Genomic DNA, 121,790 nt, shown 5'->3' on the forward strand with positions numbered 1-121,790 from the left:
AAATCCATTCCAGGGCCTGCCCACCCTCCCAGCCACCAATTCCTTCCCCATATCCCACCTCATGGCAGTGGGAAGCCATTCCCTGTGTCCTGCCCCTCCATCCCTTATCCCCAGTCCCTCTCCAGCTCTCCTGGAGCTCCTTCAGACCCTGGAAGGGGCTCTGAGGTTTCCCTGGATCTTTCCCTTCTCCAGGTGAAGATCCCCAGCTATCCCAGCCAGGCTCCAGAGGGGCTCCAGCCTTGGAGCATCTCCAGCATCTCCCCACCCCTCTGGATCCCGCAGGAAATCGGGGCAATTTCGCGTCCTGGGGGCGATGCCCTCCCACCCCCCGCGTTGTTTCTGCACCAATTCACCGATTTCCCCCCAATCCGCCCCAAACCACCCCCCTCCCCTCCCCCACCGCTCCCCACCGTTGTTTCGCGGCGTTGTTGTCCGTGACGTCACGGCCCGTCGCCATGACAACGCTTTGACGTCATGAGGCGGGGGAAGGAGGAGGAGGAGGAGGCGGGACAGAAACCAGGCGGCAAACCGGAGGGGAACCACTTTTCAACACTTAACAGCGGGTGCAAAATAAATGCACAGTTTGGGGGGCGTTTTGTCCGTTCTCTCGGGGTTTATTTCCCGGGGGTTGGAGGGAGTTGATTTTTGGCGCCGAACCCACGCCCAGGCCCCGCCCCCTTTTCCCGCCCTTCCCGCGTCACGCGCGCGCCCCTCCCGCGCGCGCCAAGCCGCGGCCACGCCCCCCTCCCCGGCGCTATTGGCTCGCCGGCGCTTTGCCCCGCCTTTCACATTGACGGACAGGCGCTGAACCAATAGCAAGGCGAGGAGCGGCGGGACACGCCCTCCGGGAGGCGGGGCCTGGCGGTGACGCGCCGGGGGGGGCCGCGGTAGCAACAGTTGCCTCGAGACCCGTCGCGGGCGCCATAGTGACCGTAGCCCTGGAGACTGTTACTTGCCAACGGCGGCAACGCGCGGCCCCGGCGGCCGGAGCCCAGCGCAGCCCGCGGCACCCGGCGGCGACCGCAGGTGAGCGGGGCCCCCCTCCTTCCCCTGCCCTCCCACCGGGCTGTGCCGGCGCTGGGTGCGGGGTTGGGGGTGCTGGCGGAGCGGCCGCGCGGACCCCCCGTCCCGGCGCGGGATGCGCGTCCCCCGCGGGCCGCCGGTGCGGAGAGCGAAGGTCTCACCCCCTCCCGGCCCAGCGGAGGGAAGTTGGGAGTACTCCCGCTCCGTGGTCAGGGTTTCCTCGCCGTGCACCCCCGGGGCACCGCCCGCGGCGCGGCCCCGCCCGGGGACGGGGACGGGGACGGGAACCGGCACCGCCCGCCCGGGGAAGGGCAGGGAGGGGAGCGGCCTCTCGGTCTCCCGGTAACTCGCCGGACACCCCGGAACTCCCCGGAAGTCCTCGCTCCCTCCACCGCGGCCGGTTGGGAACGGGCGTGCGGGATCGGAGCGGGCGCTGCCGGCGGGTCCGAGCGCGTCCTGCGGAGCCCGCGAGTGCCCGGGGAGGGTGGGGGGGCACGGGGCATCCCTGGGGCTGTGCTGGGGGCCGGACCCCTCCCTGCGGTCCCTGTCCCCCCTCTCCGTTTTGTACCTGTCCCCTCTCTCCGTTTTGTACCTGTCCTCCCTCTCCGTTTTGTACCTGGCCCCCCTCTCCGTGCTGTCCTCTTTCACCCGTCTTGCTGTCCCCGTCCCCTTTCCCCCCTCTTGCTGTCCCTGTCCCCATCTCTGTCCCGTCCCCCTCTCGCTGTCCCCATCCCCCTCTCTCGTTGTCCCTGTCCGCCCCTCTGTCCACGTCACCCCCTTCTGTGCTGTCCCTGTCCCCCCACTCTGTCCGTGTCCCCCCTTGTGTGCTGTCCCCCCCTTCCATCCCTGTCTCTTCCCCCCCTCCCCACTGTCCCTGTCCCCCCCCGTCCCTGTCCCCCTCTCGCTGTCCCCGTCCCTGTCGCTCTCTCACTGTCGGCCTCCCCGTACCCCCCCCCCCCTCTATCCCCGTGTCCTCCCCCTCTCTCTCTGTCCCCGTCCCCCCCCCGTCTCTCTGTCCCCCCCCCGTCTCTCTGTCCCCCCCCGTCTCTCTGTCCCCCCCCGTCTCTCTGTGTCCCCCCCCCTCTCTCTCCCCCCCTCTCTCTCCCCCCCTCTCTCTCCCCCCCTCTCTCCCCCCCCCTCTCTGTCCCCCCCCCTCTCTGTCCCCCCCCCTCTCTGTCCCCCCCCCCTCTCTGTCCCCCCCCCTCTCTGTCCCCCCCCCTCTCTGTCCCCCCCCCCTCTCTGTCCCCCCCCTCTCTGTTCCCCCCCTCTCTGTTCCCCCCCTCTCTGTTCCCCCCCTCTCTGTTCCCCCCCCTCTCTGTTCCCCCCCCTCTCTGTTCCCCCCCCTCTCTGTTCCCCCCCTCTCTGTTCCCCCCCCTCTCTGTTCCCCCCCCTCTCTGTTCCCCCCCCTCTCTGTTCCCCCCCCCTCTCTGTTCCCCCCCCTCTGTCGTCCCCCCCCTCTGTCCCCCCCCCCCTCTGTCCCCCCCTCTCTCTGTCCCCCCCCTCTCTCTGTCCCCCCCCCTCTCTCTGTTCCCCCCCTCTCTCTCTGTCCCCCCCCTCTCTCTGTCCCCCCCCTCTCTCTGTCCCCCCCCCCTCTCTGTCCCCCCCCCCCTCTCTGTCCCCCCCCTCTCTCTCTGTCCCCCTCTCTCTCTGTCCCCCCCTCTCTCTGTCCCCCCCCTCTCTCTGTCCCCCCCCTCTCTCTGTCCCCCCCCTCTCTCTGTCCCCCCCCCTCTCTCTGTCCCCCCCCTCTCTCTGTCCCCCCCCTCTCTCTCCCCCCCCTCTCTCTGTCCCCCCCTCTCTCTGTCCCCCCCCTCTCTCTGTCCCCCCCCCCTCTGTCCCCCCCCCCTCTGTCCCCCCCCTCTCTCTCTGTCCCCCCCCTCTCTCTCTGTCCCCCCCCTCTCTCTCTGTCCCCCCCCTCTCTCTCTGTCCCCCCCCCTCTCTCTCTGTCCCCCCCCCTCTCTCTCTGTCCCCCCCCCTCTCTCTCTGTCCCCCCCCTCTCTCTCTCTGTCCCCCCTCTCTCTCTCTGTCCCCCCCCCTCTCTCTGTCCCCCCCCCCTCTCTGTCCCCCCCCCTCTCTCTGTCCCCCCCCCTCTCTGTCCCCCCCCCCCTCTGTCCCCCCCCCTCTCTGTCCCCCCCCCCTCTCTGTCCCCCCCCCCCCCCTCTGTCCCCCCCTCTCTCTGTCCCCCCCTCTCTCTGTCCCCCCCCCTCTCTCTGTCCCCCCCCCCCCTGTCCCCCCCCTCTCTGTCCCCCCCCCTCTCTCTGTCCCCCCCCCTCTCTCTGTCCCCCCCCCTCTCTCTGTCCCCCCCCCCCCCTCTGTCCCCCCCCCTCTCTGTCCCCCCCCCTCTCTCTGTCCCCCCCCCCGTCCCCCCCCCCTCTGTCCCCCCCCCCCTCTCTCTGTCCCCCCCCTCTCTCTGTCCCCCCCCTCTCTCTGTCCCCCCCCCTCTCTCTGTCCCCCCCCCCTCTCTGTCCCCCCCCCCCCTCTGTCCCCCCCCCCCTCTCTCTGTCCCCCCCGGCCGCTCCTCCTCCTCCTCTCCCGGGGGTGGCGGGGTCGGTTCCCGTTCCAGCCCCAGCTCCTCCCGGAGTTCGGAGCTCGCCGGTCTCTCCCAGCGCTCGCCCTCGGGTCGCTCTTGGGAACGAGCGAATATCGCGGCCAGACCTGGTTTTAAACCTCTCTTGCCGTCCGTTCTTGACTTGGTTTCTGCCGTTTGTTTTGAATAAAGTGTGTTGTGAATGGAGCTTGGGCTCCTGTTAGAGCGGGTTTTGTGGACGTGCCTGTTTTCAAGCGCGAGTTCCCGCTGGCTGATTAAATCTTTCCATTCTTTGGACTCCAAAGCCTCTCTTTCGGTTTTGCAATTGAAAGAAACGAGTCTTACTAATTAAAAAGCGGAACAAATAATAATTTTATTAAGTAATTTATAAATTTACCTTTTCTGCAATTGCAATATCTTTAAACTGAGGGTTTAACTGGTAGGTTAACTGAGAGCTCAGCTTTGGACAAATTTAGTCGAGTTTTTTTTTATTGCTTCTCAGTTTTTCTACTCTTAGTGACAAATCATTTGAGAATAGAGAGCAAGGTCTGACTTGGAAAAAGGAAAAAAAAATCAGTCTCAAAATACCAACCTGAAGCTTCTGTGCTTGTTTCACTTTTCGATCTGAGTCTGCTTCAGTCAGTTTAGGATTAATTAAGGCTCAGGTTTTATTTTAAAGTGACATGTTTAGTAGAAGGAGGTCTGTGCAAGGGGAGGCATTTGGGGAGGATTTTTCGTGATAACTCATTCAAGATGTGTTCAATCACCCTTTGACTGTATCTGCTGAGGGGGTTTAGGATGAACAGTTTCACCTCTGGAGTCAGGTGAGGAGAGACCCCCAAGGCAGGACCTTGTAGGACTTTGTAGGACCAACCTGTGGGTGTTGGTTACCTGACAGTTTCATTCTGAAGGTCTTAATTCATGTTTTTTAAAAAAAAAAACCAGCACATCCAGCTGGCTCTTTACCTCTCAGTGTCACTGTCCCAAAGGATGAGGAAATTTGGAATTTTGTGAGATGTGTTGCATTTGCCTTGGGGTTACACAGCTGTGGGCAGACTCTGGGGGTTTGTTGTTTTAATCCTTTGGAGGTTTTGTTCTCAAAGCTGTTCCTGTAGCCGTGAGGTTTGGAAATACTCCTCTTTTTCACTGGAATCTGGGTTCTCAGGTAACAACAGGATCTTGGCCTGGAGGATGGAAGTTCAGACACAAGGGAGGAGTTGAGAGCTGGAATTTCTTTGTCCCTGCTTGCCTTCTGCAAACTGGGAATGCTCCCAGTGCCTTTGTGGATGGTGATAAGAGCATGTGCTGCCAGGGAGGAGTGTCAGAGCCAGGTCCCTCAGCCTTCACTGGGACTCCCACAGACAGTCCCTGCTTTGCATTTCCCTGCTGTGCCATTTGCATCTCATGAATTCCTCTCATAGCAGCGTGTCCCTGTGTCCCTGTCCTGTGTCCCTGTGTGCCAGCTCTGTCCCTGTGTCCCTGTCCTGTGTGCCAGCTCTGTCCCTGTGTCCTTGTCCTGTGTCCCTGTGTGCCAGCTCTGTCCCTGTCCTGTGTCCCTGTGTGCCAGCTCTGTCCCTGTGTCCCTGTCCTGTGTGCCAGCTCAGTCCCTGTGTCCCTGTCCTGTGTGCCACCTCTGTCCCCGTGTCCCTGTCCTGTGTCCCTGTGTGCCACCTCTGTCCGAGTGTCCCTGTCCTGTGTGCCAGCTCTGTGCCTGTGGCCCTGTGTGCCAGCTCTGTCCCTGTGTCCTGGGGCCCTGTGTGCCAGCTCTGTCCCTGTCCTGGAGCCCTGTGTGCCAGCTCTGTGCCTGTGTCCCTGTCCTGTGTGCCAGCTCAGTCCCTGTGTCCCTGTCCTGTGTGCCACCTCTGTCCCCGTGTCCCTGTCCTGTGTCCCTGTGTGCCACCTCTGTCCGAGTGTCCCTGTCCTGTGCGCCAGCTCTGTCCCTGTGTCCCTGTCCCGGGGCCCTGTGTGCCAGCTCTGTCCCTGTGTCCCTGTCCTGTGTGCCAGCTCTGTCCCTGTGTCCCTGTCCTGTGTCCCTGTGTGCCAGCTCTGTCCCTGTCCTGTGTCCCTGTGTGCCAGCTCAGTCCCTGTGTCCCTGTCCTGTGTGCCAGCTCTGTGCCTGTGGCCCTGTCCTGGGGCCCTGTGTGCCACCTCTGTCCCTGGGGCCCTGTGCTGGAGCCCTGTGTGCCACCTCTGTCCCTGTCCAGGGTGCCTGTGTGCCAGCTCTGTCCCTGTGTCCCTGTCCTGTGTGCCAGCTCTGTGCCTGTGGCCCTGTCCTGGGGCCCTGTGTGCCACCTCTGTCCCTGTATCCCTGTCCTGTGTGCCAGCTCTGTGCCTGTGGCCCTGTCCTGGGGCCCTGTGTGCCATCTCTGTCCCTGTGTCCCTGTCCTGGGGCCCTGTGTGCCACCTCTGTCCCTGGGGCCCTGTGCTGGAGCCCTGTGTGCCACCTCTGTCCCTGTCCAGGGTCCCTGTGTGCCAGCTCTGTGCCTGTGGAAGGGTCTGAGGCAGGGGGTAATCCCAGTGCTGGAGAATCCCCCCCAGAGAGGGGCTGGAGCTGCAGGCAGCACTCAGGGGACTGTGGCCATGGCCCAGGGCAGCAGATTCTCCCTTAGCAGCAGATCTGCCTCCCACAGAGTGTTTTGTAGGTCTGGCCTATAAATGTGTAGGTCTGGCCTATAAATGGAGGCCTCCCCTTCATCAGAAGACTTGGCACCACGTGTCCCATTGAGTCCCTGCAGGGCTGGGAGGGAGGGATGGAATTGCCCATCTCAAGGCTTAAGACTTGAGTATTTATTTTACTTGATTATTTATTTATTATTTTGAGTGTGGTCTAGAGGAAGTTGTTAAATCCTGTGTTATGTGTGAGAAGGCACATCAGAACTACACTTTGTGTCCTTTGGTGTTTGTAAACACAATCAGACACATCCCTGGAAGTGTTCAAGGCCAGGTTGGGTGTGGATCTATGGAAGGTGTCCCTGCCCATGGCAGGGCGTGGAACAAGGTGGGTTTTATCATAGAATGGATTGGGTTGGAAAAGCCCTCCGAGATCATCAAGTCCAACCCTTGGTCCAACTCCAGTCCCTTTACCAGATCATGGCACTCAGTGCCACGGCCAAGCTCAGCTGAAAACCCTCCAGGGATGGGGAATCCACCCCCTCTCTGGGCAGCCCATTCCAATCCCTGAGCACTCTCTCTGCAAAGAATTTCTACCTGATCTCCAACTTCAATTTCCCCTGGCAGAGCTTGAGCCCCCCTTGTCCTATTGTTGAGTGCCTGGGAGAAGAGACCAACCCCCACCTGGCCAGAACTTCCCTTCAGGCACTTCCAGACAGTGCTGAGGTCACCTCTGAGCCTCCTCTTCTCCAGGCTCAACACCCCCAGCTCCCTCAGCCTCTCCCCACAGCACTTGTGCTCCAGTCCCTTCTCCAGCCTCGTTGCTCTTCTCTTCTCACTTGGCTTGGAAGAGACCTCTGAGCTCATCAAGTCCAACCCTTGGTCCAACTCCAGTCCCTTTACCAGATCATGGCACTCTGTGCCCTGGGCCAAGCTCAGGTTAAAAAGCTCCAGGGATGGGGAATCCACCCCCTCTCTGGGCAGCCCATTCCAATCCCTGAGCACTCTCTCTGCAAAGAATTTCTTTCTGATCTCCAACTTCAGTTTCCCCTGGCAGAGCTTGAGCCCCCCTTGTCCTATTGCTGAGTGCCTGTCCCTTCCCACCCAAACCACTCTATGCCCATTGAAAACACGACCAACCAGCACTTCCAATGCCATCAACTGCTGTCATGGGTCCTCCTGTTGGGGTAAATCCTCCAGCTGAGAGCATTTACTCACTAAAAGTCACCTTTCTGTCCTGAAACAACTTCAGGGCTGCCCCAAGAGCCGCGTCCCCCAAGCAGAGCCTTTCGCAGCAGCAGAGACGGCGCCAGGCATTGTCTTTAAATAGTCTCCTGCTTGTAACACCTCGGAGCCTCGACAGCTGCTCTGTCTAATCACAACATGTTTCCCCTGTTAATACAGGCCTGTAAACAGAGCTGCTTTGGTGTATTCCAGCAGATTTCCCTCGCTCCGTTTTAGCTCTGCCGCAGCTAAAAGCGTCCTGCGGAGTCGCGGCGGGGCTGATTCAACAGGCGGGTCTCGCCGCTCGCGGCTCAGCCAAAGTTTCTGCTGCCGAGTTATATTTAAACCAAGTTTTCCTTTCTTCCCTTCCCTCCCTCGGAACAAATGCCAGCACAGCTCAGGGCTGGAGCCCGGCCAGCTGGAGCCCGGCGTGCCAGGGCTGGCCGTGGGCACCTCCTCCGTGAGCCGGGTTTGTGCTCCCGGTGTTTGACACAAAGGGAAGGGTTCTTGCTCTAATGTGTGCTTTGAAACTCGGGGTTTGGGCTTGTTTGTACTGGGAGTCCTTTAGTTCTTTGTTCAAACACTCACAAATCCACCTTATTGTTGAAGAACGTGCCGGTGCTCTCCTTGTCCAGGTCCTCTCCTGTCTCCAGTCCTCTCCTGTCCCAGTATTCTGTCCCTGTCCCCTCCTGTCCCAGTGTTCTGTCCCTGTCCCTTCCTGTCCCGGTGTTCTCCTGTCCCTGTCCCCTCCTGTCCTGGTGTTTCTGTCCCTGTCCGCTCCTGTCCCGGTGTTCTGTCCCTGTCCCCTCCTGTCCCGGTGTTCTGTCCCTGTCCTCTCCTGTCCCGGTGTTCTGTCCCTGTCCGCTCCTGTCCCGGTGTTCTGTCCCTGTCCCCTCCTGTCCCGGTGTTCTCCTGTCCCTGTCCCCTCCTGTCCCAGTGTTCTGTCCCTGTCCTCTCCTGTCCCGGTGTTCTCCTGTCCCTGTCCCCTCCTATCCCAGTGTTCTGTCCCTGTCCCCTCCTGTCCCAGTGTTCTGTCCCTGTCCCCTCCTGTCCAGGTGTTCTCCTGTCCCCTCCTGTCCCGGTGTTCTGTCCCTGTCCCCTCCTGTCCCGGTGTTCTGTCCCTGTCCCCTCCTGTCCCGGTGTTCTGTCCCTGTCCCCTCCTGTCCTGGTGTTTCCGTCCCTGTCTGCTCCTGTCCCGGTGTTCTGTCCCTGTCCCCTCATGTCCCAGTGTTCCGTCCCTGTCCTCTCCTGTCCCGGTGTTCTGTCCCTGTCCCCTCATGTCCCAGTGTTCCGTCCCTGTCCTCTCCTGTCCCCGGTCCTCCCCTGTCCCTGTCCCCAGTTCTCCCCTGTCCTGGTCCTCTCCTCCCCTGCCCTGGTGTTCTCCCCTGTCCCAATCCTCTCCTCCCCTGCCCTGGTGTTCTCCCTTGTCCTGGTGTTCTCCTGTCCTTGTTTTCCCCTGCCAGGCTGTTTCTGTCCAAGTAGTGAATGGACTAATTATTCATAAATACATAAATAAATAGCAAAATATTCCTTCAGCACAAACCATGTACTCCCTAACACTGAGCACAGAGATCCTTTCCTATGTGGCACTACCTGCAGATAATCACTTTTCTTGACACAGAGAGCACAGAGGAAATGATTTCAGGGCACATTAATACTCAAATTACTTCCAGTTAGGGAGGAAAAGATTAAAAACCAAACCCACTTTCAGCTTTGGGTGATGTTTTATGAAAGATGGCAATGTTTGCTTTTCAGAAATTATTTTAGAGCATATTAATACACAAATTATTTCTAGTTAGAGGGAAGAGGAGATAAAAGCAAACCCACCTTCAGCTTTGGGGGATATTTTATGAAAGGCCTAGAAAAGTTTTAAGTGTCCTGAATTCAGCTGACTTGTTAAAAAATGTATAGTTATGTATTGACTTCATGTCAGTGAATACCAAACTGCCTTCTCAGTGATATCCTTGGTGTTAGACAGGGGGAAGAGCTGGAGAAATGCCAAGTAAAGGCATTTGAAAAGTCATTTAAAGGCAATTGATAAGCTTGGGGTTTTTCCCAAGTTAGATTTCTATTAAGAATTTCTTCTTTTGAGGTTGAAAGCACCAAAGAAGTCTCAGCATCACAAGTGTGTTGTAGGGAAGAAGCTTTGCAAGAGATTAGTGACTGAGCACTGCAGTTGCTGTCAAAGAAACAGATCACAGAACGCTGCACCAAAGATGACTCTTCCATAAAGGAAATGCAAAACCAAAAATCAGGGTTGGGAAGGTTATTTGTGGTGCATTCATGTCTTCTGCAATGGCACGGGCTGACCTGAGCTTCTGGCACCTGGGGATGGCTTTGCACAGAGGAATTCCCATGGTTTGTTGCTTCCAGGAGGAGATGCTGATGGAGTGGAGCATCAACGCATCTAAAAAGGCTTCCTGTGAAAGGGAATGGTTTTAAACTGAAAGAGAGCAGGTTTAGATGGGATATTGGGAAAGGATTCCTCTCTGGGAGGGTGTGGGGCCCTGGCACAGGGTGCCCAGAGCAGCTGTGGCTGCCCCATCCCTGGGAGTGTCCCAGGCCAGGTTGGACAGGGCTTGGAGCAACCTGGGCTGGTGGGAGGTGTCCCTGCCCATGGCAGGGGGTGGAATGGGATCATCTTTAAGTTCCATTCCAACCCAGACCATTCTGTGATTCCATGACTCTGTAATCCTTTTTCTGTTCCCTGCTTGGCTTTCTCCAAGAGCCCCTCCTGAGCTAAAGCTCTGCCTGGTGCTGTGTGGGTGGGCTCAGTCCTGGGGGTGCCCAGGGTGGGTTGAGAAGGTTTTACTGGCTGGTGGTGGACACTTGCACAGTCAGATGGTTTATTTATTATCCTTTATTCAGTGTATGCACAAGGCTGTGGGCTGGTTATCAAGGCCCAGGGACAGGAATTCTGAATGCAAAGGACATTCCTGTCTCCATTGCCTTGTGACCATGGTGGGAGAGGGTTTCAGGATAGACTCCCTGGGGGCTGCAGCTCCTCCTGAGGGGAGGTGGAGGGGCAGGCCCTGAGCTCTGCTCTGGGACCAGGGACAGGACCCAGGGAATGGCTGGAGCTGTGCCAGGGGGTTGGGATGGATCTCAGGGAAAGGTTCTTCCCCCAGAGGGTGGTGGGCACTGATCAGGCTCCCCAGGGCAGTGGGCACGGCCCCAAGGCTGCCAGAGCTCCAGGAGGGTTTGGACAACACTCTGGGGGACATGGTGGGATTGTTGGGGTGTCTATGAAGGGTCTGGAGTTGGATTGGATGGTCCTTGGGGGTCCCTCCCGGCTCAGGATATTCCAGGATTCTCTCTTGTCTGACCAAGGGGAGGTAACTCATCCTCACTGTTCTTGCTGTCACCCAAATTCTGGTGACATGAAGGTGGGGAAGGGTCTGAGGAGCAGCTGAGGGCACTGGGCTTGTTCAGCTGGGGCAGAGGACACTGAGGGGAGACTCCTCGGGGGCTGCAGCTCCTCCCAAGGGGAGGTGGAGGGGCAGGCCCTGAGCTCTGCTCTGGGACCAGGGACAGGACCCAGGGAATGGCTGGAGCTGTGCCAGGGGGTTGGGATGGATCTCAGGGAAAGGTTCTTCCCCCAGAGGGTGGTGGGCACTGACCAGGCTCCCCAGGGCAGTGGGCACGGCCCCAAGGCTGCCAGAGCTCCAGGAGGGTTTGGACAATGGGACAGGGACAGGGTGGGATTGTTGGGGTGTCTGTGCAGAGCCAGGGGTTGAACTGGGTGATCTTTGGGGGTCCCTCCCAGCTCAGAGTGCTCTGTGAGCTCAGCTGGAGCAGGAGGAGGCACCTGGAGCAGCGTGTGAGGTGGAGGAAGGGGCTGCTCCTGGATGGATTCTGCACAAAGCTGGATATTCCAGTTGGTCCAGCCAGATCTGGGGCATGTCTGACAAACAGTCCCATATTTTCTGTTAGCCAGGCTGTGATTTTTGGGGCTGCAGGGAGAGTTTGTGCAGAGGCTGATGAGGGGAAGGAGAAAGCTGCAAGAAGTGAGTTCAGAGAGGGGACTGAGCTCCCCTTGTGCTGCAGGTGCCCCTTGTCAACACTGTCACCTCCCTCTCTGTGCAAGGACATCTTTCTTTTTGCCTACCTCAACCTGTCTGGGATGGTACAGTCAAAAAACCAACTTGAAATCCACCTCTGGACTGTGAAATGTGTGGGAGATGGGAATAAATGCACAAGGACTAGTTCTGTCTGGTTTATCTTCCATCTTTGCATTTAAACAGTTTGTGCTGTTCAAACCCCCACCTTTCCCCCCAAAGGAGATGAAATGCAGATCTTTTCAAATATTCATGACCTTAAATGACCAGTCATGGCAGGAAATTTTTCTTTAATAGGTCCAAATAAAAAGAGGAATGATGGCTTCTGGTCACCAAGCTGGTCTTCAGAGCTTCCTTCTTCCTAGCAAATATTTATTCTTCTTAATGTGAACCATTGTTAGAAAACTTGCACCTGCCAGGAAAGTGGAAGATAGAAAAGAGAATTTCCTTGAAGAACTTGGGGTTTGCCTGCAGGCTCCCCCATCCCTGGGAGTGTCCAAGGCCAGGCTGGACAGGGCTTGGAGCAACCTGGGCTGGTGGGAGGTGTCCCTGCCCATGGCAGGGGATGGCACTGGATGGGCTTTAAGGTCCCTTCCAACCCAACCCATTCCATGATTTTATGATTCTATGAATATTCCCTGGCAGGCAGGAAGCCCTTAGATGGATAGAACTGCTGCTTGTTGTGCTAATAAATGGACTTATTTGAATTTCAGAGGATTGTCTTGTGTGCTGCCACCATTAGAGATAATTGTGTAATGTGAGGGGTTGGAAAGGAGATAATTCATGTTTCAAATGATACTGGAGCAGCCAAAGTGGTTTTTTTATTCTAATTGCTGCTGTTTCCCACAGTTTCAATCTCCCCAGTGTGGAATCATGGAATATTCTGAGCTGGAAAGGATCCCCAAGGAAAATTGAGTCCATCTAAGTGGGCTCAGAGATGCTGCTCAGAACTTAAAAATTTTGTGAAAAAAACCAAAACAAAGAAACTCAACAAAGAAACCCAAGTTGGTTTTTGATGAAAAAGTGCAGTAAATGTTGTTGTGACCATTTTGTAACTGTGTGTCACCAGTGGTTTTTCTGGCTGCTGAAACTGGGAGGCAGTTCATTAATTAATCTCACCATGGTACAGACACTCAGTAGAAACAGCTTCTTTGGGACTCATTATCTAATATCAGTTAAAATCCATGACTTTTGGAGCTGTTGCAGTGCCAGGAAGCCCCAGATTATCCTGCTAATCCACTCTCCTGGCTCCAGTGGGTTCCCCAAGGGGCTCCCAGTGGTTTCCTGGGAGAGACAGAGTAGGGATTGTCCCAGACCAAAGGTGGAGGTTAATTCTGCTGTGCCTCACAGGACCCTCCCTGCAGTTCCCAGCCCAGACATTCCTGGGCAATGCCTCATCCCAGGCTCTTGGGATGGGCTGTCCTTGCCAGGGAAGAGCACCAGGAATCTTTGGGCTCTTCAAGTTACAGAACCCTGTTAATTAGGGATTAACTTCATGGATGTGGACCTGGAGCCACGGAGATGCTCCAGGGCTGGAGCCCCCTCTGCTCTGGGACAGGCTGGGAGAGCTGGGGGGGCTCACCTGGAGAAGAGGAGGCTCCAGGGAGATCTGAGAGCCCCTTCCAGAGCCTAAAGAGGCTCCAGGAGAGCTGGAGAGGGACTGGGGACAAGGCATGGAGGGACAGGACACAAGGAGTGGCTTCCCAGTGCCAGAGGGCAGGGGTAGGTGGGATATTGGGAAGGAATTCTTGGCTGGGAGGGTGGGCAGGCCCTGGAATGGATTTCCCAGAGCAGCTGTGGCTGCCCCATCCCTGGGAGTGTCCAAGGCCAGGTTGGACAGGGCTTGGAGCAACCTGGGCTGGTGGGAGGTGTCTCTGCCCATGGCAGGGGGTGGCACTGGGTGATTTTTAAGGTCCCTTCCAACCCAGACCACTCTGAATCTGTGATTCCAGCAGGGGAGTGCAATGTGAGTCTCTCCAAAACACAAACTGGGGACCAGTTTGTCCTTTTCCACTCCCTTTTCATGGATACAGCTTGTCAGAGAAACATCATCCACCTGCTTGTAACACTCAGGAGTTTTGAAGTCCTTTCTCAGGAGTTTTAAGTCCCTACTCAAGAATTTTTAAGTCCTTACTCAAGAATTTTTATGTCCCTTCTCAGGAGTTTTGAAGTTCCTGCTCAGGAGTTTTTATTCTCAGGAGTTTTTTAAGTCCCTTCTCAGGAGTTTTGAAGTTCCTGCTCAGGAGTTTTAAAGTCCCTTCTCAGGAGTTTCTAAAGTCCCTTCTCAGGAGTTTTGAAGTCCCTTCTCAGGAGTTTTGAAGTCCCTTCTCAGGAGTTTTGAAGTCCCTTCTCAGGAGTTTTAAAGTCCCTTCTCAGGAGTTTTTTAACTCCCTTCTCAGGAGTTTTTATGCCCCTTCTCAGGAGTTTTTAAGTCCCTGCCTTCTGCCCCACAGGGAAATGTGTTTTGTCTTTGGCTCCAGGGGTACCACACAGGCTGTAAAATCACCACTTCCTTGGTGGGGACTGAAAGGAGACCTTTTCATATCAAAACATCTGAGGGTGTGTCTGTGGCAAGAAAACCTTTGGGTTTGCAGGCCCTGGGGCTGCAGCTCTATCTGTGGAGTTGGCTTTGTGTTCTATATATTTCTACACACATATGTATAAAAATGTACCTATTTACATAGAATCATAGGATCAGTTGGGTTGGAAAAGCCCTCCAAGATCATCTAGTCCAACCCTTGATCCAACTCCAGTCCCTTTACCAGATCATGGCACTCAGTGCCACGGCCAAGCTCAGTTGAAAAACCTCCAGGGATGGGGAATCCACCCCCTCTCTGGGCAGCCCATTCCAATCCCTGAGCACTCTCTCTGCAAAGAATTTCTACCTGATCTCCAACTTCAATTTCCCCTGGCAGAGCTTGAGCCCCTCTTGTCCTATTGCTGAGTGCCTGGGAGAAGAGACCAACCCCCACCTGGCCAGAACTTCCCTTCAGGCAGTTCCAGACAGTGCTGAGGTCACCTCTGAGCCTCCTCTTCTCCAGGCTCAACACCCCCAGCTCCCTCAGCCTCTCCCCACAGCACTTGTGCTCCAGTCCCTTCTCCAGCCTCGTTGCTCTTCTCTTCTCACTTGGCTTGGAAGAGACCTCTGAGCTCATCAAGTCCAACCCTTGATCCAACCCCACTGGGATCACTCTGGCACTCCGTGCCCTGGGCTGCTGATCCCAGTGGGGTTGGATCAAGACCTGGTGGATTCTCTGTCCCTGGAGGTGTTTCAGAGGACACTCAGTGCCACCTCCAGTCCCTTCTCCAGCCTCGTTGCTCTTCTCTGGCCCCGCTCCAGCCCCTCAATCTCTTGCCTGACCTGAGGGGCCCAGAACTGAACACAACACTCAAGGTGTGGCCTCCCCAAGGCAGAGTCCAGGGGAAGGGTCACTGCCCTGGGCCTGCTGGCCACGCTAGTTTGGATCCAGGCCAGGATCCCCTTGGCCTTCTTGGCCACCTGGGCACACTGGTGGCTCCTGTTGAGCTTCCTGTCCCTCAGTCCCCCCAGGTCCCTTCCTGCCTGGCTGCTCTCCAGCCACTCTGTGCCCAGCCTGGAGCGCTGCAGGACTTGGGGTGGCCAAAGGGCAGGACCTGCACTTGGCCTTGCTGAACTTCATCCCATTGGGATCAGCCCATCTCTCAGGTCTATCCAGGTCCCTCTGCAGAGCCCTCCTGCCCTCCAGCCTGTCCAGATCCTTCTCCAGATCCCTCCAGCCTGTCCAGATCCCTCTCCAGATCCCTCCAGCCTGTCCAGGTCCTTCTCCAAATCTCTCCAGACTATCCAGATCCCTCTCCAGGTCCCTTCTGCCTTCCAGCAGGTCGACACTCCCTCCCAGCTTGGTGTCATCTGCACATTTGCTGATGATGGACTCAATCTCCTCATCTAAATCATCCATAAAGATGTTAAACAAAGCTGGGCCCAACCCTGACCCCTGGGGACACCCCTGGTGACCAGCTGCCAGTGTACATGTACACATTGTGAGAGTGTATTTCCAGGAATATATTGTGAATTAGTGTAGTTTTAAGGGTGTTTTTCCCCATTTCCCAGGCCCCTCCTTGTCTCTGGACTCATCCCCCCTGAGGTTTCTGTGCCACCACAACTGGGACTGTGCTCTGAGGCACAAATTCATCTCTGGTTTAGCAAGTCCCATCTTGTTCTGATCCAGAATCCACATCCACGGGTTCTTCACAGTCCTGCTTTATTTACCCCCTGCTTTCATTTCCATTTTCCATTAGGGAATAATTCAACACCTGCCTTTTTTCCAGGACCTGGAAAGTTGAGATGAGCAAACTTGTAAGGAGGATTAATCTTTGTGAACTGCTCTGAAACCCTCAGGTGATTGTTGCTTTACTCACTCAGCAAACCACATTTTTTTTGGCTGGTGTCATTATTGCTTTGCTTTGTGCCCTCCTGGAATAGTTTGTGCAGAGGCATTTAGAGAATCCTGGGATGGTTTGGCTTGGGAGGGACCTCCTGGCTTTTTTTCTGCTCCCTGAGAATGATCCTCCAGGAAAAGGAGGATTTTCCTTCCCCAGTTTGCTCTCCCTTCTCCACTGGGCTGGGGGAGATGCAGAGACCAAACTCAGGGCTGTGTTTTGATCCTGAGAAAATGGAGAGAGGGAAAACAACCAAGCAAGCCCTGGAGATAAGGTTTAATTAGGGGAATTTGGGGCAAAGTGTGGCTGGGGGATTTCTTGCTGAAGTGTCATCCTTCAGGCTGGTTTACAATCCAAACAACACACAGAGTGCTCTAAAAAAAGGGAGTTTTGGAACAAAAATGAACTGTGAGTGAGTAAAACTGTTGTTCTGTGTTGCTCTGTTTGCAGGACCTGGGGAAACACAGGATAGTTCCCTCTTTGCACATTTAAATAGTCAATTTATGTTGTAGATTAAATTTCTCCAGCTGTATTTAACCTTGTGTCCTTAAACTGAAGCTTTTTCCTTCAATGCCACCAAATAACTAAATTAATACATCACACATTGCAATTCTTATTCACTTTCCCCTGAGAATTACTTAATACTTTGGTGATGAGTCTCTTCTTAGCCCATCCTTAAGGAATTTTTGTGCTAACTTTCATTTTGGCAGCTACTTGGTTGGGTTTATATTCTGCTGTTGGGCAGTGAACTGTTCCCAGTGAACATTTTGAACACATCTCCTGATTTCTGAGTGTTTCCTTCCCATCTGAGGGCTGAATTATGGCAATAGCCAGGACATTCTACAATATTCTGCTGGGGAAAAGGAAATTGTCTGTGGGTGAATTTCTACTTTACATTTCTGGTTTATAACCAGCAGTGGGTTGGTGAGAACTGACAGTCTGTGGCCACTCTGCAATAATTTTTATACCTTTTCCTCTCTCAGGTGTATAAAAACTTCCCTAATTTTCCTGCATCAGAAAGTTAATGTAAGAGTTGAGTATCCTGGAAGGATGATTTCCCCCAGACCAGCAGGAGCTTGTGCTGATGTAGGCAGAGAAATGGTCCAATAATGCAGTAACACAGGATTTTAGTTTTAGATTCTGCCCCTCTCTCCACCCTCAGAAATCTCAGCTGGGTCCAGAGAGCTGACTGTGACTCCTCTGAGGATGCAGAGCTGGGAGGTGAACTCAGCTCTGGGGCTGCATTCCCTGAGTGTGTAACAACAGGGGCCCTTTGCCCACTGCAGCAGCACAGCCAGCCTGGTCCTCTGGACACACCTGTGCAGGTGCTCAGGGGACTGCAGAGTAAGGCTGCAAAAACTTCTTAAAAATATCTCCTCCCTCTCCTCCTTTTCTCCCTCTCCTCCTCCTTTTCTCCTTCTCCTCCTTTTCTCCTTCTCCTCCTCCTTCTCCTCCTCCTTCTCCTCCTCCTTCTCCTCCTCCTTCTTCTTCTCCTTTTTCTTCTCCTTTTTCTTCTCCTTTTTCTTCTCCTTTTTCTTCTCCTTTTTCTTCTCCTTTTTCTCCTCCTTTTTCTCCTCCTTTTTCTCCTCCTTTTTCTCCTCCTTTTTCTCCTCCTTTTTCTCCTCCTTTTTCTCCTCCTTTTTCTCCTCCTTTTTCTCCTCCTTTTTCTCCTCCTTTTTCTTCTCCTTTTTCTTCTCCTTTTTCTTCTCCTTTTTCTTCTCCTTTTTCTTCTCCTTTTTCTTCTCCTTTTTCTTCTCCTTTTTCTTCTCCTTTTTCTTCTCCTCCTTCTTCTCCTTCTTCTCCTTCTTCTCCTTCTTCTCCTTCTTCTCCTTCTTCTCCTCCTTCTCCTCCTTCTCCTCCTTCTTCTCCTCCTTCTTCTCCTACTTCTCCTCCTACTTCTCCTTCTCTTTCTTCTCCTCCTTCTTCTCCTCCTTTTCTCCTTCTCCTCCTCCTTTTCTCCTTCTCCTCCTCCTTTTCTCCTTCTCCTCCTCCTTTTCTCCTTCTCCTCCTCCTTTTCTCCTTCTTCTCCTCCTTGTCTCCTTCTCCTTTTTCTCCTTCTTCTCCTCCTTCTCCTCCTCCTTCTTCCTCCTTCTTCTTCTCCTCCTTCTTCTTCTCCTTCTCCTCTTCTCCTCCTCCTTCTCCTTTTCTCCTTCTCCTCCTCCTTCTCCTTTTCTCCTTCTCCTCCTCCTTCTCCTCCTTCTTCTCCTTTTTCTCCTTCCTTTCCCCTTTCCCTTTCCCCTCTCCCCCAATTCCCTTTTCACTTTCCCTTCCTTTCCCTGTCCCTCCCCTCTCCCATCAGAGCTGGAATTGCCTCTTTCCCAGTATTGTGACCTCCCTCCAGGCTCCTCCCGGTGCTCCTTTGAGCCCCTTTCTCCACTTGCCTCCCTCAGAGCTCCCTCTGGCCCTTCCTGTCGGCCTTGGGAGGGAGTTTTGTGACTCCTTTGGTACCTGATGACTGAGAGCAAACAAATCCTGTGATGTGAGTGCTGAGGAAGGAGCATTATTGCCATATTGCCATTATTGACATTATTGCCATATTGCCATTGTTGACATTATTGACATTATTGCCATTATTGCCATTATTGCCATATTGCCATTATTGCCATATTTCCATATTGCCATTATTGCCATATTGCCATATTGCCATTATTGCCATATTGCCATATTGCCATTATTGCCATATTGCCATTATTGCCATATTGCCATTATTGCCATATTGCCATATTGCCATTATTGCCATATTGCCATTATTGCCATTATTGCCATATTTCCATATTGCCATTATTGCCATTATTGCCATATTTCCATATTGCCATATTGCCATGTTGCCATATTGCCATTATTGCCATATTGCCATTATTGCCATTATTGCCATTATTGCCATTATTGCCATATTGCCATTATTGCCATTATTGCCATATTGCCATTATTGCCATATTGCCATTATTGCCATATTTCCATATTGCCATTATTGCCATTATTGCCATTGTTGCCATATTGCCATTGTTGCCTCCTGAGTGCAGCTGCCAGGATGGGGGGTCTCTTTTTCTCCCTTCATCAGCAGAAAGTAAAACTTCTGCACTAAAAAATTAATTTTTATTGATTTTTCAAATCTGCTGTTAATGTTTTGGTGGCTCTGCCTTCTACCCCTGAACTAAACCCATTGAGTTTTCATGGACCATGTGCTAAATAAGGACAGAAAATATCCCCTCTCGTGTGGGAGACTGAACTGGAAATTCAGGATTAACAACATCTACTTTGGGGTTTTTTGCCTTTGAAACAGGCAGATGGGATCGTTTAACAAATCATTTGTTAACGTTTATTTTGACTGAATTCTGATGTCGAGTGGCATCCCAAGCAAATAGTTAAGAATAAAATACCATATTGCTGACTTACAACTCTGTTGCTGTTGGTTTAAACTCACCATGGTGACAAAATCACTCTGTTGGCACCAGCTCTGTGAGCAGAGCAGGAATTGTTTGTATTTAGTATTTTAAACCAGGGATGTTTTCTGCTGTTCCATTAATGGAAAACATCCTTTGACATCTTCCCCTGAGCTCCCTGCCTAAACCAACTGGATCTGGAATTCCATCTGGCTGCTCCAAAGAGACTCTTCCCTCTCTTCCCCACCCAAATCCCTTCTCAGTAAATGAAGGAGCCACTGAAAAAGTTAAAAGTTCTTTAAGAGGACAAATCATTTTGCTTTTCCAGCTGGCAGAGCACTGGTCCTTCCTGCCTACCTGAGGCTCTCCAGAGTCATTGGGAGCTTTTTCTAAAATTCCTGGAGTTGTTGAAGCAGGTTTGGCTCATAAATCCCCACAGCCCCTGGCCCAGGGAGTGAGTCAGGGAGCAGGGAATGGCCCAGGGTGGATGGTGGAGGAACCCCAGTCCCAAGAGCTCAATAACAGAATAAAGTGGAGTCTGATGCTCTGGGATCTGTTCTCTTCATAAATGTCTTTTTTACCTCCAAATGAGGGATTCACCCTAATGGAATGTTAGATTAGTGTTAACTTGTGTCTTTTAAAATACAGGTTTATGCAATTCAGTCAGAAAGGAAAATAAAAAGAGAGCAGAAATGGGTCAATAACTAAATAATTAATCATTTTAAAAGGAAAAGAGGGTGAGTCCCTGGTAACAGTGAAGAATCTGAGTGCTGGGTGATTCCTCTGATCCTTTTGAAGCTGCACAGCTCAAGATAGGGGAGACAGTTTGAGGTGAGTTGATCAAACCACCCCTATGGAAAAAATCCATGGAAAGCTTCCCAGCCCACCCAGAGCAGGGTCTTGGCTCTCAGTGCCCTCAGACTGATCTCCCTGAGCTTCACCCAGGGCTGACTCTTCACTGTTCTCTGCAGAAAAACAGGGGGGAAAGTTCCATGGTGGTTCAGTGTTTCTTGCACTGTGCCTTTTGCACAACCCACAATGGATTGATTGTGGAGGCTGCTGAAAACCAGCAATGTTCAGCTCCAGGTGTACAGGAGGGAGAGCCTGGACAACATCCTTGTGCATCCTTTGGTGTCCAGACAGAAACAATCTGCTCCTGCTCTTTGCAGCTTTGATACAAAAGCCTGAAGTGACACTGAGGGAGGCTGACCTTGCTCACAACAACAAGTTTAGTTAATCCTTGCACTGGTAATTAGGCTCTTTGTGGGAATTTGCAAACATCTGGGTGGCCCCAGAGAGTTCCATTGTCCTCCAGGAACGGGGCAGAAGAGCCCTGGTCCCTCCCCCATCCCTGCCCTCTCTTCGTGTGCTCTGAGACTTAAACTGTGTGACTGACTGACCAGAATGGCCAGTGTTGTGGTGGTGAGATGAACTCCAGGGCACCATGTGGGCATTTGAGGGGGTGGGTGGCACAGGAGAGACCCCCTCGGCCCCATCTGGGGGGTCTTTCCCCATTTAAACTCTGCCTGAGCAAGCAAATGTGGCAGGTGGAAATTTAAAATCTCCCTGGAAACAAACCCAGGCTGTGCCAGGACTGTCAGGAACTCAGGTCAGAAGGTGGTGGCTGCTTCTCACTCTGCCTTTTCTTGATAGCTGCATCATTTCAGGTTGGACATCAGGAGGAAGATCCTTCTGGAAAGGGTGCTCAGGCTTTGGAAGGGGCTGCCCAGGGAGGTTTGGAGTGCCCACCCCTGGAGGTGCCCAAGGAACAGCTGGATGTGGCACTCAGGGCTCTGGGCTGGGGACAGGGTTGGTCACAGGTTGGACTCGATGATCCTGGAGGTCTTTTCCAACCTAAATGATTCTGGGATATAAAACCTGCTCTGTTACAAAACTCTTTGTCACTGCAGGAGTATTCCTGGAAAACCTTTCTCTCTGCTAAAGACACTGCACTTCTCCATTGGTGTTTGCATTGCTGATTATTTGGCCTTTAGGAGGAGAGTTCTCTGCTCTCAGCAGCTGATGGGTTTCCTTTCTACAGGAAATGGATTTGCTTTTTCCATCTCTGAATAATTTAGGGACTATTCATAGCTTGAAAATATTACTTTGCAGAGTAACTCAGTACTTGTGTTGGGCTGCCAGTGAATGTCCCACTTTATTTCCACCTGCAAAATACAAAACTGTTACATGAAGTTTGTTCTTACAAAGCTTTAGGGACTCCAATGCAGTTTGCATTTCATCAGTTTATATTGTGGAGGAAGGTTTGTATCACATCTGGCAGCCCTTTTAATAGGTAGGTTTCAGAAATGAAATTATGGCTGATTCTGGTTCTAAATGTGTTGTGACTGGTGTTAAAAAAAAAAAAAAAACGAAAAAAATTGTAATTTTAGTTTGTCTCCATTACAAAATGGACATTTTTTTATATAGAGAGATTTGTGCATATAGAGATTTGTGCATATAGAGATTTGTGCATATAGATTTGTGTATATAGAGATTTGTGTACAGAGAGATTTGTGTATAGAGATTTGTATATAGAGATTTGTATATAGAGATTTCTGTATAGAGAGATGTGTATATAGAGAGATTTGTGTATAGAGAGATTTGTGTATAAAGAGATTTGTTTCAGTTCTAAAAGGTTTTTTCATCCTCACCTGTAGCCCACTGATGTTGGTTACGAGTGGAGCCCAATTATGGCTCATAATTTGGAAAACAAACATTTTCTGGCTGACCAGAGAAAAGGTTTAACCTGAAATCTTGAATTGAGGGGGTGACTTAAGTGAATGGGGTGCTCTGGGTTGAGGCAAATGCTCATTTCTTTGGCAGATGTGAGGTGTGGGAAGGTGGGACCCTCCCAGCCCTGCTGGGCTCAGTGGCTTAAGCTGCAGGAGGGCAGGTTTAGATTAGATATTAGGAAGAAATCCTTCCCTGGGAGGGTGGGCAGGCCCTGGCACAGGTGCCCAGAGAAGCTGTGGCTGCCTGGCTTGGCAACACAACACACAGAAAGTTTCCCTCCCCGCTGCCCAGAAAAGGGAGAAAGGAAAAAAAAACCCACTAGAAACTCAAAAGAGGTTTATATATTTATATAGAAAGGAGAACATTTAAGAAACCCTACAATATACCACACACAGGTTGGATATAACAACAATTTTCTACTTACTGCAAACAGATCCCATCACTGTAGATCCATAAGCACCCCAAAAGACACCCAGCATGGAACAGAAAGGAAGAATAACAATAAAGTGAGGAAATGATTCACTGGAGCAGCAGCAATTTTAGTGTTTTGGAGGCAGCACTGATAGAAACATGGGATAATGTGCCTAAAGGGGCTCCAGGAGAGCTGGAGAGGGACCTGGGACAAGGGATGGAGGGGCAAGACACAGAGAATGGCTTCCCACTGCCAGAGAGCAGGGATAGATGGGATATTGGGAAGGAATTCTTGGCTGGGAGGGTGGGCAGGCCCTGGCACAGGTTGGGCAGAGCAGCTGTGGCTGCCCCAGCCCTGGGAGTGTCCAAGGCCAGATTGGATGGGGCTTGGAGCAACCTGGAACAGGGGGAGAGGTGTCCCTGCCCATGGCAGGATGGGCTTTAGGATCCCTCCTAAGCCAAACAATTTTGGGATTCTGTGAACATTGGCATTGCTTGGCAGATTCTCTGAAGCTGCCCTGGAGCCACCTGCACCTGCACAGGGTCTGATACCTGGACCTTCTGCCACCTGGACCTTCTGCCCCCAAGCCCTGCCCTGTCCCTGAGCTCCTTCCCGGGCTCTGGAGGTGCCTGTGGGATGCTCCTCTCTGCTCCAGCTCCTGCTCTTCCCACTGTTGCTCAGTGTTCAGTGGAAGCATTCTTAGCATTCCTTCCATTCTGCATCGTAGCTACACAACATCTAATCACACTTCTCCGCAACAACAAGCCGGTAAATTAACATCATAATGGACCGTAAGGGTTTGTAATTACTCAGAAATGTCCCCGGGCTGGCAGAGCTGGGCTCTGCCTGTCAGCACTTCCCTCCCAGGGCAGGGGTCCTGCTGCCTTTCCTGCCTTTGCATCTTCCTGCAGGTGCAAAAGTTGACCTTGTTGTCCTGAGCAGCTTCTTCCTGCTCTGTTGGAGAGTTGTTGTGGTTGTGCCTCTGGACACAGGAGCGTCCCCAAGGTTTGGGAGCAGCTCAGTGTGCCACGGGATTTCTTTGCTGAGCTGAAGCATCCTGGTCACTCTAAACACCATCAGCCTCTTGCTTTCTTTTGTCCTGTCCCAATTTTTATTTTTATTTTTATTTTATTTCTTCGGGCCAACTGGAATGGCTGGAGGAGCTGCCTTGGGCAGGGATGGGGATGGGGATGGTGCTCACAGAAGTGGCTCTCAGAGGGAAGGGACCATAAATCCTGGAATGGTGTGTAGTGTCCCAAATCCTACCTTGGGCAGGGCAACATCATCCTTTCTGCTGTCTGTGTCTGGTAAAATGAGGGCTTATTCCCACAGGAGAATTACCCCTTCCAAAGGGACACAAGGGCTGGATGCAGCACCAAACTTAAATCAGGATTTTAGACTCCTAAAAGCACCGAGGCAGTTCCCTCCAGAGCTTGGCTGGAGTGCCAAAAATGAGTTTTCACCCCTAATGAAGGAGGGCACTTGGGGTAGGTGGGTAATGCTGGGAGCTGAGCATCCCATCCTGGAGCTAAACTGGGAATATCCCCCCCTTTTCAGGGCTGTAACTCCATTCCCAGCTAATGCTGGGAGCTGAGCATCCCATCCTGGAGCTAAACTGGGAATATCCACTCCCTCCAGGGCTCTAACTCCATTCCCAGCTAATGCTGGGAGCTGCAAACCCTGAGCATCCCATCCTGGAGCTCAGCTGGGAATATCCCCCCCTTCCAGGGCTGTAACTCCATTCCCAGCTAATGCTGGGAGCTGAGCATCCCATCCTGGAGCTAAACTGGGAATATCCACTCCCTCCAGGGCTCTAACTCCATTCCCAGCTAATGCTGGGAGCTGAGCATCCCATCCTGGAGCTAAACTGGGAATATCCTCCCCTTCCAGGGCTCTTACTCCATTCCCAGCTAATGCTGGGAGCTGAGCATCCCATCCTGGAGCTAAACTGGGAATATCCACCTCTTCCAGGGCTCTAAGTCCATTCCCAGCTTATTTAGCCAGCGTTCCCTTTTGGGAAAGGAACGATGTGCTGTGAATTGAGGTTGTTGCCTTTTTGGAGCAAGGGGGGAAGGAATGAAATAATAGTTAATAGTTAATGCACATGAGCAGCGATGCTGCTGGGGTTGCTTAGCAGCCAGTGAGACAAGCAAGGGAATAAAAAGGGCTGAGTGAATGTGCTTGGAGCTGGTTCCTTGGTCTTCATGTGCAATCTGACCCATCCAGTCCCTGTTTGGGTTTTTTTTTGTTGTTGTTGTTTTGGGAGGGGGAGGAGATGGTGGAATTTACCACTAATGGATATTTTAGCTCTGTGGATCATCTTTATCCACTGCCCCACCCCCATCTGGTTTTCCTTTGGGGGTTTTTTGAGTGTAACTTGCAAAGCTTCGGCCAAAGGGAGGTGTTAAAGTTTTTGTGTGGTTTCTGGAGATGGAATAGGCAAAAAAAAAAAAAAAAAAATCTCTCAAAGAGATTTTTTTCCTTCTATTTAGGACTCTTATCTCTGCAGTCTGGAGATCATTAGCATTTCATGGCCTCTTCAATACACTGCTCAGCACAGGCAGTAAGTGCTGTGTGGACTGGAAATAGCTCCTGCAGTCACACTTAACACTCCTTACATTGCTCTCGTTCTTGCAAGAAGTTCATTTCAGCTTCTGGAAAGCAAAAGTAGAAAGAAATTTTGAGGAGGGAAAAAAGCAAAAAGGGGTTTTGAGCTGCTGTGTGATTGCAAATAAACTCCCTCCCCCACGAGCCCAGAAATTCCCCAAAGTATAAGGTTGGGTTAAAACCCACCAGGAGATAAAAATAAGGGAGGCTGACAGTTTAAATAGTGATCTTCTGATATTGGGTCCTTCTTTTCACCTCTTTTTTTCAGTAGAAGTTGGAAAGCTGGAAACCCTTTTACTTGTCAGGCACTTGTGGGAGTTGCAGGACTCCAGCAACTGGAATCCTCAAACCCCCACTGGAGAAGTGTGAGCTCTGAATTTTAACATGTTTTCCTCATTCCAGGGTAATTTTTAGCATATTAAAGCAGGGAAAAGGGCACTTAGCAGAAGGGAATGAAGTGAGAAGAATCTTGGAGTTGATTTGCCCATCTTAAGAAGGAATCAGTGGGGTGGGATTTTTGAGGGCAGCTGGTCCCTTTTACACTCTGGAAGGAGTTGATGGCTCTTGGGGCAGTGCCAGCATAGATATCCCTGTGGGAATTCTGGTGGAAGGAGCAAGGGGGTCTAGAGAGGGAATTTTGGCCTGTTTGACAGGCTGGTGTTTGAGTGAGATCAGAGTCACCAAGAGGTTGGTCACGTTCATCTTTGCTGCTTCTGCTGCCCTGGTCAGAATTCTCTTCCTTTCCTTGGCCAAACACTGCCTGGCAAAGCATCTTTGAGCCACATCTCACACAGTTTGGAGGCTTCAGTGCTGGGGTTTGCCTCAAAGCCGTGGGTGGGATGGGCAGGGGGTGACTGTGCTGGGTTTGAGTTGACTTTCCATGGGGTGAGTGCAGGGGCCACCCGTGCAGGTGCCACCAGATCCTCTCATGGGCAAGGGGTGACTGAGCCGGGTTTGAGTTGGCTTTCCATGGGGTGAGTGCAGGTGCCACCAGATCTCCTCATGGACAAGGGGTGACTGAGCTGGGTTTGAGTTGACTTTTCATGGGGTGAGTGCAGGTGCCACCAGTGCAGGTGCCACCAGATCTCCTCATGGGCAAGGGGTGACTGAGCTGGGTTTGAGTTGTCTTTCCATGGGGTGAGTGCAGGTGCCACCAGATCTCCTCATGGGCAAGGGGTGACTGAGCTGGATTTGTTTTTCCATAGGGTGAGTGCAGGTGCCACCAGATCTCCTCATGGGCAAGGGGTGACTGAGCTGGATTTGTTTTTCCATAGGGTGAGTGCAGGTGCCACCAGATCTCCTCATGGGCAGGGGGTGACTGAGCTGGGTTTGAGTTGGCTTTCCATGGGGTGAGTGCAGGTGCCACCAGTGCAGGTGCCACCAGATCTCCTCATGGGCAAGGGGTGACTGAGCCAGGTTTGAGCTGACTTTCCATGGGGTGAGTGCAGGTGCCACCAGTGCAGGTGCCACCAGATCCTCTCATGGGCAAGGGGTAACTGAGCTGGGTTTGAGTTGTCTTTCCATGGGGTGAGTGCAGGTGCCACCAGATCTCCTCATGGGCAACAAGGGGTGACTGAGCTGGATTTGTTTTTCCATAGGGTGAGTGCAGGTGCCACCAGATCTCCTCACGGGCAAGGGGTGACTGAGCCAGGTTTGAGTTGACTTTTCATGGGGTGAGTGCAGGTGCCACCAGTGCAGGTGCCACCAGATCTCCTCATGGGCAAGGGGTGACTGAGCTGGGTTTGAGTTGACTTTCCATGGGGTGAGTGCAGGTGCCACCAGTGCAGGTGCCACCAGACCTCCTCATGGGCAAGGGGTGACTGTGCTGGGTTTGAGTTGACTTTCCATGGGGTGAGTGCAGGTGCCACCAGATCCTCTCATGGGCAAGGGGTGACTGAGCTGGATTTGTTTTTCCATAGGGTGAGTGCAGGTGCCACCAGATCCTCTCATGGGCAAGGGGTGACTGAGCTGGATTTGAGTTGACTTTCCATGGGGTGAGTGCAGGTGCCACCAGTGCAGGTGCCACCAGATCCTCTCATGGGCAAGGGGTGACTGAGCTGGGTTTGAGTTGTCTTTCCATGGGGTGAGTGCAGGTGCCACCAGATCTCCTCATGGGCAAGGGGTGACTGTGCTGGGTTTGAGTTGACTTTCCATGGGGTGAGTGCAGGTGCCACCAGTGCAGGTGCCACCAGATCTCCTCATGGGCAAGGGGTGACTGAGCTGGATTTGAGTTGTTTTTCCATAGGCTGAGTGCAGGTGCCACCAGATCTCCTCATGGGCAACAAGGGGTGACTGAGCTGGATTTGTTTTTCCATAGGGTGAGTGCAGGTGCCACCAGATCCTCTCATGGGCAAGGGGTGACTGAGCTGGGTTTGTTTTTCCATAGGGTGAGTGCAGGTGCCACCAGATCTCCTCATGGGCAAGGGGTGACTGAGCTGGATTTGTTTTTCCATGGGGTGAGTGCAGGTGCCACCAGTGCAGGTGCCACCAGATCCTCTCATGGGCAGGGGTGACTGAGCTGGATTTGTTTTTCCATGGGGTGAGTGCAGGTGCCACCAGTGCAGGTGCCACCAGATCTCCTCATGGGCAAGGGGTGACTGAGCTGGGTTTGAGTTGACTTTTCATGGGGTGAGTGCAGGTGCCACCAGTGCAGGTGCCACCAGATCTCCTCATGGGCAGGGGGGGTGTTGCCCCTTTGCTGGGGAGGTTCTTCGAGCTGTGACTTGAATTTTAGTTGCCAAGCTCTGCCAGACTCTTGCCTGTCTTGCATAAGTAGCTGCTTGAACATCTCAAGGAGATCATTTGAAATATTTGTGGGTTTGCTGTTCTCGTGCAGGAAAGTCCCCCTGAGAGGGAGAAAAATGCAGCCAAATCCTAAAAAAACAAGGAATAGTTTTTGGAGGGGGGAGCTGGGTCAGCAATAATTTAAAAAATCCTTTAAAAAAAACCCCAAAGTTTTGAAAGAGCTTATTGTTTAAAAAGCACCCAAGTCTGTGACTTTTATTTTTCATCCAGTGGACATAATAATAATAATTAAAGAGTTATCTATTATGTTAAAAACATAATCAATGTAAACAAAAATAAATGCTATATATTATGATAAATAAAAGCATAATTAATTTTTAAAATTATATTAAATAAAATATAATTTTAAACTAAAATAAACATCATATATTGTAATTAAAATGTATTATTAAAACAAAACTAAATAAATGTTAAATATTATGTTCTATAAAACCACAGTAATTTTAAACAAAAATAAATGTCACATATTATGATAAATAAAATTATTTATTTATATTTTTTAAAAATGAATTTGTTTATAGATTTGGGTTAAATTTATTTATTTACAAATGTGGTTTAAATTTATTTGTTTATAAATTTTAAAAATTTATTTATCATAATATGTGACATTCATTTTTGTTTAAAATTATTCTGGTTTTATTTAACACAATATTTAACTTTTGTTTTAAATTTATTTATTTTTAATTTTATTTTTGTTTCATTTAAAATTTATTTATCATTTTTTACATTTTTTATTTATAAATTTGTTTTACATGTATTTATTTATGTATAAATTTGTTTTACATTTATTTATGCATAAATTTCTTTTAAATTTATTTCTGAATTTGTTTTAGATTGATCATAATATTTGATGTTTATTTCTGTTTAAAATTTTTCTGATTTTCTTTAACATAATATTTAACTTTTTATGGTTTTAAATTTATTTAGTTTTTCAATTTTAATTTTAAATTTATTTCTTTATAAATTTGTTTTAAATTTATTTATCATACTGTGTGATGTTTATTATTGCTTATAATTATTCTGGTTTTATTTAACATAATATTTTATTTATCATAGTATGTGATGTTTATTATTGTTTAAAATTGTTCTGGTTTTATTTAACATAATATTTAACTTTCTTTTGTTGTTTTAAATTTATTTCGTTATTTAATTTTAATTTTAAATTTATTTCTTTATACATTTGTTTGAAATTTGAAAGAAAGAAAGAGAGAGAGAAAGAAAGAGAAAGAAGAAGGGAAGGGAAGGGAAGGGAAGGGAAGGGAAAGGAAAGGAAAGGAAAGGAAAGGAAAGGAAAGGAAAGGAAAGGAAAGGAAAGGAAAGGAAAGGAAAGGAAAGGAAAGGAAAGGAAAGGAAAGGAAAGGAAAGGAAAGGAAAGGAAAGGAAAGGAAAGGAGAAAGGAAAGGAGAAAGGAAAGGAGAAAGGAAAGGAAAAAGGAAAGGAAAGGAGAAAGGAAAGGAAAGGAGAAAGGAAAGGAAAAAGAAAGAAAGAAAAAGAAAGAAAGAAAGAAAGAAAGAAAGAAAGAAAGAAAGAAAGAAAGAAAGAAAGAAAGAAAGAAAGAAAGAAAGAAAGAAAGAAAGAAAGAAAGAAAGAAAGAAAGAAAGAAAGAAAGAAAAAGAAAGAAAGAAAGAAAGAGAGAAAGAAAAAAAAAGAAAAGAAAAGGAAGAACCAGAATAACTTTTAAAAACTTAGGAACATTTAAACCAACCAACCAACCCAGCCATTCCTTTCCCGCTCCGAGGAGCCTCCCCCGCCTGTTAATCCGTTTATTCCGCCGCCGCCGTCCCCCCCGGCCCGCGGCCCCCCCGGGGTTGCCATGGCACGGCGTTATTTGCCGCCCGGGCCCGCCCGAAATACCCTCTGGCACATCCCGGGCGCGGGCTGGGGATGTTTGCTTGGGGAAACGCTGCCCTGTTGCCAGGCAACGGCGCCGGCCGCGCGGGGCCCGCGTCGCCATGGCAACGGCTGTTGCTGCCCAAACAGCGCCGCGTCCCGCCGAGCCGAGCATCCCTCACTCACCCGCGGGGGCTCGGGGGGGGCTCGGGCTCGGGCTCCGTTCGGGGCCCCCCCCTGAACCCCAGAGCAGGCTCAGGGTTGGGATCGCAGACACTCCTCCCTGTCCCGTTTGTGGTTTGAGTTCTTAGCCTTGCACAGGCACCTCAACATTCTCACCCTGTGCCTCAGTGTTGTCCAAATGTGTCATCACAGAACATGGGACCTGGAAGGGACCCCCAAGGACCATCTAGTCCAACCTTCATAGACACCCCAACAATCCCACCCTGTGCCTCAGTGTTGTCCAAAAGTGTCATCACAGAATTTCTGAGCTGGAAGGGACCCCCAAGGACCATCTAGTCCAACCTTCACAGACACCCCAACAATCCCACCCTGTGCCTCAGTGTTGTCCAAATGTGTCATCACAGAATTTCTGAGCTGGAAGGGACCCCCAAGGACCATCTAGTCCAACCTTCATAGACACCCCAACAATCCCACCCTGTGCCTCAGTGTTGTCCAAATGCATCGTCTCAGAATGTCCTGAGCTGGAAGGGACCCCCAGGGATCACCAGTCCAACCCCTGGCCCTGCACAGACACCCCAACAATCCCAGCCTGTCCCCCAGAGTGTTGTCCAAACCCTCCTGGAGCTCTGGCAGCCTTGGGGCTGTGCCCAGTGCCCTGGGGAGCCTGGTCAGTGCCCACCACCCTCTGGGGGCAGAACCTTTCCCTGAGATCCATCCCAACTCCCTGGCACAGCTCCAGCCATTCCCTGGGTCCTGTCCCTGGTCCCAGAGCAGAGCTCAGTGCCTGCCCCTCCTCTGCCCCTCCCAGAAAGTTGGAACTGCGATGAGGTCTCCCCTCAGTCTCCTCTTCTCCAGCTGAACACACCAGGTGCCCACAATGTCCTCACACACTTCCCCCTCCAGGTCCTTCCCCATTTCGTTGCCCTCCTTTAGATGCTCTTCCAGCTCAGCACATTCTGTGATCCTGTAAATCTCCCCACTCAGCTCAACAGACACAACTCTGATCCATCAGCCCAGCGCTGGACAAGGAGCTTTTAAACTGAATGAGCCTTGCCTGGCATGGGCTGGGAAAATAAAGTGGTTCCTGGGTGTCATCAGGATGTTTCTGGGTGTCATCAGAACCCTCCTCCAGCCAGACTAAAGACAGAGTTCAGTGGGGTGAGCTGCCTGTCAGAAAGCCACCCACTCATTCCCCAGGCCAAAAACACTGCCCACAGGAATTCATTGCCTGGGTAGATGATAGAACTCTAGTTCTGTAACAGTCAGTTCTCTTACTCTGGCAGAGTGGGAGCTACTGGAGCAGTGCATGGTTATTGCAAGCCTCTGTGTTCTGCCATTCATCTGGAATATGGTGTGCCCTCACCAAAAAATCCACCAGTGCCATTCTCCAAGTGCAGAATATTCAAATACATGTTCCCAAACTCTTGTTTCTAGGGCATCTACAGCAGCCTTCTCACTGCTTTGCCTTTCCAGGGAGAATCACGTGTCTCTAGATAGTTTCTGTCTTCTCTTTGGGGTCTTGTAGAGTCCTGGACTCTGCAATGCCAGTGACCAGCAGCTGTATGAACCTTTAATGTCCACAGGAAAGAGTCCCAGCTCCTTCTCCCTCTTCACTGGTAGGAGTTCACTGGTCAGGAAGCAATTGCTGATGTCTCATTACCTGCTGAAACCTGCACTGACAACTGTGATGGAAGGGTTGAAGAACTGCTGTGAGTTTTGTTTTGGGACCCCCCTGTGTCAGGCTGTGAGTGACCAATGACTGGAGGTCACAGAATCCCAGAACTGTTTGGATAGGAAGGGACATAAAAGTCCATCCAGTCCCACCCCCTGCCATGGGCAGGGACACCTCCCACCAGCCCAGGTTGCTCCAAGCCCTGTCCAACCTGGCCTTGGACACTTCCAGGAGTGGGGCATCCTCAGTTTTTCTGGGCAACCTGTGCCAGGGCCTCCCCACCCTCACAGGGAAAAATTTCTTCCCACCCAGCCCTGCCCTCTGGTAGTGGGAAGCCATTCCCTGTGTCCTGTCCCTTCATCCCTTGTCCAAAGTCCTTCCTCACTGGAGTGCAGGAGCAGAGCCCAGACTTCCATGGTGGTTCCTCCCCAGTAACACCAGTTCCTGGTCAGGGCAGTGCTCCCCAGGAGTGTGCCAAGCTGGCACAACTTGGAACCTCCTCCTCCTCCTCTCCATCTCCCCAGTCCAAACCCACAGCAGCACTGGTGTCCACCTGCCCATCCCCTCTTGCCATGTGTCCATCCACCCCGTGGTGGGATCTCCTGGAGCCCCCAGGCACTGACTCCACTGATGCTCTAAAATGTGGGACAGAGTTGTGTCTTCTCCCAACGAACAGTTTATGTTTGTGGCTTGTTCTGGTGAACTCTGTGAAGCACCACAAAGCTTGTGAATGGTGCTGGGTAAATAAATAGCAACATCCTGGGCTGTGCTGGCAGCAGCTCCTTCTGTGTTTGCTGGAAACATCTCCATGGAATACTGCAAGTCTCCTGCTCCACTCTGAACTCATCCAAAGTCTGGTTGGCCTTCAGACCACTGGATGAATTGTCTCATCTAAACAAGTGAAAATTGAGGGGTGATGAACTACAGGTTGAATTAAGCTGATCTCTTGGAACTGATTTAAAATAAGTGAGATATTCCACAGGTCTGTGCCATAGGGAAGGTATAAAAGTCACAGGAGAAGCTGTAAAAACCAGTACCAAGGGTTGCAGTTCCTTGTTCCAAAATGAGCCCAAATCAGTCTAAGCAGGATTAGCTGTACCTGGAATAGTCCTGGGAGCATGCAGAGCTCCAGGCTGCAGGGGAGGAACCTGATGTTCTGCTTTGCTTCATTGAAACTTGGGGATTTGTCCTGGAAAGGAACCTCAGAAATACTTGTGTTCGTTCCTACAGGGACCTGGAGTGACAGGACAAGGGGGAATGGACTCCCACTGCCAGAGGGCAGGGTTAGGTGGGATATTGGGAAGGAATTCTTGGCTGGGAGGGTGGGGAGGCCCTGGAAAAGTTTGCCCAGAGCAGCTGTGGCTGCCCCAGCCCTGGAAGTGTCCAAGGCCAGGCTGGACAGGACTTGGAGCAACCTGGGCTGGTGGGAGGTGTCCCTGCCCATGGCAGGGGTGGCACTGGATGGGCTTTAAGGTCCTTTCCAACTCAAACCATTCCATGATTCAGTTTCTCCTATTGAATCACAACCTTGGGAAACCCCTACAGTGCACATATTAAAAATATGGGGAAATTATTAATTAGAGCCCAGAACTTGTGCTTGCTTTCCCCAGGTGGCACCACTGCATATGTTGCAGTTGGTATCTAAAGGGACATGGACATGGAATACACTGGAATGTGACTTAATTCCTCCTGCCAGCCATGAGAACTTCCTCACTGCTCAGCAGAGACCAAGATGTTGTTTCTTGGTGACATGATTTGCCATCCTTGTAGCAAAACTTTTCTGAAGTGAAGGTTTAGGCAAATTCGGGAGTTTCGAGCACTTGTTGACTGGATTGTGCTGGGCTAAAAATCTGGGAGCTCTTGGACTCTTCTTAAAAAGGTGAATCTGTTGGAACACCAGGGAATGGCTGGAGCTGTGCCAGGGGGTTGGGATGGATGTCAGGGAAAGGTCCTTCCCCCAGAGGGTGGTGGGCACTGACCAGGCTCCCCAGGGCAGTGGGCACGGCCCCAAGGCTGCCAGAGCTCCAGGAGTGTTCAGACAACACTCTGGGGGGCAGGGGGGGATTGTTGGGGTGTCTGTGCAGGGCCAGGGGTGGGACTGGATGATCCCTGTGGGTCCCTTCCAGCTCAGGATATTCTGTGATTCTAATTAGCAACATTCACTGGGCAGTGCCCGGGCTGAGAGGTCCCACTCGTTCTCTGAAGTGACTCTTCTCCTGTGGTGGTGGACCCACAACAGGCTCTGCAGAGCCTCTCCTGCCCCTCTGCTGCCAAATGCCCTGTGGAGCTTCCACTGAGCATCCCATTCATGCCCTAGATTTAGGTCAGATACCAGTAAAAGGCTCCCCAGGGCAGTGGGCACGGCCCCAAGGCTGCCAGAGCTCCAGGGGGGTTGGGATGGATCTCAGGGGAAGGTTCTTCCCCCAGAGGGTGGTGGGCACTGACCAGGCTCCCCAGGGCAGTGGGCACGGCCCCAAGGCTGCCAGAGCTCCAGGAGGGTTTGGACAATGGGGCAGGGTGGCATTGTTGGAGTATCCTGGACTGGATCATCCTTGGGGGTCCCTTCCCACTCAGGACATTCTGCATTCCATGATTCTTTGCTGGGTCCTGAGGCTGAAGTGCAGCAGGGCAGGAATTTTCTGGTACCTGAATGTCAGGAGGGACACTTTGAGATCTGAAGGAATCCAATCCTGGCTTTTGACACTTGGAGAGTGTTCCTGTCCTTACCCCAGGAGCAAACAGGACAGGGTTTTGTGGGTGAGGGATGTTCACAATGATGTTTCCTCCTGGTCAGATCTGGGATCTCTGCAGGTGGGATTTGGCCACAGGCTGCTCCCAGCAACCTTAAGCCTTTACAGCTTTTGCTCTTCAGTCTCTTGGCTCTTAAGGAAACTCCAAATTACACGAAATTCCTCATTCTTTCCTGTCCTGAAAGTTACTTTTAAAGAAACAGCAGCAATCAGTGAACGCTGTTACACAACACTTACGTGTATATATATTTTTTTATTATTTAATTCTATGAAATCTAATTAAAGACTGAGTCTATATTTGTATTTCAGTATATTATTAACTTGCTAATAAAAGCCATTCCCAAATTTGTATTTTTCCATGAGGAGCAGCTTTCTGGAAGCAAACCCCAGCCCAGCTATACTGCCTGGTGCCCTTGAACAGTGTGTTTTGGGTTTATCTGTGTTTCCAGGTAACTGGAGCTCAAAGACAAGCAGTGTTGGCTTCTGTTTTAAATTAATTTAACCTAATCAGTGGAAGGCTCTGGTGCCTTCTCTTGTTTATAGAATTTTGAAGCACTGTAATAAGTAGTCTCTCCAGAAGGCTTTATATTCAAGTTCCTTGTGATGTTTGCTTCCCTCTGCCATCCCCTCCACTCATGGCAAGGCTGAAGGTTGTGACACCTGGTTTGGGACACTCTGGATGAGCCAGTTCCAGTGCCAGCTCCTGCAGGACTGGACATGGCACTCAGTGCCATGATCTGGTAATCAAAGTGGGGTTGGATTAAAGGTTGGACTTGATGATCTTGGAGATCTCTTCCAACCCAACTGATTCTATGATTCTATGGCTGTCTGAGCTCCTGCTCAGCTGGGAGGGACAGGGGCACATCCACCCTGCTGAGGGCACAGAGGTGGCCCAAACCTCTGCTGGGAGGGGACAGGGGCACATCCACCCTGCTGAGGGCACAGAGATGGCCCAAATCTCTGCTGGGAGGGGACAGGGGCACATCCACCCTGCTGAGGGCACAGAGATGGCCCAAACCTCTGCTGGGAGGGGACAGGGGCACATCCACCCTGCTGAGGGCACAGAGATGGCCCAAACCTCTGCTGGGAGGGGACAGGGGCACATCCACCCTGCTGAGGGCACAGAGATGGCCCAAACCTCTGCTGGGAGGGGCAGGGGCACATCCACCCTGCTGAGGGCACAGAGATGGCCCAAACCTCTGCTGGGAGGGGCAGGGGCACATCCACCCTGCTGAGGGCACAGAGATGGCCCAAACCTCTGCTGGGAGGGGCAGGGGCACATCCACCCTGCTGAGGGCACAGAGATGGCCCAAACCTCTGCTGGGAGGGGACAGGGGCACATCCACCCTGCTGAGGGCACAGAGATGGCCCAAACCTCTGCTGGGAGGGGACAGGGGCACATCCACCCTGCTGAGGGCACAGAGATGGCCCAAACCTCTGCTGGGAGGGGACAGGGGCACATCCACCCTGCTGAGGGCACAGAGATGGCCTAAACCTCTGCTGGGAGGGGACAGGGGCACATCCACCCTGCTGAGGGCACAGAGATGGCCCAAACCTCTGCTGGGAGGGGCAGGGGCACATCCACCCTGCTGAGGGCACAGAGATGGCCCCAAACTCTGCCCCACCTCTGCTGGAAGGGAAAGGAGTGGCTGAGAAAGGTGGATGCTGCTCCATCCTTTGGGATGGGACAACATGGGGGCTGGTGCTGCTGGTGGGGTGCTGGGCAGTGTCCCACATTGTCCCAGACCCTCTCAGTGTCACCTGGCTGTGGGTGTTACATTGTTCTCAGCATGGGATGGGAGTTTGGCTGCAGAGCTCGAGGTTTTGGTGAGCCAAGACTCTGGTTGGTCTTACCCTGCTCCAAAATCCTTCCAGTGCCTGAAGGGCCTCCAAGGAAACTGGAGAGGGACTTTAACTCAGGAATTGTAATGACAGGACAAGGAGTAGTGGACTCAAGGAGTGGAATTTATGTTGGATATACAAAGGAATTCTTCCTTGTGAGGGTGGACAGGTCCTGGCACAGGGTGCCCAGAGCTGGCTGTCCCATCCCTGGAAATGTCCAAGGCCAGGTTGGATCAAAGGAGCAACCTGGGATAGTGGAAGGTGTCCCTGCCCATGGCAGGGGGTGGAATGAGATGGACTTTCAGGTCCCTCCCAACCCAAACCATTCCATGATACTTCCTGACTCCCTCTGAAAGGCAGAATAGCAGCTCCTTTTCCAGGGCTTTTAGAGCAGTGAAACCCCAGGAACTGCTGTCCCTCTCCCAAGCCAAGGTGGTGTCCTGATGGCCACTTGTACAACACCATGGACAAGGATTCAATTCAGGTGCTGAGCACCCAGACTTCCAGATGTTTGGAGCAGCACCCACAGCTCCCAGGAGTGGTGGCAGCTTTGTCCTCCAAGCATCCCTGGGTGGGCTGAAGGAGAAAGACAACCCCTCCAAGGAATGCTGGTCCAGCAGCTTCTCTTTGGCTCAGCCATCCAAAAGCAAAGAGTTTCCTTTTGGTTTCACAGCTGGATGAGCTGGAATCATGTTATCCCAAAGATGGCCCTTGGTCTTGGGTTGGAGCCATGTCCTGCTCGTTGCTCCTCCAGCTTTGGAGCTTTTTGGAAAGCCTTGGAAAAAAACATACATTGATATATTCCTGATGGGAATTTCTGTTATTTCTTGGATGTGCATCAGGCAGAAGCCAAGCTGGGGTTAATATAAATATTCCCAAGGCAGGAGAAGTCACTGGATCCATCAGAGAAACCAGTTCCTCCTTCCAAAGAACCAAACCCTTCCTTTCTGTGCTCTGGTGAAAACACAACTAATGCAAGTTGTTAAATGGAGACTAAGCCAAAAAAGGTGAATGAAATGGAAAATATTTAAGGAAGTTTTCTTTAGTAAAATGACTGGGCTTAGAGTGGGGTGGATCAAGTAGATGGACTAGAAAAGGAAATCAAAATCTGCCATTCCCTGCATTCCTTTTTCTGTTTTCAGTCAGCTTGGAGAGTGTGGAGAATTCTCAGTGGTGAATCCTTGAAATGTGAAATCCCAGGGGAGAAAATACCATTTAGAGCCCATCTAGAATGTGATGGTTAAATAGCATTTTTATTTCCTCTGAATTCACTTATTGCTGTGCTGCTTTTCCTGTTTATTTAAGCTCCAACTGAACCTGAATAAAATTCCAGAAACCAAAGAACTATTTTTAAATATAAGCCTTCCTTTCAAAGTATGCAAAAAATGCACAAAACCAACCAGAAACCAAGAAAAAAACCTGGATTTCAATTTTGATCCTTGCAGGAGCAAAATGTGAATGGGAAATAGTTTAATTTTTTTGTAGTAGTAGTTAATGTCTTAATTTAAGGGGAATTTTCTTATATAAAATTGCCATTAGGAATCACACCCTGCTCCAGGTTTCCTACAATTCTGGTGCATCCAACCTTTTTAGCTGGATCCTGGAATTCTTGAAGGTTGGAAAATGCCTCTAAAATCATAGAATCACAGAATGGATTGGGTTGGAAAAGCCCTCCAAGATCATTGAGTCCAACCCTTGGTCCAACTCCAGTCCCTTTACCAGATCATGGCACTCAGTGCCACGGCCAAGCTCAGCTGAAAAACCTCCAGGGATGGGGAATCCACCCCCTCTCTGGGCAGCCCATTCCAATCCCTGAGCACTCTCTCTGCAAAGAATTTCTTTCTGATATTGAACTTCAATTTCCCCTGGCAGAGCTTGAGCCCCCCTTGTCCTATTGCTGAGTGCCTGGGAGAAGAGAGCAACCCCCAGCTGGCCAGAACTTCCCTTCAGGCAGTTCCAGACAGTGCTGAGGTCACCTCTGAGCCTCCTCTTCTCCAGGCTGAACACCCCCAGCTCCCTCAGCCTCTCCCCACAGCACTTGTGCTCCAGTCCCTTCTCCAGCCTCGTTGCTCTTCTCTTCTCACTTGGCTTGGAAGAGACCTCTGAGCTCATCAAGTCCAACCCTTGATCCAACCCCACTGGGATCACTCTGGCACTCCGTGCCCTGGGCTGGTGATCCCAGTGGGGTTGGATCAAGACCTGGTGGATTCTCTGTCCCTGGAGGTGTTTCAGAGGACACTCAGTGCCACCTCCAGTCCCTTCTCCAGCCTCGTTGCTCTTCTCTGGCCCCGCTCCAGCCCCTCAATCTCTTGCCTGAACTGAGGGGCCCAGAACTGAACACAACACTCAAGGTGTGGCCTCCCCAAGGCAGAGTCCAGGGGAAGGGTCACTGCCCTGGGCCTGCTGGCCACGCTAGTTTGGATCCAGGCCAGGATCCCCTTGGCCTTCTTGGCCACCTGGGCACACTGGTGGCTCCTGTTGAGCTCCCTGTCCCTCAGTCCCCCCAGGTCCCTCTGCCTGGCTGCTCTCCAGCCACTCTGTGCCCAGCCTGGAGCGCTGCAGGGCTTGGGGTGGCCAAAGGGCAGACCCGACATCACTGAGTCCATTGTATATCCTGATATTTGTGTCTGTGTATAGTGTAGATATATCTACACATAAAATAAAATCATGCTAAACAAAAATGCTAATAAAATATCATTTTATGTAGTATAGATGATGTATATCTAAATATAATAATAAATATAAGTGCTAATAAAATATGATTTTATGTAGTATATACAATAATGTAGATATATCTAAACAGAAGAATAAATATAAATGCTAATAATATAAAATAATGTAGATATATCTAAATATAATAACATATAAATGCTAATAAAATATAATTTTATATAGTATATAAGATAATGTAGATATATCTAAACAGAATAAATATAAATGCTAATATAAATAGTTTTATTTAGTATACAAAATAATGTAGATATATCTAAATATTATAACAAATATAAATGCTAATAAAGTATATTTTTATATAGACATACAATAATGTAGATATATCTAAATAGAAGAATATAAATGCTAATAAAATGTGATTTTAAATAGTATATGAAATAATGTAGATATATCTAAATATTATAACAAATATAAATTCTAATAAAATATAATTTTATATAGACATACAATAATGTAGAGATATCTAAATAGAAGAATAAATATAAATGCTAATATAAATAATTTTATTTAGTATACAAAATAGTGTAAATAAATCTAAATATTATAACAAATATAAATGCTAATAAAATATAATTTCATACAGTATGTACAATAATGTAGATATATCTAAATAGAAGAATAAATATAAATGCTAATAAAATGTGATTTTATATAGTATATAAAATAATGTAGATATATCTAAATATTATAACAAATATGAATGCTAATAAAATATAATTTTATATAGACATACAATAATGTAGATATATCTAAACAGAAGAATAAATATAAATGCTAATAAAATGTGATTTTATATATTATATAAAATAATGTAGATATATCTAAACAGAATAAATATAAATGCTAATATAAATAGTTTTATTTAGTATACAAAATAATGTAGATATATCTAAATATTATAACAAATATGAATGCTAATAAAGTGTAATTTTATATAGACATACAATAATGTAGATATATCTAAATAGAAGAATAAATATAAATGCTAATAATATAAAATAATGTAGATATATCTAAATATAATAACAAATATAAATGCTAATAAAATATAATTTTATATAGACATACAATAATGTAGATATATCTAAATAGAAGAATAAATATAAATGCTAATAAAATATATTTTTATATGGATATACAATAATGTAGATATATCTGAATAGGAGAATATAAATGCTAATAAAATATAATTTTATATAGATGTACAATAATGTAGATATATCTAAATAGAAGAATAAATATAAATGCCAATAAAATATAATTTTATATGGATATACAATAATGTTGATATCTCTAAATAGAAGAATAGCAATAAATGCTGATAAATATATTTTAGATAAATATATTAATGTGGATAATCTGTAATAATAAATGTAAACAGCAGTAAAATGTTATTATAGATGTGTATATTTGATATATATCTATCTCCTGATGTCACTGAGCTTGTCTGTCCCATGACTGGGACCTTCCATGGCAGATTTACCTTCAGTTCCCCCCATGGATGTGTCTGACATTGAGCCAAACATTCCGGATCCTCCTTTTCCCTGGACAGCCAGTGCAGTTGTGTCTCAGGTTTGGCATTTCCTCCCTGTTTGAGGAGCACCAACCACCAGAGATAAAAGGAAAAACATCATTATAGCAGGAAAAAAAAGAGATTTCCCCACCTTTTTATCTTAATCTGAAATCAAAGCCATAAAGTTTGGAGGTGGACTTGGCAATGTTGGACTTGATGACCTCAAAGGTCTTTCCCAACCCAAACCATTCTGTGCTTCTATAAGTACATCCTTCAGGCAGCAAAAATCTGATTTACCAGTTCCTGCATTTCAAGACATTCATTTTCCTGGTGGATTTTTATGTCCCACATTTAAATCCCCTTTGAGGATGTGGAGCCCTTTTATGAATGGCAAGGGCAGGAGCAGTGGATTTCCTACCCCAAGAAGTAACAACACCCACCAGGGTTTAGTGGGAAGCTTAAATATAAGTAGCTCTAAAAAACTTTGTCCCAGAGGTCGAATAATTGACTGTTTTTTATATTTTCCTTTCCCTTGTTTATGTCCCAGGATTATATTCTATTTCAAAAGTTCTGCCAGAAATAGTAAAAGGGTGTAATAAAGGAATTTGGAAAGTTTAAATAGGATCAAAGGATGACCAAGCAAGCTTTGGAAAGCAAATGAAATCAAATAGTTCAGGATCTGTGTTGTCTCTAAACGAGCAAGTGGCCAGCAGGCCCAGGGCAGTGACCCTTCCCCTGGACTCTGCCTTGGGGAGGCCACACCTTGAGTGTTGTGTTCAGTTCTGGGCCCCTCAGTTGAGGCAAGAGATTGAGGGGCTGGAGCGGGGCCAGAGAAGAGCAACGAGGCTGGAGAAGGGACTGGAGGTGGCACTGAGTGTCCTCTGAAACACCTCCAGGGACAGAGAATCCACCAGGTCTTGATCCAACCCCACTGGGATCAGCAGCCCAGGGCACGGAGTGCCAGAGTGATCCCAGTGGGGTTGGATCAAGGGTTGGACTTGATGAGCTCAGAGGTCTCTTCCAAGCCAAGTGAGAAGAGAAGAGCAACGAGGCTGGAGAAGGGACTGGAGCACAAGTGCTGTGGGGAGAGGCTGAGGGAGCTGGGGGTGTTGAGCCTGGAGAAGAGGAGGCTCAGAGGTGACCTCAGCACTGTCTAGAACTACCTGAAGGGAAGTTCTGGCCAGCTGGGGGTTGCTCTCTTCTCCCAGGCACTCAGCAATAGGACAAGGGGGGCTCAAGCTCTGCCAGGGGAAATTGAAGTTGGAGATCAGAAAAAAATCCTTTGCAGAGAGAGTGCTCAGGGATTGGAATGGGCTGCCCAGAGAGGGGGTGGATTCCCCATCCCTGGAGGTTTTTCAACTGAGCTTGGCCGTGGCACTGAGTGCCATGATCTGGTAAAGGGACTGGAGTTGGACCAAGGGTTGGACTTGATGATCTTGGAGGGCTTTTCCAACCCAATCCATTCTATGATTCTGTGATTCACTGGAGGCAGCACTGATAGAAATGTCTAATAATGTGCCTAATGGGGCTCCAGGAGAGCTGGAGAGGGACTTGGGACAAGGGATGGAGGGACAGGACAAGGGGAATGGCTTCCCACTGCCAGAGGGCAGGGATAGATGGGATATTGGGAAGGAAATCTTCCTTGTGAGGATGGGCAGGCCCTGGCACAGGTTGCCCAGAGCAGCTGTGGCCGCCCCAGCCCTGGAAGTGTCCAAGGCCAGGCTGGACAGGGCTTGGAGCAACCTGGGCTGGTGGAAGGTGTCCCTGCCCATGGCAGCAATGAGATGATCCTTAAGGTCCCTCCCAACACAACCCAACCTGTCACTCCATGATTCCATGGCCTCTTCCTCTGGTAGGTGGAAATGATTTTTAAGGTCCCTTCCAACCCAAACCATTCCATGATTCTGTGATCATCCCATTCCAGCCCCTGCCCCTTGACAACTGTGCTCAGGGATTTGCTCTACACAGTCAGCTGTACAATCTAGGAAGGCAGGGCCTTTTTTGTATTATAATTTATTTCATGGATCCAGCAAAGAGCTGCTCATTTAGCAGCAGTTACTTGGATAACCCCAACAATGAGCATTTTAACCCTGCCCTCACCTGGAAGAGAAGGCTCTGCTGACCCCTTTCTGGGTCTCTCTGTTTGGTCACTGTAAAGAAAACAAGCAGGCAGGGTTAGAGCAGCATTACTGATACTCCAGGAAACACACAAAGCTTCCAACAACAAAGTATGGTAAGACTTTTCTCCCATTTATCAAACAAAATGTCACATTGTCTTTAACTGAAGCTCCTGACTGAGGGTGGGCAGGCCCTGGCACAGGTTGGGCAGAGCAGCTGTGGCTGCCCCATCCCTGGGAGTGTCCAATGTCAGGTTGGACAGAGCTTGGAGCAACCTGGGCTGGTGGGAGGTGTCCCTGCCCATGGCAGGGGGTGGGACTGGATGGGCTTTGAGGTCCCTCCCAACCCAACCCATCCTGTGATTATTCTGAATTAAAAGCAGCCATTGGTTGCTGCTGTAGAGCAGCAGATTTGTTTTACATCTACCCCTTCCAAAAATAAAAACAAACACAAGACCTGTGAGAGCCACAGTGGTGTCAGTCCCATCCCTGATGTGTGTGACCTGCTCTTAAAAAATTAAAATAAGGTGAAGAGGGATTTATATTAATTTCAAATAGTGATCTTTCCTTCAGGTATAAAAACATGAAGTAGTTTGGCCACAATTCCAGCAGAAGGAACCCTGGGCCTGAGGAAGGCAGGGACTTAAATCCCTTTTTATTTGGAGTCTTGGAGCAACCTGGGTTGGGTGCTGGTGCCACATGTCCTGCAGAGTCAGGACCAGAGCAGCAAAGACAAATAAACCAGCTATTCCCTGGGCAGGCCCCCTGCTCTGGCACTTCTTACATGATGGAGCTCTGGATGTTCAGCTCCCAGACATGTTTGAGTGTTCAGGAGCTGAGGGTTTATATTAAAACATTCAGTGAGAAAGTACTTGTGGTTCCCCCTCATGTCCTGCGTGGCAGAGCACAGAGGGAGCACCAGGGGCACCTGCAGGGGGTGTGTGTTGGTTTAAAGGTGAACCTGCAGGAGGAACAAACTCACCACAAGAGAGATTGTAAGTCAGAGTTACAATTTAATAACAATATTACAATCAATGCAATGGCACAAAGAGAAATTGGGTTTAACCCCCAACCCCAGCAGTGCCACCCACTCCCTGGGGCACAAACACAGGGGGGGGTTGGTGGCCCCTGTGCTGAGCCCCACGTGGTTCCTCTGAGGCCAAAGGAAAAGGAGGGGACAAACCTGTTGGTGCAGATGATTGCACAGTCTGGGCAGAGTGGGGGCTCCTCCTGTTCAGGGTCTGCTCCTCCTCTGGATCCAAGGAAAAGGTCCCAGAAGTCCCCAAACCCCAAGATTGTCTCCCCTCAGGTGCAGGTGGGAGCCCCCAGTGCCTCCCCCAGGGCAGGGAGTTCCACACTGGGGGATCTGACTCTGGCAGTCGGGGGATTTTGGAATCCTTGCTGGCCCATGGGCAGAGCTGAGCCCTCAGGTGGGTGTGGAGGTGCCAAGGAGTCCCTGCAGGGCAGTTCTCCCAGCTCCTCTGCCAGGCTTCTTTCCCAGCCAGCTCCCAGCCTGAGGGCTCAGCTGTGCCCTGGGCAGCTGCTGCCAATGGGCCATTGGGAACAGTTCCTGGGCAATGGCCCAGAGGGTTTAGAATGCCCAGCTTTGGTCACACCCACACAGGGATAAACTGGTCCCACCTGCTGAACTGGGACAGTGTGGCATCAGCCCCCTCCTTCCCCAACCTCTTCTGGGGCCCTGGACCAGAAGATGCTGCTCCATTCCCTCCTCAGCACTCGAGGACAACCCTCAGGAGTGGCCCTGGGAGATCCTCCTGCTGCCCCCTCCTTTTCTTCCCTTCTGGCTGCAGGTTTGAGTGTAGAAAATACTTGGAAATGCTCCTCTTATCTCTGTTTTCCCAGCCTTTTGGAGCTGCTTCAGGCAGGGGAGATTAACAAAGGCAAGGCCATTTCACATGGAGGCAACGGTGTCTTATGAATGAAAGGGTGACAACCAGAGTTTTTATCAGCCCTCAAGGCTTGTACTGGTACCACTTGTCCTTCTGAAAGGCATTCAGGCTTTGACAGCCCTGGGAGACCAGTGCTTGAAAAATATCTTGCCCAGAGGAGCATTGTGGCTTTTTCAGGAGTGGGAGCCCAGGGAAGGGGAAGTGTCCTGCCCAAGGTCACGGTGGGAGCTGGTGGCAGAACCAGAAATAGCACCAGGAGTTATTAGGCTTTTTCTGCATTTCCTTTCCTGTCCTCTCTGTTTGCCTGGATACCAAGATAGCTGTGTGTAAACACAAGGTTTCCAGAGGCAGCAGCCTCGTTATCTGCCTGATTCATTCAGGGATGATGCAACCTGGAATCCAGATGTCTGTGATGCCTTCCAGGGCTGGGATGCTGCACGTGGCCCCTTGAGCAACCAGGGCTTTAAACTGTTCTCTCCCTGAAACACCAAAATGTTGAGTCAGGACACCTCATTTCAGTGTCCAAAAGGAGCCTCCAAAAAGGCTGTAGAGGGACTTTTTCCAAGGCCATGCAGTGAGAGGGCAAGGGGGAAGGGCTTCAAACTGAAGTTTATGTATGATAATTAGATTTAGGTTAGAAATTAGGAAGGAATTCTTCCCTGTGAATGTGGGCAGGCCCTGGCACAGGTTACCAAGGGGGAAGCTGTGGCTGCCCCATCCCTGGGAGTGTCCAAGGCCAGGTTGGAGCAACCTGGGCTGGTGGAAGGTGTCCCTGCCCATGGCAGGGGGTGGCACTGGGTGGGCTTTAATGTTCCTTCCTTAAGGGAATTCAGGATTTCATGATTCTATGATATTCATAATCTGGAAATAAGGTGGCACTGGATGGTCTTTAAGGTCCTTCCAACCCAAACCATCCTGGTTCTCACAGTGATTTTATTCCCTATGCATGGTCTGCTCATTCCTCTGCCACAGTAACTGAATTCCTTTGCTCCTCTGAACCCACTAAGAAGCTCTGGAGCTGAGAAGTTCAACTGTGGATGCAGCTGATCCTCCCTGTGACCCACCAGCAGATTCAGACTATTAATTAGCTCCTCACTTTGTGCAGTCCCTAGTGCTGGGGCTGCCAAGTTCTCAGACTGTCACAGGCCCTCAGAGGCCACGAGACACCTTTTAGTGTTGGTCACTTCTGTGGGAGAACTGCAGGATTCACCCCAGCCAGGAGTGGGAAGGAACTGGCTGGGATGAACTTCTATTTCTTAGACCAGATCTAAGGGGAAGAATCAAGGCTTAGATCCTTGGGAAGCAGCAGGACTTGCTTTGGAGCCCTCTCTGCTGGGAGAGGATGATCCAGGACACTGAAATGGTGACAAATGGGATGGAAGGAGAGAGGGAGTCCTCTCCTGGGCATTTTCTTAGGGATGTGGCAGAACTGCCAAAAAGCTCCATGAGCAGGAGGTTGAGCTCCAGCAGCCCATGTCCAGGGAGGAGCTCCAGGGGTGTTCCTTGCCCTGGAAAGTGCTGAGAAGTTTAAGAGGGGACCCGACCCATCCCTGAAAGTGTCCAAGGCCAGGCTGGATGGGGCTTGGAGCAACCTGGGCTAGTGGAAGTTGTCCCTGCCCATGGCAGGGATGGGCTTTAAGGTCCCTCCCAACCCAAACCATTCTGGGATTCTGTGAAAGACTTCAGATCCCACATTTCCTCTTTTCCTTGAAAGCTGATGCTTTATCCACCCTCTGGAGCCTTGGCTCAGGTGCCAGTGGACTTGGTGGCTGTTCTCCCAGGACATCAGCAGAGCTTTGTAGCACCTTGTGATGGTTCCCCAGGGCACAGGAATCCTGTGTGGGTTGTCAGTTTTTCATCAGCACAGATCAGGGTTAACAGATGGCACATCTGGATCTGGTTCCAGTTCTCAGGAAGCACAGGATGGCTTTAATGAGAAGTGAATGGTTCTTCATCCAGGATGTTTCACTGATAAACAAAACAATAACAAATCCTTGGCAATCCAGGGCTTCTCTGTCCACCTTTTCTGGAAGGGCCACATTTCTTGGGGGTCTCTGCCTGCCAGGGCCTGCCTTTGGGAACTGTGCTGGTTTAAAGGCAAACTGGCAGGAGAAACAAACCCAACACAAAAGAGGCTCCCCCACCCCCAAAAGAAACAAAAATAACGTTGTGTGCTCCCAAGAAGGTCCATCAGAGCATCCCTTAGTGGCCCCTGGGACATGTCCTGTGTCCCACAGGGATGGACACAGCTGGTGGCACAGGGCTGGGGGGGAACCAGGAGACCCTGGGGGTGGAGGGGCTCAGCCCTGCCCTCTTGCCCTCTCTCCATGCCCAGGGAATGCCCACATGGCCCTTGGGATGCTTCCCAAGGTGGCTGAGTGAGGTGGGGCAGCACCAGCCCAGGGGGATCTGAAGGTTCCAGAGGCACCTCCATAGGGTTGTGTTGTGGGAGTGGAGGGAGATGTTGGGGCTGTTTGGGGGCAAGGCTGGGAGGGTGGAGATGTGTCTTGAGGGGGTTAAAATGATGGTAAATCACTGGTTTTCTGCTCTTCATGTTTGATTGCTCGTTGTGATTATCACCCCAAGCTGAGCACTCTCCTTTCCCAAGAAAAGCCTTAACTAAGCTCCAGGCACAGACTTAGATTTGATTCAAAATTTTTTTTGCAGTAGTTAAACGTGAGAAGGGAGGGGAGAAAAATTATTTTCAAAAGAAGCTCTTACTCTCCCAGATCTTGTGTGATCCTCACTGTGACACAATAATTTTCCAACGCCACTTTTCGGTTATATATAGAAGTGCATTTTCTGTTCCTTCCCTCTCCTTTCTGCGAAACAATTGGGCAACTTTCTTTTTTCTTAATATAATACTGCATTAAAATTAGCTCCAAGCCTAAAAGGAGTCCTGTGTGTGGGATGGTAGCTGCCTTCTTTCCTTCCCAGAGCTTCCCCTGGACCTTCCACTGGGATTTTGCCCCTGGTGTGGGGCTGTGCTTTCCTGATGTCCCTGTGCTCTCCTGATGTCCCTGTGCTCTCCTTCCTGCCTGATGTCCCTGTGCTCTCCTTCCCTCCCTGATGTCCCTGTGCTCTCCTTTCTGCCTGATGTCCCTGTGCTCTCCTGATGTCCCTGTGCTCTTCTTCATACCTGATGTCCCTGTGCTCTTCTTCATACCTGATGTCCTTGTGCTCTCCTTCCCTTCCTGATGTCCCTGTGCTCTTCTCCCTGATGTCCCTGTGCTCTCCTTTCCTCCCTGATGTCCCTGTGCTCCCCTCCTTCCCTGCTGTCCCTGTACCCTCCCTGATGTCCCTGTACCTGCTCCCTCATGTCCCTGTGTTCCCCTTCCTCCCTGCTGTCCCTGTACCATCCCTGCTGTCCCTGTACCTGCTCCCTGATGTCCCTGTGCTCCCCTCCCTCCCTGCTGTCCCTGTACCCTCCCTGCTGTCCCTGTACCCTCCCTGCTGTCCCTGTACCCTCCCTCATGTCCCTGTACCCTCCCTGATGTTCCTGTACCCCTCCCTGCTGTCCCTGTACCGTCCCTGATGTCCCTGTACCCTCCCTGATGTCCTTGTACGCTCCCTGATGTCCTTGTACCCTCCCTGATGTCCCTGTACCCTCCCTGCTGTCCCTGTACCCTCCCTGATGTCCCTGTACCCTCCCTGCTGTCCCTGTACCCCTCCCTGATGTCCCTGTACCCTCCCTGCTGTCCCTGTACCCCTCCCTGCCTGATGTCCCTGTACCCTCCCTGCTGTCCCTGTACCCTCCCTCATGTCCCTGTGCTCCTCTCCCTCCCTGATGTCCCTGTACCCTCCCTGCTGTCCCTGTACCCCTCCCTGCCTGATGTCCCTGTACCCTCCCTGCTGTCCCTGTACCCTCCCTGCTGTCCCTGTACCCTCCCTGCTGTCCCTGTACCCTCCCTGATGTCCCTGTGCTCTCCCAGCAGTGAGCATGCAGAGTTCAGAGGGTGGATCAGACTCAGCAGCTTCTGTGGCCCTTCACCCTTCGGCCCCAGCGCAGGCTCCGGTGGTGCAGCCAGTGCCAGCCTCTCAGCAGGTAAGGTGTGCACAGCTGGGAATGCTGTTTCCATGGAGAAGGGCCCTGTTTTGCTGGCAGATGTATTTTAATCCAGGGTTTTTATAGTGGGGAGAGGGTTTTTAATCAGCTCTTTGAGGTGCTGGGGCCAACCTGTTGCTGGAGTTTGTGTCGATAAAGGCTGTTGATACCTTGTGTGTTTTGGCCCCACCAATCAATCTGCAGGCTTTGAAATGTGGAGGTTTAGATTTTAATTTAGCTGCCCAAGGAAGTCACTCCATGCCAGCTCAGTGTTTGCTTCGGATTAATATCCTGTTGTCGTTGTTTGGTGTGTCAATAAAAGCAGGAGAGGATGAAACAGTCGCTGCAAACAGTCCTGAGGTCATGGGTGGAGAAAGTGAGGGGGGAGCCAGTGCAGGGAGAGGGTGGAGGGGCCATGTCTGCATCCAGAGAGGGGTCTGCAGGTCAGGGAGGGGGTTCTCCCCCTCTCCTCTGCCCTCAGGAGACCCCACTGGTCCAGCTGCATCCAGGTCTGGGACCCTCAGCAGAAGGAAGACCTGGATGTGTTGGAGCAGGTCCAGAGAGACCACAGAGATGGTCCAAGGGCAGGAGCCCCTCTGCTCTGGAGCCAGGCTGGGAGAGCTGAGGGTGTTCACCTGGAGAAGAGAAGGCTCCAGGGAGACCTGAGAGCCCCTTGCAGGGCCTAAAGGAGCTCCAGGAGAGCTGGAGAGGGACTTGGGACAAGGGATGGAGGGACAGGACAAGGGGAATGGCTTCCCAGTACCAGAGGGCAGGGCTAGATGGGATATTGGGAAGGAATTGTTCCCTGTGAGGGTGGGCAGGCCGTGGCACAGGTTGCCCAGAGCAGCTGTGGCTGCCCCATCCCTGGGAGTGTCCAAGGCCAGGCTGGACAGGGCTTGGAGCAACCTGGGATAGTGGAAGGTGTCCCTGCCCATGGCATGGAATGAGATGATCCTTAAGGTCCCTCCCAACACAATCCAACCTGTCACTCCATGTTTCCATGGCCTCTTCCTCTGGTAGGTGGATCTGACATTTTGATTGGGGGGGTGGGATTCATGATTCATATCCATGAATATGATGCACTTGGGAGGTCCCAGAGGACAGAAGTGGCTTCAGCTGATGGATGGAAACAACCCAGTGCAAAACGGGAAGGGTTAAGTCAAACTGGTTCCTTTTTATGCCTTTTGGGGAACTATCAAAAGAAGTTTGTGCTGCAGGAAGCTGGAGGAATAAGAGGATGGGTGGGTGTAACTCTGCTACATCCTTCTCCAACTCCCAAGTGAGCAGGAGCAGCTGCCATGGGATGCTGGTGGAAAGGAACAATTAAACATTGTGAATTGGTGGGAATATTCAATTCACCAGGAGCTGTGGACATTCCCATGGAGTGATTTGGGTTTCTGCTGTCACCTCCCAGCCTTCCCAACTTCCATTTCTCCTGGGGAACATTCCTTGTTTGTCTTGCAATGACGTGGATATTGCTGGGCAGGTGTCCCAGGGATCATTAGTGGGAATTTGGCTGTGCCAACATGAGGACCAAGGTCAGAAAACCCATCAGCTTTGGATTATGAAGTGATGAAACCCCATCAGGACACGGAGCACTGAGTGGAATCCATGGACTGAGGAGCACCCAGAGGATTGTGGGATGGTGCTGAAGAGGAGGAGCATCCAGAGCCTTCCCTTCTCCCCAGCAGGACAAAGCTCCAGGAATGAACTGCTGGCAGCATCAGTGGTGTCAGGCTGAAGCCTTTGGGGCTGTTGGTCACTGGTCCACCTTCCAGTGTGAGCAGAGGCTCTTGGAGAAGGATGTTCTCATCCTGCAGGTTAGGGATGATCCACTGGTTTGGGTGGAAGGCAGTAGGAGCACCCAGACAGTGAGGAATGCCTGAGCTGGGCAGCTGTGCCAAAGGGGTGTCCTTTGGCAAAAGCAATGCCAGGGAATGGGTGAAAAGTTGGAGAAAGGAAAGGATCTTGCTGGGACTTTGGTGTTGGTGGCACTACCAAGGCCTGACTTCAAAAAGGGCTTGTCATGTCCCCATCCTGCACTTGTTATAACCAATTTTGGAGGCAAAATGGAGCAAGTGATGGCTGACATCACCTGTGTCCTTACTGCAGGCTCAGCTGCAGGGTCTCCAGTCTGTCCCAAATGGAGCAGCTGCCTGGAAATGTGGGAAATCATATTCCTGTAATTCTGCTAGAAGAGCATTTCTGGTTGTTACAAAGGGCACGTTGGGAGGGTGTCAGAGGGCTAAAAATCATAAATATGTATGTGTAAGGCAGCCAGGAATTGTCAAGGTTGCTTCTGTGGGATTGTTTGGCCCCTCTTTGTCCTGCTGGGTATTTCTCAAGCCTCAAACCACAGAGGAAGTGTCCCCTTGGAGAAGCTTTAAAAGGCCATACAGACACTTGGCTCTGTTCCCACAGGCCCCACTGGAGCATTTCTTTCCATCCACCACATCCCTATTTTGTTTTGCTGGATCTTCAAAGTGCTGAGCACTCTGAGATGAGTGACAACCTCAGACTGAGTGTGGAGGGTGACACATGGAGCAGGGGGACAGTGGAGGTGACAGAGCACAGGCAGAGTGACCATCACAGGGCAGCACAAAGCTGTCTCTGAAGGGAGGAGATGTAGAACCACCTGAGGTTTTGGAAGAAACCAAAAGGGATGTGGCACCTTGGAGGGGTTGCAGGAGGCAGAGTGTGGTTTGGTGTAGCAGCTGTAAGAGAAGGAACTTTGCAGCCTCAGGAGGGAAATGTGAATGTGTGAGAAGTGGTTCTTGTTTAGCTGCTGCTGAACCTCATTTGAGCTCCTCTCACCAACCAGCTGTTGTCTGTTCTTTCCTCTTGTGGAGATTTAAAGATGATCCATGGCAGGAATTGTGGGTCCAGCTTTGCCCAAGTTCAGGCTGGCATTGCCCTGGGAGGGTGGGGACCACAGGGACACTGAGGAAGAGCTGCCACTGCTGCTGCTGGAGGGGCTGTCCAGGAAGGTTTGGCAGAGAACACCTGACCCACCTGTGTTCAGGACTCCAAGTAAGTGTCTGTTCCTGTATCTTCTTTTCCAGAGGGTGTTGGTCCAAGCAACAGGCTCTGCTCCCAAAGGAGCTCAGATGCAGCAAATCTCTGTTCCCAACAGAGTCCAGCAGGTTCCACAACAGGTAATAAATGCTCTGGGGTGGGACACCACTCAGGGACACCCCTGTCAGCAGGTCCTCATGTCCCACACAGTGTTTGAAGCTGCTGGAAAAATCTTAATTAAAGAGTTGTGGGCAATCAGAGAACTGGGATCACTTTATCCTGCTCCTCCTTTCTTAGACTGATGGCAAAAGGAACTCTCAAGACGTTTATAGCTTAGAAAGAACCTTCTCTGTAGCAGTTCATGGCTTTGAAGATTTGATGGATTCGTGCTTTTGAAGATTTGATGGATGCTTTCACCTGCCATTTAAAAGCATTTGTTAAATCAAAGTTAAATTAAAAAGCAATCCTCCTCAGGAAAGATCATTTCAGAGGCAAAGTGTTTGGGATTTTTTTTTAATTACACAGATAAATTTCCTGACTGCACGTGGCTCCAGAGAAAGGCCCAGTGCCAGAGCAGTTATTTTTATTTATCTGAACTTTGCCTTTTGCAGTCCTGGTTTCCTGAGAAACCAGTGATATGTGGTGCTGCTCCATGTGGACAGTGATTTGGTTTTTCCTTTAGTGAGTTTTTTATTTGGTTGGGGAAATAAAAAACTTGACAGAGGGCAACTACATCCCTCCCAGGCCAAAAAAGAGGGGGCTGAGGTGCAGGAGGACAGTCCAGCCCCTCTGGAGGAAGAGCTACAATGATCTCACCCCTCTTAGTCAGTGCTGAGGAAACTCAGCTCCATTGTTTCCACTCCTCATGGAGCAAAAGCTTATTTATCTATTTTAATTTGGCCTTTGAAAATAAAAATATCCTTTGGGATTCCTTTGAGGGGGGTTTGGTTGTTTTATATTTTTTTCTTTTCTAAAGAAACCCTCAGGGCCAAGGTGAGGTTGGCAGCAGTGTAAGGCTGTGAGCTGCAGTTTCTCCTGCTGTTCCCAAGCAATCCAGAACTTTCTGCTGCCTGTTCCAGGTGCAGTCTGTGCAGCACGTTTATCCAGCCCAGGTCCAGTATGTGGAAGGAGGAGAAGCTGTTTATACCAATGGAACCATGTAAGAGCCTCCTGCTGGCTGCAGCACAGCCCTGTCCCCCCCCAGCTCCCAGCCCTTCCATCCTCCTGGGCTCCTTCCACCCTGGCACTGCCCAGGAATAAAAGGAGGGAGAGCAGGAACAACCATTTCACCCATTCTGTGGTGTGTATGGGGTGGTTTCAGCAGACTCCAGCCTTGGAGGAGTTGGTGTCCTCATGGAGGGGCTGCTCTCCAGGGAGTCCTGCCCTGGGGTTTCCCTCTGCCCAGCACATGGTGTGGGCAGCTTTAGGAGCCAGAGTGTGGCTGAAAGAGGAGGATGAGGGTGTTGGAAGGATTCACAGAATCAAGGAATAGCTGGGTTGGAATCTTAAAGCCCTTCTCATTCTGCCCCCTGCCATGGGCAGGGACACCTTCCACCAGCCCAAGTTGCTCCAAGCCCCTCCAAGCTGGCCTTGGACACTTCCAGGAGTGGGGCATCCTCAGTTTTTCTGGGCAACCTGTGCCAGGGCCTCCCCCCTCTTCTAGTTCCCTCCTTCCCCTGTCTGCAGTGCCCCATTTTGGGCCTGGTACCCCCTGGGATGCTCTTGGTCTTCCATCCTCACCCCATTGAGGAGCTGCTGAGCTCTGGGCTCTGCCATCCCTTTGGCTCCAGGGCTGATCAACATTGTCAGCACTGACTTTCATGGAACCATAAAATCATGGAATGACCTGAATTGGAAGGGACCCCCAAGGATCACCAGTCCAACCCCTGGCCCTGCACAGACACCCCAACAATCCCACCCTGTCCCCCAGAGTGTTGTCCAAACCCTCCTGGAGCTCTGGCAGCCTTGGGGCCGTGCCCACTGCCCTGGGGAGCCTGGTCAGTGCCCACCACCCTCTGGGGGAAGAGCCTTTCCCTGAGATCCATCCCAACCCCCTGGCACAGCTCCAGCCCTTCCCTGGGTCCTGTCCCTGGTCCCAGAGCAGAGCTCAGGGCCTGCCCCTCCACCTCCCCTCGGGAGGAGCTGCAGCCCCCGAGGAGTCTCCCCTCAGTGTCCTCTGCCCCAGCTGCACAAGCCCATTGCCCTCAGCTGCTCCTCAGACCCTTCTCCTCCAAACCCTTCTCCAGAGCCCCTTCAAACTCTTCCCCTCCAAACCCTTCCCCTCCAAACCCTTCCCCTCCAGATCTTTCCCCTCCAGACTCTTTTGCCTCCAAACCCTTCCCCTCCAGACCCTTCCCCTCCAAACCCTTCCCCTCTAAACCCTTCCCCTCCAGACCCTTCCCTTCCAAACTCTTCCCCTCCAGACCTTTCCCCTCCAAGCCCTTCCCCTCCAAACCCTTCCCCTCCTAGACCCTTCCCCTCCTGACCCTTCCCCTCCAGAGCCTTCCCTTCCAAACTCTTCCCCTCCAGACCTTTCCCCTCCAGACCCTTCCCCTCCAAACCCTTCCCCTCCTAGACCCTTCCCCTCCTGACCCTTCCCCTCCAGACCCTTCCCTTTCAAACTCTTCCCCTCCAGATCTTTCCCCTCCAGACTCTTTTGACTCCAAACCCTTCCCCTCCAAACCCTTCCCCTCCAAACCCTTCCCTTCCAAACCCTTCCCCTCCAAACCCTTCCCCTTCAAACCCTTCCCCTCCAGACCCTTCCCCTCCAGACCCTTCCCCTCCAAGCCCTTTCCCTCCAAGCCCTTCCCCTCCAAGCCCTTCCCCTCCAGACCCTTTCCCACCACAAATCTGCATTTCACCCCCACCACCCCCACTGAGAGCAGAGTCCAGGCTTCTCCCCGGGGTGGTGGCTCCCCCACAGTGGAGTTCCCTGTGCCCCCCCGTCCACGGGCTGATCTCTCCCTGTGTTCCCTACAGACGAGCTGCCTATTCCTACAGCAGCGAGGCGCAGATTTACGCCCCCGCCAGCACCGCGCCCTACTTCGAAGCGCAGGGAGGAGGAGCTCAGGTGACTACAGCGACATCCTCCTCTCCTCCTGCCATTCCCTTTCACAACATGGTGGGCATCACCATGGACATTGGGGGCAGTCAGATCATCTCCGGCTCGGGAGCCTGTCTCATTCATGGGGGGCTGGAGAGCTCTAGGCAGTCCCTGTCTCACACCTCACGCTCCTCTCCAGCAACGGTATGTAGCCCTGCAGGGGGTGCAGCTCGGGGGCCACCAGTTGTTCCAGGGGCACTGAACAGCCTTCAGACAATAAAATAAACCTTCCTGTGTATGTCTATAACGTGCCATGAGTGCAAGGGAGAGAATACACACTGGTGGTCCACACCAATTTTTGAATTAAACTTTGGAACATCCCTCGTGCTGGGCAGAGACTTGTCAGACTTCCCAAGTGGATCACTGGAATTATACAGAATTATTAATCTTCTGTGGCCTTGTGGGTTTCTTTTTTTTCCCCCCAGGCAAAATATTTTGGCTTCCCAATGCAACACATTTGTCTCTATTTACGTTTTCTAACATCGTTTTCTATTTACGTTTTCTAACCTCGTTTTCTATTTACATTTTCTAACACGAGGCTTGACTTACCCAAAGTAATGAAATATATTTTTAATCATGAACAGACCTGAAAAATTCTTCACTAACCCAGTGCATAATTAGCACATATGTTATGTCAAGCTGATCATGCCAAGTGCACAGTGATCCAAAAGTCTCTGTATGTGTATCTCCTACACCATTGTGTATTCTGTCCCTGCCATATCTTACAGGAAATGTACTTTAGGGATAATACTGATCAAACAAATGGTTTAAAGCTCTCCTTTTTTAAAAATACTGTCCTTTCTGCTGTCAAGGAGGTGCTGGCAGCCCAGCTGTACAGCTGTGTGGGCCTGGGGGTTCAGATACTCACCCAAAACAGCCTTGCTGCTGTTGGAAGCTCCCAGGGATTGATTTGGGAATCCTGGGGCACTGCTCACCTTCCTCCCCAAACTTACGTGTGTTTATACTTTTGTGTGTAAATATAAATAGAAATCAGGTGTAATTCAATGTATGTGGCCAGAATTTCAAATGAGAGCAGCATCACCCAGGGAGAAAATCAGGAGCTGTTTGTTGCTGTTACTCCTGGAAATCCTGTTAAGTTTAATAATACAAAGAGTCTGTGCATTAAGTTTATTTTCCCTCTGAGTTTTAGGATTTAGGCTTCATGTTTTTTGCATCTTTGTGCCTTGAAAGGTTGTCTTGTGCTGGAGTAAATGCAGCCTTAGGTAGGGAAAGGGGACAAGCCCTTGGTTTGGGTGGAAGAGGAGATGACATGCTGGGTTAGCTGGGGTTCATTTCTTGGGTGAGAATTGTGTGTTTGTGTTTCAACTGTTCATAGTTAAAAATGAGCATTGGAGCCCTTGAGTTTTGTTATTTGGGAGGAAGCAGCTGCTGATCTTGTCACCTGCGTGGGACTGTGCCTTGCAAAGCTGCACAACATCTCTTGGGTTTTGGGTTGTTTTTTTTTTTATAGTGTTTGGGGTTTTTTAATCTCCATGGTGAAAATGTGTCAATAGAAATGTGCCATGCACAGATTTAGTCTGGGGCTGTCACACGAGATAAGGCTGTGCAGTAAAACAACATGAAAAATCAGGAAGTGACCTTTATGAAAATGAGATAAAGTCACTCTTTCATGTAGAAATGAACTTTCTGAAGGTATTTTAACATAAAATGTCTGTGGAGGGGCTGAAGAGGGTGGAACAGAGCCTGGCAGATAGTCCAGGGGTCTGTCTGTGTGTGGCTTTCAGTTCTTCCAGCACAGAGCACAGTTGGAGGGGATAGAGCAGAGCCATGATAACTTCCTAGAATTCCACATAATCCTGGAATCGTTGGTTGGGTTGGAAGAGACCTTAAAGCTCATCCAGTCCCACCCCTGCCATGGGCAGGGACACCTCCCACTGTCCGGGGTTGCTCCAGCCTGGCCTTGGACACTGCCAGGGCTGGGGCAGGTTCTCCAGACACCCATAATGTGGATGGGTGGCTTAAGGAGAGCAGGGACTGAATCCAGTCAATGGGCAGAACAATATTTTTCATTGCAATGTCCTGCCTAAACAGAGAGGGGGAAAAGCTGATGTTAAAGAGAGCTGGCAGGATGTGGTGGGGCAGGACTAGGAGCTGTGTGGAGAGAAAGGAAAGCAGAGCTCCTTCCATGTGGCCTTGGGGTGCACCAGACAGGGGGTGGATATATAGACCCTGAGATCAGCTCAGTTGGTGAAAACTTGGTTATAATAATGCCAAGGTCATGGGTTCAATCCCCTGTGTGGGTCATTGACTTAAGAGTTGGACTCGATGGTCCTTGTGGGTCCTTCCAACTCAGAATAGTCTTTGAATACATATCTGTGAATCTCAGTGGTGGGAGGGCTGGGCAACAGGACAGGCAGCAGCCAGGAATGGGGAAGGAGAGGGATTGGAGCTGGGTGGAAAATGGGGTGTTGAGGGTTGGGGCAGAGCTGACTCCAAGCCCTGGAAAGCAAGGAGGGTATTTCCAGAGGAGACCAAGAACTTCAAAGCTTCAGAATTATCAGTGGTCTTAGAGCTGCCTCAGGAGCTTGAGGGGTGTTTGGGAAAGGCTGCATTTACAGTAAAAAAATGTTCCAATATTCAAAGAAACCTGTCTTCCATATCTGCTCAGTAATGATGTTCTGCTCCATGGACAGCCCTGGACAGTGTCTGTGCCAACACAGCACTTTGAACCTGCATCTAAATCAGTCTGGACCAAGAGGAAGCCCTTGGGATGTCCCACAAGTGGGTCCTCAGAGCTCCTCACCTTCCTGCAGGGCTGTTGAAGAGCTTTTAGTCTTTCCCCTGTATTATTTTTGCTGCAGGTGGGAGGTGTCCCTTTGTGTGGGACACTGAGCAGCAGCCAAAGGGGCAGGGAGTGTTTCTGGGCTTGTGTAACAGGGATTGCTCAACCAGCTGGAGGAGAGGAAGGAAATGGGGTCTCCCTCTAGCCCTGACTCATTTCCTGAAGGCTGTGTCAGCAGTCAGGCTTTGGTTCCTCGTGGCACAGCAGTGTGAGAGTGTTCTCAAAGAAAAAGCTCCTCTTAGACTGGCCCTGCTTTGAGTTGGGTGACAACATCCTGAGAGGTGCCACAGTGGTGGCACTTTGGGGTGGAGACCAAGGGCTTTGTGCTTGGACAGTGCCACGTTCACCCCTGGAGGTGGCACTTTGGTTCTGGGGTGTCCCTTCAGCAGCTGGGGCTGGTTTGCTCTGCTGTCCCACCTTTGAGACAGAGGTTGGGTTTGTAAAGGGCTGGTTTTATCTCAGCCTTTATCTTCACCCTGTGGTGAGTCAGAGCAGACTGTGAGGATGGGAAGGAGGCCACAGCCACATCATCTGCAGATGGTTTGGGCATGTGCCTGCAGAGGAGATGTGTGCTAAATGAGGACAGATGTTGGAGATTGCCCTGGCAGATGTGCTGCCTTGCCCTGCCTGCACTCCCAGGGTTTGGAGAACATCTGCTGGGAAGGCACAGCAGGTTCTGCTCCTACAAGTCCCTCAATGTTTGAGGGCTTTTTTTGCCTTCCTCTCTTGCAAAAAGCTTGAAGAGGAGCTCTGGGAGCAGCAGCCACCTGGCAAGGATCTGCCAAGGGAGTGCCAGGAGCAGAAAGGAGACGACCAGAAGGGTTCAGGAGAGGGTTGGGGCAGAGGCAGCAGCCACAGCTGGGATGAAGGCAGGACAGGAGCCAGACAGAGGGAGCTCTTCAAGAGCCAGGAGGCCCCAGCTGGGCCCCCTTGAGATGAACAGCAGTGAGCACAGGGAGCATCAAGATGTGCCCTCCTGTTTGCTGGGGCAGAGCTCACTCAATCAAAACCTGCTTCTTCCTTCCAACCCCTTTGCAGTTCTCCTCAGTGTCTCAGAGCCCTGCCCATTGCAGCTCATGCCCTCTCTGTGCCAGCCCTCCTTGCACCCCTTTTATTGAGTTTTCTTTTAGCTTTTGACAGAATATGAAGAGATTGAAAACCAAAGTCACTCCTGCCAGTTCTCCTTGGAAAGTAAAACTGCAGCAAATCCTTGACCTGCTGCAGTGGATCTGTCTGGTGATGGTTTGTCCTCAGCAGGAAGGGGAAAGGAGAAGGAAAATTGCCTTTTTTTAGAAATGGGCAGTGCTTTTAGTGGGAGATAAACCCCCTCCTGGCCTGGCTCTGTCACCCCATGGTGGTTCCTGCTGTGTATCCATTTAGGAGAAGGAAAATTGCTTTTTTTTAGAAGTGGGCAGTGCTTTTAGTGGGAGATAAACCCCCTCCTGGCCTGGCTCTGTCACCCCATGGTGGTTCCTGCTGTGTGTCCATTTGCATGTCCCAGTAACTCCTCTGCAGCTTCATCCACACGGACTGTGCTCATCTGTTTGCCTCTTTTTCCACAAGCTTGTTGATATAAAGCATTAATCATTCAAATATTAATAAAGAAACAATAATCCTGGCTGTTGCTAACTATCTGATTTCCTTTCTTTTTCTTTTTTTTCCCTTTTTTTTTTCCTGTGCACATTTTCTTTAGCTTGAAATGGCGATTGAAAACCTACAAAAAAGTGAAGGGATTACATCACACAAAAGCAGTTTGCTCAACAGCCATGTAAGTGCCAATCAGAATTTGCAACCTTTTCCCTGCTTTGGTGGGAGAATTATTTGTAGCTCTTTGGTGTTTTCAACAGCAGGAGTCACTCCAAGCAGCCTGTGATGGAGCTGTGCTGCCCAAACCAGCCCATTCCCAAAGAAAAAGAGTCTGCCCAAAGTGCCCTGATAATGATATTTGTTGCTGAGATGCTCTGGAGTCTGTTAATTTATTTATTCATTTCATCTGCCTTGCAATGGAAATTTCTGGCACTCAGATAAACACATTTGAGGAAGTTCTTCCACTGGCAATGAAAAATGGCTGGAAAATCACTTGTAAATCTGAATGGTGGCAGATCTCAGATATCCCCCAGACAGGACAAACCAAAAGCTGCTCCTGTGAATGCCTTGATTCCCTCTCTCTGTGCCTCAGGAAACCTGTTCCTGTGACAATGCTGTGTTCAATCCACGTGCTTTCCCCCCTGTCCTTGCTGTGCCAACAGTTTCCCTGCTCTGTGTGGAATTCCCACTGTTCTCCCAAGCCTTTGCATCCTGGTTTGTGGCTGCCCTGCAGTAACACTGAGCACTGAGGTTTGAAGGGTTTGATTCAAGTCTTGGTGAAGTCTTTGGACCTGCCTTGACTGTGCTGTGTTTGGGTTAAACTCAAGCATGTTCTGCACTGATAAATCACAGTGCACAAAGTGGTGCTTCTTTCCTTCTAACAGATTTCCTTTGGCTTTGTGTTTGGGGGGCAGATTTGTTGTCAAAATAATCCTTGGCTTCTTCACTGTGGAGAAATTGCCTGAGAAAACAAAAGGAACATTAAACCAGTCTGGTGTCAGACTCCAGGCCAGGGCTCCTGGGGGAGCTCAGTCCTTATTTCAGCTCGTGGAAGTGGAAGGTTTCTGGTTGGAGTTGGAAAAATAAACCTGCAGGGTCAGGTTGGCAGTCCCTGTTCTGGGCACCTCCTGCATCACTCCCATCCCAGGCTGTGCCAAGCCCTGAGTGCTGAGCAGGTCCATCCCAGGATTGGGTTCTCTGCAGGATTGTTCTTGTTTGTCCAGCACAGGGCAGGATGGGTGGCTCATGGGGTGGCATTGAAGGAGGTCTGAAAAAATCCAGGAAAAGTGCAGAGGAAAGAGGAGAAGATTTCACCTGAGCAAAGGCTGTGCAGGAGGGAGTTGGGGCCCAATCCAGCCTCTGATAGTTCCTCCCACCCTTGTCCTGGAATAACAGAATCATAGAATCAGCTGGGTTGGAAGAGACCTCTGAGATCATCAAGTCCAACCCTTGATCCAGCCCCACTTTGATCACCAGATCATGGCACTCAGTGCCATGTCCAGGCTCACCTTAAAAACCTCCAGGGATGGGGAATCCACCCCCTCTCTGGGCAGCCCATTCCAATCCCTGAGCACTCTCTCTGCAAAGAATTTTGTTCTGATATCCAACCTATTCCTGCAGGGTAGAAGTGCAGAACTGCCTGAAGGGAAGTTCTGGCCAGCTGGGGGTTGGTCTCTTCTCCCAGGCACTCAGCAATAGGACAAGGGGGGGCTCAAGCTCTGCCAGGGGAAATTGAAGTTGGATCCATCAGAAAAAACTTCTTTGCAGAGAGAGTGCTCAGGGATTGGAATGGGCTGCCCAGAGAGGGGGTGGATTCCCCATCCCTGGAGGTTTTTCAGCTGAGCTTGGCCGTGGCACTGAGTGCCATGATCTGGTAAAGGGACTGGAGTTGGAGCAAGGGTTGGACTCGATGATCTCAGAGGGCTTTTCCAACCCAATCCATTCTATGCAGCACGCTGAAGAACCAGACCAGGCTGAAGATCCAGTCTCCTCCAGAGGTGGTGGAATTTCAGGGCTGTTCAGAAGAGGGTTGGGATGGATCTCAGGGGAAGGTTCTTCCCCCAGAGGGTGGTGGGCACTGACCAGGCTCCCCAGGGCAGTGGGCATGGCCCCAAGGCTGCCAGAGCTCCAGGAGGGTTTGGATGATCCTCTGAGGCACAGGGAGTGACTCTTGGGATGGTCCTGAGCAGACCTGAGGGTTGGATTGATGACCTTGGGGGTCCCTTTCAGCTTGGCATCATCTGGTTGCCCAGGGAGGCTCTGCAGACTCTGCCTGGGGAGGTTCTCAGGACTCTCCTGAGTGGAGGGAGGGACCTGAACTCCCATGAAGGTGAGCCCTGATGGAGTGGGAGGCTGGAATGGAATCCCAGAGTGGCCGGGTCTGGAGGGAGCTCAAAGCCCATCTCATGCCAACCCCCCTGGCATGGGCAGGGACACCTCCCACCAGCCCAGAGTGCTCAGGGCTCCATCCAGCCTGGCCTTGGATGTCCCCAGGGATGGAGCAGCCACCACCTGGAGACTGGAGGTGGCCAGAGCAGTGCAGGGTGTGGGACACCCCAGTGAGAGCAGCAGGAGAACCTCTCCCTGCCTCTTCCCCAGCACAAGGGGTGTTTCACTGCCCACCTTTTCATGGTAAAAAAGGAAAGCAAACACCAGACAGAGGATTCCCATCCCAAATTCCACGGGGCTGACTCCTGAGGCTGCCAGGCTGGTGCAGGAGGCCCAGAGAAAGCAGCAGGTGACTGATTTGTCAGGCCTGAGACCAAAGCAGGAGGAAGTGAGGAGATGATGCTAATTGCACTTAGTTGGGACTTAATTGCTTTGAGTCTGCAGAGCTTTTCATTGTGATTTCTCCCTCATTTGCAATTTGGCATTTTGCAGATGTGTTAATTATTGGGGTCATGGTTTGTTTTGTTGCCATCAGCAGATGTTTGTGGCAGGAAATCTCTGTAATTCTTTTTTATTAAAGGTATCTCAGGCAAGAGGTGTTTTTTTACATAAAAACATTTGACCAAAGAAAAGGTGAAATGGAGCCACACTTGGTTACTTCATTTGGCTTCAAAGTTATTTATTTAAGTGCACTTGGAATCTCAAAGGTGGGAGGTGAAGCTCATGTTGTACCCAGAGACCCACAGGATGTTTCTGGTGGAATAATGTCACTGTGGGACTGTCCCTGAGTGGCCCAGGGGAGGGCAGATCATTATTTAATTGCCAGTTATGAACTTGCAGGTGATGCAAAGAAATTGGAGAAAAATTAACTCCAATTTTTGTACAAAACTGCCCAAAGCTGGAGGAGTTGGGTGCTGTAACCTCAGGCCCTGTGGCTCCTGCATATCCTGGATATCACAGGAATAGGAGGAAAATGTCATTTTTCCTCACTGCCTGTAAACTGAAGTACCAAAAAACCACAAAGTGAGCCCAAAAAAAACCCCACTGGAATTCTTTGCTGGGATTGAATGGCTCTGTCCTAACTCTGAGCTGGACTGAACCTGATTTAGAACCTGCTGCAAACACCTGAAATATGAACCACAAATTGCTGCTCACTGGGGGGTTTTATATTTCCTAGAAATGCCCATAAGAAACTCTCCAAACCTGGATTTTTGGGGGAAAAAAAAAGGGTTTAATCTCCTCAGCCAGCCCTGATTTTTGACATCCTTAACAAGCCATTTTTGGAGCAAACAAGGATAAGGTTTTTGCTAAGGAATATTTTTTTAAGGAAAGCAAACAGAAGAAATAAAGTTAAGGTGGAAATGAAAATTAAATGTTCCCCTGTAATGGCTGTGACAAAGAGCAGCATTTGGCTGCAGAGTGGTAGTTTTATTGGAACCTGATTGAGGCATAAAGAGAAATAAAACTGGAGAGTATCTTGTTGTCACACAAAATTCAGAAAATAAGCTGAATGAGGGATCCAAATGGAAGGAATCCTCAATATTCTCCTTTTAAGTGCTTTAGCTGTTCTTACTATGCAGGAAAAGCAAAAATCATGTTTGGGAAATTATTTCCACCCTGGCAGATTTCTGTTTCAAGCTCTTTTGTGTGTTTCATAATAGATTTCTAATTCAACAGTGGGAGTTCATATTGTGAAACTCTGTAATGTTTAAAGGAATATACAAAGACATTTGCAGGAGAAGGAAGCTGGAAGATGAAGGAAATCTTCTAGAAATACCAGGAATTAGAATAAAAATGTCCAGGATCACATTTAAATGAGAGGGTTTTACTTATAGCTAAATTTTCTATAGTAATACTCCTGGAAAAGCTGGTAGCCCATGGCCTGGACAGGTGTACCCTCTCCTGGATTAGGAGCTGGCTGGAGGGTCCAGAGAGTGCTGGTGAATGGAGCTGCATCCAGCTGGTCACCAGTGGTGTCCCCAGGGGTCTGTGTTGGGTCCAGTCCTGTTTAACATCTTTAGTGATGATTTAGATGAGGGGATTGAGTCCATCAGCAGCAAATTTGCTGATGACACCAAGTTGGGAGGGAGTGTCGACCTGCTGGAAGGATGGAGGGACCTGGAAAGGGATCTGGACAGGCTGGAGGGATCTGGAGAAGGACCTGGACAGGCTGGAGGGCAGGAGGGCTCTGCAGAGGGACCTGGAGAGACTTGAGGGATGGGCTGATTTCAATGGGATGAGGTTTAACAAGGCCAAGTGCAGGTCCTGCCCTTTGGCCACCCCAAGCCCTGCAGTGCTCCAGGCTGGGCACAGAGTGGCTGGAGAGCAGCCAGGCAGAGGGACCTGGGGGGACTGAGGGACAGGAAGCTCAACAGGAGCCACCAGTGTGCCCAGGTGGCCAAGAAGGCCAAGGGGATCCTGGCCTGGATCCAAACTAGCGTGGCCAGCAGGCCCAGGGCAGTGACCCTTCCCCTGGACTCTGCCTTGGGGAGGCCACACCTTGAGTGTTGTGTTCAGTTCTGGGCCCCTCAGTTGAGGCAAGAGATTGAGGGGCTGGAGCGGGGCCAGAGAAGAGCAACGAGGCTGGAGAAGGGACTGGAGGTGGCACTGAGTGTCCTCTGAAACACCTCCAGGGACAGAGAATCCACCAGGTCTTGATCCAACCCCACTGGGATCACCAGCCCAGGGCACGGAGTGCCAGAGTGATCCCAGTGGGGTTGGATCAAGGCTTGGACTTGATGAGCTCAGAGGTCTCTTCCAAGCCAAGTGAGAAGAGAAGAGCAACGAGGCTGGAGAAGGGACTGGAGCACAAGTGCTGTGGGGAGAGGCTGAGGGAGCTGGGGGTGTTCAGCCTGGAGAAGAGGAGGCTCAGAGGTGACCTCAGCACTGTCTGGAACTGCCTGAAGGGAAGTTCTGGCCAGCTGGGGGTTGGTCTCTTCTCCCAGGCACTCAGCAATAGGACAAGGGGGGCTCAAGCTCTGCCAGGGGAAACTGAAGTTGGAAATCAGAAAGAAATTCTTTGCAGAGAGAGTGCTCAGGGATTGGAATGGGCTGCCCAGAGAGGGGGTGGATTCCCCATCCCTGGAGGTTTTTCAACTGAGCTTGGCCGTGGCACTGAGTGCCATGATCTGGTAAAGGGACTGGAGTTGGACCAAGGGTTGGACTTGATGATCTCGGAGGTCTTTTCCAACCCAATCCATTCTATGATTCTAATATGCAACTTTTTTTTATTTTTTTTAAGGCTTAGTAAATAAATTGCTGATACACATTGAGTAACTTCCAGAAGATAAATAAAATAAATGGTTTAATAATTTGAAAGAACCTTAAGCAATAATCTTTTAACTGTAAGGGATGGGTCAAAATCAGCACAGATTTGGGCTACTTCAAACTAAGTTCCTGCTGGTTTTTTGTGTCAAAATCACTTTTGTTGGAGAGAACTGAAAGGGTGGGGGTGGCTCAGGGCTCCAGAGGGACTTCTGGGGCTTCCAGGGATGTCCCTTCTGCAGGTGACAGCACAGAGGACCTTTGGGGATCATTAGCAAAGACCATCTCTTGGATCTGGGGGGATTTGGAGGTCAGGATGGTACTTGTGGGGTGTCACATCAGGGAGTGTCTCAGGTGGTGAGGGAGGGGGGGAGGGTGACAAGGAGCTCTGTGAAAAGCAGGAAAAATGGCCAGGAGATGTTCTTCTTCCAGCTGTGGCAGCCCCTGGTCTGCCCCAAAGGTCCTGGTCTGCTCCAAAGATCCTGGTCTGCCCCAAAGGTCCTGGTCTGCCCCAAAGGTCCTGGTCTGCTCCAAAGATCCTGGTCTGCCCCAAACGTCCTGATCTGCCCCAAAGGTCCTGGTCTGCTCCAAAGGTCCTGGTCTGCCCCAAAGATCCTGGTCTGCCCCAAAGGTCCTGGTCTGCTCCAAAGGTCCTGGTCTGCTCCAAAGGTCCTGGTCTGCCCCAAAGGTCCTGGTCTGCCCCAAAGGTCCTGGTCTGCCCCAAAGATCCTGGTCTGCCCCAAAGATCCTGGTCTGCCCCAAAGGTCCTGGTCTGCTCCAAAGGCCACCAGGACTGAGGGGTCCACTCACTGGAAGTTGGGGCTGATTTGGATCAAACCCAATTCATGAATCCCAGGATGGTTTGGGTTGGAAGGGCTCTTAAAAATCATCTCATCCCACCCCCTGCCATGGGCAGGGACACCTCCCACCAGCCCAGGTTGTTCCAAGTTTATCCAACCTGGCCTTGGACACTCCCAGGGATGGGGCAGCCACAGCTGCTCTGGGCACCCTGTGCCAGGGCCTGCCCACCCTCCCAGCCAGGAATTCCTTCCCAATATCCCACCCAGCCCTGCCCTCTGTCCATGGGAAGCCATTCCGTGTCCTGTCCCTCCATCCCTTGTCCCCAGTCCCTCTCCAGCTCTCCTGGAGCCCCTTTAGGCCCTGGAAGGGGCTCTCAGGTGTCCCCAGAGCCTTCTCCAGGCTGAATGAGATAATTTTAACTGCAGAGCTTTGCCTTCAGCTCATTCTGTGCAGCAGCAGCAGCAGCAGCTCAACTTTGGATCTGTGAATGAGACCCAGAGCACTCCGAGTGAAGGTGCTGAAAAGCCTTTGTTGGGAGAGTGAAGTGGGATGTGAAGAGAACTCAGTGGAGTGAAGTGACAGAGATGTCACCACAGCTCAGGCTGTGCTGCCACTAATGGAACCCCCCAATTTTGTGGTGGATTGGGACCTTAAAGTTTCCTCAGGGGAAAAAGGGAGGACAGAGATGGAGTTTGTGCCTGATTCCAAAATCTGCTTGAACTGTTGGTTGTAAGGAGATGGTGTGGCTGATGTTTTGGGATCCACACCTGAGGGGTTTTGCCACCAGTCTGGTGGGAATGCAGCTGGCTCTGGGGGAGCTGAGGATGGTGTGGCTGATGTTTTGGGATCCACACCCTGAGGGGTTTTTGCCTCCAGTCTGGTGGGAATGCAGCTGGTTCTGGGGGAGCTGAGGATGGTGTGGCTGATGTTTTGGGATCCACACCCTGAGGGGTTTTGCCTCCAGTCTGGTGGGAATGCAGCTGGTTCTGGGGGAGCTGAGGATGGTGTGGCTGATGTTTTGGGATCCACACCCTGAGGGGTTTTGCCTCCAGTCTGGTGGGAATGCAGCTGGTTCTGGGGGAGCTGAGGATGGTGTGGCTGATGTTTTGGGATCCACACCCTGAGGGGTTTTGCCACCAATCTGGTTCTGGGAGAGCTGAGGCTCCCAACACAGGGATGGAGGTCTGGGCAGAGAGGGGAGCCTGGAAAATGTTAATCCCAAACATTCCCTGGGACAATGAAAGGGCTCTTACCAGTGCTGGTGGGTTTAGTCCATTTGTACATCCAGTTCCTTCCCAAATTCCCTTAATACAACACTTATTTCATTGATGCTGAAGTCATTTGGTCAATTAAAGGAGGCTTTAAGAGGGGCTTTGTCGTTTTGCATTTTAATTCCTGTGTGCTGGGCCTGCCCTTTCAGACTGTCTAGGTTTAAATAATTGATATTAATTTCAAATTTTAATCAAGGGAAATGTCAGAAGATCAGGCAGTAAATTCTGCAAAATAGATGGATCCCCTCAGATTTTGAAGGTTGCTTTGGCAACCATTCATTTTATTGTTAAGGGAGCAGTTTCAGCCACGCCAATCTTCAAATTAATAAAGACTTTGCAGCAGATTTGCTTCCCTGAAAATTTCTTCCTCTTAGGCAGTATCTTAACAGCTGTTTTCTTGGCAAACACAAGTTCTTACAGCTTCATTTTGGCTCTGCAGGAATTCAGCCAAGTCCGAGGTGGACACTGAGTGTGTTCCAATGCAAGATCCAGCAGCATTTTGATTTGGGTTGTTACCTTTGGGCTGGGGGGGCTTTTGCCATCCTTAAAAGTGATGAATTATAAATGTTAAGTTGTGCAAATTAACTTGTATTAATTAACTACTCAGCAGTAAGTTCTCCTGAACTCCGACGGGCTCCAGATGTTTGAGGGCAGACCCTTCTCGGCTCAGCCCTCTTGAGACTTGCCTGTTCTCTGTTTTCCCATCCCTAAAGCTCCAGTGGCTGTTGGATAACTATGAGACAGCAGAAGGTGTCAGCCTTCCCAGGAGCTCCCTCTACAACTACTACCTGAGGCACTGCCAGGAGCACAAGCTGGACCCCGTCAATGCCGCGTCCTTCGGGAAGCTCATCCGCTCCGTGTTCATGGGGCTGAGGACCCGGCGCCTGGGCACCAGGTTGGTGGGCATCTCCATTGGAAAGAAACCCAACAAACCCACCTACAGCTTCTCCCAGGTGGTCTAAGAACCTGCTGAGCATCCTTTGGAAGGCACAAGTTGTTCTTCTGAGATAGACAGAAAGAACCAACTGTGATCCTGTGGGAAAATAAGTTTGGTTTGAACCGAGGATTCTTCTCGTCCCTTTAGTGTCCCATTAACTGAGGGAATGGCTGGAGCTGTGCCAGGGGGTTGGGATGGACCTCAGCAAAAGGTTCTTCCCCCAGAGGGTGGTGGGCACTGACCAGGCTCCCCAGGGCAGCGGGCACAGCCTCAAGGCTGCCAGAGCTCCAGGAGGGTTTGGATGATCCTCTCCATCCTGGCAGTGATCCCAAAGCCGGGATCTCCTGGTCTGACTGACAGCTCAGTCTGACTGACAGCTCCTCCCGAGGGGAGGTGGAGGGGCAGGCCCTGAGCTCTGCTCTGGGACCAGGGACAGGACCCAGGGAATGGCTGGAGCTGTGCCAGGGGGTTGGGATGGATCTCAGGGAAAGGTTCTTCCCCCAGAGGGTGGTGGGCACTGCCCAGTCTCCCCAGGGCACTGGGCACGGCCCCAAGGCTGCCAGAGCTCCAGGAGGGTTTGGACAACACTCTGGGGGACAGGGTGGGATCGTTGGGTTGTCTGTGCAGGGCCAGGGGTTGGACTGGGTGGTCCTTGGGGGTCCCTCCCAGCTCAGGATGTTCCAGGATTCTCTCTTGTCTGACCAAGGGGAGGTCACTCATCCTCACTGCTGTCGCTGTCACCCAAATTCTGGTTCAGCAAAGCCATTTCTCCCTTTGAGTCCAGTGAAGATCCTCCAGGACAGAACCTTTGATGCAGACAAGCTGTTAAAGTTTTAAATGGTTTATTTCTGAAATCCTCAGAGCATCAGGTTGAGTCTTGTGAGAAGATTTTTTTCTTTTAAACCACCAAAAATCTGTAGGATGTTACAACAAAAGAAAATACACTCCTGTAATTACAGGTGTGTCCTTCAAGGGAGCCCCCAGAGCTCCTGCCCAGCTCAGTGTGCACCTTATCCCAGCTTGTAATATAAAAAAGTAGGTGGTATACAGAGAAAGAGTGATTTCCCTGATTGTGTAAGATTTTATTATAAAATTCAAGCTTAGATATTTGAGCTTTTAAACAAGAACAAACCCAGATGTGTTCAGGGCATTGCACAGCTGGAATGTGGAGGTGACTGTCATAGGAAGAGCAGGGGAGAGTTTGGATTTCTTTAGATTGGGTCAAGTGCACAAGCTCTGAAATAATTTTCTTAAGGGAGAGAAATTCTTTAATCACATCAAGGATTAAAGGAAAAACAAGTGAGGGTAAAACCCACATAAAACTGCAGATGTGCAGGTTGAGAAGGAGACAGGGAACCTCAGGAAGCATGGACAGACCTGGCCACCATTAGTGTCTTATTCATTAGAATTTTAGATTATAAAGGCAGCTTTTATTTAATTTGCAGGCACTTGAAATCACTTAAGACAGGGCTGAACTCGTGGTGTCTGTAAAACCTTTGGTACAGTGACTGAACAATTGAACTGGCCCCCTGAAAAGGGAAAATTCTCCCAGCAAAAGAAGAACCCAATTTGACAAATAGTCCTGTCTCAAATTTCTCAGATTTCACTGGGATTGAAAAAATTCCACTGTGGTGGAAAAACTTTTAACCAACACATCTCTCTAATGTGGTGGAGTCACATTCCCCTCAGGAGCATCACAGCAGCAAAGGAGGAAGAGCTACAGCCCCCTGTGCTCCCAGAAAGCTTCCAGTTTTCCCAAAACCTACAGAAATTAGCAACTCCAAGAACAAAACCACATCAAAGCTGTTGCTGTGAAAATTCTGGCAACACAAAGACATTCTTCTTATCATAGTTGTCTGCTTGGTTTTCTCCAAGCCTTGATAAAGATGGAAGTTTGTTTTTATGGAAAAAGCAAGTCCTTAAACCCTGATCCAATAGCAAAGTGTCCCCTGTGGTCTCTGTCATTCTGTTGAATAATAGTTTGTATTGTAACAGTTGCCTCCTCTGCCCCAGTTACCATGGAACAAACCTGGCTGGGCTTAAACCTGGATTTAAACTGAGCTTCCCCAGTTGCCATGGAACAAACCTGGCTGGGCTTAAACCTGGATTTAAACGGAGCTTCCCCAGTTGCCATGGAACAAACCTGGCTGGGCTTAAACCTGGATTTAAACTGAGCTTCCCCAGTTGCCATGGAACAAACCTGGCTGGGTTTAAACCTGGATTTAAACTGAGCTTCCCCAGTTGCCATGGAACAAACCTGGCTGGGCTTAAACCTGGATTTAAACTGAGCTTCCCCAGTTGCCATGGAACAAACCTGGCTGGGCTTAAACCTGGATTTAAACTGAGCTTCCCCAGTTGCCATGGAACAAACCTGGCTGGGTTTAAACCTGGATTTAAACTGAGCTTCCCCAGTTGCCATGGAACAAACCTGGCTGGGCTTAAACCTGGATTTAAACTGAGCTTCCCCAGTTGCCATGGAACAAACCTGGCTGGGCTTAAACCTGGTTTTAAACTGAACTTGGCCACAAGTGGGTTTAAATGTCCTGGTGGAGGGGGGGATGGCATTCCTTAGGTCGTGACTTCAGCCACTCAGATTGCCTGGAGAAGTTGGGAGTGTTGGCAAAAGAACCTACACTGCAGGACCAGGGTGACCCTTCCACTGCAGAGGGACCTGGACAGGCTGGAGGGATCTGGACAAGGACCTGGACAGGCTGGAGGGCAGGAGGGCTCTGCAGAGGGACCTGGAGAGACTTGAGGGATGGGCTGATCCCAATGGGATGAAGTTCAACAAGGCCAAGTGCAGGTCCTGCCCTTTGGCCACCCCAAGCCCTGCAGCGCTCCAGGCTGGGCACAGAGTGGCTGGAGAGCAGCCAGGCAGAGGGACCTGGGGGGACTGAGGGACAGGAAGCTCAACAGGAGCCACCAGTGTGCCCAGGTGGCCAAGAAGGCCAAGGGGATCCTGGCCTGGATCCAAACTAGCGTGGCCAGCAGGCCCAGGGCAGTGACCCTTCCCCTGGACTCTGCCTTGGGGAGGCCACACCTTGAGTGTTGTGTTCAGTTCTGGGCCCCTCAGTTGAGGCAAGAGATTGAGGGGCTGGAGCGGGGCCAGAGAAGAGCAACGAGGCTGGAGAAGGGACTGGAGGTGGCACTGAGTGTCCTCTGAAACACCTCCAGGGACAGAGAATCCACCAGGTCTTGATCCAACCCCACTGGGATCAGCAGCCCAGGGCACGGAGTGCCAGAGTGATCCCAGTGGGGTTGGATCAAGGGTTGGACTTGATGAGCTCAGAGGTCTCTTCCAACCCAAGTGAGAAGAGAAGAGCAACGAGGCTGGAGAAGGGACTGGAGCACAAGTGCTGTGGGGAGAGGCTGAGGGAGCTGGGGGTGTTCAGCCTGGAGAAGAGGAGGCTCAGAGGTGACCTCAGCACTGTCTGGAACTGCCTGAAGGGAAGTTCTGGCCAGCTGGGGGTTGGTCTCTTCTCCCAGGCACTCAGCAATAGGACAAGGGGGGCTCAAGCTCTGCCAGGGGAAATTGAAGTTGGAGATGGGAAAAAACTTCTTTGCAGAGAGAGTGCTCAGGGATTGGAATGGGCTGCCCAGAGAGGGGGTGGATTCCCCATCCCTGGAGGTTTTTAAGGTGAGACTGGACGTGGCACTGAGTGCCCTGATCTGGTGATCACAGTGGGGTTGGATCAAGGGTTGGACTTGATGATCTCAGAGGTCTCTTCCAGCCCAGCTCATTCTATGGCTCTGTGATAATCTCCACGTTGCTGCTTCCAGGGGGAACTCCAAATATCACTACTATGGGATCCGCCTCAAGCCGGAGTCGCCGCTGAACCGCCTGCAGGAGGACACCCAGTACATGGCCATGAGGCAGCAGCCCATCCACCAGAAGCAAAGGTAGGGGCTCCCAGGGCCTTCCCAAAGAGCTCAGCAGCCCAAATCCTGGGGTTTGGCTTTCCCTGGGGCAAAGGGAGGGTGTTGAACTTGAGTTCAAACCCAGGCGTTGGTCTGAGCCATGGGAGGGTCCAAAAACATTTCCAGTGGCTGCCCCATCCCTGGGAATATTCAAGGCCTGTTTGGATGAGAGTTTGAGCGACCTGTTCTAATGCAAGATGTCCTTGTTTACTGCAGTGGGCTTGACTGGATGGCCAATATAGGACCATTCCAACCCAAACTATTCTGTAGTTCCATGGAATCTGCCTATTCTGTTTGCCAGTCGCAAAGACCACCATATGTGCCACCTTTCCCAGCATCCCTGTAGCCAAACTGGTTTAAGGTCTCAGCTGTGGAGATGTTTGTGCCAAATCAGTGTAAAGGACCTGGGGGCTTGTGCTGTATTGGGGTGGGTTCTGGTTTTTGGGGGGTTTTGAGGGGTGTTTTTTGGTGCAAAAGTGCAAGTTAAATAGTACTGTGGTTAGTCTTGTGTCTGAGTGATTTTAAAGATCAAACACAATGTGCAGAGGGATGTGGAGTTTGGATTTGGAGTTGCCTTGGAAAGCTTGGACACTTCTGGTGGTTGCTGGAGTGAAGAAGGAGCAGAATTTATTTCTTCAGCTCCCAAACAGAAGTAAATGCAAAAGTCAGCCCTTGAGGCAGAGTCTGCTCTGGAAGCTGCTCCAGCTCTGCTTCTCATCTTTGGTTTTTGGTGTCACCTTGGGCAAACCTCTTAACCCTTTTATTTGTGTCTTGGGGAGGCTTTTCAGAAGGAGCTTCTCATTGAGTCAGGGATGGAAATGCTCAGCCCTCAGTGGCTGAACGTGACCTCTGTGTCCCACAGTGAACACCCAGCTCCACTCAGCCATGTGGGAAAGGACATGGGTGTGTTTGTGGTGCCTGTGGGGGTCCTAACCATGCCCTGACTTTAGGTACAGAGCAGCCCAGAAGGTGGATGGCCTGGCAGAGAGTGGCTCCAACAGCACCCCCCACACCACGCCGGAGCAGTCGGTGGCTGCCCAGAGTCAGCACCATCAGCAGTTCATAGGTGAGGACACTCCTTTCATCATCCTTTATTCACACCTAGCTTGGTTTTTCTTGTCCAGCAAACCCCAACTGTTCTGCATTTATTTCCAAATAAATCTACAGGATTAGATATTTCACATACAGTGTTTATTCTGAGAAGGTTTTTTAACATCACACTTGCAAATTTATTTACTGACTCCTGTGCCCCCAGGAGGGCTTTCCTTGAGTTGGTTCTCTTTCAGAATGTTTTTAATCCATCTGGTTTTATCCAAACTGCATGGAAAACTGGAGGTCCTGCCAAGCCTTGGCAGAGGGAGGAAAGCAGGTCTCTGTCTTGCAGAGCTTGCAGTGCAAATCCAGCTGGAGACTTTCTCCATGGAGACCTTCTCCTGGTGGGACAGCCCTCTGGTGCTGCATCTACGTGTCTCCCTCACCTCCAGCTGAGGCAGCAAACCCCAGCCAGCTCTGTCAGCTCTTGCCACCTCTGCTGCCCAATTATACTGCCCATTGTTCTCCCAAAATACCAGAGAGATGTTTTTTCAGGCTTTGGAGAAAACCTAATGGAAGTGTGGGAGATGAGGACAATGTTTTCTTGTTTCTTTTATTACAGCCAGAAAAGATAGAAAGAAAACATTTTGCTTTCCACACTGAATAAATGGGCTGCAGTTGTTTGCTTTTCCCAGAATACCAGCACAAATCAGGGAGAAAAACAGATTGTCAGTCTCATTTTTCCTGTTTCATCCCGACTGGAACATGAAAAAGCCACTGGGACAGCAGCACCTTTTGCTCTCCTGTATTCCAAGCGTTCCCAGCCCTCACCATCTTTCCCAATGTCTTTTTCCCTAGATGTAACCCATGTCTTTCCTGAGTTCCCAGCCCCTGATTTAGGGAATGTGCTCTTACAAGAAGGTTTCACCGTGAACGACGTGAAAACTCTGCAGATTCTTTACAGGCGACACTGCGAGGTGATGGTTTGGAATATTATTTGGAATATTGTGTGGGGATGAACTGATTTATTCACTGATGTGGGGCATAATTCCTGTGCTCATCTCACACCCCACTCTTAGGCAAAGCTGGAATATACAGGGAATGCTTGATTTGTTAGGAATTACAACCCAAATATTGTGCTTTATGTCATTGTTTTGCCAGGCACCCTGTTTTGTGTCATGTTGATTATCCCAACAATGCCATTTCCCTTATTTTTCCTGTAAATTATTCACTGTAAGTGGCAGCACACGAAGTGTGTGTTGACAGGGGGCTGGCAGAGCCACTAACGAGTTGTGTCCTTTGTTGTCAGGTGACTTTGGATGTTGTGATGAACCTCCAGTTTCATTACATCGAGAAAATCTGGCAATCCTTCTGGAGTCCAAAGGCACCACCTAGTGATGGTCCCACTGCTCTGCCTTCCAGGTACTCCCCAGCCTTCCACTGCTGCTCAGTGCTCCATTACTTGGGCATTATTTTTCTTTTAAAGGTGCATGAAGTGTTTTTCAGCTTCTTAAGGCTTTTTGAGTCCTTTGGAGAACTTGAAACTTTGGGCAACGCTCTGAGGGACAGGGTGGGATTGTTGGGGTGTCTGTGCAGGGCCAGGAGCTGAACTGGATGGTCCTGATGGTCCCTTCCAACTATAAAAGTATTTACTGCCCTGCAGAGTTGGGACAAAGAGCATCAGAAGTGTTTAGTACAATGGAAACACAGAGTTCAGACCTCTGAGGGAAGTGCCTGCTCTGAGGATAGAGAATCATGGAATCATTAAGGCTGGAAAAGCCCTCCAAGATCATCAAGTCCAACCATCACCCAACACCGTGTTCTCCACTAACCCATGTCCCCAAGTGCCACATCCACACACCTTTTGCACACTCCCAGGGATGGGGATTCCAGCACTGCCCTGGCAGCTGTGCCAGTGCCTGAGCACCCTTTCAGTGCAGAGACTTTCCCAATATCCCAATATCCAATCTAAGCTGCCTCCCCTGGGGCAAACTGAGGCCAATTCCTCTCATCCTCAGTCTGTACATCCATGTCCCTCATATCTCCTGGAGCAAGAGCTGATCCAGACCACAGAGATGAACAGGGAGGGGATGCTGCTTTCCCAAGTGCCCATCAGGAGGAGATAGTAGAGATTCCCTGCCAGGAACCAGTGACATCCCCTGGCTCTGAGGTTTGAGGGACTCTCTGAGGTTTTAGGGGCATCCAGACTGACTCCCTACCTTGCCTGGCTCTCCAGGCCTTGTGTTTTGAGGCCCATCATGGCAAATGAAGCCACTCTGCTCTTTGCTCTCCTGCCTGGCTCGTTGTTGTGCCTTTTCCTCATCTTTATGTGCTGAGAGTTGCCAGAGACAAGTTAGTTGCAGGGTAATTTCAAGTTGCCAAGAGACAGGGGAGTGGAAATAAATGAAACCACAGAAAATTGAAAAGGTGAAGGTTTCCTCTTAAAATTTCTGTCCCAAGTCTGTCCTGTCCACTTCCACTGAGGAAATAAGGATTACTCATATGGGTTTTTTCTGTTCAGAAGAAAAACAGTACAACTCTGAGTAATAAGAAAAAATCCACAAAAATCTGTGGAATATGTTCTCATCCAAACACCAAGTCTTCTTCCTTATGAAAATATTCAGCATTTGAAGGTGTTAAACACCTTGAAAATGTTTGTAGTGTCTCCCAATATCAGCTAATCTGCTCCTACATTGCTGCAAACTTTTTGTCCCCAGTGCTGTGTCTGAGGTGGTTCAGAGCAGAGGAGAGAGGAGGGAGGTGGGAAGGGCTTGGAAGTGGCTGGGGCTGGAGGGAGGAACCAGCTGAGCCTTTGCCTGCTGAAATGACTGTGCTGAAGGACAATTCCCGGGGACAGGAGTGTGTGAAAGGCACTGAGGCTGCAGAGGGAAGAGGCCAAGCACAGGAGGGAAAACTGCCCAGAGTTTTGCAGAGACAAGACCTGTACAAACAATCAGACATTTCCTTTTGAAAGACACCTGAAGGCTTTTTCTCTGCTGCAAAACTGGTTGGGAATAAAGTAGGGTGGTGAATGCACCGAGTCCAAAGCTGCTGCTGACACTGTGCCCTTCCTCCTCCTGCAGTGAAGAGGAACCTGAAGGGACCCTCCCAAAGGACAAGCTGATCACTCTGTGCAAGTATGAGCCCATCCTCAAGTGGATGAGGAGCTGTGACCACATCCTGTACCAGACCCTGGTGGAGATCCTCATCCCCGACGTGCTCCGGCCGGTGCCCAGTGAGTACCCCCAGCCCTGGCAAACACACTCATGGAATGGTTTGGCTTGGAAAGGACCTTAAAATCATCTCATTCCACCTCTCTGCCATGGGCAGGGCTGCCTCCCACTATCCCAGGTTGCTCCAAACCCTGTCCAGCCTGGCCTTGGGCTCTCCCAGGGATGGGACATGACTCACTCCCTCTGGTTCCCACTTCCCACAAAGATTTCCCGTGTAAAAACTGGTGTAGAGGTGTTTGTTTGGCTACAATACCATGGCAGCAGCAATGTTGCTCCTGCTGCTTTGCTCTGGGGTGATATTTTGTGGCCCCTGGGAATTCCCATGCCCTTTAAATGTGGTGCTTTGCATGCCACATCTCCTGGTTTTGGCCAGGAGTCAGGTCCAAGCATGGGCTGCACACACCTGGAAGCACAGGTGATCCTTGGGAGATGTTTCCTTGGAGATCATATCTTTGCTGTCTCCTCTGGCATCTCCTGGAAATCAGGGGTCACCTTTTATTTGGGAGATTAGAGATGGGACAGAGAAGGTTTTCTCTCTGATTTGGCTCCCTAGTGGGGTACAATGTGTCAGTCTCCCCAAAAGCTCAGCTCAGCCCTAGGCTGGGCCTGGCACTGGAAAGCTGAGCAGGACTGGAAAGCCATGACCCCCTCAGGACTGTTGGCAGTCCCAGGCTGGGGCACGTGGGTGTCTTTGAAGAGCAGATTTCACTGTTTGAAAAATGCTCAGAAGGGCCATGAATGAGAAGAGGATGAGAGAAAATAGGAATTATGAAAATTGTAGAAAACATTCAGGTTGGAAAAGACCACTGAGGTCATTAAGTCCAATCACATAAGAATAAGAGTAAGAATAAGGGGAAGAATAGGAGAAGGAGAAGGAGAAGAGGAGAAGGAGAAGGAGGAGGAGGAGAAGGAGAAGGAGAAGGAGAAGGAGAAGGAGAAGGAGAAGGAGAAGGAGAAGGAGAAGGAGAAGGAGAAGGAGAAGGAGAAGGAGAAGGAGAAGGAGAAGGAGAAGGAGGAGGAGGAGGAGAGGGAGAGGGAGAAGGGGAGGAGAAGGGGAAGGGGAAGAAGAAGGGGAAGAGTTAGAGTAATAACATTAAAGAATAATTTGAGTGTCTCTCAGGACTCAGCTGATTTCCTTGGTGCCAAACCAAGCTCTCAGCTAACCAGACCACAGACTGTGCTTTCCCCAGCAGTGCTAAGCTAGGAAGTGGTGCCCAGAAATATCCCAGAACAGCCTTTCTAACTGTGCAGCCTCCTTTGCAGGCACACTGACCCAGGCCATCCGGAACTTCGCCAAGAGTTTGGAAGGGTGGCTGATGAATGCCATGAGTGAATATCCCCCCGAGGTCGTGCAGACCAAGGTGAGCAGGGTGGGCAGGGGGGCTCAAGGAGTGGGTGCATGTGGCAGTTTTCCACAGAGATTGGAAATCTTTGCTGGAGTTTGACCAGTTTTAGTCATCTCTCAGGATTAGCACAGTGGAATGATTAATTCTGAACCAAAAACCAGGTTGGGCAATTCCTTTGCACCAGGAGCTGGTGCTGCTCTGTCCACAGAGCCATTCCTGTGTCCTGCAACTGCAGATAAAGCTTTGTGTGAGAAAATCATGAAGTCATCAAATATCCTGAGCTGAAAAGGATCCACAAGGATCAGAGTCCAACCCCTGGCCCTGCACAGACACCCCAACAATCCCACCCTGTCCCCCAGAGCGTTGTCCAAACCCTCCTGGAGCTCTGGCAGCCTTGGGGCTGTGCCCACTGCCCTGGGGAGCCTGGTATCCCTGCCCTGGTATCCCTGCCCTGGTATCCCTGCCCTGGAATGAGTCTGTCCTGGAAAGCACAGGACCCCTCACGGAGTGAATGGCATTGCCAAGCTCCAGTAGGAACCAGCAGGTTGAGTAGGAGCCAGTAAGTTCAGTAGCAACCAGGAGGTTCAGTAGCAACCAGGAGGTTCATTAGGAGCCCAAGGTTCCTACCCCCCTTTCCTAAAGCCAGGGATTTTGCAGCCTGTTCCCACCTTGCTGGTCTCTGCTGGAGTCAGAGTGTGAAAAGCTGATAGTTTAGAAAATGAATAATAGAATCATTTAGGTTTGGGTCCTTCCACCTGACTCACCTGCTCTGTGATGAGCACATTTTACCTGGTGGAGCATCGTGTTGCCCAGGCAACCAACTGCCATCATGGGAGAGGTGAAAGTCCTTCATTCCCTACAAACAAACCCAAACCAAACAGTGCCCAAAGAGATCCAGTTGCTCCACAAACCCCACTGTGCCTTCAGCATGTTTCACAACCAAAGGATTTACAGAGTTGTTTTGACCCAAGGATTAGGCTGGAAACGACCCTTTAAGATCATTGAGTCCCCAACACCACCAAGGCACCACATGCCCAGGTGTCACATGCAGATGTTTTGTGAACCCCTCCAGGCTTGGTGCCTGGCCCAGTGCCCAGTGTCAGGAATTAACACTGTTCACATTTTGGTCTGTGTTTGTGCCAATGCCACCTGTGAAAAGATTTATCCTTTTCCTACCAAGTTCTAGGGAAGAAAAGCTGAGAGAGTGAAGGCTTCGTCCTTGAAGACAGAGTTTGCATAAAGTTACTTGAGTCTCTCCTATTGGTTGACAGCCTTTGGAGGAGAGCTGAGGGAGGGGAGAGCAAGGAGGAAGAGAGAGAGAGTAGCAAGGTCTGTGACCTCTTCCTGGGGTGTGGTGGACACACCTCCCTGGGCAGACATCTCCAGCGGGCTCAATAAAAGGAGGGAGGGCTCATGCTCTTGGGGTTGGTGGTTTCTTCCCCAAAAAGCCAGCAGGGACACTGCTGTCTGCCAAGGCCTAGAAGATGTATCCCCTGCCTTCAGGGGAGTGTTCTGAGTTGGTAGGACAACCTTCTGTGAGTAACTCTTTGGTGAGTGGGTGTTGGGGTCACCTCTTAGTCCCGAGCAGGGGCGCAGCGTGGATGGCGGTCAGAAGAGCTCAGGCACAGCAGACATCAGAAGGCTCACAACTTAGAGAGTTTATTCAAGATAGATAACACACAGATCCTCATAGCTCAAAGTAGAAGTAGTTCCTAGAAGTTCCTATTACATCATCTCACATCCTACTAGATCTAACTCTCAGTAACATCCACACCTTTTTTGCCCTCTCACATCCAACAAACCACTACATAATTGGTTAACCAACTCACCTTACATACACCACAGCCTCTCATTGGTTACAAGCCACCACACATACTCCAGGTAGCTCTGTTCTCTTAAGGTAGGACTCCAAACAGCTTTCCTTAAGGGGTGCACTCACTGTCACCCCCCACAAGTGGGTGCTTAAAGTAAACAATAAATAACGGCAGAGGAAACCGGACACCACACACAGACCGATGTGATCAAGTGAACGCCCTTTATTTCACACTGCACAGGGTTTATACAGAGTTAAGGACATTCAGTTGGCTAAATTGAACCTCACGCCATTTAACTGCAAATCCCCACTGGTTATAAAGCAGATCTCACAAGTCCAGTGTTCATATGAACTCATCCTAAATGTTTTCAGGAACATCTCCGGTGTGCTGTGAGAAACCTGAGGAGTTCCCATGAGAAACCTCCGGGGAGCTGCTGGGAACTCCTAGGGAGGGATCTCTTCCCTACCGGTCTGCAGCAGCTGCGGCCTTGACCATTCTCAGCTGCTTTCAGTCTCACAGGGTCTTATATAGATCTGAATTGCTCACTCTTGACTTTTCTGTACCAACAGGTGCTCACATGTTTGGGTTATTGCTTTAGTCTCCCTCCTTCTCTCTCCCTTCTCTTTGGGTTCCTGCTATTTGGTCCTTCCTGTCAATAAAGACACTGTGTTTTCTGAACTCTCCACAGTGCTCAGCCTCACTTTTCCAGCTGTAGAGCCCACCCTGTCACCCCTGGGCAAGCCTTGTGTCTTGGGTTGAGCTGGCAAAACACCAACTGCCCCAATACAGAATGTCAGAGCCTCCCTCCCCCTCCACCGAGTAAAGGGAGGAAAGGAAAAAAACTTAAACCAGATTTATGCTTTAACTATATATTTATACAGAAAAGAGAAAATTAAAACTACAATATAACACACACAAGTTAGATATAACAAGAAATAACTTCCTACTCCCCATCGAAAACAGATTCTAGCACTCTAGATCTATAAGCACCCTAAAAGACACTCAGCAAGAAAGAGAAAGTATAACAAGAAAATGTTTCTACTTCCCTGAATTCAAACAAAATACGATGTAGCAGCAGCAGGAGCAGGGCCCAGCACAGCAGAACAGCTGGAGCACATCCTGCCTGTACTTCAGCCATGATGGAACTGAACTAACACCTCCCACTCCTGCGCTGATGTCTTAGGTTTGCATCATCTGGTATGAAATATCTCCCTGGTTACTTAGTCAGGCAATACCTGTCTCTCCCAATCCACGCAGACTCCCTGAGCCTGCTAATTTGAGGCCTTGCTGAACCTCCTACCCCGTGGCAGGGCTCAGTGTCCCCGCTGTGTTGCAGGTGGGGGTGGTGAGTGCCTTCGCGCAGACCCTGCGCCGATACACGTCCCTGAACCACCTGGCGCAGGCGGCACGGGCGGTGCTCCAGAACACCTCCCAGATCAACCAGATGCTCAGCGACCTCAACCGCGTGGACTTCGCCAACGTGCAGGTAACGGTGCCCCCTGAATGCCCAGGGGGGCTGCTGGCAACATCCACCTGGTTGGCAGTGCCAAAAGGTGGTTAAAGGAACAACTTGGTGGGGGTTTGGTGTTGCTTCTCCAGGTGAGTTTTCCATCTCGCTCTGAATAGGGGAGAGGTGACCTCAGCACTGACTAGAACTACCTGAAGGGAAGTTCTGGCCAGGTGGGGGTTGGTCTCTTCTCCCAGGCACTCAGCAATAGGACAAGGGGGGCTCAAGCTGTGCCAGGGGAAATTGAAGTTGGAAATCAGAAAGAAATTCTTTGCAGAGAGAGTGCTCAGGGATGGGAATGGGCTGCCCAGAGAGGGGGTGGATTCCCCATCCCTGGAGGTTTTTCAGCTGAGCTTGGCCGTGGCACTGAGTGCCATGATCTGGTAAAGGGACTGGAGTTGGACCAAGGGTTGGACTTGATGATCTTGGAGGTCTTTTCCAACCCAATCCATTCTGTGATTCTAAAGGGAGATGGAGAGGAGGAGGCTCAGGCAGGATCTTGGCACTCTCTACAACTCCCTGACAGGAGAGAGGAGCCAGGTGGGGGTCAGGCTCTGCTCCAGGGAGCCAGCAGCAGGACAAGAGGGCACGCTCTTAAGCTGTGCCAGTGGAGGTTTAGGTTGGACATCAGGAAAAAATTCTTCACAGAGAAAGTGATCAGACTTTGGATTGGGCTGCCCAGGGGGGTGGTGAAGTCACTGTCACTGGAGGGGTTTCAGGAGAGACTGGATGTGGCACTCGGTGCCATGGTCTGGGTGACAGGTGGTGGTGGGGGACAGGTTGGACTCGATGATCTCAGAGGGCTTTTCCAGCCCAGTTGATTCTGTGATTCTGTAAGGAGCTTTTGTAAATAAGAGTCATACAATCATGAAAGTTGGAAAATATTTCCAAGGCATCAAGTTCAACCTTCATCTGAATCCCACCATGTCCCCAAGTGCCATATCTACTTCTTTCTTGAACACTTCCAGGGATGGTGTCTCCACCACTTCCCTGGGCAGCCTGTTCCCATGTTTAACCACTCTTTCACAGAAGAGTGAAGAAGTCCTACCAACAATAAAATAGTTTAATAATAATATTGTATTGTGGGTGGATTGGAGACTGGAGACAATATTCAGAGCTGATTTGGAGCCCTTGGCTACTAGAAATGAAGCTGAATTCCTGGGTTGGGATACACCACCGTGCAGGTTTGGCATGAGTAACTATCAACCCTTCTTCCTGAGCAGGAACAAGCCTCGTGGGTGTGCCAGTGTGAGGAGGGCATGGTGCAGAAGCTGGAGCAGGATTTCAAGCTCACTCTGCAGCAGCAAAGCTCTCTGGACCAGTGGGCCAGCTGGCTGGATAACGTTGTCACTCAAGTCCTGAAGCACCACGAGGGCAGTCCCAGCTTCCCCAAGGCAGCCAGGCAGTTCCTGTTGAAATGGTCCTTCTACAGGTACATTTTCTTTCTCATTTTGGAGGTATTTCTGCATTGGGCTTTGGGCATGTGTAGAGCTCCTAAAAAAGCCAAGGGCAAGGTCTTTACTCCCATTGCAAGGGTGAAAGTGAGTCTGTTGATCCTCTGATGTCTGAGGTTATTGATGAGGGAATTGATCTCAAAGAGTTCAAGGTGTATCCATGAGAGAAAAGCAGTTTGGAATGCACCCTTCAGGAGGAAAAAGCCACCTGAAGAATGTAACAGTCCTTGTAGCCAGTAGAATATTCCCATGTGTGCTTAGAGGACTGACCAGCCAATTATGTGATGACATGCTGTATACAAGAGTAGATAAAAAGTGAAGCTGTAACTAAAAATAAAGCTCTTTGTTCTAAGTTCAAAGCCTTCTGTTCCTGCTGCTGCCTGAGTCTGTACAGACCTCTTCTGACCACCATAACTAACTAACTAACTAACTAACTAACTCTCTCACTCACTCACGCCCCATAGCCCTACACCCATGACTGGTTAACTGTGGCTCTGGCACAGAAGGGAGTGTTGTGTCTCCTGTGTGCTTTCAGGGTGGGGATAAAACCATTCAGGTTGGAAGAGCCTTCCCAAACCATCAAGTCCAAACCCCACCATGCCCAAACAGGATGGGATGCTCCATCCCCTCATTTTGACCCTCTTGGGTTAGAGGCACAAACAACCCCACAGCACCTTCAGGGCCAGGAATTCAGGGTCAGGAATTCAGGGTCAGGAATTCAGAGTCAGGAATTCAGGGTTAAGGATCAGCAGCACCTCTGAACTGTCCTTGCCGGCTGGTTTGCAGCTCCATGGTGATCCGGGACCTCACCCTGCGCAGCGCCGCCAGCTTCGGGTCCTTCCACCTCATCCGCCTGCTCTACGACGAGTACATGTTCTACCTGGTGGAGCACCGCGTGGCCCACGCCACGGGGGAGACGCCCATCGCCGTCATGGGAGAGGTGAGAGCCCCCTTGTGCCGGGAATTGAAACTCTTGGTATTTTGGTCTGTGTTTTTGCTCGTGCCACCTGTGAAGATTTATCCTTTCCCTGCCAAGCTCTAGGGAACAAAAGCTGATAGAGGGAAGGTTTTGACCTTGGAGACAGAGTTTGCATAAACTAAAGTTAATTGAGTCTCTCCTATTGGTTGACAGACTTTGGAGGAGAGTGGAGGGGGGGAGAGGAAAGAGGAAGAAAGAGAGCAGAGCCTGGGACCTCTACTGGGGAGTGGTGGCCTCACCTCCCTGGGTAGATGTCACCAGCAGGCTCAATAAAGGTGAGAAGGCTCATGCTCTTGGCATTGGTGGGTTTTTTTCCCCAAAAAACACTGCCTGCCAATGCCTTGAGGATGTAACCCCTGCCTTGGGGGAGTGTTCTGAGTTGGTGGGACAACCTTACATGAGTAACTCCTTGGTGAGTGGGTGCTTACATGTTTGGGCTTATGTCTTTAGTCTCCATCCCTCTCTCTCCCTTCTTTGTGGGTTCCTGCTATTCAGTCGCTCCTGTCAATAAAGATCCTGTGTTTTCTGAGCTCTCAGTGGTGCTCAGCCTCACTTTTTCAGCAACTGTAGAACCCACCCTGTTACATCCCCCTGCCCTGCAAACCAGCCCAGCCTCAGCTCTGCGCGTCCTTAGCGTGTCTCACAACCACCTGGGCCAAAGGATTTACTGAGTCGTTTCAAGGATTGAGCTCCTGGAACATCTTCATGGGTTTTGGAGTTTGGAGGCTTTCATTAGCAAATTTGCAGATGACAACAAGTTGGGAGGGAGTGTCGACCTGCTGGAAGGCAGGAGGGCTCTGCAGAGGGACCTGGGTAGATTGGGAAGATCTGTGGAAGGACATGGACAGGCTGGAGGGCAGGAGGGCTCTGCAGAGGGACCTGGGTAGATTGGGAAGATCTGTGGAAGGACCTGGACAGGCTGGAGGGCAGGAGGGCTCTGCAGAGGGACAGGCTGGAGGGATCTGGAGAAGAACCTGGACAGGCTGGAAGGCAGGAGGGCTCTGCAGAGGGACCTGGATAGACCTGAGGGATGGGCTGATCCCAATGGGATGAAGTTCAGCAAGGCCAAGTGCAGGTCCTGCACTTTGGCCACCCCAAGCCCTGCAGCGCTCCAGGCTGGGCACAGAGTGGCTGGAGAGCAGCCAGGCAGAGGGACCTGGGGGGACTGAGGGACAGGGAGCTCAACAGGAGCCACCAGTGTGCCCAGGTGGCCAAGAAGGCCAAGGGGATCCTGGCCTGGATCCAAACTAGCATGGCCAGCAGGCCCAGGGCAGTGACCCTTCCCCTGGACTCTGCCTTGGGGAGGCCACACCTTGAGTGTTGTGTTCAGTTCTGGGCCCCTCAGCTCAGGCAAGAGATTGAGGGGCTGGAGCGGGGCCAGAGAAGAGCAACGAGGCTGGAGAAGGGACTGGAGCACAAGTGCTGTGGGGAGAGGCTGAGGGAGCTGGGGGTGTTCAGTCTGGAGAAGAGGAGGCTCAGAGGTGACCTCAGCACTGTCTGGAACTGCCTGAAGGGATGTTGTACCCTGGTGGGGGTTGGTCTCTTATCTCAGGCAACCAGCAGGAGAACAAGAGGGCACAGTCTTAAGCTCTGCCAGGGGAGGTTTGGGTTGGATATCAGAAAGAAATTCCTTACAGAGACAGTGCTCAGGCATTGGAATGGGCTGACCAGAGAGGGGATGGACTCACCATCCCTGGAGGTTTTCAAGATGAGACTGGATGTGGCACTGAGTGCCATTGGCTGGTGATCAACCCTTGGACCAAGGGTTGGACTTGATGATCTCAGAGGTCTCTTCCAGCCCAGCTGTCTTTATGATTCTATGAGGTGTGGAGGAGGGAGGAAAAGAATCCCACACTTCTCTCCATAACCTGTGGAAAAACCCCTGGCTTTGGGATTGCTGCCATCAAACACTAAATGAAGCAAAAAGGTCCAAGAGTTCCTTCAGCAAGTGAGCTTCTTCAGGCCCTGCAGGCTCCAGCATTACGTGCACAGACAGACACTGGTTTTGTTGTGAAGAAGAGAAATGATGGGTTGTTTGTGCTGTTTGGGGGGGTTGTTTTCTTCACCAGTCAGGCAGCAACTGGTGCCTGGCTTGCAGGCAGGCCCTGTCCTGCCTGGCTGAGGCCACAGCCAGTTTCTCCCTCTGAAATGCAGAGGTAAAAGCCCCAAATCAACCTATGACAGCAATATTGAAACTACTGTGAGATTAAACCTGAGCTCATTTGCTCCTTGAAAAGTCGTGCTGTTCTCTTCCTTCCCTGGAGCTCATGTAGGGAGCCAAACCAAAGCCTTTTGGTTTTGCTTTGCCTTCCCCTCCCACACTGCTCCAACTGCAGCACGCTGAGTTCCCACTGTTCCTGCAAAACCTCTGCCTTTATTGCTATTAAAGGAACATGAAAGGCAGAGAGTGGCTTCCTGCAACACCCAGCTGTGGGAGGCTTTCATCCCCCGGGTTTTTCCTTCATTAAACCCTTGCAATATTCCTGTTCTCCGGGAGGAGGCTGATTCTTCCCAGCAAAGGAGGATGAATCGTGTCCTTCCATTTCCACAGAGCTTTTGTAACTTCTGCTCTCCTCAGCTCCTGCCCAACTTCCCATGACTTCTCAGCATTATTTTGATAGCAATTTGGTGCTTCCTGGCATCGAAAGAGACATCTCCAGAACCAGAGATACCCTCAGCTCTCTGGTTCCACTTGGCACAACTCTTGGCATGACTGCAAAGGCCTTGCAGGGAGGTGGAATGAAGGGAGAGTCCAAGAGGGGGGATTTGCCCAGAAGATGCAAAAGGCTGGACAAAAGGCACCATGCTTTGCTCTGTGACATCACTTGGGACATGGAGAAATTCCTCCCTTCATTTCAGAGCTCCATCCTCCCTGGGTTGTTGTATGTGGTGTTTGCCCAGAGGTTGAAATGGCAACAAAAGACTTTTCCCCCCAAACATGTGGTTGGTTTTGCTTCCTGCTCCCCACCAGCAGCACTGCTGATGCTCATGGTCTCTCCTTGTTGGAATTGTTTGGTGACAGATGCCACCAAGCAGGTCTGGCCCTTTGAGTCTGCAAAGCCTCACTGACCTTGGAACTCCTTTTTCTTTCAGTTTGGTGACCTCACGTCCCTGTCCCCAACACTGCTGGACAAAGGTACACAAGGGAAGTCCTCTGGGCCAGGGTGGGGTGGCTGTGGGAGGGCAAACCTCGTGCTGCTCTGCTGGGAGAAAGCCCCTGTCCCTCTGGTGCCCACTGTGACGCTGAGCTGTGCCCCTGCAGATGACATGGGTGAGCTGGGCCCCGAGGGGGACACGGACCGCGCCATGGGGGAGCCGCTGGTGAAACGCGAGCGCAGCGACCCCGGCCACTCCCTGCAGGAGATCTGAGCCCAACACTCTCCCTCCAGCTGGACAACCACCTCCAGAGCCAGGTTGGATGGTCTCAAGCCTGAGCCTCCTCAGATCTGTGTTATTAGTGCCTCTTAGTTTCTCTTTCTGTTCGTGTTCAAGGATGGGCTCCGGGGTGAGCCGGGGCAGGCGCTGGCACGGGGCTGCTGTGCCACCCTCTGCCCTCCAGCGTGGCTGCTGGCTGGAGGGGGAAGCTCCAGAGCCTGTCCCAGCAGTGGAAGCGTCCATGGACAGCAGCAGATTGGATGTGCCTGGCTGGGAGAGCCTGTCCTCCCTCCCCAGTAGGAGTGAGGTGGACAAAGGAGGCTTTCTCTTTCAGGGAAGGTGGTTTGGGTTCCTTCCCCACTTCTCAGACTTCACTGTGATACAAACTTGAACCAATCAGTGCCCAAGAAGAAGGAAAAGTACCTGACTCTTCTCCTCCAGCCTTTCCAGACAAGCTGGCCGGACTCTGGCTTTGCCAAATCACTTGCACGGGGGAGCACAGGACAGCTGGGCTCTCTGTACCCACCTGGGCAGAGGGCTTCAGGCTGGCATCCCTCTGATCCTGGGGGACACGAGTGCTCTGGGACTACAGGATGAGCATTCCCACCTGCTTCCCACGGCTCCCCAGCTTGGCATTTCACCACTGATCCCTGAATGCTCCCAGGGCACTGTCAGGCCAACTCAAGATACCAAAGGACTCCAAGGAAGTGGCACCTGGTTGCAGAGTGTGTTTGTTGCCTATGGGCAACCCCCATCCTCCAGGGTGCCCAGGCAGAGGAGAACTGGTCCCACATCCTGGGCTGTGTGAAATCCTTGCTCCATGTCCTGCTCTCACACCAAAGGAGGTGCAGCCATGACTGGAACAGGGCGAGGAGATGCGACCGCAGTGCCTTAGGGTGGGCCACGTTCCTGCTGCCCCTGCTCTGGGTGATCCAGCACAGCCCAGAGTGATCCACCACAGCCCTGACTGATCCACCAGCAAAGCCCTGACTGATCCACCACAGCCCACAGTGATCCACCACAGCCCAGAGTGATCCACCACAGCCCAGAGTGATCCACCAGCAAAGCCCTGACTGATCCACCACAGCCCAGGCTGATCCACCACAGCCCACAGTGATCCACCACAGCCCACAATGATCCACCACCACAGCCCAGACTGATCCAGCAGCTCCCCCCATGGAGTGAGGGACTGTCACAGACCCATGGGGGGCTCAGCACCCTGGTGACATTGTCCCTCTCTGAACCCCTTTGTCTTTCCCTGCAGGGACAGTGGGGGCTGAGCTGGGGGAGCTCAGTGGGGTCTCTGCTCCCTTTCCATGTCCTGTGAGGTCTATGCTGACATGGAATGCACTGGACTGGTGTGGGCTGTACTGGGGCAGTATGGGCTGTACTGGGGCAGTGTGAGCTGCACTGGGATGGTGTGGGCTGCACTGGGATAGTGTGGGCTGCACTGGGGCAGTGGGGGCTTTACTGGGATGGTGTGGGCTGCACTGGGACGGTGTGGGCTGCACTGGGCAGTGTGGGCTGCACTGGGGCAGTGGGGGCTGTACTGGGATGGTGTGGGCTGTACTGGGGCAGTGTGGGCTGCACTGGAGCCGTGTGGGCTGCACTGGGGCAGTGTGGGCTGTACTGGGGCAGTGTGGGCTGCACTGGGGTGGTGTGGGCTGCACTGGGATGGTGTGGGCTGCACTGGGGCAGCGTGGGCTGCACTGGGATGGTGTGGGCTGCACTGGGATGGTGTGGGCTGCACTGGGATGGTGTGGGCTGCACTGGGGCAGCGTGGGCTGCACTGGGATGGTGTGGGCTGCACTGGGATGGTGTGGGCTGCATTGGGGCAGTGTGGGCTGTACTGGGATGGTGTGGGCTGTACTGGGGCAGTGTGGGCTGCACTGGAGCTGTGTGGGCTGTACTGGGATGGTGTGGGCTGCACTGGGGCAGTGTGGGCTGTACTGGGGCAGTGTGGGCTGTACTGGGATGGTGTGGGCTGCACTGGGATGGTGTGGGCTGCACTGGGATGGTGTGGGCTGTACTGGGGCAGTGTGGGCTATACTGGGATGGTGTGGGCTGCACTGGGATTGTGTGGGCTATACTGGGATGGTGTGGGCTGCACTGGGCAGTGTGGGCTGCACTGGGATGGTGTGGGCTGCACTGGGATGGTGTGGACTGCACTGGGGCAGTGTGGGCTGCACTGGGGCAGTGTGGGCTGCACTGGGATGGTGTGGGCTGCACTGGGGCAGTGTGGGCTGTACTGGGGCAGTGTGGGCTGCACTGGGGCAGTGTGGGCTATACTGGTATGGTGTGGGCTATACTGGGATGGTGTGGGCTGCACTGGGGCAGTGTAGGCTATACTGGGATGGTGTGGGCTGCACTGGGGCAGTGTGGGCTATACTGGGATGGTGTGGGCTATACTGGGATAGTGTGGGCTGCACTGGGGCAGTGTAGGCTATACTGGGATGGTGTGGGCTATACTGGGATAGTGTGGGCTGCACTGGGGCAGTGTAGGCTATACTGGGATGGTGTGGGCTGCACTGGGGCAGTGTGGGCTATACTGGGATAGTGTGGGCTGCACTGGGGCAGTGTAGGCTATACTGGGATGGTGTGGGCTGCACTGGGGCAGTGTGGGCTGGACTGGGATGGTGTGGGCTGTACTGGGATGGTGTGGGCTCCAGGGCAGAGGAGGGGGCAAGTCTGTCCTCAAGCCAAACTGCAAAAACCAAGCCCCGGGGCAAATCTTTCTGTGAATAAAGGCCGTGTCATAAATAGCTTTTATTATTATCATTTCTAATGGTGCAGCATTTGGTGTGAGCTTTTCCAGGGGTCTCGTGTGTATTTGCATAGCAGAGTATATTCTGTCCAGGTCTCTTATTTCCCCATTCCCAGCTGGTACTAAGGGAGCTGTGACACTTTAAAACACTTTACAAATGGCAAGGGAAACCAAAGTGTGTGCAGTGGCACATCTTCCCTCTGACTGTCCTGTGCTCTTGTTGTCAGGGTGATGTTTGTCTGCAAGTGTCTCATCTGGGAGTGGCAGGAGAGAAGTGAGAAAGGCAAATTTAAATGTAAAGAACAACCAAAACTGGGGTCAGAGTCCATGTTTTGGATCCTGCTGATGAGATAAGAGGGTCTGAAAAAATAGCTGAGCAACCAAGTTTTAACTACCCTGCTCCCACTGAGGGCAGTAGGAAGTTCAGCTGGAACAGTGGCCCTTCCCCAAGGGACCCCAAGAAGGAGATGCTCTGGAGCAGCTCTGTGTGAGCAGCCTGGGGAACCACCTAAACCCCCCAAGCACAGAATTCCCAGCTAAACCTGAATAGCAATAAAAATGTCTCAAATGCTCAGGCCTGTACAAGGATTGTTGTGGTCCCATTTCTTCTGTATTCCCTGAGAGGAGATGTCAGGAGATGCTGCAGCTCTGGGGGGATGCAGGAGCTGCCCAGTGCAGGGATTTACAGCCCTTTGGGCAGGGATCCCGTGTCTGCAGGAAGGCAGGATGCCCATGGAGGATGCAGGGATAACCCCCCAGCACACCCTCAGAGGGGAGGAGTGGCTGAAGGATCAGGCTGAGCACAGGGCCATGGGAATCATTTTTCAACTAATTGTCCAGACTAATTGAGAGGATGGGAGCAGCGAGGCAGGGATGGGACTGTGGTAGAATGCAGTAAGGTTGTGGCAGCCAAAAAGAAGGGGACACAACTCACAGGTGTCACACACAAGACAGTTCATTCAATCACTCCATGAAGAAAAAAAAATAAAAGAAAAAGGCAAGCAAGAAAGAATAAAAAGAGAGTCAAAAGATACACTCTAAATTACACAATATATATTGTCAAATCCCACCCATAGCCAAGTTCTATAGAATCACAGAATCATAGAATGGATTGGGTTGGAAAAGACCTCCAAGATCATCGAGTTCAACCCTTGGTCCAACTCCAGTCCATTTACCAGATCATGGCACTCAGTGCCACGGCCAATCTGTGTTTAAAAATCTCCAGGGATGGTGAATCCACCCCCTCTCTGGGCAGCCCATTCCAATGCCTGATTACTCTCTCTGTAAAAATTTTTTTTCTGATATCCAACTTCAATTTCCCCTGGCAGAGCTTGAGCCTGTGCCCCCTTGTCCTATTGCTGAGTGCCTGGGAGAAGAGACCAGCCCCCACCTGGCCAGAACTTCCCTTCAGGTAGTTATAGACAGTGATGAGGTCACCCCTGAGCCTCCTCTTCTCCAGGCTGAACACCCCCAGCTCCCTCAGCCTCTCCCCACAGCACTTGTGCTCCAGTCCCTTCACCAGCCTTGTTGCTCTTCTCTGGACCCACTCCAGCACCTCAATATCCTTTGTGAACTGAGGGGCCCAGAACTGAACACAACACTCAAGGTGTGGCCTCACCAATGCAGAGTCCAGGGGAAGGGTCACTGCCCTGGGCCTGCTGGCCACGCTATTTTTGATACAGGACAAGATCCCATTGGCCTTCTTGGCCACCTGGGCACACTGTTGGCTCCTGTTGAGCTTCCTGTCAATTAGTACTCCAAGGTCCCTCTGCCTGGCTGCTCTCCAGCCACTCTGTGCCCAGCCTGGAGCACTGCAGGGGGTTGTTGTGGCCAAAGGGCAGGACCTGCACTTGGCCTTGCTGAACTTCATCCCATTGGAATCAGCCCCATCTCTCAAGTCTATCCAGATCCCTCTGCAGAGCCCTCCATCCTTCCAGCAGGTCGACACTCCCTCCCAACTTGGTGTCATCAGCAAATTTGCTGATGATGGACTCAATCCCCTCATCTAAATCATCAATAAAGATGTTAAACAGGACTGGACCCAACACAGACCCCTGGGGACACCACTGGTGACCAGCTGGATGCAGCTCCATTCACCAGCACTCTCTGGACCCTCCAGCCAGCTCTTAATCCAGGAGAGGGTACAACATAGGTTGCATCACAGTGTCTATAAACCTTATTGCAGCTTCTAATTGGATGTCACTTTCTGCACAGATGTTCTCTCTGCCATGAAATTTATCTCTTCAACATTCCTTTCTCATGGGTAGCTTCTCCCAAAACCTTCTTGTCTCGTTTTGGGTTTGCCAGCTTGCTGGTTTGTCTCACAGGACTAATTGGATTCTCAGTGTTCACATCTCTGCACCAAAAGGTGCAGCCTGTAACCTCAAAACTTTTCCTAACTCAGAAAACCTTTTCTTATCCTCACGTGTGACCAGTGCTGGATCATTCCTGCTCTGACCCCTCAGGAAAGGGAAGGTTTAACCTCACCCTCTCACCCCTGTGCCCCTCACCATCCCTCTGGATTGTGCCCAGTCTTAACAGTGATGGTTGGACCAGCCAGAACCTCTTCCTCTGGGGTTGGAAACAGGGAGTTCTTGCCCCCAGGGGAGCTGGGCAGCACCTGCTGCCCCCCAGCAAACCTGGCTGCAAGCAGAAAGCAAACACAGCTCACAATACCCCTGTTAGTACACACCATCCCCCATCCTCACCTGCCTCTGGCTCCATCCCCCCTCCAGGATGGGCAAATCCACAGAGATTTCAACACAAGCATTCCAAGTCTTTGTCTTCCATCTCTTCCCAACCAGCAGATAACACAGGAGGTGGCAGGAGAAGTTGGGATGGTGGGGGGTGACACCAACCTCAGGGAAATCAGAGGAGTGCAACATTCCAGAAGCAGTTTGGTATTGCCAGTCTGTGCTGTGCCTCATCCCAGAAGGATGAGCTTTGAGCTGGCACAGCCCAGGGATTCCCCAGGAGCAGCCCTGCCATGCTGGGACAGGGGAAGCTGCAGTGCCACCAGCCTGGGAGATGCTGCTCTGGACAGCCAGGACATCTTGGAGAACTTCAACGTGGGTGTGAGGCAGGATGAGCCCTGGTCTTGCTTCCTGTTTCTCCCCAAGGGAATGTGTCCCTGGGCAGGGATGGGTTTAGGTTCATGGTCTGGCACTCCTGGATTGTACCCACATCTGGAGAGCCCTCTGGGACACAGGCACTTGCAAAGTGAGATGATACAAAGTTCTCAAAACAGAAAACTCAAAATACAGATTTGAAAATGAGCCAGAGCCACGTTCTGTTTTTTTCCTTGCACTTTCATTTCGATTGGAACAGCATCTTACCACGTGCCAGTGGAGCCCTTGGCCAGTCCACATGGCCACAGGGCACAGAAACATCAGGTGAGGTCAGCTGGGTCAGGCTCCCAGCATCAACCCTGCCAGTGGCACTTCAGTTTGCCGGCCCTGGCATCGTCCCCAGCCTGGTGTCACCCCCGAGCTGCCCCAGCCCCCCCTGCTCCAACCCCTCTGTTCTCATCCCAATGTGTCCTCACCCTCCCACCCTGCCCAGCACGGGGTGTTCCATCCCAGAGCTCCTTCCCCGTTGTCCCGAAGCCATGGATGGGCCCCTCAGCCTGTGTCCTGCCCTGCCCTTCACCCCATTCCTGGGGCTCTGCTGCTCCCTCACTGGAGTGGGAGGTGTCTCTGCAGGGAGAAGGAGCTTTGCCTGTCAGGCTGGCAGCACTGGGAGCCCAAACCGATGCCCAGGGCTGAACCCCCCTCCATCTCCACGTGGCTGTTCCTGCCCCTGCTCAAGACAAAGCAACTGAGGCACAGACCGAGATGTCTTGTGGCATCAGTTCACTGTCCCACTGGGTACCAGAGGGGGCAGATCCTGCTGCCCTTGGCCTGGCTCTGCAGCCGAGGCAGGAGGAGCCCAGCTGGTCCCGGGGCTCAGCTGGGGCAGTTTCCCCACAAACAGGTTTCACCTGGAGCAGGTGGGTCTGGAGGCAGGTCCACAACTGCCCTGCAGCTCCTTGGGGTGGTTGTGCTTATAAACCCTCAGCCTGCTTAGGCTGAGGGCTTTCTCTCTCTTTCCTTCTTTTTCTTTTTTTTGTTTTTATTTTATTTTATATTTTTTGCCTTTGTCCTTTGGGAGCCTCAGTTTAGAGCTGAGGAGGGTTGGGGTCTGCTGCCCCTTGGATGTTCTGCTGAGACTTTCCACCCTTCCCAGCACTGCCAAGCAGGTAAGGACACAAGGACCAGCTGCCTCCACTCCCCCTGCCCTGGGCTGGGTTCGGGATCTGCAGCCCCCAGCAGGGCTCGGGTGGTGCTCAGGATGTCCCAGCGCTGTCTTTCTCCTGTGTAATGTCCCAGGTACAGGACGATGGCATCGCGTGGCTCAAGGGTGGCCTTAGGGCTCGATCCCCAGCGCAAATGCAGCACTCCAGTGCCCGTCCGAGGAAATTCCTTCCTGGCACGGCATCTCCTCGCCCCGCAGAGCCGCCCGCTCGCCCTGCTCAGCCGGGAGGACGCCTTGGAGAGCTTCAGTGGGTGCGTGAGGAGCGGGATGTGCGGGGGCTGAGCCTTGGGAAGCTTCAGTGGGTGCGTGGGGGGTAGGATGTGTTGGGAATTGTGCCTTGCAGGACTTCAGTGGGTGGCGGGATGTGCGGGGGCTGTGCCTTGGGGACCTTCAGTGGGTGCGTGGATTTCAGGATGTGCGGGGGCTGAGCCTTGGAGAGCTTCAGTGAGAGCGTGTGTGGGGGGGGGCGGGTGGAACGTGTTGGGAATTGTGCCTTGGAGAGCTTCAGTGGGAGCGTGGGGGGTGCTGAGCCCTGGTCTTTCCGTGGGTTTATCCCAGAGGGAATGTGTGTTCGGGCTCATGGTCTGGCTCTGCCAGCCCCGGGAGGCTCACGGGGCACGGGCTGGTGTTGTTCCCTGTAGCCAGGGCAAAGCTGGTGTCCCAGGTGTCTCTGCTGTCCCATCATCGTGGCCGAGACTTTTGGGACGGTCCCAAAGGCACCACCCACCTCACACCTGTGCCCCCACAGCTCTGCCAGGAGCTTCCGTGACCTGAGTGCTGTGCTGGGCTCTGAGCTGCTGGACTGCAGCTGCTCCCTCCCCGACCCGCAGCTGGTCCGCAGGATCGTGTCCCAGGTGGAATACTACCTCTCCGACGAGAACCTGGCCAGGGACGCCTTCCTCCTGAAACACGTCCAGAAAAACAGGATGGGCTTTGTCAGCATCAAACTACTGACGTCCTTCAAGAAGGTAGAAAGCCTGGAGGGAGTGGGGAGTGTGGAGCATGTCCAGGTGTGCCCTGGCTGGCTCTGGTGGGGTGTGCAGGGAGGTCCAGGCTCCCCTCAGTCCCAGCAAAGCCCTGGTGCTGCAGAGCTGTGCTCTGCTCTCTGCCTTCAGTGTCCCACAGGGAAGGTGAACAGCCCTCAAACCACCCTTGGGGCTGGATTCACTTCATCACCCCTGATTTCCTGAGGCTGCTTTGGGAGGGATCATCCCTGACCCCAAAACCCCAGGGAAGTGCTGGTGGTGTGACACATGGAGAAGTTGTGGTTTGTTGCTACAGCCCAGAGGACTCTGGGGACCTTCTTCAGCCCCCAAGGCCACTCACGTGGAAGGGAGATATTGCCTTGCTGTGACTTCGATGGTGTTGCAGCCTGCCTGGGGGTGGGTTTAGGGTGTTCCCTGCTCAGGGAGGCCCCCGGGATGCAGCAGCCCCCTCTGTCCCGCAGGTGAAATACCTGACACGTGACTGGCGGCTCACACTCTATGCCCTGAAATTCTCGGAGCTGCTGGAGGTGAACAAGGAGGGCACCAAAGTGAGGCGCCGGCTGCCCATCCCCGAGGCCCTGCTGAGTGTCCTCCCCAGCAAACTGCTGCTGGCCTGGGAGCTGCAGCCCCGGGAGCAGGACCCGCCGCTGCTGCCGCCGCCGCTCCAGGACAACTTCCTGGAGACCATCCTGAGGATGTTCAGCCCCTTCGGAGCCATCGACTCCATCCGCGTCCTGCGGCCGGGCCGAAAGCTGCCCTCGGACGTGCGGAGACACGTGTCGAGGTTCCCGGAGCTGCTGAGCCGCTGCTGCGCCCTGGTGGAGTACGAGAGCCTGGACAGCGCCCGCAGCGCCTTCGAGGAGCTCGGCCACGACGGCGGCAGCAGCGGCATCAAAGTGGTCCGGCTGCACGGGAAGGGCTCCAAGAAGAAACCCGGCGGTGAGAGAAAGGGGGCGGAGGAGCTGGTGGATCATCAGCAGGGTTGGAAGGTGCGCGGAGCTTCCCTGACCTTCCCCTACAGCCGCGAAGATTCCCTGCTCTGCAGCTCCCCGGAGCTGGAGGATGCCTCGGGCTCGCTGTCCCTCCTCCTCAACAAGGACCCCGTGGCACCTGCCTGGCCTGGCAGCAGCAACTTCAGGCCTGGAAATTTCAACACCTTCACCGGGTCACTCCTGAGCAGCAGCAAGGTCTTCCCTCCACTTGAGATGGGCTTGGGAAGCAGCAGCTGGGGGAGCACAAGGGGGATCTGGGCACCCTGGAGCAGAAGCCCCTCTCCGGATGCTGAACCTCCTTCTGGCAACCCCCTGGCACCAAAGTGGGCATCTGAGCCTCTCAGCCTGTGGGACGGGGTCCTTCACCTGCCCCACAGCCCTGATGACTCCAAGGGCTTCGGCAGCAGCTTTGGGAGAGGAGAGCTCGTCCTCCGGCACTGAGGTTCCTTCGTATTCAGGCTCGAGCTTTCCTGTTTTCCTTTCTTTCCCCTCCTTCTCTCGAGCAGAAGAATTCTCCGTGGCCCGAGGGCTGTGGGCGCTGGCGGTGCAGCTGCTCCAGGGGACGGACATTGTGGGCAAGGACGATGCTCGAGGTGAGAGGCTGAGCAGCAGCAGGAGCCACGCTGTGCTCACACCAATGGGACCGTTCTTGCCCTGGGCCCAGAGCTGGGATATGGGGTCCAGGTGTTGGATGGGAAATGGGCAATAAAGAGATGAAGTTTTCAGGCACTCTCTGACTGGTGGTGTGATGTTTTTTTGTTTTCTCCTTATTCCTTTTTTTCCTGCCTTCCTGGTCTTGCTGCTTCCAGAGGTGCAGCCCCAGATCAAGGGGAAGAGGGTCCCTGCCCACCTCCCTTGCCATTCTTAGGGTGGTGGGGACACTGAGGGAAGTGGGAGTGCTGCAGGTTCTGGGATGGTGGGAGGGACCCTCGAGCACCCAGAGCAGGTGGCTCAGCTTGGCTGAACCTGAGAAGGGACACAATGGCTCTTGGTCACCTCTGCTCCTGTCCCCCAGAGTATCTCCTGGCTGCAGGGGTGAGCTTGGTCACTGCCTCAGGGATAAAACTTTTGGGGAGCCTGAAAGAGTGGGGGATCAGGGACCACATAGTGGGAGCTGCTGTGGTGGAAGGGCCATGGTCCCTTCTGGCTGGTGGCTGTCAAGGACTCCCTGGCATCTCCCAGGGTGGGGCTCACTGTGTCCTCCCTGCCCCAACAGCCTCCCCAGCTCCTCTTGGAAAGTTAAGGGGGCTGGTGGTCTCCCTGACTCCTACAGGTGGCTCCTGGGGCCTGTCTGTGCAAGTTCCTTTGGCTGGAAGCCTTGGTCTGCTCCCAGAGCTGGGATCTCCTCGAGATTGGTGGGATGAGTCCTGTGCCTGGAGGGCTGGGTTGGAGCTCAGGAGCGGTGGGTGGTAAGGAGAGGTGTCACCCCAGATGTGAGGGAGAGGTTTGAAGGTGCAGTCCCTGTGGTTGGGGTGATGTGGTTGGGAGCCTCTGGGTGAGGATGAGGGGGATGGAAAACAAAGCACAGGCTGAAGTAGGTGCTGGTGCCCATCACCCAGCCAGGACACTGGCACTGAGGAGAATCCTCTGGATTTGGGAGCCCTTGCCCTTATGGTGGGTTTCAGTTTCCCAGACCCCAGCTGGGACTGGCCTCCTGCTCTGGGAAATTTCTCAGGTTTGTGAGAGAAAACTTCTCATCACATGTACTCAGGGAGTCACCAGGAAAAATGCTGTCCTGGACTTGCTGGTTGGGAATGGAGAAGGCCTGGTGGGAGAAGGGATGGTCTTGGCCCTCAGAGCTACTAAAAGGGTTGAATTTAACACTGTCAGTGTAAGGAGAAAGGACATCAGAGCTACTTCCCAGGGCTTGGAGAGAGCAAATGTTCTACTCCTTAGGGAGGGGCTTAGCAGAGTTCCATGGGAATCTTCAAGGGGCTTCTTTGTGATCCTCAGGAACAGGCAATTCCTCAGCAGAGCCTGCAGCATCCCACCACACACCCTCAGTCCAGGAGGAGGTCACTCCCATTGCCCTGATGCCCAACTCCCTCTCCCTTACACTGTGGTGGGGCAAGACCACCCTCTTCCTGCTCTCCCAAACATACCACTCCAGATCCTTCCGTTTTCCCAAAAAAGTCCTTTTTATTGGCCTCTTGCTTGGTGATCCCATGATGTTCCTCAGCGCCTGCAGCCGGGCAAGGTCTTCAGGGTCTTTGAGCCCCCACAGGCTTTGGGCTTCTCCCCCTGCCACAGAATGGCCAGTAGAGCCCCAGCAGGGACAGGGACATGTCCCCAAGCCCCACTGTCCCCCTAGATCCCTGTCCCACCTGGTAGAGGTGACAGATCAGCCCCAACAGTGAGTTCTCTGCCTGTGCCTGCAGCTCGTCCGTGTGCTTCTGTGGGGGCAGAGGGGGCTGGTCAGTGGGGTCCCCACAGTGTTCCAGCCCTGCCTGCCCCCCCTGCCATACCCCATTGATGACAATCCAGGGCACATATTGGTGTGGAGGGTCCAGTGCTTCTGTCAGCTGGGCATTCTGGTGCATCAGGGCCATCCCCGTGTCCCCCTGCACGCAGGCGGCGATGCGGCTCCTGTCCAGGTCCGGGGCATAGACCTGCAGGCACTGCCAGCAGAGAGGACAGAGAGGAGGGTCAGGGGGACAGGGGTGTCCCTGTGGTGGGCATGAGGGGTAGGACACCCCCACCTTGGGGCAGGAGGGATAGGGAGTGGGACATACAGCCTCCAGGTTCTTGGTGACGGAGGTGCCTGACTCCAGGCAGAAGATGAGGGGGAAGTAGGTGCTGAAGTCCTTGGCCTCGTGCATCAGGCAGGCCTATGGGAACAGGGTGGGTGGTACGGGGCCGCTTGACTCCCCCTGTGCCAGCACCACCGGAACAGGGACTGTCACCTCGATCATGTTGCCCAAACACTCTTCCGGACCGTGCTGGCAATCGAAGTCCCACTTCCCGCTGACGTTCCTCTCCTGCGGGACCGACCGGTCTGAGCGGGGCCGGCGGCGCCGGGACGAGCACCCGCGGCCCCGGGGCAGCCGCTCCTACCTGGGCGTTGCCGTAGGGCACCAGCGTGATGTTCAGCATCCCCGTGGGCAGCTGCAGCCAGGTGGGGAAGAGCGCCTGCACCAGGAACTGGCGGCACGCCGGGCACAGGCTCTCGTAGAACAGGCTGAGCTGCACCGGGGCGGCCGCGGGGTGCGGGAGGTCGGGGCAGCGGCTCTCCACCTGCGTGCGGGAGGAGTGCGGGGTGCACAGGGGAGCCGGGGCCGCAGCCCCCTCCCCGGTATCTGCAGGATGGGGCAGGAGCGGGATGAGGGAAGTGAGAGTGGCCAGGGGAGTCCTGCAGCCACAGGATCCTGTGCGTGGCTGGCGCTCAGCGCTGGGGCTTTCCACAACTTCCTCAAATTGTTTCAGGGGAAAACAAATTTAGGACACGTCTGGGTGCGGGTACAGCCCAGCAGGCACGGCTGGGTGGGGGCTGCACCCCGCGGGGTTCGCAGGGCGCTGCCACAGCCGCTGTCACATGGTTGCCACCCTGTCTGGGGCTGTTCGGGGAAGAATAAGCTGAAAAGCATTTTATGCTTAAAAAAGCAGAAATGCCAGGGGCGGAGGGGGAGGGTCCAGGGTAAGGGTCCGGTTGGAGCACGGCCATTCCCCCGGGATGCCAGGGAATGTCGGGGTGGCAAGGGGGCTCTGAGCATCCCCACGGTGTGCCAGCCTGTGCCACAGCGATGCTCGGAGCCGGCACTGGTTCAGGCACCGCGGCCGGGCGATGCCCCAACCCCGTCCCCGCATCCCCCGTCCCCGCGGCCGGGCAGGCAGGACATGTCCCCACGTCCCGGGTGGCCTTGCCCCGCGTGGAGCAGCCCTGGCACCAGTGGCTCTGACCTGGCAGGCGACGGCGGTCTCCGGCGATCTGCACCAGAGGTGGGCAGGGCGGTCACAGTCGGGGGCCACTCCGAGCGCCGGGGCCACCAGGGCCACCAGGGCCACCAGCGGCAGGACGGAGAGTGGCACCGTGGGGGCCATGAGGACGCCGGGGGGACGCGGAAGCCGAGCCCGTCCCGGCAAGGACTTTTAAAGCTCGGCTGCGCCCGCCTCCATGCGCCCTTCCTGCCCTTCCTGCCTCTGCGGTGACGCTGCAGACTCACGTGGGGTTCCGGCCACCCCGTCCCCGCTGTCCCCACCGCGGCTGGGTGTGAGCTCTGGGGTCACAGACCTGCCAGCAGCTGCTGCCCCGCCACGGGCTGCGCCGCGTCTGGCGCTGAAACCCGACCTGGAGCAGCCACGCCGGGTGTTTCCCGAGCCGGGAAAGGTCTGGCTCGCTGCCGAGTCCCCCGGAGCCCCCGGGGCGGTGCTGGTACCGGAGCACCCCCAGAGTGGCAGCTCGGGGGGCAGGAAGGGGGTGCTGCCCAAGCCCCGCTCTGGGGCTGAGTGCGGAGCGACCTCGTTTTTCCCCGCTGTTTGTAGCCGCCCTTTTCCACCCTGCGGGGAGCCCAGCGCTGGTCCCCACGTGCCCCAGCTCTGCAAAACCGGGGACAGTCCTGGCATGGCCCAGCACCATCCGGACGATGGGTCATATCCTGCACCCAGCCCAGGAACTGGAGCCCAGCCCTGCCGCCCTCCCGCCCCCGCGGCCGCACGTAACATCCTCCCCAAGCAATCCAACAGCCGCTTCATTAACTCTGTTTATTATTTTCTTTCCTTTTTTTGTCTCGCTTTTTTGGTTGTTTTTGTGGGTTTTTTCGAAGTACCGTACAAAAAAAAATCCTCTTACAGTAACAAATACTGGGTTTACATTAGTAAACATCAACAGAAAGAGCAGAGAGCACTACTGCTGGTAACGACAGCTCGGGGGGCAGGTTATTCATTATTGCATATGCCTAAGAAACTAAAACCTCACGCAGCCGCCACGTCCTCTCCGAGCACAAAACCTCCACTGACAGCACGGCCCTTAGGGGGGTTACACGAGGGGTCGCGAAGCCCCCCAGGAAGGGACACGGGGGGACAAGCCCCAGGCTGTCCCCAAGAGCAGGAACAGCCCCGCTGCACCCACGGGATGGGGATGCGCGGTCGGGTGCGGGACGTGCGGAGTCACAAGCAGCAAAGCACAGCCCAGCGCCTCGAAACGCGGCGCCAGCGGGTTCAGAACGAGCAAAAGTAGCAAAGGACAAATCACGCGGAGCTTATGCTGGGGGAGCAGCGCTGCAGGAGCTCGGGGCTGGGCTGTGCCACCCCGGGCAGGGCGGGGGAAAGCTGCGTTTCAGGGAGCCGAGCGAAGCACCGTCAGGGAAAGGCAGCCCTGGGGAAGGGCATCTTCCTCCTTGTCGTACACGGGACGTGCCACCAGCGGGCAGGAATGGCAGTGCTGGAAGGTGCAGAGGGGTGACCGTGACCCCACCTTGTTCCTGGGGAGGAAGACGCTGCAGGAAGGGACAGCACGGGGACACTTGCAAAAATTCAGCCCAAAGGATAGAAAAACAAGATAAACGAGAAGCTGGAATTTCCCTGGGCAGCAGAGCCGAGTGAGCACCAAGCAAAGAGTTGATAGGTGACAGCTTCAAGCTGAGACTCTTCCAGATGCTCAGCAGGTCCTGGCATGAGCTGGGAGCAACCCTCCCTGGCAGGACAGGCCCTGAGCTCATGTTGGGGGGTGGTGGGGCAATGTGGAGCCCATGGGATGAGAGGCTGAGGATCCCATCCACCTGCAGCCTGTCCTGTGGCACAGGGACATTCTGGATGTGCAGGGACAAGAACAGGACCAGCACAGAGGCCCCTGGCTGAAAATGTGCCATGGCGACTGGAGTGGGAGACTGACAGACCTTTGGAGTGTTGGTGCAGCCCACCCAGCCACTCCACAGACCCCAGGAGGCCTCTGGAGAGGACTTTAAGGAGGTGCCTATTTCTCATGTGCCCAAGCCCAAAGAATTCCCTTAATTATCCCTGGCAGCTTTTCCCCAAGTGATCCCCAAAGTCAACCACAGCACCTGCAGCTCCTCTGCACCAGAGTGCCAAACACCAACAAACCAGCCCCAAAAACCAAGGCCCAGAGAGGACATGCAGAGCAGGGAACAGGAACTGTACAGTCAAGCACAGGAGAGCTGCCACAAGCAATGGGAATGGGGCATTTGTGCCAGCAATCCCAGCTCCAAAAGGATCTGGGGACCAGACCAGAGCAAGGAGAGCAGCAGAGCTGGCCAGGGAAGGAGGGACAGCGTGGTCCCCAATGCAGATGGCACATCAAGGACAGGATGCAGGCACTGCACGGGCACACAGCACCCTGTGGAGCCAGCAGAGCCCAAGCTGCAACGGGAAACAGAAGTGGCAAAGCCTGTGGCAACCACAAGCCTGTCCCCAGGACTCGGCCCCCAAAAAGGGAACAAGCCTCTCCCGCAAATCACGAGGACCGAGAACGCTTTCCTCAAGCCAGGCAGCCGAGATAACCCAGGGAACCAAATGCCACCATGGCCTCAACTCTCAGCTCAGCTTTTAAAGCTCTTCCAGAGCCACCTGGGCTGCCCTAGGGCCCTCTGAGCTCGGACACAAACCCTGGCCCAGACCCTATACAGTACCCACGATTCTAAGTGCTTTGCATACATAGTTCACCATCATGCAGATACATTTCAGCAAGTCCTGGGCCCAGCAGATCTGTCCCTCTGCAGCAGAGAGGTCCTTCATTCTGTGTAGGGCTCGTAGTGTGTGTCAGACTCCAGCCCTCTCCTGCTGCAGCTGCAGGGTCTGAGGCAGCCTGGCAGCTGCTGCCCACGCTGGGGGTGGCACTGGGGGCTCAGCAAACACCAGCACCAGGGAAGCAGCCACTCACAAAGAGAACCATATTTACAGAGCTACAGTCAGCTTGAATGGGTTATGTGTGCAGAGGCACCGAAGCCGGCCAGGAACAACGAGCTGTGCATCCCACAGATCCTGCCAGGAGAAACACAGTACCAACACGGGTTTCACAGCTTCGCTGGCACAACTACAGGGAGAGATTCATCACTAACTGGATCCTCCCTGCCCAGGCAGCAACACTCCAGAGGTGGTTATGACACTAGGGAATGATGGTGAGGTGGGAGACCTTGGCCGGGGAGCCTCATGGAGGATGAGGTTTCTCCTTCCTAAATGAGTCTCTGCATGCAAAGAGCAGCACCCCTCGTACCAAACACCATCACAGCCTGCAAGACCCCCGAGGGAAGCGAGAGGGAAGGATGCACACACTCAATGGAGCCTCTTCCTCCGCCTCCTCCAGCATCCAGGCAGGGAGCCCCTCGGGCACAGCCGGAGCGCTCCGAGGAGTCAGAACCAAGCTCTACAGTGATGCGTAGCGGGGTGACCTGCAAGAAGGGGATCTGACCTGCTTATTGGGGAAGGGGAGGGGGCTGTGCTTGCCCCCAGCAATTCAAACACAACTGGATCCCACCTCCTAGAGGCTGGAGCCTGCTGGGAATCAACAGCCCAGCCTTTCTGTCCCATCAGCCAACACGAGTTTCAGCTACTGACCAAGAGGGACATCAGGAACGGTCACAGACATCTCAGAGGCTCTCAAGGAGCAGGAGCACAGAGACTCAACTATACAGGGTGCAAGAGTCCAGAGCCAGAAAGCAGCGCCCTGGGGAGAAGCTGAAGGCAGCTGTTGTGTTGTGCATGGGCTGCTCATCTGGCTGGTGGCTGGGAAAGGACCGGGTGAGCCAGCGTGACATTCAGGGAGTCATTGTGCTGCACCAGGGACGTGTGCTTGTAGTGCAAGACCAGGTCCTTGAGGGAGGCATAGAGGTTGTAGGGTTCAGCAAACCCATAGCCCGTCGCTGTCTTGTAGATCACGCAGTGCTTGGTGTCACCATCCACCCTGCCAGGGAGACAAGGGAGCCCAGGTCAGCAGTGGGGCAGTGTAGGGGTGAGTGTAAGTGCATCCCTTAAGGAAAGCTGTTTGGAGTTCTACCTTAGAGAGAACAGAGCTACCTGGAGTATGTGTGGTGGCTAAGAGACCAATGAGAGGCTGTGGTGTATGCAAGGTGAACTGGTTAACCAATTATGTGATAGCATGTTGGATGTGAGAATGCATAAAAGGTGTGGTTATTACTGCGTGAGAGTCAGTCAGATCTAGATCTACTCGGATGTGAGGTGATGTAATAGGAACTAATAGGAACCATCTACTTCTGCTGTGAGCTATAAGAACTGTCTGTTAATCTATCTTGAATAAACTCCCTAAGTTATGAGCCTTCTGATCAGGCCTTCTGATGACTGCTGTGCCTGAGCTCTTCTGACCATCAGTCCACAGCCCAGCTCTGTATAAGGGGCTCCCCCTATAGGGCAGGGACAGCAGAGCATGAGCAGGGGCCACCAAAGCATCCCAGGGATACACCTGGCACTGGCAGGAGGAGCCAAGGCAGATGGGAGACTTTGGGAAAGCCCTGCTTACGCCTCCAGCATCTGGCAGGGGGCCAGGCAGAGCCATGTGGGAAGACCACCCATGTCAGCCCCATCCCACATCCCATATCCCACATCCCACATCCCACACCCCACATCTGCAGCGGGATACTCACACCACGGAGCAGGCATAGCATCCCTTCTGGCTGCTCTCGCGGATCAGGAAGGTGCCGTCCCTCTTGCCACACAGCATCTCCTCTGCCTGCACGCGGTTGATCTTCCCCACGTACCACGTTCGCTCCTCGTGGTGGGGCAGCTCCTCCTCGTCATCCATCATAGAGTACTGGCTGCAATGGAGCACAGGCAGCGTCAGACTGCCTCAGGCTGGGCACCCCCATCTCCCCCACCCTGCTCGCTGCCATCACCCCTTCCAGCAGGGAGGAAAGACATTCTCAGCTCCCACACAAGGAGCAGGGACAGGGACACTCACTCCTCTGTCTCATTCTTGATTCCCAGCCACTCGTTGATCTTCTTCTGCCGGGCACCCTTCTGTGTGAGCCACCTGTGGGAGGAGAGGAAGAGCTCAGGAGAAGCAGAGCTCAGGAGAGGCAGAGCTCAGCACAGGCTGAGGCCATCACCAGAGGGCAGCAGCCGCCCCTCTCAGGGCCGGCCGAGCCCCGCGGCCGTGCTGCAGAGCTCCTTCCTGCACCAAACAGGCTCCCACCGGTCGAACGAGCCCCAAAGCCCTCGAGGAGCCAGCTGGATGGCTCCCGGGCCGGGCTGCAGGGGCACTACGTACACCAGGTACTGGTCCCGCAGTTTGCGCAGCTGCATGAGGTCTGGCTTGAGGCTGTTCATGCGCTTGTCGATCTCCCGGTTCTCCGAGGCTTGTTTCTTCAGGTCCTGCTCCAGCTTCATCTTGCTGTCATGGATCTCTGTGATGCGAGACTTGAGCTTCTCCGAGTTCATGAGGATCCTGGGAGGAAGAGAGGGGGGTTTGGGCTGTGAGCCACAGTGGGGGAGGCAGAGGAGGCTCCCTGCCAGCTCCAGCCCACAGCACGCTGCTGAGACAAGGACTGCACGTGCCTCGGCTCCATGCTGGGCCAGGAGGATCCTTCCAGTCCCTGGAGCCCCTCCCCAGGCAGGGCAGGCCACCATCACCCCCATCCCTCACCGTTGCACCTCCTTCTCATTGCCATCCCTCCGGTAGCGATCAATGTACTCCTTGCTGCACTTCTCCTGTGTCTGACACTGCTCCTCAAAGATCTTGATCGTCTCGTTGAAAGCCTCGATTGCCGTCCTCTTCATCTGCAGCTCCTGGGGAGAAGGCAAGGGAGAGATGAGGAAGGTTTCTGTGCATTTACACCCTCTCTTTTCCCCTCCTCAAAGTATCACTGAACTTGCTGCAGCCAAAAAATATCCCCCTTTTCAAACCCAACCTTTGGGGAGTGCAATCTCTGCCCTCCCCTGTGCACAGCAGGGCAGCTTTCAGTGCTCAGGAGATGTCAGGGCAGCCTTGGGGATGTCAGGGCAGCCCAGGGGGGAGGCAGTTCTCAGGTACCTGGGAGGTGCGTGTGTACTCCTCATACAGCAGGTCATACTCCCAGCTCTTGTCCTGGTACTGCTGGTGATAGACCTTCAGCTGCTCCCCGACGGCTTCCACGCTGTCCTCCTTTACCAGCTGGTCCTGCCATAGGCACAGCCTCATTCAGGACCTGCTCCAGCTGGTCCCATGAAACCCCACCAGCCCTGCACATCTGTCACCCCACAATGCAATGTCCCAGCAGGGCGAAAGGGGTGGGACAGTCATCTCCCAGAGCAGCAGGGATGGAGGAGCAAATGCCACTGGTTCAGGCTGTGCCTGCCAGCAGTGCCCCTGAGGCATAGGGCTCACCTGCTGGTATTTGGAGATGGGGTAGAGCAGCCTGGTGTCCAGCTTGGCATTGTACTGGGCGAGCGACTCATGCCGGTAGTGGGTGATGAGCTCCACCACGGAGCCGAAAGTCAGGGGCTCCGAGAAGCCATACTTCCCTTCCCGGTGGAAGATCTTGATCAGCTTGTTATTGCCTCCCTTCCTGTAGTGGGGAGGGGAGAGGAGGGCATTCATCACTACCTCAGCACCCTACACCAGCTGGAGCTCTGGGCATCCTGGCAGCTGAAAGCACAGGGACACACACCCACAGCTGCACCCCAGAGTGGCAGAGGCTCCCAGTGGATCCCAGTGCCCTACCTGAGCGTGAGTGTGTATTCCCCCTGGATCTTGCTGGAGGCATCACGCACCAAGAAGGTCCCATCCGGCGTGTCCCGCAGCTTCTCGTTCACCTCCTCCCTGCAAGGAACAGGATTGTCACAGTCTGTGAGGTGACCCCAAAGCTCCCCTAAACACCTTGATGCACAGGGCACCCCGGGCATGAGCTGCCAGTCACCCCCTTACCGAGAAATGTCCCCCCAGTACCACTCGGCATCCTGCAAGGGCGCGCTGTTCCCGTTGGCCAGGCTGGCTGCGCTGGGCTTTGGCTTTGGTGGTTTGGGAGGCAAGGCTGTAAGAGAAGGAGTGTTGACGCTGGCAGAGCCCAAATCCCAGCTCCCCACAGGAACACTGAGTCCCTCTCCCTTCAGTGACTAGCCCTGGAAGCCCCCTTGGCCACCATGCTACCAAGAGCTACTCCAGGCACATCTACACCTTGAGCCAGCCTGCAGGCACAGCTGGGCCACCAAAACGCCCTCAGCAACCCACTCGTGAGGGCAGAGACTCCACACCCCCGGGGCACAAACACCAGCACCTCCAGCCCTGGTAGGGAAGGGACATCTCAGTACCTGGAGGCAACTGTTCCGGCTCCAGCTCCTTCGTCTGCAGCAGTGTCTCCAGAAACATCACGGAGAAGTCAGGGCTCAGCTCTGGGCTGCAGGGAGACAGAAGGCCAGTTAAGAAAACCCAACTGAGAGGGAGAACATGGCACTGCTCCCATAAGCCCTGGGCAAAGGGGCAGCCAGGGTCAGCTGGTTCACCCCAGCTGCCAGACCCCAGGCTGGCACAGAAGCAAGGGCTCTGTCCTGGCTTTGAATCCCACCCCTGTGTGCTGCCAGCAGTTTAATCCCTTGGGCAGGGGCTGCAGGCAGAGCTGCTGTTCCAGGCTGGACTCCCCGTCCCAGGGGGCACAGCGGCCGGTGCTCGGAACACTGCCGGAACCCAAAGCCTCCGTACCTGGCGCCAGGCAGCCGCAGGAGCAGGGGGCCGAAGAGCTCTGCCAGGGCCCGAGGGTGGAGGCTGTTGCTCTCGGCCTGCTGCAATACCTTCCCCAGATGCCGGAGCAGGAACTGCAGGGTGAGCGTGTTCTGGAGCGGCACCGCAGGCGACTCCAGGGCCAGCAGCAGCTGCTTCCGGCAATTCTCTGGCTGGGGGATCTCTGGGGAGAGAACAAGACACGATGGAAGAGCTGGGACAGCCGGCACCGCTCTCTGTGCTCTGCTGCGTCACAGCGTGGGAGCGCTGTCAGCAACGGGGCCATGTGCCAGGCCCCATAGGGACAGGGCTTATTTTAATACCCCCAATGCATCCATCCCATTCCCAGGGCAGCCAGGGGAGGCCCTTACCCTGCAGAATGCGAAGGATGTCTCCGTGCACAGACACTGGCACCACAGGGGAGGGCAGGTCCTGCAGGTAACCCCGCAGTGCCTCGCCCAGGGAGTGCACATCCAAGGGCTCCAGGTCGCCTAGGGTCCAATCTGCCAGGGCACACATATCCCATGGGTGGTGGGCACAGCACTGGGCACCCAGCCAGCACCTCCAGTGCTCCCAGCACCCATCCCAGAGACCATCCCACACCTCCCAGCCAGCTATCATGGGACACGGCACCACGAGGGAGCTCAGGCAGCCCTCGGGCAACCCATGTGACAGAGGATTCCTTGAAGTTCCCCATACACCCCAGAAATAAGCTGGCTCTGGGAACCCCAGCAGTTCCCCTTGGGAAAGGGCAGAGGTCATTTTGGGTGCCCACACAGGAATCTTGCCACAAGAATCCTGGGCATGCAAGGCTTGGGGTGAGAGTTTTGCTCCCCACTGCTGGCAGAGCCAAGCACAGACTGAGCAGGTACACACTGAACTCAACAGGGAAAACATCTCCCTCTGACGCAGGGCACAGGATTTCGGGAAGCACATAAAGCCTGTCCCAAGAGCAGCACAGCCAGGGCCGACAGCACTGCATGGTTGGGGTTTGCAGTAACGTCTGTGGAAGGGGACAGGCCAGCGTGGGGCCGGATGAGGCCCAAGCCAAGAGGCAGAGAGCTCTGAAGGCTCCCTAGCAGAGACATCAGCTCTGGCACCACGGAGCCACAGCCCAGCCACTAAGCTATGAAAGATCCTCCCCTGGTTATTAGTGATGTGACAGAGCCAGAGAAGCCTCTGCCAGCCCGTCAGCAGAGCACCCTGAGAGCAAAACACCCCAAAGAGGGAGCAGGAGACAAGCACAGAGATTCACTTGTTTGCCTGTGAGTCTCCGAGCCGGCACCACATCCCTTTGTTCCTGCCCAGGGACAGTGTCAGGAATCCCCCCTGTCCCATCCCTTCCACTCCAGGCAGGGACGTGCTGGGACGCGGACAGCCCAGCCCCACAGGCAGCGTGCTGGGAGTCAGAACGGCCGGGGACAGGCGAGCCTGGCCTGGATTGCATTACTGCTGGCGCTGTCACATCCACTAATCTCCTCCATCTGAGCCGATTCGCCTCCACCGCGCAGAGCTGGTTCTTACCGGTTCTCAGCGCTTGCCTCAGTTCGGAGCCAGATGTCCTGTACAACATCTCGCTGTCTAACCCTGGAAGGGGGACACTGCTGTCAGCTCCCAGCACCAGCCGGGCAGTGGCTGTGGCACAGCCAACCAGGCCTGGAGCGTGTCCAAGCCACCCTCCTGCAGATGCTGCTGCAGCCCCCTTGACCCCCAGGACACCTGGTTCAGTGGCCCCCTTTCTCTGCCACAGCACAGATCCAGGCTGGAAGCACTTCCCAAACCCCAGCACCCATGCAGGGTGTGTAGGTGCTCAGACCCAGCAGCCTCACCCCAGGCCTCTGTGCAGGATGGCACAGTGGGGTTAAGCCCTGCTCTGGGGAACAGTGGCTCAATCCAGGGACAAGCATGAGGGCAGCTGTGCCCTGTGTGTCCCACAGAGCTCAGTCTCCCCCTCTGCCCTCACGGCAGGATTTTGGGATCTATCAGCCTCCCCAGTACTCAGCGTTCCCCCTTACCTTTCTTCTCAATAGCTTCCACCAGCTTCACCAGGAGTGGTGGAGCAATGTCAGGAGGGCTGAACTGCTCCTGCAAATCCAGGAGAGGAGACCCTGTGGGAGAGGGAGGGAGAGAATGGCTCGGTGCCAGCTCAGCCACCAGCAGAGAGCAGAGCAAGGCACAACCAACACAGCTGTCAGCCGGAGCAAGGAAAGCCATGGCCCAGGCAAACACAGCACAAAGGCTGTGAGCAACCTGTGAGCTGGCCCAGAAACCAGCATGGCACTTGCTGAGCCCAGCCTTGCACCAACCCCCAACTAGGTGTGCACAGGAGATCCCACTGCTCCCTACAGAGGCCTGGAGACAGAGCCCATCTGCCTGGGGACCCCCAGCCCCTGGGCAGGCAGTGCAGGGGTTACCAGGGCTCCTGGAGCTCAGGCTGGGCTGGGTTCCTGCCCAGCACAGGGGCTGTGCAGGGCTGGCAGGGATGCAGGGCCAGGGAACTCGCTCGCTGTGGTGAGCTGTGATTAATCCAGCAATTCAGACAGAACGCCATGTCAGCAAATTCCTGCCCTTGATTGCTCGTTTTACATGGAAACCTGCCCTGTGCCTCCCCCTCCCCATGAGCCCACAGCCTCCTGCAAGCTGCTACAGGGTACAGACAGCCCACAGCATGGGACCAGGGTCCCCTCCATTCCTGGGGGACCCACAGCCCTGGGGTGGGTGGTATTTCACTACCACTTCCAGCAGATCTTGAGGTTCTGGCTCCAGGCACCTCTTCCCCTGGGCATGCCGGGGCAGGAGCACACAGGCCTGGCCAGGCAGCTGCCAGCAGGAGGTTTGCTGAAGGATGAGCAGTGCCAGGCTCCATCCTGCTTCCAGCTGAGCACCAGCCGGTGCAGGAGGCTCCTCCGGGCTGCACCACAACCCTGGGCAGACCTAGGGCAGCTCATGGTGGGTGAGGACACCCAGCACACTCCACTTTGCAGAGGCAGAGCCAGAAGGCTGCTCCCTGTTGTGAAACAGCTCGGTTGTCATGGATCTGACCCGGACTCGCCTGGTGTGGTCTCACCACGAGGCACAGCAAGCTGAGACTCCACACCCGGCTGAGCCTCCTGCCCCCTTGGCCTCGTGGGGAGATGGAGCACCCATGCAAAGGGAAGCACATGGAGCAGGCACCCAGCAGCTCTGCAAGGACCTGTGCTGCTGGAGGGTGCAGGGGGCAATCCCTACCAGAGCGAGGCCCTGGGCACACAAAAGGGGCCCAGCGTGGTGTTGGTCGGGGTGGGGAAGCTTCAGGCGAGCTGCCAGGCTGGCAGCTCCCTGCCTGACCCTTGGGAAGGGCTGAAGGGAGAGTAAATACTGGCGCTGCCCACGTGGCCCGGCCGGGAATGTGCTGCTTCAGCAGGCAGCAGCTTGTCTTTTTTTTTTACCAGGCAGGCTGTGCAGGAGCCAGCAGCGACTCCTGAGCCTGCCGGGCCTCGGGGCTGGGCCGCCGCGAACAAGGCTGCTCACAGCTCCCAGCACGGCCCGGGCAGCTGCGGAAATATCTCCGAGCCGCATTTTCCGCCCGTGTTCTCCACGGAAGGCAAACACCGGCAGCTCGTAAATCCACTGGCACAACGTGCCAGGTCTGTCTCACTGTTGGGCAGGGCCAGCCCTGCTCCTGGGGCTGTGTGACACAGCGTGGTGCTGGCCCTGCCCCACGGGTGACACCGCGGGGCTGAGCAAGCCCGGCCAGCCGTGGCAGGACCCGGGAAGCACAGCAGGAGCTTCGTGGGGCAGCCAGCAGCCAGATCTGCACCTCCCAAAGTGCAGCCTGTGGAGAAGGAACACAGGCTTGGCTCAAATACAGTTTCTCCGTTGCAAAAATGTGTCTCCCCAGCAGAACACTGAGTGCAGAAACACAGAATTGCAGAGTATTCGGAGCTGGAAGGGACTCACAAGGATCAGCGAGTCCAGCTCTTCAGTGAATGACCCATATGGGGATTGAAAGCACAGGCTGAGTGTAAAATGGTCCTGGGTGTGTGAACCTCCACCCTGCAGGCCCTGGCTGTGCCCAGGGAGAATGTTGGCTATGGGGATGCATCCACAGGGGACTGGGACAGGGGCTGACACCCCCACCATGTATCCTGGTACCCCACCCTCCATCTCCAGGTGGGACACAAGACAGACTGCCTTTTGGTTTCTTTTCCAACTGCTTTTCTATGTGTCAGGAGCTTTGGAATAGATCTTGTTCCATATCCCAGAGATCCCACCAGCAGCTTTGACCACCCAGACACACCTCCCTAAGCCCTCCCTGAGAAGAGGAGGAGAGAGCCGACAATGTCAGAAATACAGCCCCTGAGGGAGTGCAGGGCTGGACACAGGCAAGGCCGGCACATCCAGCACAGAGCCTGTCCCAGGCTCCCAGGAGGAGCTGCTTTCTTGGAAAGGCAGGTTGTGAGAGGGATGACTCAGGTCAGCAGCTCTCGCTGCCAACCCAAACGCACGCAGGGCCCGGCCGCATTCCCACCCTCCGGAGATGTTTCCTGGGGCCGCCCCTCTGGCTCCCGCAGCAGGAGCAAGGGAGGCAGCTGCAGGGAGATGCACCAGCCCCACCAGCCTGGCTTTGTGAGCCCCCAGACGTGTTTCACACAGCTCAAAGCATGTGATGGGACAGCTATAGCTGCCAGGCAGAGAGGGACAGGGGGACACAGGACTGCCAGCTGGGAACATGCTCTGACACCCGCCAGCTCCTGCTGTTGCCCCTAGTCCTCCTGTGTGCACCAGCACGAGGTCTTCTGCAAGGCATGAGAAGGTAAAGTGTGGCTGTCACTCCTCACTTGGAAGGGACCTGAAAGCCCATCTCACTCCACCCCTGCCATGGGCAGGGACACCTTCCACCAGCCCAGCTTGCTCCAAGCCCCATCCAGCCTGGCCTTGGACACTCCCAGGGATGGGGCAGCCACAGCTTCTCTGGGCAACCTGTGCCAGGGCCTGCCCACCCTCACAGGGAGGAATTTCTTACTAACTTCTAATCTAAATCTCATCTCTCATAATTTAAAATTCCCCCCTTGTCCTATCACTATCTGCCTGTATAAGAAATCTCATTTTTTTATAAGCTCCCTTGAACTACTGAAGGCCACAATAAGGTTTCTCTGGAGCCTTCTGTTCTCCAGGCTGAACACCCCCGGCTCTCCCAGCCTGCCTTCATAGCAGAGGTGCTCCAGCCCTCGGAGCATTTTCATGCCCCCCTCTGGACTCACTCCAACAGGTCCACAGCTTATTTGTGCTGAGGATCCCAGACCTGGATAAAGTAATCCAGGTGGGGTGTCATGAGGGTAGAGCAGATGGGGGCAACCTGGGGGCTGCTGAGCCCCTGCCACAGGGTTTATGTGCCTGGAAAGGAAAAAACACAGGCAAAGAGCAGGCAGCTGCCACAGCTCCACAGGGAGGGCTGAGGCACGTTGGCTCTCCTGGACTAGATCTGTGCCAAACCCAGTGCCAGCTGGGAGGCAGCTGCAGGTGCAGGACAGCCCATGCCCAGCCCCAGGGTGGCTGCCCAGCCCCAGAGAGGGCCCTGCGACCCGCGGGGAGGGCTGGCTGCCAGGCAGACAAGCAATTAGCTCCAGTTCTCAGAAGTGCTCTTTTAGACCCTGACTTTTCTCCTCTTGCCCAGAGGCAAGTAATTGTGTCTCTCAGCAGGGCTGAGCAGCTCTTGGCAGGGAGCACTGCCCCAGGCACTGCAGAGGCGGGGAGCTGATGGCTGGGAGAGGTCAGGACTTATCCTGAAGGGAGGGAGCAGGGCACAACTCAGCGGAGCAGGGACCAAGGGCCACAGGGATCCTGGCCCACTGCAGGACAGAGAGGGAGAAGGATCTCAGAGAGATACAAGCAGGACAAGGCTTGCTCCAAGAAGCTCTGCTGAGCAGTCTGAGGAGGAACAACATGCTTTACTCTGGGCTGGGACTGAGTCTGAGCCCACAGCCCCCAAGCAACTCCGCTGTGCAGCTGCAGGTGGGGCAACTCAGCGCTGTGGAGCCAAGGGCTTCACCACTGTCCTGCACAGCCACTCACACACTCTCAGCTATCGCACACCAGGAGCTGGAGCCAAGGGCTTCACCACTGTCCTGCACAGCCACTCACACACTCTCAGCTATCGCACACCAGGAGCTGGAGCCAAGGGCTTCACCACTGTCCTGCACAGCCACTCACACACTCTCAGCTATCACACACCAGGAGCTGGAGCCAAGGGCTTCACCACTGCCTGCACAGCCACTCACACACTCTCAGCTATCACACACCAGGAGTGGAGGTGTCCTGGAGAAACACAGCACAGAGCAGGGCTTACCTTGCTCCAGAGCCTCGGGCAGCCGGCCGCCGCTGGCCCCTGGTGTGGCGGGCAGGGGTCTCTGCACTCGGGGCCGGTGAGAGGGGACCGAGATCTTCACCGGCCCCACGTACTCCACGTAAGTGCCAGGAAAGTCCCCCTTCTGCTTGGTGCGCTCGTTGACGCCCAGGATCCACCCGATCTGGTTGGGGGTCTGCTCATCCCCGTCCTTGAAGCCCAAGGACTGCAGGGCCCCCTTGCTCACGACCAGGATGTCCCCAGGCAGCAGGTCAATGTCCTCCTCGCGCTCCTTGCGGTAGGGGTAGAGCGCGCGGTACTGGAAGCCGTCGGTGCTGCCCATCCTCTCTGCCGGGGTCGGGGTGGGGAGAAGGGCTCTGAACGGTGAGGAATCACGTTCCAGGAAGGGGAGGAGGGACCTCAGAGGCAGCTCTCCCCCATCAGCACTCTGAACTGTCTCTGCGTGAACCAGCACCCCCGGAGCCTGGTCACGGCACGCTTAGGTGCAGCCCCTTTTCCTGAGCTTGAAACCACGATTCAACCAAATTATGGAGCAAAGGGAGAAGGAGACAAACATAATCCAGCACGGGTGAGCAGGCATGCAGCGAAGAAACCCGAGATCAGGGTCCGTTTCACCAAAAAAGCAGCAGGTTTCCTGGAGTCTGGGGAAAAAAAGCGCTGCAGGCTTCCAGCCTGGAATGGTCTGGAGTGCTACGTCCCCCTTCCCAGTGCCTGCAAAGAGAAAAAGACTTGTCACTGCACAGCCAGGCACCCCACACCCTCCTGACACACCAGCATTCAAACTAGGGGTTCACCTGAGAGGCAGGACTCGTTTCTCTCCTATCAGCTGATTCTGAACCCTGAATCCAACCAAGACATGCTAATACTGATTTCCACTCCCAAAAGCAAGCGAGGAGCCAGTGGCTGCAGGCAGGAATGCCACCTCCTCTCTGCTACAGCCAGGCACCAGCTCTGCATCTTAAAGAGGTTCACTCCTGATTCTCCAGCTTACCCTCCTCGAAGCACTTATGCAAACAAGGAGACAACAAGGGGGACAAAACAGCCTTTATGCAGGATAACTTTCGCATACAGAAAAGGGTGACCCTGCACCCACCAGCTGCAAGCCCTGAATAGGAGCAGAACAAACAGATTTAACCTTTCCTTGTTAAATCGATTAAATTTCACAGTTCACCTTTATATCTCCCATGCAATCCCCCACAAAGGCATCTTCTGAAGGGAGCTGCCCACAAATGTAGGTTAACCAAGCTTGCAGCGAAAGGCTTTTGAGATGTGCTGCCATTCCCACAGAGCAGCACTTCAAAGCTTTGCTCTGAGCTAAAAGTCAATTTTTGAACTTTTCAAAAGCAGCAACAGCATCAAGTGCAGGCACGGGTTCTTTCTGCAGAGATGGAGGCGAAAGGAGTTAAAATAATCTTTAGAAGCCTTCAAGTCTGCTTGCAGCTCCTAACTGCCTTTCAGCTATTCAGAGAGAAATTGAATATGCTGCCTGCCCTGCCCAGAAATCCACCAAAAAGGAGAAACCTGGGTTATAACATGTTGTTGAAGAGATGTACGAGCTGGGGCATTCCCACCAGCCAGGCACGTCCTCTTTTCCCATCCCTTCCTGGCTGCACAGGCCAGTTTTCCACCTCCCCCAGGCAAATCCCAGCATTCCGGACCTACGAGGCACCGGGGCAGGGAGAAAAAGCCTTCCCAGAGACACCCTGGGCCTGCTGGAACGCTGCAGGCCCTACTCATGGCTTGGGCTGTTTTGGCCCAGAAACCACCAAACCCAGCTCAAACTCTTGAGTCTCATCTGAAAACTATTAGTGAGCAGGAAGGCTCTTCTGAGGGCTGCGGGAGCCCGGGCAGAGGGAGGGGAGGAGGCAGAGGGAGCCAGGACACCCTTCCCAGAGGGGTCACTGCACAACCAAGCACGGCACGAAGCCAAGGCTGCTCTGACCGCTGGTTGGACCCTGTGAGAGGCACTAACGGTGGGGATCTGCAGGATTTCAAAATAACCCTTCTGGGCCAGCAACGTTACAGTTCATATCAGCTACAAACCCTTCTTTCCTGCTGTGCACCATGCCACCCCTGCACGTGCCAGCACACCTGCACATGCCACCACCCCTGCAGGTGCCACCACAAAGTCTAAAGATCACGGTGAGTCCCCTGAGAGTAGGCAGCTCCATCTCTCCACAGCCAGCTCTCCAGCCCAGCACCAGGCTGAGGGCTCCTTCCCCTGACAAGGACAAAAGGCACAAAAAGGCCATGGCACGGGAAACCTGTGCAGCAGCCAGAGCCTGCACCGCCTGCCTGAGCTCGGGCAAGAGTCCCAGCCGGGCTGCCTTTGCCATGAATGAACAGGCGCTGCCTGCGGCGAGGTGAGGCACTTGCGGCCGGAGGCGGGTGGGGAACAGGATTAAGCCTGATCCAGGTTGCTGGAGAGCCTCTCCAGAGCTCCAGGAGCAGCACCAGGCTGCAAGACTCATGGAGAGCTCCTGGGGAGGTCCCTCATGTTCCACGGGGAAGCAGCACATCCCAGCACGGCGCCGTGAGAGCCCCCACCACGCTGGGACTCAGCTGCAGGGAACTCGCAGCACAGCCTGCATTTCCCCCATCCAACCGAGCCGCGGCCAGGAAAATATTACTTCATAATCCAGAGAATAAAGAGAGATTTATGGCCAGGCTCACTGGCTGCCCCTGTCAAGGTCCCCCAGAGCTGAGCTGCAGCCCCTGGGGCACCATCTGGGTGCCAAGGGCCTGAGTGGCCGCTGCCTGCTGGGCACGGCGCCGGCAGCTCCCACTCCTCCCGGAGCGGACAGAGCCCAGCAGGCACCCAGAGGCAGCCGAGCCCAAACCCAGCTGGGTCGATGCTCCCCCGCAGGCACCTCCCCAGCTCCCACCCGCAGCTCCCAGCCCCGACTCCAGGCGCCTCCGACAAGCCGGTACAGCCGAGGAAGCTGGAAGGACAAAACGCTCAGCCCTGGCAAACTTGTTGAGTAGCTTTTAAAAGCAGATCTGCGTGGAGGGGTGGGAAGAGGAGAATGACTCGGGAGCACTGAGTGTCTCCAAAGAGCAGGTCCCGCAGCTTCTTCCAACAGACTCCTTTTCCACAACCTTCTGCCCTGGGGTGGGAAGGCAGAAGCAGCTCTGTGCCACCCTGCTCTCCAAAGCCCAGCGGGTCACTGGGCACATGGAAAAATCCAGCGAACTTAAAGCCAGGCTGGTCCTGGAGCAGTCTCACCTGCCTTACCCGCACTCAGCCCATGTGGGCATCGAGTGCTCGAGCACACGGGTGAGGAGCCCCCCGGAAAACCCAAATCCACGTGGCAAATGCCGGCAGCATCCCAGCCAGGTTATCCTCTGTCCTGCCACAGACCCAGCGAGTGGTTTCTTTGGCCAGGCTGCAGCCAACGTCCAGCAAAGCTCTGCTGCCCGAGTCGGGGTGCCTTTGTGGGGAGGGAACACGCACTTCCCAAAGCCCTGGAACAGCTCTTTGCAGGGAAGGCAGTGCCAGAGCCCGGGACACGCACGAGCCTGTCGGCTGGAAGCGCACCTCGAGCAGGGGAGAGCGGGAGCAGCTTGCCAAAAGATTTTGGCTGGGCCCAGCTCCAGGTTTGCTCGGCTCTCGGAGAAGAACCTCATGTGTCTGTGCTGGCGAGCACTTGCTTAAGGCTGCTCTGAAAATCCCATGCATCAGACAGCTAAATACCTTTAGTAAATCTATCTCAGCGCCCAGAAACAATCCCTCGATTCATTAACTGCTGTCAATACTTTCTTTGTTTAATGCATCGGTTTGAAACAAAAAACACATTACAAGTCTTTTTGTGTGTGCCCAGCACATAAATAAAAGCATCTTAACGTTTTAAATGTGGTTCCTGTGCTTTTTCACCCAGTTCCAAATGCAGTTCAAAGTGCAGCCTGACTTGAAGTGAGACTGAGCACTACTTTCCCTCCAGTAAGGGGAAAGAAAGCCCAAAAGTATTTAGAAGAATATGCTTACAACAATCTACAGAGCCCAAACCTCTCCAAGTTACATCAGATCCTCAGCAAGTAAAAAAACAAACAGCAAATCAGGTTTTGAACTGCATGTTGCAGACAACAAGAAAAAACTTTAATAAAAAGAGAAAATAGGACAATGCAATGAGGGTGGGAAGGGAATTGCCTGCTATCACGACATCTGCTGCTGCATCACATCCTCCTGATTTACAGAGCCAGGGCAGCTCTGCCGGGCTCAGCCCATGCCAGGGTGGCAGAAGCTGGCACTGCTGGGGGTCACGCTGTGCCCACCGGCACCAAAACCCCGGAGCAGCACCAGGGCAGAGGAGGCAAGAGCTTGGCAACCTCTGGTCTATAACTGGGACAGACATCACAGCAGCCCCCCGTGCTGCCAGGCAGCTGCCCTGCCCGTGGCCACAAGCTGCCCCTTGCCAGGCACACCGAGCATTTACTGCTCACACTTGAGTTGCATTAAGTATTTTGCTTTATTCACCAAAGCCAAAGAAGGGAAGGAATATCTGGAACATTTCACTGACAAGGTCAATGCCATGGTCAGCAGGGATCTGAAGAGCTGAATAAATTCCTGCCTTGGGATGAGTGATACCTTTATCACTTTGGGAGACAACTGGAGGTCCCAGAGACCTCCTCGAAGGCTGGACAGGGTGAAAGCACCTCAGACAATCTGCACACCTACTCCAAGACTTCTCATACTGTCCAGAGGCTTCTAACATGGGACTTTCTTGCTTCAGCTGAATCTTGTTCTTTCCTACCCACCTCAGAAACCTTTTCCTCCCTGCAAGACCTTTTCCTTTAGCCAGAGACTTTTACATGCCAGTAGCAATCCCAGAAGGACCCAGTGCCCTGTACCAGCCCCATCTCCTCACTCCAGGCTGCCTTTACACCATCCCCCAAGCAGGCAGCACACACTAATTCCATTTTCAGAGCATTCATGGAGCTGGCTTTAGGGATATATAAACCCAGGAGCTGTATTTTGGCTCCGTCCCTCGAAAATTACAGTTCTAAAAAAAACCTGAGTACATGAGAAAAAAAAAGAAATCCAACTGTTCTTGCTAACTTATCTGCTTAAGATCACATTCCCCAGGGTATTTGGAATTTATATGATTTATTAGCAGCTCTGCACAACTCAGCAATCACATGAAGTAACCAAGAAGGTAAGAAGCACCCACATCAGCAGACCAGCACTATTTGGGTATTGGTGAGAGAACCAAGACCTTCCAACTTGAGAAATCCACCATCCCTTCCTCTGTTTGCTTTTTATCTTCCATTACTCGGCTACTCCAGCTCCGAGCTGTGGCTCCAGAGATTCCCAGAGGAATTAAAAGAGCCCTCGATATTATAAATACTCTTTTTTTTTCATTGTAAACACACCCCGGCACCCGGCGCTGACTCGGCTCCAAACTGGCTCCACAAACCACTCTGCTCCTCGCCACATTCCAGCCGAGCCACGCTTTCCCTTCCAAACCCCGAGCTTTTGTCCAGCAGAAAAGGATTCTCCTCTGTGCTTAAACCCTTGTTTGCAGCGAGTTAAAAACGGAGGGTTTGGGGACAGTGACCCAAGTTGAGGAGGAACAAATCCACGCCACAAACCGCAGGGGCAGATGGAAGCACGATCTGCCCACGTCAAAGGCAGTCACCAAAGGAGCCAAACTATGCCCTGGACTTTCCCACATGGTGGATGAGCAGAGCAGAGGCCAGTCCAGCCTCGGGGACACACCAGCCCTTTGCAGGGCGGGGGGAATGGCCAGGAAAGCAGTGATTTAGGCTATATTTACTCAGCTGTCTCCATTCTCTGCTCTCACAGAAAAAAGTCACAGGGCCAGTTCCCCAGTGGCTCCAAGGGCTGCTTGGGAAATCAAAGCTGTGCTTTAATGGGAGGAGAGGCAGCCGTGGCTCCACCAAAAGGCAGTGCTGGGGCAGCTCCAGCTCCTCGCAGAGCTCACTCTGGACAGGTCTCACCCCGGGTTTTACTTCCCACTGACCACACACCCCTGGCCTGGGATGTGTGTTGACCACGGGAACCTTCCACCTCAAGGGGCCGAGAAACACCCGCAGGAGGAGAAGAAATTCAGGGACCAACCTCCCTGGGAAGCAGTGGGATGGAAGCAGAGCCAGGCTTTGGGGGCAACTGTGCCAAGGGACAGCAAAGCCACAGACACCCTGAGGCTGGGCTCTGGCACATCCCTGGGCACCAGCTCCAGCCTGGGGTCTGCTGGAGCTGAACTGGGACCCCAATGGCTCTGCCATCCCAAAAGGGTGCCCAGGACCCCCAGAAACGGGGGCTGTACCCTGCTGAGTGGGATTCCTGAACTGGCACCACTGCGGGGGGATGGCACACAGAAACCCATGATGGCACTGCTGGGATGGAGACAGCCCTGAGGGAGGGGGGACAGAGCCCTGGCACAGGGAGGGGACAGGGACAGCTCCGGGGAATCAGGGGGCACAGTCACTGGCACAATGAGGGGACAGGGACAGCCCAGGGGGATCGGGGGGCACAGCTCTGCACAGGGAAGGGACAGCCCAGGGGGATCGGGGGGCACAGCCACTGGCACAATGAGGGGACAGGGACAGCCCAGGGGGATCGGGGGGGCACAGCCACTGGCACAATGAGGGGACAGGGACAGCCCAGGGGGATTGGGGAGCAGTCAATGGCACAGGGATGGGACAGGGACCACCCACGGTGGGATCGAGGGGCACAGCCCCTACACACAGATGGGACAGGGACAGCCCAGGGGGAATCGGGGGCACAGCCACTGGCACAATGAGGGGACAGGGAGCACCCACGGTGGAATCGGGGGGCACAGCCCCTACACACAGATGGGACAGGGACAGCCCAGGGGGAATCGGGGGGGGAGAGAGGGGAACAGCCCCTGCAAGAGGTGGGGACAGGAACAACCGGGGGAGATCAGAGGGCTCAGCCTCTGCACAGGGATGGGACAGGGACAGCCCTGGCACCACGGCGGGACACAGGGCTCCGGCTCAGAGGTGTCCCGACCCCAATCCGAGGGTGTTGCTGCTCTGGCAGTGGGACATCCCGCGCTGGCACCCGCTGCGTGTCCGGGGACACCGCCGAGGGGAGCACAGACACAGCTCCGGCCCGGGCCCACCCCGCTGAGAGGGTCCCGGCGGGGCCCCGGGCCTGGGCCAGATGGCGGCCCCGTCTCCGCAATCTCCCCACTGCCCGCCCCGATCCTCCCCCGCTGCCGATCCCGATCCCCCCATTGCCGTCCCCGACCCTGATCCCCCCCACTGCTGACTCGATTCTCCCAAGCCAGCCCCGATCCACTGCCAATCCCGATCCCTCCCATGGCCGACCCGATTCTCCCACTGCCGGCCCCGATCGCTGCCGACCCTGATCCCCCCCACTGCCGGCCCTGATCCCCCTGATGCGGGCCCGATCCCACCATTGCCGACCCCGATCCCCCCCAGCTGCCGGCCCCGATCCCGATCCCCCCCCTGCCGGGCCTGTCCCACCTCTCCGCCGGCCCCATCCGCCGCCGCCCGGCTCCAGCGCGGCTCTGCCGCCTCGGCCCGGCACAGACCGGGACAGGCCCGAGCGCCGCCGGCACGGCCCGAACCCGCCCCGGAAACAGCCGAGAGACGACGGAACTCACCGAACCCCCTTCGGAAACAGCCGAGAGGGGGAGGACAGCCCCGAACACGCCCCGGAAACAGCCGAGAGAGGCCGGAATTGCCCGAAGTGATCCGGAAATAGCCGAGAGATAACGGAACTCACCGAACTCGTTTCGGAAACAGACGAGAGACGACGGAACTGCCCGAAGTCGCCGGCCCCGCCCCCTGCTGGCCCCGCCCCCCGCTGGCCCCGCCCCCGCGCGCCGCTCCGGAAACAGCCGAAGGGGCCCGAGAGCACAGCAGCGCCCCCTGCCGGCGACACGGGACAGCGAGGCGAGCGCTGCGCCGGGATTGGACCGGGATAGCAGCGGGAATGAACCGGGATTGAACCGGGATAGCAGCGGGAATGAACGGGGATTGGACCGGACAGCACCGGGATTGGACCGGGATTGAACGAGGATAGCACCGGGAATGAACGGGGATTGAACCGGACAGCACCGCGATTGGACCGAGATAGCGCCGGGAATGGACCGGGATAGCACCGGGAATGAACGGGGATTGGACCGGGATAGCACCGGGAATGAACGGGGATTGAACCGCATAGCGCCGGAATTGGACAGGGATAGCACCGGGCTTGGACCGGGATTGAACGGGATAGCACCGGGAATGAACGGGGATTGAACTGGGATAGCACCGGGAATGAATGGGGATTGAACCGGACAGCACGGGGATTGGACAGGGATAGCACCGGGAATGAACAGGGATTGGACCGGGATTGAACCGGCATTGAACGGGGATAGCACCAGGAATGAACGGGGATTGGACCGGGATAGCACCGGGATTGGACAGGGATTGAACCAGATAGCACTGGAATTGAACGGGGATAGCACCAGGATTGAACAGGGATAGCACTGGGGCTGAACCGAGATAGCATCGGGATTGAACCGGGATAGCACCAGGATAGTACCAGGATTGAACTGGGATAGCACCGGGAATGAACGGGGATTGGACCGGGATTGAA

General features: G+C 53.1%; 4 protein-coding genes across 14 annotated transcripts; 2 read left to right on the forward strand and 2 right to left on the reverse strand.

The window, feature by feature from the left end:
* The first annotated feature begins 931 nt into the window (after positions 1–931).
* RFX2 (regulatory factor X2) lies at positions 932–89,523 on the forward strand. Of its 7 annotated transcripts, XM_071578117.1 has the most exons (19): positions 946–1,026; positions 48,281–48,393; positions 51,456–51,548; positions 52,488–52,567; positions 54,388–54,655; positions 59,008–59,082; positions 67,339–67,520; positions 71,343–71,462; positions 72,431–72,546; positions 73,371–73,489; positions 73,822–73,934; positions 75,596–75,747; positions 77,009–77,106; positions 80,242–80,391; positions 81,636–81,844; positions 82,653–82,806; positions 85,939–85,981; positions 86,108–86,258; positions 86,338–89,523. In XM_071578117.1, exons 2-18 carry the CDS (start codon positions 48,289–48,291, stop codon positions 86,212–86,214), a joined length of 2,184 nt encoding a protein of 727 aa, XP_071434218.1. In that variant the 5' UTR covers positions 946–1,026; positions 48,281–48,288; the 3' UTR covers positions 86,215–86,258; positions 86,338–89,523. The 7 variants fall into 7 exon arrangements, with proteins under 7 accessions (XP_071434222.1, XP_071434218.1, XP_071434220.1 ...); XM_071578121.1 differs by having other exon boundaries at positions 932–1,026; positions 86,108–89,523; XM_071578119.1 differs by having other exon boundaries at positions 54,388–54,478; positions 86,108–89,523.
* A 3,838-nt stretch (positions 89,524–93,361) lies between these two features.
* LOC139683259 (la-related protein 6-like) lies at positions 93,362–95,696 on the forward strand. Its single transcript, XM_071578205.1, has 3 exons — positions 93,362–93,528; positions 94,035–94,245; positions 94,725–95,696. Exons 1-3 carry the CDS (start codon positions 93,362–93,364, stop codon positions 95,694–95,696), a joined length of 1,350 nt encoding a protein of 449 aa, XP_071434306.1.
* Positions 95,697–97,373: 1,677 nt separating this feature from the next.
* IFI30 (IFI30 lysosomal thiol reductase) lies at positions 97,374–99,839 on the reverse strand. Its single transcript, XM_071578044.1, has 7 exons — positions 99,153–99,839; positions 98,310–98,489; positions 98,159–98,233; positions 97,988–98,083; positions 97,721–97,873; positions 97,580–97,648; positions 97,374–97,496 (listed from the first exon to the last, which is right to left on the reverse strand). The coding sequence occupies exons 1-7, from the start codon at positions 99,291–99,293 to the stop codon at positions 97,431–97,433; spliced, it is 780 nt and encodes a 259-aa protein (XP_071434145.1). The 5' UTR covers positions 99,294–99,839; the 3' UTR covers positions 97,374–97,430.
* Positions 99,840–99,945: 106 nt separating this feature from the next.
* On the reverse strand, positions 99,946–120,832 carry PIK3R2 (phosphoinositide-3-kinase regulatory subunit 2). 5 transcript variants are annotated; one of them, XM_071577973.1, is made up of 16 exons: positions 120,811–120,832; positions 113,180–113,908; positions 108,867–108,959; positions 108,376–108,438; positions 107,223–107,354; positions 106,834–107,035; positions 106,446–106,531; positions 106,063–106,168; positions 105,859–105,957; positions 105,523–105,703; positions 105,190–105,315; positions 104,803–104,945; positions 104,428–104,604; positions 104,119–104,190; positions 103,805–103,975; positions 99,946–103,107 (listed from the first exon to the last, which is right to left on the reverse strand). In XM_071577973.1, the coding sequence occupies exons 2-16, from the start codon at positions 113,517–113,519 to the stop codon at positions 102,915–102,917; spliced, it is 2,184 nt and encodes a 727-aa protein (XP_071434074.1). In that variant the 5' UTR covers positions 113,520–113,908; positions 120,811–120,832; the 3' UTR covers positions 99,946–102,914. The 5 variants fall into 5 exon arrangements, with proteins under 5 accessions (XP_071434074.1, XP_071434069.1, XP_071434071.1 ...); XM_071577968.1 differs by lacking the exon at positions 120,811–120,832 and adding an exon at positions 120,671–120,781; XM_071577970.1 differs by lacking the exon at positions 120,811–120,832 and adding an exon at positions 116,424–116,659.
* Between the last annotated feature and the right edge of the window lie 958 nt (positions 120,833–121,790).

This window comes from Pithys albifrons, chromosome 27 (assembly GCF_047495875.1).
Source record: "Pithys albifrons albifrons isolate INPA30051 chromosome 27, PitAlb_v1, whole genome shotgun sequence".
Classification (NCBI taxonomy): domain Eukaryota; kingdom Metazoa; phylum Chordata; class Aves; order Passeriformes; family Thamnophilidae; genus Pithys; species Pithys albifrons.

Excerpts from the sequence above, each read along its gene's own strand:
- LOC139683259 (XM_071578205.1), top strand. The coding sequence starts at position 93,362 with ATGGCATCGCGTGGCTCAAGGGTGGCCTTAGGGCTCGATCCCCAGCGC. Across the intron at positions 93,529-94,034 it reads GCCTTGGAGAGCTTCAGTGG|GAGCTTCCGTGACCTGAGTG; the intron begins GTGCGTGAGGAG and ends CAGCTCTGCCAG. Across the intron at positions 94,246-94,724 it reads TACTGACGTCCTTCAAGAAG|GTGAAATACCTGACACGTGA; the intron begins GTAGAAAGCCTG and ends TCTGTCCCGCAG.
- PIK3R2 (XM_071577973.1), bottom strand. The coding sequence starts at position 113,519 with ATGGGCAGCACCGACGGCTTCCAGTACCGCGCGCTCTACCCCTACCGC. Across the intron at positions 107,355-108,375 it reads GAGGCAAGCGCTGAGAACCG|ATTGGACCCTAGGCGACCTG; the intron begins GTAAGAACCAGC and ends GTGCCCTGGCAG. Across the intron at positions 103,976-104,118 it reads ATCAAGAATGAGACAGAGGA|CCAGTACTCTATGATGGATG; the intron begins GTGAGTGTCCCT and ends GCTCCATTGCAG.
- RFX2 (XM_071578121.1), top strand. The coding sequence starts at position 48,289 with ATGCAGAGTTCAGAGGGTGGATCAGACTCAGCAGCTTCTGTGGCCCTT. Across the intron at positions 51,549-52,487 it reads TCCAGCAGGTTCCACAACAG|GTGCAGTCTGTGCAGCACGT; the intron begins GTAATAAATGCT and ends TGCCTGTTCCAG. Across the intron at positions 54,656-59,007 it reads CACGCTCCTCTCCAGCAACG|CTTGAAATGGCGATTGAAAA; the intron begins GTATGTAGCCCT and ends CATTTTCTTTAG.
- IFI30 (XM_071578044.1), bottom strand. The coding sequence starts at position 99,293 with ATGGCCCCCACGGTGCCACTCTCCGTCCTGCCGCTGGTGGCCCTGGTG. Across the intron at positions 98,490-99,152 it reads AGACCGCCGTCGCCTGCCAG|GTGGAGAGCCGCTGCCCCGA; the intron begins GTCAGAGCCACT and ends TCCCGCACGCAG. Across the intron at positions 97,497-97,579 it reads TGATCTGTCACCTCTACCAG|GGGGAGAAGCCCAAAGCCTG; the intron begins GTGGGACAGGGA and ends ATTCTGTGGCAG.